This window comes from Lipophrys pholis, assembly GCF_963383615.2.
Source record: "Lipophrys pholis genome assembly, chromosome: 10".
Lineage (NCBI taxonomy): Eukaryota > Metazoa > Chordata > Actinopteri > Blenniiformes > Blenniidae > Lipophrys > Lipophrys pholis.
The window spans coordinates 15,426,804-15,535,748 of NC_137640.1; the positions used below are offsets into that span (position 1 = coordinate 15,426,804).

At 42.0% G+C, this 108,945-nt stretch overlaps 2 protein-coding genes across 3 annotated transcripts; both read left to right on the plus strand.

The window, feature by feature from the left end:
• The first annotated feature begins 911 nt into the window (after window positions 1–911).
• On the plus strand, window positions 912–7,090 carry use1 (unconventional SNARE in the ER 1 homolog). Of its 2 annotated transcripts, XM_080474062.1 has the most exons (8): window positions 912–1,034; window positions 1,584–1,633; window positions 2,086–2,164; window positions 2,388–2,540; window positions 2,997–3,012; window positions 3,271–3,301; window positions 4,084–4,246; window positions 5,644–7,090. In XM_080474062.1, exons 1-8 carry the CDS (start codon window positions 936–938, stop codon window positions 5,824–5,826), a joined length of 774 nt encoding a protein of 257 aa, XP_080330188.1. In that variant the 5' UTR covers window positions 912–935; the 3' UTR covers window positions 5,827–7,090. The 2 variants fall into 2 exon arrangements, with proteins under 2 accessions (XP_080330188.1, XP_080330189.1); XM_080474063.1 differs by lacking the exons at window positions 2,997–3,012; window positions 3,271–3,301 and having other exon boundaries at window positions 2,388–2,575.
• A 21,850-nt stretch (window positions 7,091–28,940) lies between these two features.
• On the plus strand, window positions 28,941–101,602 carry insrb (insulin receptor b). The gene is made up of 23 exons (XM_080472689.1): window positions 28,941–29,884; window positions 51,797–52,345; window positions 82,832–83,040; window positions 83,133–83,266; window positions 89,903–90,042; window positions 90,221–90,365; window positions 90,487–90,701; window positions 91,169–91,295; window positions 91,827–92,077; window positions 92,769–92,936; window positions 93,044–93,242; window positions 94,973–95,111; window positions 95,515–95,668; window positions 95,878–96,026; window positions 97,045–97,201; window positions 97,438–97,534; window positions 97,772–97,839; window positions 97,991–98,220; window positions 98,436–98,546; window positions 98,757–98,919; window positions 99,032–99,161; window positions 99,263–99,397; window positions 100,471–101,602. Exons 1-23 carry the CDS (start codon window positions 29,791–29,793, stop codon window positions 100,823–100,825), a joined length of 4,119 nt encoding a protein of 1,372 aa, XP_080328815.1. The 5' UTR covers window positions 28,941–29,790; the 3' UTR covers window positions 100,826–101,602.
• Window positions 101,603–108,945: the final 7,343 nt, after the last annotated feature.

Here is a 108,945-nt window from a genome sequence, read left to right on the forward strand (position 1 = left end):
ATTTGTCAGTGAATGCCACCTCATTTATATCAATTTAAATAAACTTGGTATCAAAAATTATTTTCTTAATGACAGCTAGTCAAATATAAGATTTAACAGGGTAATTTGAATTTAAAATATAGATTATTTCATTTTAAATCTGTTTAATGTATTTGGGTATATCAATGTTAATGTTTTTACATTAAACAAATACAGCATGTTATAGTTACAATATCTGTAAATGGTAAATATATTTTTAGAACGTGATCAAGAACAATAGTGTTGCATTCCAACAAAAGATAAAGAAAAACAACATATGTCACACTGTCATGGAGGAAATGAAAAATAAGACATTTTAAGGCAAGAGAAATGTATTTATATAGCAGCATTCAGATACAAAGCAATTCACAGCACTTTAGAAGGAAAAAAAGAGATGTATTAAAACAATGTGATAAAGAACAGCTTAAAAATGAATAATAAAGTTAAACATTAAGATCAAAGTAATTAAATAAGTAAACCCTATTGCTTAATGGAAAGCCTGGGCAAATATTGGTTAAAAATGTACGCACATCAGAAAAACATGTTTGTCCTCTTTCTCTGTTGTCCACAGAGAATACCAGCAGTAAAATAGTATGTAAAAGTAATCAGCGTCTGTTGCCAGGGAAAGGCTGAGACCAAAGGAAATGTGGGAACACAAAATGTATTATTATTATTATTATTATTATTATTATTATTATTACTCAGTCTTTTGAGTGTGTTTAAGAACAATCTCCAAAAACATTCAATTATTAAATTCATGAGCGCTGGAAAAAAAGAAAGAAGCATAATTCAGCACAACATAAGAAAAAAAAATTGAAAAGAAATGGGACCAAAACCTCTCATTGGACCTCGGACTGATTATGTCACGGTCTGTGCGCCATGACGTCACATACGTGCGGCGGTGCGTCGGCACCAACATGGCTTCCAGACTGGAGATTAATTTCATCAGATTGTTGTCCCGTTGTGAATGTATCGCCTCGGAGAAGCGCGGAGAGACGGAGTGGAGGCTGGAGAAGGTAAGCTGGAGGTGGAGGACTGGAGTGCGCTCGCGCGGAGCGGCTCGTGTTGTTGTGAGCGTCTGCGGACGTGAGCCACGTCGTCACTGAAACACCGAACGACCCGAGTTCAGGGCAATTGTCTTGATTTGTTGTAACGCTCTTCGGCTACGATTCCGATTCCTGTCTTTAACTTTAATAAGCGGCAGCAGGAAATGTGTGTTGTTGTCCCAGAACGTGTCAGATCTGTGGTAAACGTCTCCGATATAACCGAGAAATGGAAATATCGCTGCTCACAGCGACCAACTGTGTGTCCCGGTGGCTGGAGGGCGACGGTAGTCCAGTAAACACCGTGACAATGGTCCGGTGATTGGTGGACTTTGTGGAGACTTGTGTGCAGTGGTGGTGTGTATTAGTGCAGTGGTGGTGTGTATTAGTGCAGTGGTGTTGTGTATTAGTGCAGTGGTGGTGTGTATTGTATGTCGTTAGAACGAACAAAAAGCACTCTGACCTCTTGAGAACTCGTCTGTACTGATTCAGTAAATCTGATCTTTGTCTCGTCACCTCCAGTACGTCGGTGCCCTGGATGAGATGTTGCTGGCCCTGAAGAAAAGCTCCTGGTAACACCTTTCATTTCATTTCATTAGATGTTTCTATTTTCATTTTCCTCGGTTGCATAAACTCGTCCAAAGCCGCAACCTCCAGTGTGACTTTAACCAACCTGCACCTAAACTAATGATTTATTTAGTTCCACAGCAGAACCTCCTTAGAGTCTGCTGTGTAGGATGACGAATCCATCCTACACCTTTTTGTTCTGCTTTGTCCTGTTCAGGGGCGTTGAAGCCGGTCCCAGCCAGAATTGACAATAACTCTGGTTTAAATTCAAAACAATGTTTTTATCGAGCAGCGCTTTTATACAGTTTTCAGTATTTCTTTATCCCACTGGGAAATATATATATATATATATATATATATATATATATATATATATATATATATATATATATATATATGTATAGGGGCATGCTGTACCTCTATATGGTGCTACATAAATAAAATGTCCTTCTTCCAGCAAACCAACAGCTGAGGTTCTGACTGAATACACAAGGAAAGTTGATTTCCTGAAAGGACTCCTCGAGGCAGAAAAACTGGTCAGTGACTTTTTCTTATTTAGATTTTCTTTACTAAAATGTGCTAAATTAGTTTAATCTGAAAAGCAGTGTTTCAACATGACAGATCCTCCCTGTTCCCATTATATTGTGTGAATTAAATGTTTTGAAAACAAAATAGTAAGTAAGTAAACCCTTCAATTACCCCGTTGGGGAGTCTGATCTGTTGTTTCGGTGCTGACGTCGGTTCTCCTCTTCTTCGCAGCCTTCAACAACAGAGAAGGCTTTGGCGAATCAGTTCCTCGCTCCCGGGCGAATGCCAACCATATCCAACGAGAGGATGCCGGCCACCAAAACTGTGCACATGCAGACAAAGGCCCGGTGCACGAGAGAGATGAGGGACGAACTGCTCAGCGCGGTAAGAGGAGAACTGCTCTGCGTGTTGAAGATTCTGTTCTGGCGGAGGTCCGTTTTTAGAAAGCCTGTGTTGATAGGCCTTATTGCAGTCAGATTTAAAGAAAATAAATAGATAAATACAAAATTTCAACTCTCTGGTCACGTTGCTTACCAATTTTGACATGAATACTTTTAGTCGCCATAATGTCTTATGCTGTTGATGTTATGCTGCGTTTCTAACATCTCGAAAAGCTGAAGCACTGTTAGAAAGGAAGAAGTGTAGTTTTGTGTCTATGTGCTCGTCATTACAATGGCCCTCAAAGATGGAGTGAAAAGGAGTAATTTCTAAATATTAAAGCTTTTTTAACAGTCTGACAATGTGAATAGCCTGCGGTGGTCTGAATAGATTGAAGGTAACGGAGGGTTGAGGACCCTGTGCCTTACATCTGAACTAATACTTTTTGTTCTGGTGTTACAGGGGAGATCCGGGAAAGGTAAGAAAACATTTGGACTGCCAATCATTCTTAAATTCAGCTTCTTCTAGAATTCCATCCTCAGTTCGACTTCATATTCCCTACAAATGTGGCGACATTCACAAGACTGAACATGCTTTTCAACAGCATGACAAGTATCGTAAGGAGCATTTATACAACAAAGAAATACCAAATAAATCTACTTAACATAAGTTTTCTGGGGTTTTTTCGCCGTAAAAACGGTTTTCAAGACACTTTTTTTGCTTTTTCCTTTCACAGGTGCATCAGACACAGACCTGAGACAAAGAAGGTAAAACTGCACGTACCGTTACTTCTATACCAGACCTACTGTTTAGTATATTTGTATTTAAATATGGCAGGATAATGTATGGGCTGCATTGTATTAAGTTCATATAAATATCTTGACCTGCTAGACTGTTCTAGGGTTTTAGTTCAGCTCACCACATTACTGGTGATTAAAAGTCTCAGTGTGAATATTCGGTGAAAGAAGTCGATCGTCAGTATCGATAGTAAGACTTAGTATATCTGATCAGACTGTTCAGTTGTGTAGTCGTGGTATTTTGAACAATTCAGCCGTCAAACCTATAGTGTGGACAGTGGTGTCCTAGAGACTAAGGAAGCGCTTTTGGGATTTGGATTTCAGAGGTTTGATTCCCGCAGCGCACTGCTCATGGCCGTGGCGCTCTGCGCTTGACCTTTGACCCCCATCGGCTCCCCGGAGCGCCGCCCACCTCCCCTAATACAATAGGATCGCTTAATGTGGGAAGAGGAATTTTCCAAGGGGATTAATAAAGTTATGATTACCTTAGTTTTAGTTCATAATGAAATTGTGAATGATAAAAAAAGGATTTTGACATGGAGTACAATTAATATTCTCTTTTGCACACAATGTGAACTCAAACCCTCGTACTGCTGCTCTCTGAGTCCTTCACAACCGTCCAATCCTCACATGCAGTGTACATGTTGTGTTTTGGACTGTTAAAGCGGCTCCACGTCTCTCGGTAAAGAGAGACTCTCTCCTTGACACTGATGGTGGAATTAAAAAAAAAAAAAAAAATGTTGTCTGCACAGATGTCTTCCTCTGGATGAGCGTCAGTCTGCTGCTGAGCTGGACGCTGTCCTGCAGCATCAACACAACCTGCAGGAGAAGCTGGCGGACGACATGCTCAACCTGGCCCGGAATCTGAAGAACAACACCCTGGCAGCTCAGAACATCATCAAACAGGACAACCAGGTAGCTGGAGCCACCGCGCGACAGCTGCTTTACGGTGGAGACAGGATCTAGAGACAAGCCTGTTCCGTCCAGGCTGTAGATCAGTAGATTCTCTCTTGAAGGTGTTTGAGATCTTACGTAGTATTTACAAGTAACAGGGAAGTGGGAAAAGGTTTTTAACATAAGTAATCAAGTTCTACTTCTTTGCTTGAACTTTACTCAGTTACAGGGGAAAGTGTCCGTCCATCTTTGTTCCCTCTGAATCCAGTAACGCAGCGTAGAGAGCAGAAAAGCCCCGTCATCTCTGTCCCTCCAGCTCTTCTGGAGGATATAATCCCTCCAGCGAGTCCGGGGCCGACCGCAGGTCCTTCTCCCAGTGGGACCGGCCTGGTAAACCTCCAGAGGGAGGCGACCAGGGGCCGCCATAACCAGAGGAGTCGCCACAACTGGCTCCTCCTCTCGGTGTGGAGGAGCAGCGGCTCCACTTTGAGTCTCTCCCGGGTGGCTGAGCTCCTCACTCTGTCATGAAGAGGGACGCCTGCCACCCTGCGGAGAAAACTCATTTCAGCCACTTGTACCCACGAGCTCATTCCTCCGCTCATGACCCAAAGTTCATGACCGTAGGCGAGGGTGGAGGCTGACCAGTAAAGAGAGAGTTTTGCTGTATGGCTCAGCTCCCTCTTCACCACAACAGTCCGCTGCAGTGACCATGGACTCAGACTTGCAGGTGCTGGGCCACATCCGAACCGCTTCACGCTTGGCAGCAGACCCTTCCAGTGAACGCTGGCGGCCCTCATGTGACGCCGCCAGAAGGACGACATCATCTGCCAAGAGCAGAGACATCCCCCCCCCCCCCACATAACTCCCTCCCGGTCTTGGCCGCTCGTCGACACCCTGTCCATGAAAATCACCAAGAGACGGGGCAACAAGGTCCAGCAGGAACCTTGAACAAGTCCGTCTTATTGCCAAGTATGCGACTGCAGCAGAGCGGGATACAAAGATCCAACAGACGGCAGCAGAGGCTCCGGTACTCTGTACGCTAAGCACTTCTCAGGAGACACGGTCGTAGGCCCTGATACACTGAGTCCATTAGAGGGACCGCTCAGGACAGTCTGGTGAGAAAGTGACAGAGATCAGACGAGGGGCTGAATGAGATGTCAAGACAAGCTGAAGACGAGCTGCATCTTTAGGCTCTGACTTACTTTCTTTTTTCCATTTGTTGTTGAGTCCTGAAAAACCCTTTCTACAACCTCAGCCCATATTTTCCGCGTCTTCACGGTGCAGGACAATGAGCTTTCCACAAGAGGGCAGTATACCACAAATAATAGTCTCTTAATCCGCCCTGTAGGTAAAGCCTGGCTCCACTTTAGTTTTCACCTTGTTGTTCACGTGAGCCCCGTGTCCCTCTGTCTCCTCAGACTCTCAGCCAGTCCATGCGTCAGGCCGACCTGAACTTTGAGAAGCTGAAGACGGAGTCGGAGCGTTTGGAGCAGCACACGAAGAAGTCCGTCAACTGGCTGCTGTGGCTGATGCTCATCCTGGTGTCCTTCACCTTCATCAGCATGATCCTCTTCATCAGGCTCTTCCCCCGACTCAGATGATGAGTGTGCGCAGCCCTGAACTCTTAGTCCAACACTCTGCTAAGTTTACAAGAGTAGTAACCAACTAGGCCTCCATGGCGCCGCTATGCACATGCAGTGTGTCTGTTGTGTGTGTGTGTGTGTGTGTGTGATACTGGTGGGTTAGTGGCGAGAGCCGGAACACTTCGGCGTGTTCAGCTGGCAGTTTTTGCACTTTTGAGTCTGGAATTCTTTCTCTGAACAGTCTGAAGAAAGTTTAAAATAATGGCTGAAGCGTCAGTATTCATTGTTTTAACCACAGAGAATGAGCCTTAATCTTCTTATTTCCAGGGAGGCCACTCCCAGCCGTTCACGGTCGGAGTGCGCCGGGTGTGACCGCAGCCAGAGGTCGCTGAGCGTTTCCGTACATTTTGGGCACGTCATTGATGATCCGTCCGCAGAGTTTGATTCTGGTTGAGTTGCTTAAATGCAGATCTGACGTTTTGTCACACGTTTCAAAAAGAGGGAACATTTTAAAGATGTAAGGTCGATCAGAAGTTTCATTAGTTTGCTCATAAATGTTTGGAAACGTTCATTGAAAGTGGTTTTTGGGGCTCCGTGCAATTAGTCGTCGTATAAATGGTTATGATTCAGTTTGATCTCTTGGCAGAAATTAACATGTCAAATGATTTTTTGTTTTATTTTTCCAACTTTAAAACGAGCCCTTAATGTTTATAGAGGAGCAGGTTGAATGTCCGTCAGTCCACGCTGCTGCGTCAGTGTTTCTCCAGTAAACCAAAATATGTACAAACTGACTCGGAAGTGGATTATTTGACATTGTTAATACTTTTCATGCCAACTTAAGTTCTCTGACTCGCTGGGCAGGAAGGAGTGACTGAAGAGCGCGTTCAGCCGGTTGCAATCTGCAAAGTGATTACCAAATCTCACACATTGCTCCTTTAAATTAAACTCGCTACGTGTTTCCAATGTCTGATCCTGTTCACTGTTTGAAATAAGAGTGTTGTAGTGATTCATTCCATAAATACGCGTCAAGCCATGATGTTTGTTGTGTTTAGTGAGGAATTAATGAGGCTGCTGGTTTGTGAAACAATGACTGTCATACCCATTCCTGCATGAGGACTCCAATGACCTGGGCAGTGAGAGTTGTGTGTCAGTTGCCTCCTGAGAAAATCACCACAATTCATTCTTATTTTTCTTTTTTTTTAGGGATAGTAGTTATGAGTCAAGTGTGTGCGTGTTCTTCGTTGGAGCAGTGTATATGATTTCCTAATAAAGAATAAATACCAGAGAGTGTCCTCTGTCATTGTGAGGGGGACACCTGCTGCAGTGACTTGACGCTCCAGCGAGTGTCAGTCGGGTCCTTCTGATGTCGACACACAAACGACCTCCGTGACCCGATCGTGTAGTGATTTCTAATTTAACCCCACTGCTCATTTAGGCGGCGGCTGGAAATTGACGGCTTGGGTTTGGTGCAGAAACAAATACACAGTGGCAATGTCTGACTGGCTATCGGTGCTTTTCTTTCTTCAGCTATTGTTCTTCCATCATTAATCTCCATTACACTTGAGTTTGCAAACATTTCCAGCAGGTCCTCCATTCCCCCGCTGTCAGTCTTTCTCTGGTTTCAGGCCTGTAAAGCAGACCGTCTTGGTCCGGCTTGCAGCTCTGCCCCCCCCTCCCCCCCCGGCTGCTGGCTGGAGGAGCCCAGACCTGGCCCGCTGTGTATTTTAGGATCCCTGGTGACCGGCTCGCTGGAAGCTGTGGTATGCAGGCCACCAGGAGACCAAATGAGGTTGTGTCACAGTGGAAGATCATCACGCCTCAGTTTAATCACAGCTGTTTGCGCCTCCATTCTCGGGCCCTTTGCTAATGCCTGTGCTCTGTGAAGCCGCCTTTGAACCCAGTCTGCTGTACATGACTTCATCAGCCGGGTGGTTCGTCATGTTCGTCACCACTGTATGATCCCATTAGCAACAACAACAAAAAAAAGATTGTTTTACTTTCCCACACGGCCATCAGTCTTAGATTATTTAGGTTTGAATCCGTGGATTCAAAAAAAAAAAGAAAAAGTACCTCAGTGTGTGGCTAATTAAAGGCTCTTTTAACCTTTGACCCAGGAAATGTGAATAGACTCCTTCCTGAAGCCTTTTCCCACAGGGATGATCTGGAAATAGTGTCGGCTCGCCTGTGGTCCAAGACATGTTTTGTAAAGTGAGCTCAGTCAATTCAGAGACCACTTACAGGGGCTTCAAATTGTAACCAGAGGTGGGAAGTGACGGGGAAGGTCCAGATTTGACATCCTTTTGTCCAATTGCTTCTTTTCTTTTTTTTTCTCGCAGTATGAAAACTTATTTATTTAGCTTTTATGTTTGGGAACGACACTGAAGACAAGGCGTCCGTAGACAAGTCTCACGATCTTGGTGCTATTTATGATAAAAGCGTTGGCTTTATTGAGAATATACATATAAGTGCCATTTCACAGTTGCTGGTTGAAGCTGGCGACTCTAAATCAGTTCCCATTCTATTAACCAGCGTTTAAAAGCAACTTTCACAATCATATTGTGAGAGATATCATACATGCAGAGTCTGTTTGTTCTTCAGCCACTTCAGTCCGGCGGAACATTTCTTCCGTCACCTTTTGTTGGTCTGCGCGTGTCTGTTTTTAATTGCTTTGAGCCCTCTAAAAGGCAGAGAGTACAGGAACAAATTGTTAAGCATGAGAGAGCTTCCATCTCCTCTGAGCACAGCACTATGCCTGTTAAGCATCCAAACACTTCAGTCTTTTTAATTTAGTTTTTGGCTGTGGTCACACTGAGGATTTAGGTTGCCCACAGAGATGAAGGAGATTTTTCTTTTCTTTTTTTTTTTCGTCAATCTCTGTTTTTCCCCTCCCCTTTTCCATGGACTTTCTTGCAGGAGTAAAGGAGGTAAGAAGGGGATTTTCTCCTTTTCCTCTTTTTTTTTTTGTTCCCTCCATGTTTTTTTGTTCTCCTTTTTACTGCCAACCATTTGAATGTGGTGTGATGTTAATGACCTAATGGGAGCATAATAACTTGTATGTGTAAAGTGTGCACTACTTTCCACAAACATTTACTCCACTAAATATAGAATTTATATATTTTGCAGTAAAATTCCCTGCAAATAAGTTGACTGTTTATATTTACTGCTTTCTTTTTAATCAAATGGTTTCCATTGTTGGCCCACGGCTTTTGTTCCTAATATTTCAAAGTCAAACAAGAAAGCGGTTGTCTACTCCTCAAGTTGAGATAAACTGATGCATCACGTGAGAACGCAGGAATAAGTCCAGTTTTTCCATCCGCCATGAAAACATCCATCTTCTATACCACTTTATCCAATTCAAGCCGCAGCCAAGCCCAGTTGACTTTGGGCGATGGCAGAGTACGCTATAGACAACTTGGCAGTGCATCACAGGAAAACACTTACAGGAAATTTTCGAGCCTCTAATGCTTCAGGACTCTGGGAGGAAAAGCCGCTCACACATCGGGAGAAGGTGCAGACTCCCCAAAGACAAGAGCCCAAATCCAGAATCAAACGGAGGATATTCTCACTGTCACACTAGAGTGTTAACCACTTGACCCAAAACCAAATGAAGCTTCATATTTCTGTGCAGTGAGCAGTACGCTTTGTTAAAGGAGACTTCAGGCTGGATTCCAGTGTTGTCTGTGGTGCAGCTGATTTCAATCTGCTGATCTCTGCTCTGCACAGGTGCTGTGAAAGTTCCTCTGTGTTCATTTTGCCGTTACCGTTTCCCTTGGCTGCTCCCACCTCCCTGTGTGTGTGTGTGTGTGTGTGTGTGTGTGTGTGTGTGTGTGTGTGTGTGTGTGTGTGTGTGTGTGTGTGTGTGTGTGTGTGTGTGTGTGTGTGTGTGTGTGTGTGTGTGTGTGTGTGTGTGTGTGTGTGTGTGTGTGTGAGAGCTGTAATGTTTCTGTATCTGCCTGTCTGTGGTTGTGTTGTGTCTGTGGCTCTTCCTCAGTCCTTGCGCCCTAATGAGGGCTCCCCTCGACACTCACACACTCACACATACAGCTGTGTTGTGGCAGTTCTCACACGGTTTGGAGCAGCTAAAATGCAGAGAGTGAAAACGTTCACCTCTCCTACAGTATCTGTGGCCGAGGAGAGAAAGCGCGGAGGATCCAGTCTGATCCCAGACTGACATATTATCCATTACAACAAAAATGACCATCACTGATATACGTCTTTTCATCACGTGAGCCGCCATAACAGTACCTCCTCAACAGTGTGTTTGTACATGCCTGTGGGTTTCCACCTGAGCATGTTTATGGCACCCCGAAGGCCTCGGCCATATGTCATTTCATGCAGCCCCCTATTGCCCCTCCATCACTCCAGCCTAGTGTCAACATGTGGGTTAATGCACTGAACCTTCCAGCCTATTTGTCAGGCGGAGCGGCGCTGAAAGAGTCACGGTGGAAGAAAAACCTCCCCGCTGGTCTCCGCTCAGCCTTTGATGTAAGAGCCCAGGTACCGCTGCTGCTGCTGCTGCTGCTGAGAGGCTTAATTTCTCGGTTCTTTGTTCCTTCACCTTTTAGTGATTCAGGATCTCCCAGCGGGCACGACTGAAGGTTGTGGCCACTGCTGGTATTAGTAGAGGCTTTGAGGCCTGATGCTGGGAGGACAAGCTCGTTGGCCATGAGACAGCAGATTTAATGATTAGTGAAACATTTTGGAAAATGTGCTTGTTGGCTTTCCACCTTGAGCATTTTAAAGATTGGTGCACTTCTGTCATCTTAGCTGAGCACCATGACTGCACCCCGCCCGGGGCTGTCCAAAGATAACAAATTAATCAAACCAGCCTCTCTACATCTCACTGTTAAACATGAACATGTGTATGTATTGATTTATTTAATTATCAAAAGAGAAAGCAACTTGGGAGTGTTTTGTTATTTCCAAGTTTTTTTCTGTCCAGCTAACCGGCAGCATCTTAGCAACATGTTCTGAGAAAATACTGGTTTACTCAAATAATCCAGACAAAGGCTGCTCTAAATATGCCAGTATGGCTAATTTGTGTCAGCTGATTGAGGAATTCAAAGTGTGAGAACATGAGTTCCCCTCTTTCACAGAACTTGAGCTTTGTAATTGTCTGCATTTTGGAATTGAATTTGCATGTTCTCCCTGGGCAGAACTCTGGTTTCCCAAAAACGGGCATTTAATTGGAGACCTGAGTGAGTGAGTGAGTGAGTAATATATATTTTTTTAATTCTGTATTTTCTATGCCTGTATTTTCTTAAAGTAATACCAAAAGAAATGGAATCTTGCATGTGTCTAGTTGAAGAATTTGTGTACATTCTCACCTTTGCTTAAGTCAAAGGGGGGAAAAAAAACCCACCAGACTGATGCAACTTAAAAAAAGAAAATTCTCTTTCTCCTAAAACCTGAGGTAATACGTCATGTCCTTGATGCCTAATTTCTACCTTGTTGTCCCCTAAAGCCACATTGTGGAGCATCACGTGCAACAACAGCGACAGGTAAACAGCTTTTGGTGTTTTCATTTCGCTGTGGAGAAGACAAAGCAACTCTGGTTTCCATAACGTTCCTGTCTGATGGGCTGCAGACGGTGTGAAGTGGGTCTGAGCAGAGTGCCCTGAGCTGAGCATGAGGCCGAGGCCCAGACCGGGATGGGTCCTGTGTGGTGGCGGTGGTGGTAATGGTGGAGCTGTGTATCCCCCCCCCCCCCCCCCCCCCCCCCCCCCCCGGAGTCATGTGCTGTTTAACAAATGTGATAGGTTTGGAACCAGGCCCACCTCTGGTGGGCCTCCTCAGTTTCCCCAGCACCACCCGCAAAGGACCCCTAGCCACCACAGCAGGTGCAGGGCCCCTCCTCAAACAAGAGACGCTCTTCAAGGTAGCGGATTAGTTGTACATAAGCTTGTGTGTGTGTGTGTGTGTGTGTGTGTGTGTGTGTGTGTGTAATACCTTTATGTTTTTGCTTTTGTCTACTCGTTAATCTCTTGCCAGTTTCACTGTTTTGACATTTGCATATCAGCAAAACACTGAGAATTTGTTGAAACAAGTCAAACAGGTTTGGCACATCACAACAAAAGACCCAAAAAACATTTATAACCGTCAACAAAGTGGGGAGGCAAAATAATGTGTTGATGGAAAGACCGAATCCTTGGCTGGGATGTTATTTGTGAGGATGTCTGGGACCAAGGTTTCATTCAAGGGTAATGTTAACATATTTCATTGGATGTCTTGTTTGCTGTGGTGGAATGTCAAGGCCGGGCAGATGGTCTGCGATTACCTGAAAATACAAAAATTCTACACTTGAACTCAATTCTTCTTCAAGGTTTTCAACCAACTTGATAGTGCAGGCTTTGAGAAAGTACAGCCTAAACAATGGACATTATCACAATAACACTTGGCTCCACACAACTACAATTCATAGATGTGCTTGGTTTGGTATTGTTCTCAATACCACACATGCGTACAATTGAAACTCACAGTGCGTTCTCTGTTCAATCCAGATCCAGTTCAGATCAACACTTGGTTGGTGTGATACCACCATGAACTCACTCTGATTGAATACTTCTATTTTATTATAAAAACGGTACCTTCCAAACAGGTTTGCATCAGGAGTGAAGTTCAAATGTATTTAATTGGATCAGAGGTCTATCCTTTGACTCTCACATTAAACAAGACTGTTTTCTTTGACCTGCTTGTTTCTAAGATCAAGTACATGTTGACTCAGAATGACGATGAAATATATCAGGGTGTCCGAATAACTGCTTAAGAAGTCTTCAACTGGTTCAAAATGCTGCAGTGAGAGTCCTGACAAGATAGCAGGACTAGTGTTTTCGTCATACTGCTATAGGTTTAGACTACCGAAGACCTGCACTGAGCTGCTTTCCTCTCTGTGAGAGAGAGAGCACATACAGAATGTACTGTATGTGCTCTCTCTCTCTCTCTCTCTCTCTCTCTCTCTCTCTCTCTCTCTCTCTCTCTCTCTCTCTCTCTCTCTCTCTCTCTCTCTCTCTCTCTCTCTCTCTACCTTTCTGCAGGATCTCTGATAGTTTAACTAAAAGTTCATGATCTGAGCCTCCGGCCCCCATCACGCCTGCAGCAAGGGGATTTATGACTTTCTGGTTCTGCAAAGGTTTCTTCCTGTAAGACTGGAGTTTTCCCTTTCCTCTGACGATGCTTGCTCAAGTGGAATTGGGAAGGGTTTTTTTGCTGTAAAAGAGCCTTGAGATGACAGTGTTGGTTTTTGGCACTATATGAGTCGAATCGAATTGAATTGAATTGAATTGAAAATTAATGATAGATTGCAGAAAGTGTGTTATTCTTGATCTCTTTGGCAAATGTGCAAATCTAACACACTCAAAATAGGCAAAGCCTCACACTCGCCCTTGTGACGTCTGGCTGCCCCCATAGGGGGTGTGCAGGTTGTCTGGTGGTGTCTTCGGTGGGCATTTGATGAAGACCACTGAAAAGCAGCTGGAGGTGAAACAAATGTGACTGCTTAACTGACCCTCATGTAGTCCAGCCCTTTCCACAGTTTAAAAATGTTTTGTGCGTTCTATAAAAAAGAAGACTAAGGACTGTTGAGGAGCCACAATCCCAACATTTTCATCTCTCTTCGCTCTCTTCTCAGACAATTATAATATCCCCTTTTCTAGATCAGCCGTTGTATACTGCCAAATACAATACAGTCATTCCAAGGCACTTTTTCCCGAAAACCAAGCATAAGCACCGTGGAAAGGAAAACTTCACATTTTTAATAGGAAGAAACCTTTACAGATATTCCGGTCCGGGTGATGGGATTAAGGAGAGAAAAGAATAGGATGGACAGACAAGACAGAGAGAGAGAGGCAAATGTTAGTGACATGATAGTGATGCATAGGGAGTGTGAAAAGAAAGCGGCTCAGTGTCGGTCCTTCAGAAGTCTCTACCTGTGGCACTATGACCACTAACACAGATGTTGAGAGCTGAGATAAAGAATTACAAAGAATACACTTTTCCTTTATGTATTTTTGAAAGATAGAATAATCAAAGAAAATACCCTCTTTCTTCTATCACATTAGGTCTGCCCTCACAGTCAGTGTTGGTGCAAAATGGTGGTATTGTATTGATATTTACTCGTAGTGTGAGACATCAGCGCAATTGTAATTGTTCTTTCCTAACAACAACAAAACCCTGAAGTCTTATGTGAGCCGTCATCAACAACTCCATGCAAAGTTTGGACCGCTGCCCATTAAAATCAAACTCAGTAAATACACTATCCATCATACATGTCACACTGACATAGTTGCAATGTGTTTGGACTGATCACCTGTCTAATCTTAGCCTGCACGTTTGATGGGGTCGGTTATTTTTGCACTCTGAATATTTATGACCAAATTTGGGCTATTTTTCTCTAATGTTTTCAAACTGGGGTTATTTATAGAGACTAGACACACTGTACTCTCACACAACTGGCCTCTTCCAGGCATGTGACCCCCCCCCCCCCCCCCCCCCCACACACACACACACCACACACACACACACACACACACACACACACACACACACACACACACACACACACACACACACACACACACACACAATTTGTCAAGTAAACGTCATTATGATAATTCCTCGCTTATGTAAGTCCAAAGATACAGTTTGTTTGTTGACTGCCAGACCCCCTCACTGACCTTTTACACTCGTCCCACCTCCCCAGTCTCCAACTTCCTCATCCCTCTACTTGTGAGAACATAAACAAACAATGTTTTCACTATTGTCATTGAGGGAAGTTTGAAGACACAACCCCCTCCTGGGTTCCTTTCATTCTCAACGTGACAGCAGTTGCCCCTGGGGGGGGGGGGGGGGGGGGGGGGTCACAGAGTAGCATTGTGGTCAGTCAGGCTTGAGTCTCAGGATGTTAAAGTATTGTGCCTTGGGGCTGTGACTGGAAATAGGGCTTGAGAAGAGGGAAGACTTTAAGCCTCGATGCTTAGGGTCCCTCATTTCAGGATGGAAAAGACCGGGCCACACACAAACACACACTCGAACCCCTCAGTCAAACACGTCATTCAGACTCCTGGCCAGTGCTGAGGCGTCACTCCTCGAGGTCAGTAACAATAGCAAAAGCCAAACTGTGGAGAAAACTAATCAAGGAATTTGTCAGTTTGTTTGGCAGCCATGTTACTTCTAATTTTGTTTGGGAAGAGAGTTCACAGGGGGGAAATGACCCTGCAGACACGGGGCCAAGTTACTATCAAGAGGAGCAGTTAGTCTCTTGTTCCCCTGTAATTGATGCTGTCCTGATCGCTGCAGTCCGTCTTTGATCCCTGAAGAAGAAGTAGTTCTCACCTTGGATCTGGCGACTGCAACGTCCAGGATGGGTGTTGTGCGAGTAGCTCTGTTTCCTCTGTAAACACTAATACAATACTACTACATTTATCCCATAACCATGCCTCCCTCTCAGGAAGTAATCAAGTGTTTCACCTTTCTCCTAGTTGGACTCAGTTGATTCAGAGAAAAACAGCTCAGACCTGAATCTCTCTCACCTTTATTACATTTCTTCTTTACTCATATCCCGTTAAAACAAAACCCTATATATTACATATTTATAGGTTGTCCTTTGGAGTGCATACACCACTACTGTTGCTTTTATTTTTTTATCAGACACAAGATTTAGGTCCCTATTCTAAAACAATTTCCTGCTCAAGCCCAAGTTGAGGAAAACATTGATTAAAACGCTGCAGCTGGTGCACAGCTGATGATATCCGATCGTACGCTGAATTCCTCATTCAAATGTTGACACAATAGTAGGAAACATGCATTTGTGGCATGAACAACAGAGTGGGGCACACACAGCCTTGCTGTTCAGCTGTTTTACAATAAAAAAAACAAGTATTCACATCTTTAAGAAGAATTCCCATCATCTGCCTCGTAAATTGTCGGGTCGGTGATTACACGGACCGACTTTATCATTCAGATAAGTCAAATTAATTAAGAGATGTGTGCAATACTTTAGTTTGATCCAACATGTCAACACATAAGTAAGATACATTTTCTTCAGTTCATCTCTTCCCAGTTAAACTTTCATCCATCCATCATCCATCCATCATCCATCCATCTGGAACCAATCCCAGCTAACTATGGAAGCGTTTTAATTTTCTTGTCAATAACAAAATAACAGCAATGTGACTGTAATATCTATATTTAACAAATACATTATTTCAAGTACATATTAGAGAATGTTTTTCAAATAGGTCAATCTCTCACATTTAATTTGCAAATCTAAGCTCTATATTGTGAGACATTTCACCTCTTTATAAAATGTCACCACACAGGGGCCACTTTCAGAAAATCCTTTTCACACAGAGTGAGAAACAGACGCCCCCTTTACTGTCATTCTTTAAATGATTTGGATACATGTGCTTTCATAGATATTTAAATCCTCAAGGAACTGGATGTGTCCATTCAGAGACGACACAGAGGGTCATTGTCAGGACTCTGTGCCACTGGAATCCTGGGAATTTTTATCCCCCGTCTGATCTGCATTCACAAGTCGCCCTACTGCTGATTTCACATGCAACGGAAGAAATGAGCGGCTCTCAATTAACAAGAAACTCTGGATAGTAGGACTGCACTTACAAAGTAAAGTGAATAAAAACCCCACCTATTTAATTAATATCAATGATTGGAAAAAGAGCCTTAAAAGCCAAGAATGAATAAATAATCAAAAGACAGAAGAAATTCTTCATCTTATTTAAGAGCATTTAGCTTTGTTTGAATCACTCCATTAAAATCTATACAATGGAGGCTTCAATCTTTTACTTGTTGTGTTGGTTTGTATTTAGACTTCTTTATGTTCTGGAAGTTAAATGTTTAGTTCTGTTCCTTTTTTTTTCTTCTTCTTCTTTTTAATCACAGCCCTGTGATGAGACGGACTATGCCTCAACTCGGCTTGACTGATTATATCTCAATTCTTTCCAGCGGAAGCGTTTCCCAGAACTGAGCTGCCTGCACGTGTGCGTGTGAAAGGAAGCAACAAAACAACAGAGTCCCCATCTTCCCAATGTCAGGGGAAGTACGAGAGCCGCACTTTGATTCTGTGCAGCACACACAATCTTCCCGGTGCCGGCGCACCTTTACCCCGCTCGAGCCTGAACTGCTCAGGGGGAGCGGTGACTCTGACCTGACCTTGACTGCGTGCTCACTGTGCCTCTCTCGCTGGATGTGTGGCTCTTGTTGTCACTCTAACAGTGTGTGGATAAAGCTGTCAGAGACACATCCTCTCAGGAAGGGAATTCAGGTTCAAGCACGCCATGCTCCACTCCACCCCACTTTCTTATCGATGATAAAAATGAATCCTTTAACCCCACTGGTTGCCGTATGACCCTCTGAACTGTGCATGTATGTGAAAGAGAACTGCTTTTTTTTTTTTTTTTTGGTAATTGACCTGATAAAGTGGGCGTGGGGCAAAATGAGAAGAGAAAAGACAAAGCAGCAAAAAGAAGACAAATCTGTAGGAGGTGGATTTGACTGTGACAACGTGACAGAAAAGAGCAGGTGAAGAAAGTTTCGGAGGGCGGAGCGCAGAGGACCACGACGGTGACCTTGGCAGTCTAATCTGTTTATAGATAAGTGTGTTGTGGTCCATGTGTGGGAAAACAAGCCACTCTGGGACATGCGCGTGACCCGGGGTGAAGCGTTTTACACAAAGGGCCATATGTGCACACGCAGAGACAGACAACACACATGATGGAAGAGGGTGAGACAAGGGCGGAGGTCGGGTTTACTGAAAGTTCCTATTAGTTCAGGACGCTGTGTCGGAGATAGAGCTGTCTCAGAGAGGAAGTCAAACCTTTGCTTCAGAAAATAAACTGCTTCAGGTCTTATCACGGGCGCTTTTGGAGAACTCACTTGGTCAGCACGACTTATGGGGCGAAAGGAAGTTACACTGTCACAGTTGCTTGAACTATTTCACTTCAAAACATCCGCAATTATCCTCAACAGCCTGTTATCGTCAGAAACAGCTTCCTCTTTGACACAGAAACTGTTCAGAAAAGGTGGTGGTTGTCATAGCAAGATGGTTAACAAAAGGTAGCCCTATTAAAAAAGAATTAACATATTCCCCTCCAATACTCATGTCTGCATTAATAAACTATTCGTTTGATTAACTGTATGAAGAAGATCAGTGATTTTTACAACTCTGCATTTATAATTTTTGCACTTGATATTGAATTAACATGGATGAACCATATCTGGGCTACTTAAGTTCACTCCTTGGCAATTTGTTTGACTTATTTTGAGCATCAACCAGTAACTAATATCAGCTGGCCAAAAACTGATTCATCTGATTTGGTTTTTCTAACAATTGGCAATTACTTGTTAATGCAAAATATAAAACAAACATATAATTGCACAATATTGTAATACCACCTACATCCAAGGCCGCACCAAGCCAACAGCTGTACCACACCAAGAATGATTTTTGTTGTCATTTTCAGAGTAGTTGCAATGACCTTTCTGTTGCAGGTTTTTTGGACTGAGGACACCCATGCACTCACGGGGAGAACATGCAAACTCCGCACAGAAAGGCCGTGGGCAGTACTTGAACCAGGACCTTTTCGCTTGGAGCTGACTACTGCTCCTCCGTGCAGTGATTAGGGTTACTACTCAGATCTTTAAAGAGTATGGAGATAAATTACTGGTTATAAAATGTTACTTGCTTACTTAAAAGTTCATTAGAAAGTTAAAATAAGATGCTTTATTATTCTGGTGTTTTGGAAGTTTTTAGAGCGAAAGAAAATGCATTAAATACCAACAATGTGAGGAGAAAAAGAACTAAACAGCTGAAACAAACATGCAGTCAGCAGCAGACGGCTCCTCCAAAGAAAAGCTGATGCGTTTTTAATGCCAACATTCATGTTGCTGTCAGAACTGAATTAGTTCAGGACTATTGAAGTGCTTTTCTTCTACAGTAAACAGGAATTTAGTGATATAATAACAGAGCTGCTCTTCACCGGAGACAGCCGTGGATAATGTTTAGTCTACTTGATGCTCAGTGAGCGAGACAAAGAGACAAAAGTAACAAATAATGAGCTCATTAGAAGTGTGACAGTTTGTCATTGCATAGTAATATTTGGTTGTAAATCTGTTCAAAGTCACAATTTATGCAACATTAAACCATTTTCAGAGAATATCAACTTTTTATAGAGGTTCGTTGAATGATGTCACAAGATAATGATGATGATGATGATGGTGTACAGACAGGGGGCCAGCAGTTAGTAAACATTTCATAGCACTTCATCATATAACAAACAAGATTTCCAAGCACAAATATTAGATGTAAGAATAAATATATTTTCTATGCAGTCTGTTTGATGATTCTTAACATTTAGTCCGATCACCTTAAAACGTCCATGAAGCAGAGTCGACGGTCGGTTGGATTTCTCTTTTGTTACATACTGTGTGCCTCATGAAAACGTCCTTTAGTTGAGGGGGAGTGTTCCAGATGTGATTGATATGTTTAGCAGCCAATTGTACTGGGTGTGTGTTACACAGCTCAGCCACATTAAGCCTTCATCAGAAGCTGATGTTGCGATTGGTACAAAGGAGGTACTAACAAAATGTCCTTTATAGTGCCAATACAGCCAGAGTTAGTTAACAACCTTGTGGCACTGGGATTGTGTAGTTCTCAAAAAGAAAAGAAATTGATTTTTAATGTCTGGCAATTATCTGTCACTATATAACTGTGTTGAATAATTAGTAAACAATACCTGACCAACATGTTCCATGACAAACACACGCACACTGGAAATGTTTTTTCGTTGTTTTTTTTTCCAATTATTTTATTGATTGCATTGGGGTCTTTAAGCATGAGTGGACTAAATGTAAAAGATGACCTCATGTGCTGATCATTATCTATGTATAGTCCAGGTATACGTATGATACCAGAGACCAGAGCAGCAGTAAATTGTGTACAGTTAATTTATCCTCTTCTGAAGGGCTGATGTACACAGTATGTACTGTTCAGTATGTGTGATTCGTAAATCCCCTGTAATGCATATGAAGCAGCTTTAAATATCTCTGGGTGTGTCCATGGTTACAGTTTCATGTGTGATTGATCAGACGAGACAAACAAAGTTTAGTGGATGAGGCCGACGACCTGAAAAGCAGCTGTAGATTATCAGCATGACTTGTGCGATCTCTGAATGAGATTTATCGGATTACTGAAAGCACCGTGGGGCAGATAATCACAGCGCTGGCCACAGCGCGGTGTTCTTTCCAAAAGGTTCAGTCTTCCTCATCGATGGCTCAGTCAAACATTCACTTTTCAATTCAGCACTTTTATTATCCTCATCACTTCTCTTATTTCAGATTGACTGTTCTGGACATTCAACCAGGTTCACCTTCATCAGAAATCAGTTAAGTCCATCAATAATACAATCAATAATGAAGAATCAACTCAAGTTTTCAAATTGATGAAAAAGTCCATCCATCATCTATACAACTTTATCCTGTTCAGGGTTGCAGGGCGCTGGAGCCGATCCCAGTTAACTCTGGGTGGAGACAGGGTACACCCTGGACAAGGTCGCCAGTCCATCACGAAGCTAATGCAGAGAGAGAGAGAGAGAGAGAGAGAGAGAGAGAGAGAGAGACAAATTGTTGGACTGTAGAGGAAATCTACACGCACCCAGAGAGAGACCCATGCAAACTCCACACAGAAAGGTCCAGTTGGTATTTGAACACAGACCTACTTAATGTGAGGTGAGAGCACGAACCACTGTGCCACCATGCAGCCTAATAACAGAGTCCTGTGATTATAATTCCTATTTTCTTTTTGCATTTTTACTTTTCTGGTTTCGCTGACTTTCTTTCATTTCTAACTTTTTTTTTTTGTCTAACTTTTGTCTCTTTTCATGTTTGTGGCTTCGGGGTTACAAAAGTAAGCTTTAGCCAGAAGGCTGTTCGTTCAAATTCCTAGATGGCAATAGATTTTTCATGTGGAATTTTCACTGTGGGCCCAGGTGCAAGGCTTCAAGTACCACACTGGATGCTCACTTCCCCTTTGAAAGAACAGGCCAAATCTTACTACACCACTGTGTGCACGTAACAAATGAAGGAACTTGTTTCTCCTGTTAGATTTGATTTCATTTGAACCTAGTTTTGTACTTGATGACTCCGGAATGGTATTTCCTTTCTGACATCTCACTGCTTGTGCTACTCGTATGATCATGCATGTGACATTTAAACATCTTGAAACATTTATGACTGTGTATCCACCAGTGCATTTTTAATGCACAACAGGCATGAAGACCAAACACTAATGTAAAAGATAAAAGTAGTTGAACAGACAAAGAAAGAAACACCTACTAGATATAATCTCATTGGATCAAACTGAATTCATGTTGATGTCTCTACTTTTTCACTTTTACTAAGGCAAAGAAATTGAATTTGTGGTACTCCGTCCACTGCTTTGAAATCTGGTGACAACCTGTTGAAATGAAACTGAAATAATTTATTTGTGCAGATGAAGAACTTGTATCTCCTGCAGCTTACTAACACATGAGGTCTCACTTTCAACATTTATCACGTTATTTGTAGGGAAAAGATTTGGAATTCATTGCATTACGTTTAAGAAGTTACCTATCATCCCAAATTTGGAGGGGATTCCCATTGATACACGAGTATAAATATATGAATAAAATATCGATTTATGCAAATAGAAAAGCGGCACTCTGAACAAATTTCAGTTTGTCCTTATCATTACTGCCACTTCAGGGAAGAGATGTAGTGCTCATGCTACTTCTGACCACAAACTTAACAAGCATGTAAATAAATTTAACGTTCAACATAAACCTCACTTTACTAGTCTTATCAAAATTTGAGGTGACATCAATTATGAGTTACTTTGAAAACACGTTTTCATTAAATGACAATGATCAGATATATAAAGTGTTATCCCAGCAGTATTGTTAATTGTGACACCTGCAGACTAACAGAGATGTTGATAATGCGCCACAGCACACACCTGTGCAACGGTAACAGTGAAGAGATGCAGTTCAGAGGTTTTTTTATATGTCGAAAACACGTGAAGCACAGTTACAAATGAAAGTGTAGAAAACCACTGATTTAGTGCACATTTTCAGATCATGCGCCAAAGCTTCCGCTTGTCACAGATAAGGTGTGTGCTGTGTGTCTGGCGTGTATCCTGTTGTGTGAACGCCCTCTTCCTGTGTCACAGGAGCTCCATTATACAGAGAGGCACCTTCAACTGCTCCAGATTAGAGGAAAAGGTTGTGGACCCCGTCCCTTGAATGACAACACCATGTACTGTATGTGGACGCAATGTGATCGTACAATCAGATAGTCAGGGGATCCTGTTGTTTATTGGCCTAGAGAGAGCGAGAGATGTGATCTATGAGCAAAGTAAATGCTGCTGCAGTTTAGAATGTAAGGCAGAAAAAGGAATTCAAATATGTGCGCGTGTGATTTATTTACTTGTGTGCCTATGGTGAATACTGACTCTAGTAATGAACGCTGACGCACTCTTGTTGCCCAACAGTTACATTGTTTAGGCCTGCATCCTAAAAGAGAAAAGACATGTAAACAAAACGTATTAAAGGAAAACACACCATTTTTTTCTTAGGCTGTGGAGCTAATCTGAGCTGAAAAAGCAAGTATACGCATTTTACGTCAATCTTTTTGTTGTGATCCTGTATTTATTTTTCCCTCCTTTAATTGTTCTGTGTTTGTCACCACATTGCATTGGATGTACAGGTTGAGTAAATATGTTCCTGTGCTCACTTTTTCTAAGAATGGATAAAAATATTATGTGAAATTAAATTCAAAACAAAAGTGTTGCGCAGTATTGAAGGAAAGCACCGCAGCAGATGCGTATACACAAGTCATTAAACCAGTAAAACTATATAAGTTAAGACAACATACAGACTAACATATCACACGACGTGCAGCCATTTTGAAAACCAAACTCAGAATCCTTGAAGCTTGGAACACTGGCAGGTCTTTTATCAGGGCTCGGATTTACAAGCCCTGTGGCAACTGGAAAAATAAGGCATCGCAACACCGTGATGAAGTGGTGGGAAAAAACTTCCAGAAAGGCAAAAATAATCCACAATGGAGAAAATAAACTGCCTTCTAACAGGAAGAAACTGTCAATAACACCAGATTCAGATGACGTCAATGTCACTTGGAATGTTTGCCATGAATCGAACCCAATTTTTTTATCAGCAAAACAAAAAACAGGTTTACCTTGAAAATTAGAATGAAGGAGCACATGAGTCTATTATGGAGTTAGTAATGGTTAGAGTACTGACGGCGCAGAAGAGCCGCAGGAAGGCTCCCCGGGTGAGGAGCTCATTGAGGAGCACGATGGCTCAATATTTAAAGACACTTGTGTTCTTGCACACAATAATCTGTCACAATAACTAAAGCTATAATACAGGCAAGGTGGTTGTTTGTGTGCTCTGCTGAAGCCACATTTCAAAGCTGTGGTGGTTAAAGGCCGCAGTGTCTCCAAACCCCAAGTGGCATGACGTGAAACGTAAACCATTTTTCCTGTCATGATGATGTTCAATCATTTTTCTATCCTGGTCAACCAAAAAAATGGCTGACGAAGATGATTTAAGTAGTGAGTGTGGGTCTCAATGAAACCATTTTAATTTGTAATAAAATTTGTATGAAACTTGTGTGAATGGGAACGCTCTACCCAGGCAGTAGAGTGGCTGTTTGTTTTTTTTCTCCATTTCAAGGTTCAATCCCGGATCTCGTCCTGCCTGTTTTCCAAGCGTTCTTTGCTAAGACGTTGAACCCCATTTCCTGCCAATAGAGGTGAAGCTGTTGCATGGCTGCTGTCACTGGTGCTGTGTGAGTGTATGTGTGTATATGACTAACAGTGTAGAGGCACTGGGACTGCTCACGTGTCCAACATGAGCTATTTAGGGGACTAAATTAAAATTACACAGTATACTGTATTTTGAAGCCCTCATCTCCAGACACATTTGCACACACGTCTGATGATCTTGTGCTCGGTGCAATGGAGTTAATTCTAAGATTTCTCTCAGCACCAGAAAATAGCCTTGAGGCTACTGTTTGGATGATAATTAATATTCGTCAGATAAATGTCGTGGCTGGTCAGGGGGTGTATTTAAAAAAGAGTTCACAATTTTAAAGAAGTGCTGGTTAAATGTAGGTTTTTACCAGATGCAGAGTTGTCAATAATAAATGTTCAACATTCGATACATAAAAAAACACAACATCACATCCTTTTAAATAACCACATTTTCCTCTTTAAGCAGCTCAGTGTGAACAGTCTGTTACTCCAGAGCTCTGGCCTTCACGCTGAACTTCGAGTTCAGTATGTTCCCTTCTTTAGGGCACTTCTATTTTGGTTTTTTCGAGACTGTTCCGTCTGACTGAAAACAACATTCAACATCTTTACACTTCTAATTTGTCCTCAGACTGAAGGGGGAAAAAAGGCCTTGGTGGAAGGAAATGCTTATCTTTTGTTGTTCCAGTGCTGACAGGTTTACACTGTGGATATAAGCTGCTGTGGCAAAGAAAGGAAAGTATATTTAAAAACATGGAGATATTTGGGTTCATGTCTTCATATTGTCCGGTTTTATTATGGAGTATCACCCGTCAGGCAGAATGATGGCAACTCTGCCTCAAGCTTCGGATAAGAAATGTATATATATATATTTTTGCAATACTAACAAGCAACGCCGCTTCATGATAGTCATGTTTGCAAAGGAGAATAGGGACACAGGGAAACTGTAGAGAGAACAATTGTTTAAATAAGCAAATAATAATAATAATAGCATTAACAATAACAGCTACCTCACAATTCCATATGTACGCTGCCATATTCACATCAGTCTTTTTTTGACAGAGGAGCTCCCCTTACTATTTCATTCTATTGATTCACCAAACTATATCCCTTTTGCTCCTCTGTTTGACATTTGGATGAAGTGAATTGGCTGCTATTTTTGGTGCCATCTACTGAAATGAAGTCGTAGTACAGCCAAGCAGGGGCTGCGGACTGTAGTGCTGCACAAGAGCTGCATGTGTCGACTCACATAATAGCACTCCAGGCAGGTTAGTAGGATAAATAGCCATTCACTCAACCTCCTCTACTCCCACTCTGAAAAGGAGAGGAATTGATGTTATGTGCAGCACCTGAGAGGAAGTGGGACAAGTGTGAGACGAGAGGAGGAGAGGCATGTGTGTGCCTCCCGTTGGCGTCAGGCAGCGTGACTACCACAAAGAGATCTGTTTTGACTAGATTCCACAACCTTTAGTCCTCAGACCTGTGACATTTAATCTCACTAAGACCTCATTTACTCTGTTCACTGGGTAACAACATTCCACAGATTAAAAACAAGCCTGCTCCACGAGCTCCACTTAGTCCAGAGGAGCGAGATGTACGCAATCCAAGCACACAACCTGCAGCCCTTATGTTACACAGTGGCAAGGAAAGGTATATGAACCCTTTTCCACATTTATTAGATTTGTTCATTTGTCGCTCATAAAATGTAACCTAATCTACATCGAAATAATAAGTGTTGACAAATAAAAAAGTGTGTTGCTGCAGGATATTAGAATATCCCATGTCTTCATTAGATACTTATCTCATTTACTGGACTCCAGGTTTGATAACTCTTGACTCCAATTAGCTATAAAAAAAAAAAAAAAAAAGGCGGGGATTATTCAAGGTCAGGGCCACATGGTGGTGTGGTGGTGAGCAGTCTAGCATTATAATGTGTGGAGTTTCATGTTTTCCCTGTGTATGGGTTTTACTCTGGGTGCTCCTGCTTCCTCGCACAGTCCAGAAACATGCATGTGAGTTTAACTGGCGCACACATGTAGATCACATCACATCTTGTGACCAATTAATGGCGAACCCCATGACGCTTTGAGTGATGAAGTTATTGCCGGGCCATAATCTATTCTGTTCCATTGTGAGCCATAATAATTCAAGATCAAGAGAAAAACAAACAGTGGCAAGATTCAGTGTTGTACTTTATGTCAGTTGGGAAACTTTCTAGGTTCTGTGTGTTTTTAGACTCTACCAATAAGGAACGTGTCAAGGATATGTGTTATGCAAATGTAAAAGGGGTGCCTCCCTTGCTGCAGGCGACTACTCTGCTTGCTTTCCAATGCCAAACGGAAGTGTGTAATGTTTGCACTGATCGACGACACAGAGTGACTTCATATAGCCCACAGGTTCACCAATCGAAGAGAAAAAAATAAATCAGGGTTTAAAAGTAAATGACTGAAATGAGCTTGTTATGCTTACTGTTACAAATTGTAAACTATGAGATAGATATGCAATTAATACCAATATAAATATGCTCACGACCAATTGGAGAGACTGTGGCTCAGTTGGGAGAGGATGTGTTACGTATTGTGTATTAGTGCGAGACAATGACTCCCAATGGAGGCAGAGCACCTTGCATGGCAGCCACCCAGTCTCTGTGTGTGTGAGTGAATGGGTGATTTTTATTTTTTTTTTAAGTATAAAGCACTTTGAGACTGCTGCAGTGGTAAAAACACTCTATAAATGAAATCCCTTTACTAATAACCGCATTTGTAAGTTAGAAATCGAAAAGTCACCACCTCAGATGGGGGTGCTGGGTTTATTTGGAGTCTTGATGACCATATATGATGAATTGTTATAAACAAAAACTTGGCTGTATCCTACCATAATGTGGAGGGAAAGAAGCACTGTATACATGTAAGTGCAGATCTGTTTATCAGTTGGGCTCTAAGCAGGGTAATTCGTTACTTAAAATAAAATCAGTGAAGATTGAAGGTCTATGAAGCCGCAGTAAAATCGGTAGAATGTTAGAAAAATGTTCAATGTCACAATCTGAAAGGAACCTCTTTGTTTCGCTTGATATTCTGTCATTTCAAGGCCAGGGTGGAAAGAGGCAGGAATGCACCACTTGTCAGTGAATGAATGTACACGCATATAAAAGCTGAATGTGTATTAAGGACCACTCAAATCAGTTGACGATGAATCATCATTGATGCAAGGAGACAAATTAAATATCACATTACATCTTCTCCATATTTAGCATCTTTGCCTCTCCTGTGTTGGCTACAACAGGCTTGGTGTTTCTTTTAAGACTGAGCTGATGGGCAATATTCATAATGGCTATTTTTCAGTTTTTGAAACTAAATCATTAGTGATGTAATCAGGGACAATAATTATCCACAACTTCAAATTAAGGTGAGAATATAAGACAACCAGCCCTCAGAAATTTTTTAAAAGTTGTGTATTTTTTGTTGTATGTTTTCCACTTATTGGTAATGTTTGTGTATGTTGGCATTTTGGATCTTCTTCTAAGTGTTTTGTTTCTTTTATTGGGTATTGCTCGCCATGTTGCTGAGGTTTAATTTTCTTTTGGTCTCTGTGGGCACTCTTATCTCTTTGCAGTAGTTATAGTTTCTTTGTGGTCATTTTGGACTTCTTGTTGTTTTACACTTTGTGTTTTTTGTGTCCTTGTAATAGTTTCACATCTGTTTCTGGTGATTTTACCCTTTCCCACGGACATTTTAAGCCATTCTGTGTTCACCTAGTACCTTTTAAAGAAGTTTCATCTTTTCTGTGGACATTGTCCGTCTGCTTGTTGTGATTGTGTCTTTTTATAGTAATTTTACAGTTTTTTTGTTATTTTGGATTAATAGTATAGACAGTATTGTGGTCATTTTACAGCTCATTGCAGTAGATTGAAGTTTTTAATTTTTTTTACATTTTGGACCCTCCTTTTTTGTAGAGACCATTTGTTTGCGGTCATTTTGCAATGTTTTATATCCCCGGTTCACATCTTTTTGTGATTGCCTACCACATTTTGAATTGTTTTTGTGGCCATTTTGAAAATGTCATGGTAGTTGTAGGATTTCTGTAGTCACCTTGGGTCTGTTTTCGGGGATTTTGTTTGTGTAGTAGTTTCATACCCAAACTGTGATCCTATAGTACTTTGTACCAGTTGTGGCTTGTTTATTGAAACGAATTTTGAAACACTTTGTTATAGCTGGAAGGATTTTGAGTTAAATTTGCACCATTTATAGTAGATTTAATTTTCTATAATATTGGTGTTTTTGGAATACCTTTATTTCGGACATTTAAAAAAAATCTGAATAAAAGACGATGAAATAATATGCCAGTGCTAATAATAATAATATGAGAATTGAAAGAAAAAAGTGGCTTTAATTACAATTATAATATTAATAATAATCAGCACACAATCAACAACAACACTCATTAATAATAATAGTATACATTTTGCTGGTTGAAAGGGACAGATTGCTCCCTCAGCCCGTTCCATTGGAGTTTTATCAAACGATTAGTGTGTGTTTTCGGGAGCATTTTGTAGTATTTTGATAGTATTTTGTACACTTTAGTGAGCCTCTTGGTGTGTAAACGGTGCTGCTCCTCCTCCTCCTCCTACTCCTTGACAAAGAGCGGCGCTACAGACGGTCCGGATCCGGGTGTCGGGGCTCGTGGAGCGGCTGAGAGCTCCGTGTTTTCCCGCAGACCACGTGTGGCCCAGCTGAGGTGACTAGCAGGACTTGTTTACTGGCGGAGGGAGAGAGAGAGAAAGAGAGAGGGAGAGAGAGAGAGAGAGAGAGAGAGAGAGAGAGAGAGAGAGACGGAAAGAGGGGAACCTGCGGGAGAGAGAGAGAGAGAGAGAGAGACAGAGAGAGACAGAGAGAGAGCGCTCCTAACGGAACGGGAATCCAAGTTTTTACACTTGACCCGTCTTTTTAAGCCTTTTCACGTTCGTTGACCTCGTTTCGCGTCGCGCGGCGGAGACGGGATCCTCGCTTCATGTGCGCTTTTTCTCTTTGCCCGCTCCGCGCCGCGCCGCTCCGCCACCGACTCGGAAACCTCGTTTGTTTTGGATTAGCTCGCTAACGTTAGCTGTTTTTCCCGTCAGCTCGCGCTAATCTGCGAGGAGCGACGCGCTGAAGACTCACCCTGCTTCACGGCGACGCTCAGGTTAAATGCGGACATTATAGATATATAATATATATATATTTTGTATGTTACACTGTCACGAGAGAAGTAGCGTGTACCCCCCCGTCTCTCCCCCCCTCCCCTCTAAGTTTTCTCCCCACCCTCCCGGTTCGTCGTTTTATGGCTGTTGAGTCGTTTGCGGCGCGGTGGTCAGCGGGGGTGAGGGAGTTCAGAGGAAGGTCGTGGTGAGGAAAGCTGCACGTTCTTGCTGCACGTAACAGCCCCGAGGAGTTTCCTGGGATGTGCTCCTGTGCCCCTTAAATAGAGGATGTTTGCAAGATAACGGCAAACGACTCGGTGGGGGGGGTTTGATATTAGAGACTGGAGAACTTCTCTTCTGGACGGAGACTGGCACGAGCCTCAGCCAACTCCCGTGGCTGGTGCGTGCGCTATAGAAGAGCCACGCTGCCGGGCGGAGGAAAAACACCGACCTGTAACATCAGAAGAAACCGTTTTGTTTGCGGGAAGAGAGTCTTCCTTCACCACAGCACCGCGGTGCAGAGACACGAGCACGGGACCGGTGGACCGACACCGCGGATCTCCACACGAGCCTCTGCGCATGAGGGATATTAGTGATTAAAAGAGCAACACCATCATTTTCCCTTCTCAACCCAGCGGAGCACCAAAGTCAAACAGATGAACGTGGACTGTCGCCTTCACTTATGGAAAATGAAGGTTTTTACTCGCACGTGTGTAGCCAGAACCCAAGATCACGTTATTTAGAGGCCTGCGTTTTTTTTTCCAGGTCTCACAAACTTGACTGGGCTGATAATCATACATTTATTACCACCCCCCGGTTTACTGTGGGGGGTGGGAGGGTGGGAGTCACACCAGCATTTGGACCTTGAGTTTTAACAGTTCTACTATTTGCTTTTGAAGAGACATTTCTCCCTTGGCGTTGTTTTGTTTTGCTTTTTTGGAGAAGCCTCGAGTGGAGCGCACACCTCACTCACCCTGTAAAAATGAGCCAGTCGACGCTAAAGCTGGGAGCACAAATGGTGTTTTTTATCATCTGCACCTGCATCGTCTGCCAGTGTGGACTAATAAACGGAGAAAGTGAGTATTCGCCTTTCGAAATCAAATCCAGAACGTGTGTTTGTTTGCAACTTGCTCCGTAACCCTTCGACGTTAAAATTTAAACCTCAAGTTTGAGTGGGATCAGAACAGTGTCCCAGCGTGACAGTAAAGTGTGAGATAAACATTGTAAACACATGCCGGCATCTATCACAGTTTGAATGTAATGCAAGTGGTTTTATGACTTATGACGATTTTTTATTTTGTTTTATGTTTTTTACTGCGTTTGCTTCACAGTCCGCATGGAATCATATTATACAGAGAAATGAGCTGAGAGAGAAGCGTGTTCAAAGTTGATGTTTTTATTTTGTCTATCAAGACGACAATCGAAGTCACGGGACTCTCGCCTTCACTGCTGCGCATGCTCAGACGCTCGCACTGGTCTAATTAAAGGGGCTGGTAATTTCAGCGGTTGAGTGCGTCTGCGCGTAATAATTGCTATTCCTCCGTAGTGTTATTGGGGTCCATTCCCGCCCTCTCGCACTATGGCTCCTAAAGATGCCGTCTGAACGGCCTGTGCTGCATGCGGCAGCCCCAGGGCCAGATTAGTCGCTTAACTGGAGGAGGGTGGTCTGCTGCAGCGAGTCTAAACTGGGAGCAGCAGGATTGGCCCTGTGTGAGCCGGGCCAGGCCTCTCATGGCGACACACACACACACACACACACACACACACACACACACACACACACACACACACACACACACACACACACACACACACACACACACACACACACACACACACACACACACACACACACACACACACACACACACACGCTGCTGCAGCCTGAATGTAAACAAGTTATCCGCCGACGCTGAGAAGTCTCTTCATTAGTGGTGGATTAGCCTACATTGCTCCTAGGCTCCAGAGCACCGGGCGTCTTCCTCACCGGAGGATCTCTGCGCTGCGCGCCGGTGTTTTTATCAATGAATTACGAGTTTGATTATAACGACATAATAACCCCGCCTTATCCAAACCGTGCTTTACCGGATGATGATGATCTCTCTTTAAACTGTGTATCGCCCTGCTCCTAATAATAATATCAGTAGTGTTACGATTTACAGCAGAGGTCTTTTTGTTTTTACACATGGTAGGTTGATGGCAGGCTGCTGTTGAGACTGTCAGAAAAACACACCCAGTGCCATTCACACACATCATAAGATATATATGGACATTTTCACAAGTTACCATCACCTGATCATCGTCTCTTATTGGGATCATTTCTGTGTCTTTTTTTTGTAGCACCTAAATATATATGCATTTGCTTTGGTCATGATTTGAGCGATCATTAACTTTGATAAAACACAAATTGATTCAACATATCATCAGAAAGTAAGGCTGAGAAGAACAGCAGATGAAGCATTTGACTGCATAATAAGTGACCATTTAAGTCTTATCTTGTTTTAAAAGAATGGGCATCTCATTGTGCAAACAGAATGACGGATGAACTCTTCGGAAATCAATTAAAGCACTTTTAAAATGTTTGCCAGTGGTTTAACCTCTGGCCTACATTCATCCTTCTGCAATTTGTAATAGTTTTTCTTTGACGTGACGTGTTGCACAAGTAGACTCAGTGTTCCAAACACCAAGTCAGTCCAGAGAGTCAACAGGTAGACCAGTTCAAATGTGAAAATATATTAGCCTCAAAAGCATTTATTAATATCTGTTCTTTATTCCTTTTTTTTTAAGTCTTTAATTTACTAATCATAGTGATTGGTGAGTACGTAAAAATTGCTCCCAGTGGTCAGGGTAAGAGGAAATGATCTTGCTACTTTACACAGGTCATGTATGCAGACAGAGCAGAGGCCCCTGAAAGGGGGTCTTATGAGACAGGGCTGCTGGAACCCCCCCCCTTCCCTCTTTTTTTTTTTTTTTTTTTCATTCTCTTGCTTTCAGGGAGTGGGGTACATGTCACGACTGTTCCTGCTTTGAGAGTACGCTGGGAAGTGACCATATTTGGAACTTTTGGGATGTTTACGCTAAAAAGGGTGGGGGCAGGGGTAACAACCAAAATACTTAGAATATTTCATTCTGAGTTCACATTGCATTTTCATCTCGGTTATGGGGAAAAAAAAATAAAGCAGCATTGACGTATGTCACGCTGGTACTGCTCCTATCTGTGAAGCACACTATTGAAAATAGGATTGTGACTGGACTGTTTGTCGTGGTTATCAATAAGCATTTTTCTGAAGTTACTGCTGAGGTGTCTCCTGGTCCAACTTGTGAAAAACAAGTTGTGCAACTGTGACCCCCCCCCCCCCCCCCCCCCCGGCTCTCAGACTTGTAAGCACAGCTCTGGAAGTCGTGTACATGCATTGTTATGTATGCTTTCCACACCACTTACGATTCTTGAACCAGCTCTGTCACACTGATTGCCTGATGTGGCTCACGCTCTGACACTGTGAGGCAAATGTTTGAGGTGGTGTCATTTATTCAGGGCGAGCGGTTGCTCTACCACCTCTGCTGATGGAGAAACGTGTGGAGCTATAAAAATCAAGGCGAGTCGAGTTGATCTCCATTTGTGTGCGAGTTCTGCTGCAGCTCATGTGGATACTCAGGCACTCTTCATTGAAGTGCGCATTGGCATTTTCCTACAATGCTGTGCATGTTGTGGAATGCCTTTGAAGTGGCCCACCGTGTGTGTGTGTGTGTGTGTGTGTGTGTGTGTGTGTGTGTGTGTGTGTGTGTGTGTGTGTGTGTGTGTGTGTGTGTGTGTGTGTGTGTGTGTGTGTGTGTGTGTGTGTGTGTGTGTGTGTGTGTGTGTGTGTGTGTGTGTGTGTGTGTGTGTGTGTGTGTGTGTGTGTGCGCAGGATCTCATCTCTCAGCTCCTGACCTGCCCACGTCCGGGCAATGTATGTTTTCTATATCTGTGTGCAACTGTGTGTGTCCAGAGGAGGTGGCTGCGCATGAGAACAGTGTGTACTCGGAGCCATGGGCTCAAGACTAGGCTGCCTGTTAGCACCAGCCCCCAAGCCCTGAGTGGCCCCTTGACCCGCCACACATCCAATTCATCACAGAGACAAATGGTATTAGGAGTTGTCTCAATACATAAAACAACAAATGAGGTGGAGGCAACGACGAGCACCGAGTAAAGCGGGAGCCTGTTCTCACCATCTTCAGTTGAATCTCTTACTTGTGTGATAGCTGGTGACGAGAGAAGGGGACTTGGTGTTAAAGTTTATCATTTATTTTCTAGGCTATGATCAAAGTCACCACAAATATCAAATGTGGGTTAAAGAAAATGAGATCAGGTCGTTAAAAAGACTCGTCACTTCTTATGTCAATCATTTGATTAATGTTTTGATTTGTAAAAGATGATAAAGAATTGCAATCCATTATTTCCTTGAGACTCAGGAGAGCTCTTCAAGTTGTTCTTTCCAGTCAAATGTATTCATTCTACTTCTGTGAAGTTGGGGAATGATGGCAAAATCCTGAAAGTTGTTGCCAGTTAAATAAATGTGAAAATGTACATTAGATGTGATTAGAACAATGGGTAATAATAATTAATATATTTAAAAAAATACAGAAATAAGAAGGAACACTTGCATGGAGATGTTAATGTAATTCAATTAAAATATACTGAATACATTATTAAAAAGTTAATCGTAATGCAAAACAAATTTGAGCGTGTATATCTTGTACACTTCAGTATTTGTCATTAGAACAGCCTGTACTTTACATTTGATAGGCTACACACAGACTCGTGGCTTTCACAATACCGCCCCACTGCTGATTGTAAATTGTCATTGTATATTTGGGAAGGCCGTGTTCAGAGGCAGCAGACAATGGGGGTCATGAACTGAGGCTCCACCAGCTGTGTATTGCGCTCTGAGTGTTGGCCAGGAAGGCGATATGTACCGCTAAAGGAAATTAACTGTTGGGTGCCTTTCCTAAGTGCTTCCTCCTCTGCTCTTATCTCTCTAAGTATCCCTTTTAACTTCTCCGAACTTACCATTACGCTTTTTTTTTTCCACGTTGTTTGCTCTTGTGCATTTGTGTCGATATTCCCAGCAGACTTCTCAACAGGGGTACAGGAGATGGATGAAAAAGCCAACCTGCTCTTCTGACCTCCTCAGCTCATTTTGACTGGTTGTCAAGTAAATACATTTCCACAGCACATTTCCTTGTATGTTTGCATTTGACTGCTAAACACTTAAGCATTATGTTAATACTCTTCTTATTACATGGTTAAAAGGGAAATGGCGATGGCCAATAATCAATTTTAAAAAGTTATTAATATATACTTTTTCGCATGTGTTTGATATTTAAAGAGAGATAAATACCTAGATAAGAGTTTTTGACCGCATGCTCCCCCCGAAGGCATTTCACTTTTGCATCCAGGTAAGTGACTGCGGCTCTGGAGAAAGATTGTTCATAAATCAGCTCAGTGCCTCAGGTGCTCCCTTAAATCCCTGGAAATGTTGTTTGAAGGCAGTGGCAACAAGGACACCAGCTTCTTTTTATTTATTTTTTTAAATTGAAGTTCAACGAGGAAAACATGACTTTGTAAAATATCAGCAAACTAATGCCCTGCATTTCCAGAAACAGAGTTGATTTTTTTAATCCAGATCCAGCTATAAAATATGACTCAATTTTCTCATAATTTAATTTAAAAAGGGAGTCTTCTTTATAGTTTAATTAAAAAAAATAACACACACATACTGAAATAATTCAAGCCTTGTATTAATTAATTCTTGATAGTTTCAGGCTTAAAGACAGGAATATCACAAATACAGTATCTCATATAATTCGACTATTTCATAATGTTATTTTGAGTTATTATTAGTTATTTATCATTTGATTGCTGATAGGATTGTCTCATCTGCAAAGTTGGCACAAGTGTAAAGGGGTTGGAACGAGGAGACGGACTGTATTCATCGGTTTCGTTCGGGTCGCTCCATCAAGTCTGGCCTGCAGCTCGGATGCAGACTATAGAGCAAGAAAACATTGGGGCTCCTCGTCGCGCCATTGTTTTCTTTTTCACATCCGTCTTGCTTTAGTCCGGAGTCCCGGAGTGGCCATAGAGAAAAATAATAATGATAACGAGCGCACACGCAAAACAGACCTCCGCCTGTGGTCATAACGCAACGCAAGACCTGGAAGTAAAGTTAGTTACAATGATGTTATGATGAAAAGCGAGAAAAACAACAATGGAAAACTGCTTCTAAATGATATATCCGACGCAGCTGACTGTGTGACAGTGCAGGAGCTCTGTAGCGCCTGCACTGTCGCCTGCACTGATAGGCCGGTGCTTTGGCGGTGGAAAGACAAAGTACTGGTGCTAAGACCGTCCCTGGTCCCGAACTAGCACCTGGTTCTTTCCGGTGGAAAAGCCCTCTCTGACTCCCATTCCTAGATAGAGGACCATGACTGTTTATGTAAACCAGTGCTCACTGCACAGAAATGTGGTGTAGCTGGGAGGGGTTAGGACGGGGGTGCGGGGATCACACACATACACAGAGCGCCGTTACGCCATACTGCAACAATCTGATTTGATAGTCCTTGTTGCCGTTTGGATCGGCCCTATTTTAACCATTGGTGACTTCACACTGAAAAATCCAAGTTGAGCCAGCCCTGTAATGCCGGGATCAGCAGTGGGATCTTTTGGGGGTGTTTTGCAGGCAGAAACACAAATCGTCTGAGGCCGTGTCCACGTCTTTTTGCTTCCTTTTGCTTTAATCAAATCAAAAAATCAAAATACTTTATTTATCCCCAAGGGGCAATTGGGCAACTACAACTGAGCAGGACAATGACAGACAATAGAATAAAATCGAATAAAAATAAATGAATAAATAAATATAGTAAAAAAAAAAGAGTAATAGGGCTGATGCTGTCCAAAGCGGAGAAGGTAAAGGATGGCTCCCTTGGTTTGAGTGTAATTGTCAAGAGTCTTAACATTTTCAGAATAAAGAAATTGAATAAATAAGTTCATCAGATTGAAGACATTAAGGAATATTTAGACAATTATGTCACTTGTCTGGCATTGGCTGTTCATTCATTCTTATATATGAGAAATTATTTTAATGACATAGTTATTAATGTGACTGTAACCCCTGATTGAGCAAACTCAAAGAATCTTATAACTTTAGGATAACTAGGTCTCTTTGAAACCTGGATCAGACACTGATGGCATATCAGAAGAATACAGTATTTGAAGGTAGTATTTGATTTGATGTCATTGTACATGACTGTCTGTTGTGAAGTTTGTTGTTCACTTTTATTTCATACACAACTACATACACTACAACTGTGAAGTATGGAAAGGTTTATCTTATAAAACCAGAAAACATTTGACTGTTGTCGCTTCAGTTTTGGGTTTGGAACATTAAACTCAGGCGTTTGCATTATTTGTGACTCTGGACATTACTTCTACTCATTAGTGTAGCAAATCTGAAATCTGAGGGACGCTCTTGCGGTTTCAAAGAACTGCCTCTTGTACTCCCCCTCCACCCCCACCTTACTGGTTGATTGCATAAATGTTAAAGTGAACAAAAAGCTTGCAAGTTTTCCAGCTTTAATGTAACAAGGCTGCTAAAAAGACCTGGCCGAAGCTCGAACAATCCTGCAGCGATCTTAATTCAATGTACGCATGTGCAGTGCTCTACAAACACATGGTGTTCTTTGAAAATGCAGCTATATATCTATAATATGTAATAAAATGTGCATGTATAATCCAAAAACTGCCTGAATGTGCCAGTTATGTTATCAAGACTTACTGACTTCGGTTTCATTTGTCAGGTCTCATTTTAAACTGCTTAAGTACAAATTACATTTTAAACTTGGATGTATTCTGCAGTTTCAGCAAGCATATAGTAAGTGTGATTCATTCAATAAAAAAAAATTGAGCTTCCAATTTATATGAAGTTCACTGCCTGTATTGTAAGGGGAAGTCACATGGGACACCCACATTTTTTGCGAAACACTATTTGTGGAACATAGTGCAGGAGTTACGTACCCTCTTTGTGTCTGTATCATATGTCTGAGTACGTCAGAGCACTGCGTGCATGAGTGTGTGAACCTGATGGCTTAAATTTATTTTGAGGACAGTCATATGATTGAGAAGTAACCAGTTGACACACAGCCCAATGACTCTCAGTTAATTATACCATAAAACACAGGCTGGCATTGCACATATACAAGTTAGTCGTTCTATCTTATCAGACTTATTAACCTTTGTTTACACAATGAATGTGAGAGGTGGCATTATATTTTATCTTTAAAACTTAACTTTAAACTTAAAAGCTAAACGGTTACCCTCTTTATCCCTCCTGTATCCATTTCTTGAAACTCTTAATTTCGTTGCTGTATTTCTTGATCCGTCTTTCCACTTTCTCAGTATCTACCCTGCATTCCTCCTCCAACCCTCCCTCCCTTCTTTTTCTTGTATGTTCAGGGGTAAGAGGGTTCACTGTCATCCAGTGATTTGTTTTTCTTTCTCACTGCAGATGCGCACAGCCTGCGGACCTGTCTCACACACACACACACACACACACACACACACACACACACACACACACACACACACACACACACACACACACACACACACACACACACACACACACACACACACACACACACACACACACACACACCTGCTAATCCCACTCTATGGTGTGGGAAATCCTCCTCTTTCAAACCTCTTAAACGTGTGAACGCCATCCATTTGACACCTCTGTCTCCCCCTCGATGTTGTTTTCTCCTCTCTTATTAAGCCTGCTTGCTCCAGCTGGGCCTAAGTAATGCTTAGCATGTACACCTGCACATGGTGGACAACAGCACCCAGTCACATGGCCCTCGCTTATTATGTTTAGTTTGCCGCGCTGCATCTGTCTGTGTCTATTTGTTTGTATGTCCTTTTATGAGCCTGTATGTGCCATGTGCCTTTGGTGATTGTGTGCGCGCCGGACTGGGGTGGAGGGGTGGGGGCACTCTGGTTTTGTTCTGATGAGGCGAGGCTGAGGCGCGTTTCTATGGTGACAGCAGTAGCCGCGCTAGCGGCAGGCGACAATGATCTCCCTACGACTTCTCGTCTGAAGTCACTTCTAGCCTCCGTGTATTTTACTCTTAACCTAACATCATCTATAGTTGCATTGTTAAAACAGCCTGAGTAGAAACTTCCTGCCATCGATGATGCGTCTCTGGCTTATGTTTCAGCCTTCGGGTAAGGAGCCAACATAAGTCAGCAATATCGTCCTGAAGTAATATATTTTTTTGCTTTTTTCAAGATAATGATATTTAAGTTGATGCAATGAAGGGTACTTTAAAATAAGCAAGTTTTCAGCAGATATACATTTTGCAATTACTGATATTCAGTGTTTATTAAAATTTGCTCTCTGTGAGGAGATTAATGTTTATTCTCCTTTACCAATTAAAGAAAAAAAACATGACAGAGAGACGACACTGCTCTAATAGTTCCTCTCTTGACTCGTAGTACTTATTCAGATGTAGCGCTGTTACTGTTGAATTCCTGTTTGTTTTTTGTTTTTTTAGACGTAAACCACAACCAGAAGCATATCTTTAGACACACAGTCCGTTTCTCTCTGTTTTACGCACTTAACTACAATCATTGTATACTGGGCTTAGAGGTTTTATGAAACACAGATGACCGACGGTTAGAACTGTCCTCAAATGCCTCTTGGTTATACAGGGTGAGCGTTTGTGGCTGCTTCTGCTAAACAAGCTACTCACACTAAATGGCATTAAAACGTGGTGGAGACTTGACTTTTACCTTTTTATTTATTTGGTACTGTGAAAAAAAACGGCTGTTTAAAAAAAAAAAAAAGTATATTTAATACAATTTGATGATCCCTAGTGATCCATGTGACATATTGCTGTTTACCCAGTAGGCTAAGGACTTTGTTTTTATATTATGCAAGAAACTATGAAATTAGATATGTAGCACACCTCAGTATAACAGTCCAAGTAATAATCCAACCTAATTATCTTTGTTATTATTGTTATTATTGTTGTTGTTAATAATAACAATAATAATCATCGAGACCTTTTTCCAATCAGACTGTGTAAGTTGGAGTGATCTATTGAACTCCCTGTCACCCTGGTAAAAGTCCACTACAGCTGTGCTGCTGTACTTTCAGATAACACCTACATTAACAGGTTATTTGAGTGACTTGTAGTTTGACATCCAATGGGAAATGCAAACAGCTCATTCATTTTTCATGGCAAATAGTTGCTATTTGGACACCCACAGGTATTGTGCACCAGCTTGTCATGTGTGTAAATCTCAGCCATAACAGTACCTTATAATGGACTTCTTATATCATCAACGTATACCACATGTGCCAAAACAAAATGAATCAGAAAACACGCATCGGCGTAGCCCTTAAAAAGTCTCCTGCCTACAAATGCCATGTAGGGCAAACCAGAGTAAACGTGCCCCGTGTTTAGACGGCAGGCTCTCAGAAAAGCCTATAGCCCTGGGTACCAAACAAATGAGTCCCTCATGACATAGCTATGGATTTGAGACCCGGTCCAGTTGCATCCTGCCTTTGCCGTTAGTTAATTGACTGCAGGGCTCCTGATAAAAGTAGGATAGAACATGAACGGATCGATAATAAACTGAACTTTGTTGGACGGTGAATACACAAACACTATTTTAAGATGAATTGCTGCTCATTGGTCCCCTTCAACACACTTTACAGTCCTTTCTCCATCTGACCGTGCATGCAGGTGAAGTCAGCGTCACAGTGGTAAACGATCTTCTTCCGAGATGATAATCCTTGATATATTGATGCATCCACTAGATTTAAAGGAACATTTAATAAACTCAAACTTAGGTTTAATAAACAAACTAAACAATCATTCTTGTGTCCATGGAAACCACACTTTTCTATTTAAGCACCAATGATAGCATTTGGAGAAGGGATCCCTCAGTTTTGTCAAACCAACTCTGTCCAGTCTGTTGTCATCAAACCAGAGTTGTTGTTTTCACAATGAACCAGTGACTGTTATTAACTGTTTGAGTTGAAAGCTTGTTCTTTTATCCATGACAGACACAAATTTACCATACTTTTGAATCCACTCATGCATAGTGCAGTGTACACATATAATTCAGTGTTTGTTAAATCTAGAAAACATTTACAATTAATCAGTTCAGCCTTCACAGATCTGCACAGCATCAATCAACCATCTGAGCGTGGAGATCTTTTCAAGATTAAATCTTGTTCAGAAGTTAACGGAAGTAGTAACCAATTGAAAAGAAGAGAATTTGACTTGTTTTTTTTAAATATATTCATTCCCTACATCACCTATACATTTATTTCCACAATCTGTGTTCTCTATTTATTTTTGATAGTTTTTATACAGATGACAAAATTCACATTTGTAACTGATCTAATTGTAAGAATTTTAAAGCGTATACTATATGGGTCAGTACTTCTGACTGCTGTGAAACCTTCATTTAAAATTTGAATCATGCTGATTATATGTTGATGATTAAGATGCTAAATTGGTATGAAAAGGAATGGACAAATTGCAAGTTATAACCCAAATACCAATTACTTGATTAGTAATCATACACTCACCTTACCAACGTGAGGAATTTGACCTGTCATCTTTCAGCTTTTTGCTCTCTTGAGGTAATTTATCTTTCATGTTAATTAAGATTGTTTGTCTTGCTACATCAACTTTTTCCTTCTTGAAAGCTCACTATTGCACTGCATGTGAATGTCGAAACCTCCCCTCGACTAATGTCCAATTTATTATAAAATTCTTATCATTTGGGTATTTATCATATGCTTTCCAATTTTCAGGAATACAAGTCCCCCATTGTGATGTCTATAGTACTCCTGTATGCGTCTATTTTTATTATTTCGGGCCCATCTACCTTTATCACGTCCACCAACATGAGTTATAGGAAAACTGTAAGCTTTGACTCATCCAGGTTGGACCCAGCTTTACTTAATGTCACTAGATAGTTGTAAACATGTATGTATGTCTGCATCGTGGGCCCTCTGCTGCTTTAACAATGTCCAGCTCACTATTAGGTGTCATTCACCTTGAAGAAAACAGACACGTAACGATTTAGTGGAGTGAAAAGTGTGTCCCATTGTGGCCGAGCTAATATTGCGGGATCCATTAGGGAGAAACACACAGGAGAGACTGATGCCAAGGCATTGTTAAAAGGTACACAGAGATGAATCACTTGTACCCTGTTTATGGACCTGCACCAAGCGTACCTAATTCTGTTACAGTTAAAGGGGGCCCATATTGAATTATGGCTCGCTGTTAAATGACAGCGTAATGAATGGAAGTCATTTTACAATACCGCTGTGGCCACAGACCCTCTACTCCAGGGACCTGTCTGTCAGAGGCTCGGTAACAGTGAGTGATTTGTTGACTGGGGGGCCTTATGAGCGTTTGACATGACGTCAGCACCCCCCTCCAAGAAATGCCTGGCATGCTCATGGATATCCTGTATGGAAAAATCAACAGAAGAGAGCGAGGCAGCCACTGAGAATCTATGAAGGGGTTTTGAAAAAACATGGAAACATGAGATTTGTACAAATCAAAACTCAAGCTCTATGTGTTTATTGATGATGTTCCCAGTGCTGCTGCTTCCTGTGTAATGATATCAGGTCACGGTGAACCTGGTGTTCAAAGGTGAGCATTTCTGCACATTCATCACATGCTTGTGCTTCAATAATGAAGGGAGGCACCACGTCTGTGGGTGCAACACTGAGCTATGGAAAAGGTCGAAAGAAGGAGAGATATGGGGAAAAAAAGGAAGTCGGCCAGCAGGATGTGTGTCTGCATGTTTGCGCAAATTTGTGTGGATATGAGGTTTTTCTGCAGTGGTCAGTGAAAACTGGTGGTCTCACTGTGCAGACAAACAGGCCATGAAAACAGACCTGGTCCCTTTGCTCTCTGCCTCTCCACCCTCTTTTGATTCACTTTGTCAGTTTCAAAATCATCAAATCCATCGTCAGTCTGCTTCTATATCACTTTGAATACTTTAAACCTAAAACGTTGCTGTTTTTTTTCTTCCATTTGTCTTGAATTCACATCTCATCTACTAGTGATTTTGCCTGTTTAACTCCTCCCTGTAGTCTTTAACGCACTCAACTCACACTCCTTTACATTTCAGCAGACAAAGAATAGTCGTTTAAAGTTTATACAGTCACAATAAAATGGTTTTCTCATCTGCTTGTTTTTCTTCGCTTACATCAGATTTAAAGTTTCAGCTGTCGGTTGGAGTTGGCAACCATGCTGGGAGCATGCCATCCGGTCAAATCAATACGATTTGCCATGCTTGAGATGAGATTACTCATCCATTCACCACACACAGAGTACCTCCACCAAACCCCTTAACTGTTGTGGCGAGACAATAAGATGACAACCTGTTCGAAAAGTTTTACTTTGTTGAACCACAGTTGTGGCAGGTCTTCCACTCATTACTCTACTGTTCTTTGCACGTCTGAATATATCTTGTGCTTGATGGTAAGCTGGACAAACTACAGTACCAAGGGAAATAATAAGATCACATTGGAAATGTAGCATCACAGCACAGACTGGGAGCCTGGCGGACTTGGAGGAATTAGAAATGCTGCATAGGATGGGAGAAACAGATTTGGCAGAACCGCCAGGCAGGCATGGCTCCTCCTGCCTCATGTGTAGCTCTGGTTTGTGGGTCGGAGCGTTGGTGGGGCCGGTCCCAGCAGCTGCTGCCGTGTGGCTGCAAGTCAAGCAGGGCAACTGGGCCCTTGTTGCCTCCTTCTCAGGCCGAGGCTCACCACACCAAGATGCCGCACTGTGCTCCACTCACTAACGTGGGAAGATGAAAAAGAACATCAGATGCTTTTTGTATTACTCACTTTGTGAGCCGTGTGTGTGTGTGTGTGTGTGTGTGTGTGTGTGTGTGTGTGTGTGTGTGTGTGTGTGTGTGTGTGTGTGTGTGTGTGTGTGTGTGTGTGTGTGTGTGTGTGTGTGTGTGTGTGTGTGTGTGTGTGTGTGTGTGTGTGTGTGTGCGCGCGCGCGTGCGCGCGTGTGCGTGTGTGTGTGTGTGTGTGTGCGTGTGCGCGCGTGCGCCATCTCGCACTGTATCTTCACAGAGTCAAGTCAAGGCCTCCTGTTTCAGAGTTGTCTGATTGTTCCAAAATGCTTCGACTATGTCAGGAATGCAGCTCCCCCCCAAACATGCTTTTTATTTGTTAGGAGCGCCACCTGGTTCAGCTGTTTAGAGGGTGTGGCCAGAGTATTTTTTTTAAACATTTTTTTAGGTCATGTATTTCCAGCTGTGTCATTATGTTTGGACAGGGTTTCTGCAATTAATTGTAGATGTATGTGGAAAAGAATATATATATATATATTTTTAATTACGTGTAGCTTCCTCTATGTTCTGGCTAATGTTTCATTAATAAGAAACATGCTATGATTGTCTTTGTTTCTGCATTTTAATTCCTTCTGATTTTACAAAAGTGTTTTTACAGTTTGCTGTGAAAGAATTAGGAAAATACAGTAGCGTGAGATGTGTGTTTTCCTCAGGGTTGCCGGATAAATTGCATCTGACTCATCCAGTCCTTTAACACTTTGTTCTGTTATTTGAGTGTCATGTGAAATGACCTTAAGTCTCTCTCATATCCAGTTGATATGCAAGTCACTTTTCGCTGTCAGAATACATGTAGGTAAAGTTGGTATTTCGTGTTGGGGTGGGTAGAGGACTAGATCCCAGGGCTTGGTTCCTAACCTGTCGTTCTGAGAAAATATCGGGAAGAGCCTGTTTCCTGTGCCCTCTTCTCTTCCTCCTCCTCCTGCTCCTGCTCCTGCTTTACACCTGTCTTTCACTTCCTCCCTCCGAGCAGCCTTGAGTCCAAGGTCGAACCCAGCGGCTCATTGGAAGTATTTTGAGTCATAGTTTTAAAAACAAGTGACGGTGACACAGCGCCTCCCGCCTCTGTTATTCCGTTTCTTTTTCCTCCCTTGTTGGTACCTATCCTTCGCCTCTCATGCCGTCCTTCCACTTCTCTTTCTTCGGCCACTGTTAAAAGTTAGGAGCAAGAGTAGCAAGCCAAAGTCACCATTGTGATCTGATTCAGGCCCCTCTCTTCTCTTGGCGAGCGTCTGACAGTACAGGTCCTGCATGTAGCTCCCTTCGACACGCTTCAATCTGCCACAACCTGGCCTGGTGCCACAGCTGTAACGGGACCCTGCGTTGTATATAAATAGGCTTGGGCCGACTCCGTTTGCCTTGCTCCTCAATGGGAAGCTGAGGCAATGAAGGAACAGGTGCTTCAACCCACACTCTCCAATCTGTCACCCCCTCCCCACTGCCACCTTTATCTGATGACCTTAAAAAAATGTGGAAATACAGGACAGTGCATATGTTAGCTACGCTTGCCCACTATATCACTTCTGCAGTGTTAGATTTAAAAAAAAAATAAAAAAAAACAACCAAAAAAACCAAGTATGATCCTGTGTGTTTCAACTTGACGGCACTGAGCATTTCTTTCCGTTATTCAAACTGCCCCCTTTGTATATTTCCTGGCCTATGTAATGTTATTTTGGTCCTGAAGTCTCTTTGTTTTAGAGGTACATGTCAGCACATGCTAATCGAAATGCCTCTCTCGTAATTTCACTGCATCATTTTTCACTGTAGAAGCCACATCTTGGCAGTGGGTGCACAGGGAGCGGACTTTACTTCTCACTACTTTCCACAGTTATATTAACAAACAAATGCATTTTTCCACTGGCGGTCCACTTGGCACCGTGGCGGCATATTCTCTCTCCTGGGGTTTGTTCGGCAACTGAGCTGTTGACAAATCTATAATCAGCAGATCACCTCATCAGAGGCAGCATGCGCCTAAGCTGACAGAGAGAGGAAACTTCTCACAGTCCAGAGTTAGCTGCCACCTGGTTTCATGCTAGACCGGTCTGGTTTCACGCTAAGGTAATGCGCGGCTGCCCTCTGCTACACTGAAAGGCAAAGTGGCAGGTCGCTCTGCAGGCCATAGGGGGCTCCACTCTCGCCTTCCAAAAGTGCCTCCACGATGCACTTTCTCACTGCCAGCCAGCTACTGTTAGATGATGCATATTAAATTCTCTGCAGGGAGCACAACTCTAAAAATAAGAGAAGAATCTGCCTGAAATTATAGCTCGACTATAAGGAAGGTTGCAGCTGTGGGTGCTCACTGGAGGGTGGAGATGGCAGTTTCGGTCAGAGTGACACCGGTGTGATCTCAGTTGCACTCGTCACACGTGGATAATTTCTGAGCTGTAGTAATGTTGAGCTAATTCTGATCCATATTTGACATGACAGGTGAGGTGAAGATGAGACGGGCGATAGTTAGGAACTAACTGAAATAGGTTAGCATTTCTACTATTTTAACCATTTCTTTAACGTAACTAAGTACAGGAAAACGACAATTACAAGATCCCAGCATGCACACAACTGTAAATTAAGGCTGAAAGCACACAGACACAGTCTTAATAGGAAAATAGTTGACTGCTACAAACAGCCAGTGCACATGAGTTGAAACCATCATGGTTGGGATATCTTTGAAGAACGCTTGAAAAGAAGGTTTGGACAGTCTTCCTATATCACAAAATCTGCTGAGCAGTGAAATCTAAAAGTGCAATATGTTTTTCAGTTAACTCTGTGTGGTTTCTTTCCACTCTCTGGGTTTTGGGCCCATGTGAAGCAGATGCCAGAATTGATCTGCTTTTTACCTTAAAACCAAAATGTCCTCGGTTAAGTGAGGTAAAAGTACTGGAATTTATAGAGACGTTGTTGGCGCTGAGCAATTTTGACAGCTTCATTTCATGTTTCACTCTTTTACAACATAGGGGCGGCATGGATTGGTTGGTAGAGTGGTCGTCTCCCAATCGGGAGGTTGCAGGTTTAATTCCCATCTCTACATACCGAAGATGTTAAGAACATAGATGCTCTCGAGAGCAGTCTGATGTAACGATTCACTAATGTGTGAATAACTAAAATATATTGGATAATAGTTTTATACTATGTTGACCGTACTCCATCAGTAGCATTTGTTTGGTAATTAGTATGAGAGCAGAAGCCATGGTAATTTTGTGCAAAAGTGTGAAAAGAACCCATAACCATTCCAGAGGCATGCACAGTGACATATATCGAGACTACCTTACTACCCCGTCAAAAAATTCAGAGTTTTCAGATAATTTTTTTAGTCTTCTTTGAAAGATCTACACTCGGCCACCCTGTTCCAAATCCTGAGTTTGTTTTTCTCTGCTGTTTCTGTTTGTCTGACACCCCCTCCGCACACCTTCCTCCTCCTCGTTTTTCTCCTTCCCTCCTCATTCCTGCTGCCAAATTAAGTGTCAAACAGACCGAGCAGGCGGGTGGATGGCCCACATTTCTCCTATAGAGGTCTACAGTATGACAGTATGGTACAGTGCGTTCTTGTCAGTGCTTTGCTATTGCACACCCCCACCCTCGCTCATTAGCTGCTGATTGGGTTGTTATTGTAATTAAGAGATCCCTTATATCCAGGGAGAGCACAATGCTGTCTGCTTACGGGTGGTCTCCGGTAGCAGGGTGGCCTATAGGGGGAGATCACGGTCATTGTCCAGCAGACCTCCTGCCTAGACAAAGTCTGACAGTTTGTCTTCTTATATATCTTACCTGATGCTTCAGTCGAGCGTTCATCAGTTCAAGTAGAAGTTCACATCACAGTCTTTCTGTCAGCTGATGACTTATTAGACAGTTTATTTGAATTCAATCTAATACAAATGAACAAAGTGTGCAGCAGGTGTTTCCGTCCTTTTCTATACATTTTCCATTTGCTGCCTTTGAGTCTCTCAATCGTATACCACAAACCTAACCAAAGACTTATTTTGAGTGTTTCTATGCTGTAGGTGAATAACTGCTTGTTTCCATGTTTGTTTCGAGCCCCCCCCCCCCAGGAGAGGCTCAGTGTGTGTGTGTCTTGCTTGTCACGTAAGATCGGTCCATAGCAGGCCTCCATTCATGCATGTGATCACCAACCGTCCTGTAGGTCCCTTACGTCATTCTGCGTTCCTGTCTGGGCTCAGGTTACACCACTTTCACCCCCTCCCATCAGATTTCTCTGCCCCCCTTCTCTTCATTTGCCCGCGACCCCTTTTCCCTTTCTGGCTCAGCCTCACCCTCCTCATCACCCCTTCCCTCCCTATACACTCCCATTGGTGCTCCCGTGTCCCCCTGCTACCAAACCTGGGAAGAGAGGGAGGACTTGGCTTATTATTTTGAAGACACAGTGGCTCTCAGAGCCAACCTCTGACAACTCTTCCTCCCTCCTCCTTCTTGTCTTTCCCCCATCTGCCCACTGATGACCCCCCTCACCACCTCATTCCCTTCTCATTTCTATCACTTGAAAAACAAGCCTCCATTTTGCAGGGGGAGCTCCAAGCTTTATCTACCCCCCACACCACCCCCACCCCCACCCCCACCCCCCCATGGCCCACTAACATTTCTTTGTATGAGTGAAGCTTTCCCCGCAACAGGAGACGTAACATTTGTGCGCGAGTGCTGTGCGAGGAGAAAGACCTAATTTCCACGAACCTGCAGCATATTACCTGCAGTGTGAAAAATACGACCATGTGAGAAGGTCTTGTTTGTGTACTCTTGGTGTGTCGAGAAGATCATTCTGGGCAGAGGTGAGCTGCACCCTGGCCCCGCTCTTCTTGCGTAACGTAGCTTGTGTTGTTGTCATGTTTCACAATAAGTATCCGGTTAGTGCTGCAGGCTGACAGTGGGTGGGTGTCCTGAAGGCCTGTTTGATGTGTCCAGTAGATAAGGCAGAAAGGGCAGAGTGAGGTGTAAAGTTGCTGTTATCACCGGGAATAACACTCACTGCCACACAAGTATGCTGGTTTCTGACTTTGATACAGTTTGAGTCTATTACAGAAGGTGTGGCCAAAGAGCACGAAGCGAACGTGCTGCTGTCGTTCTTGTTTTCAAAATATGTGTTAAATCATGAGATGCTTCGCAGATAAGATGGATTTATTGACCTCTTTTTATGAGTTGTTTTTGGCTGCTGGGAAAAGCCGGGTGGATGCGGAAGTGTGCTAAGTTGAGCGAGAATGCCTTGTCCACACAAATGTGGACGGATATGAAAAGGTACACACTTGTTTCCGACTTCACTGTATGGCTGTGTCGTATTGATGGTGGCTTTATTGATGGCACTCAATTGGGCTCAAGGGTTGAACAGTATATAGGCTTGCATTGCATTTTTGTGAAGAATTGTACAGTATTTGATAGATTATTTTGTGAAATATGTTCAGTCACATTTTAGTATTTCTATCACATTCCTATTTATTTTACCTGTTTGAGGAGTTTATTTGAAAGTGTATCTTTATCTGAGTTTAAGGTCAATAATGGTGTTATGTGTTGGAACATATTTCAAATTTAGTGGAGTAATAGAAGAAAACTGCCACGCTATCGTAAACGGACTGTGTTGGGGTACAAAATGTGACCCTGAAATGACATTGGCATGTTTTTATTTGTTTTTTTTTAATTACCATAGGGCTATGCAGGCATATGACTTGGCATTTAATAAAAAAAATTAACTTTTATCTAAAAAAAAAATCAAACGTCAGCTAAAGATAAATGTAATCACACCATGCTAAGTAGACTTTTATTATTTAAACAACTGACACATTCACCAGTGAGTTTAACTTCTTCCATACCATTGGCTTATCAGAGGTTATTTGTTTCGACATGATTTTTTTCATATGCATCTTTAAAGGTGAACTCACCTGCTGAATGTTATTTTGGGTTATAATGCGACATAATTGTCTTCATTTGGTCAGATTTGGTTGTACGGGGTTCTTCCTGTTTGACTGCCAGCTGCAAATTCATTCTGCCTTGACATTTGCACAATATATGAAGATTTTACACTGAAAATATCAACATGATATCCGGTTTTTTCAATCATGACCATTTTTATACTCTTGATTGTGAGTCTACATGTTTTCTGAAAAGTGGATTTCACATATGTCATATGTACACAAATGACACATACATGTATAGCCCTTATAATGATTAGTAGGGGACATTTAGCTTCAAAAATCTTTTTTTTTTTTTTCTCGTTGCATTAGTTTGTGGTCAGTGGAAACTCAGATTCTAAATGAATTATTTCCAGTTTCCCCCATGCTTGTGTTTGTGCATTATATAGTGCTAGACTGTTGTGAGACAGGAGTCAGTCTCACAACAGTTTGACAGTTCTAATCAGTCCAACAAACTATTGAAAACATTATGTGACTAATTTGGAATATATTAAAGATGAATTAATACTGAGTGATAAAACACAGCCACAGCTCAATGCAGAATCTCAAACTTTTACTTTATTTCAAACTTAAAAAGATTATTTATAGAGACAAAACAATGTTTCCTGCACTTTTCATGTCCTCGTTTAATTTCTCTGTTCTGACAAACAGTCTGCTACAGGCTGCTGGAAGAAAGTACTGGGCTTGAATTGTGAGTGTCATCAGGTTTCATTGGCAGTGCTCGGTTAGTAGGAGTCACTTCATTGATGTGGTTTTAGTCAGAGTTTGTACCTGGATTGTTGACATGTTTGTCTCGCTAACCATTAACAGTATGGGAAGTTAATCGGTAGCTTACGCCGAGGCCAATAACGACTCAGAGGAAACAAACTGCTGCTGCACAATTGGACTTCTTCTATTTCGAGATGCACCTTCCAGCTGCTTTTTCTTAATTTTTTTTTTATTAGGTGTGCATTGTAGTGACAGGAATAGAGTTTAATAAAGCAAACAGTGATAACACTATTAAACTGTATGAAAGATACACAGATGGAGTGTGATGAACATTTGTGTGTCTGAAAGCAGCAGTCAACATTGAGAGCATTAGATTGTTTTTGTGATATAAGGTTAAAGGAGTTTTTACTGCTGACAAACACACAAAACTTCACATTAATAACAAACAAATCATTTTTACGAGTATTACTTGATTATGTATAACCGTGTTTTACAATGTATTGTAATGCAATGTGTTCTTTCACCAAGCAATATTTAGTCCTGAAACAATTAGTTTCATAGACTTTAGATACATCCATGGAAATATATATTTCAGGGTCTTTACGTTCTTGAAGTTTTCAGGATTTAGATTAAACCTAAAAAATATACCATTGCTGGTATTTTTCCATGGGTCTTGCTTTTGTATGTTTGCGAGATTGGGCACATCTTTCCCACTGAAATGTTTGATCAAATCAGAGATTGGAGTGAGATAGAATCCACAGCATTTCTTCAAGGCAATCTGGACTCCCAAGTAAAAAAAAAAGGTTACATTCACTGGTCTATGATGCATGCAAAGTTTCCTCACGTACAAAACGTATTTAATGTCCGACTGCTACCAGAGTGTTTTATGGGTATGTTCGTGGGAATGGGTGTGGCGTCACTGCCAGTTTTTAACATTGTATTCAAACGTTATCCATTGCATCCCAGTGCCAAGCACTAAATCACACCTCACCCACATTAAACAGCAGCCTGTTCACATTACTCAAAACACTTTTATAGAGAAAAGTTGCTCCATATTTTTGTTGTAGACTGATTCATAGATCCATTTTGAAATGTGCTGTCGTCAATATATCGTCACAATACCCATAAGACACATAACAAGCGTTGATATGTTTTGTCTTCTCTGCATGGCATTTCTACGGAATTGTTTTACTTGTATTAAGTAAAAATAACCTCCAATAGAAGAATTGCAATTATTCTTAATTTTCTGTTCTGGTGTTTAGTACATATAGTCTAAAAACAAGCCCATATATCTACTCAGAATCATACTAGTAGTTGATTGGGTCTCATGAGTGATAGGCCATTGTGACGAGATTAGACCGATAAACTTTTTATGTGTTTAATAAATGTGATGGATGGTTGTTGGTCAAATCTCTGTCTGCTGGATTTGATGTAGTACTTCATGAAGAGCTTCTCGCTGTCTTAGGGAAATGATATTTTACACATTCCTTAAACGCTTTGAACTGGGAGTCTCATTATTTAGACCAGGTACCAGTAGCATGTGTTTTATCTGTACATTTCCTACAGTAACTATCCACTAATGAAGTCTCCACTCCTCTGGTGTGTGTACTTTGTGTGTGACGTGCTGGCCCAATTGTGTGTGTGTGTGTGTGTGTGTGTGTGTGTGTGTGTGTGTGTGTGTGTGTGTGTGTGTGTGTGTGTTTTGTGTATGGCAGCTAAAGAGTATGAATGAGCGTGGATAAGCTTTTTGCTTCAAGGCTTCATTTCTATTAACCCCTTCATGTCAGCTTCATTCAGATCAGACAGTACCATACAATAATTTCCTCCCTAGAGAAATACTCCTGCAGCCAATGAGCAGAGAGAAACTTTGTGTGGGAGAATGAGGGAAGTGGGAGGGAGCCAGCGCTCGCAGCCTCTCACATTGTAGATGGGGGAATTGAGAGAGTGAGGCTGCTTCATGAATGGCCCTGCTCTACTTAGTGCAAATCACTGGTGGTTTCATGGCTTAGCTGGTAAAAGAAGGATCTGTTTATGTTCATATCGGTTTGATTCAATATGGCTGCAAATTGAGGACAAACCTTTTGGCTGTTTGGACTGTCTCTGTGAGCAAACAGTTGAGTTATTACAAGTAATAATGTGCCTCCATTCACATAGTGGTTCACTTTTTGCAAATGTATAATTAGATAAAGGAATTAAACACGATAAATACAAATTGTCCAGTGAGAATGGTCACTCAAGTATTTCAACAATTTATCGTGTATCTGATTACTTTTTAAAATATCATAAGCACCACAGTCCTTTAGGTTTAGCTGATGCTGCGTGTGCACGTTGGAGCATCACTCAAAAACTGCCTTGTTTCTTGCTTTACCAGACAATAACTGATAATTGACACTGTCTTCTCTCTGTGTTCCTCTTTGCCCCTCCAGTTTGCCAGAGTAAAGACATCCGAAATAATGTGACCAACCTCCAGCAGTTGGAGAAGTGCACCATCATCGAGGGCCACCTCAAGATTCTGCTCATGTTCAAGACCAAGACTGAAGACTTCCGGGGCCTCAGTTATCCCAAGCTGAGAGTAGTAACTGACTACGTGCTGCTGTTTAGGGTCTACGGCTTAGACAGCCTCACCGATCTCTTCCCCAATCTGACTGTAATCCGGGGCAACAACCTCTTCTTCAACTACGCCCTTGTGCTCTTTGAGATGCTGCAGCTGAAGGAGGTGGGCCTCCACAGCCTAATGAACATCACCCGCGGCGCAGTGCGGATAGAGAAGAATCCTGACTTGTGTTACATTGCCACCTTGGACTGGTCTAAGATCCTGGACTCGGTAGAGGACAATTTCATCGTGGCCAATAAGGATGACAGGGAGTGCGGGGATGTGTGTCCTGGCACGGCCCAAGGCCAGACCGTCTGCCCTCAGAGCACCATCAACGGACACTTTAGGGGACGATGCTGGTCGCAAACCCACTGCCAGAGAAGTAAGTGATTGTTTATGAATCTTTTTCCATGCTTTTCTTTTTTCTAATGTCGTCCCTTCATACCAGTTAGAAAGTCCATTATATCTCAGGCTATAAAAAGCAACTTGTCTTCGCTAAATTACAATCACAGCTACTTATAACTGTATTTGCTTGTAACATTGGGGTTAAAAAAATCTTCATATTGACAGAATGTTCTCTGCAGACGTGATGGTGTAGCACCTTTCCAGAATCCATCAAGCTGCTCGTTGTAAAGCGGTCCGCTGAGACACATAATGAGAATATGCATAGAAGGTTTTTCTTGCCAGAAATCAATTGAGGTGATGTTTTCATTCCAAATGGTTTATGTAATGATTTCCATGATGCGGATGGCTGTTTCTAATATAAGCAGCCAAGGGTCGTGGACGTGCCACGCCCTCCGATTAGCATTCATTGACTGGAGCATTGTGGGCAAGTGATCTGTAATTATGGGCTTGGGATCTGTTTGATGTGCGAAATGACTCAACTGCATTGTGGAGTCATGGAATGGCACACTTGAGGGTAGGCATTATGGGGAAAAAATCGTAATGAAACAAAGATTGTTATACCGAGGAAGTCTACAAACAGCGATGAACAGCATAGTACGCACACTTGTCAGAAGTTGTGCGGATATCAAAGAGGAATAAAACAAAGCCGGGAACTTTCTCAACCCTGTCTCTCCTTCCTCTGCTACCACAGACACTGTCTTCTGAGTAAGACACAGAGAAAATGATTATTAGTTTTCAAGGTGATTATAGCGTTATGTTGTTTTTTTCCCCTCTGTCTCTAGTAGACAGGCTAGTGTTCAAAACCTAACAACCGTGGCCATGTTTAGACTTCAACATCGACTATGAAGTCTGGATATAATATTGGAAAGGTCTCACAGTTGGGAAAGTAATACAGGAAATGGCCAATTTAGTTTCTTACATACAGTATTTTGGTTACAGTAAAGTGCATTGCATTTATGTTTGTATTAATTATCCTGGAAGTATGACCATTTTTGTATATTTTTGTTGTTAGGTTGATTGAGTGTTGGAATACTTTCAGACTCTGACAGTAGGGCATCAAAAGTTTGAAATCACACAATTAATTGCTCAAAATTCAGATACAAGTGTCATGGATGACTGCGTTCTCACTAATCGGATATATTACGGGATTGAAAAAAATTCTAACTTTTAATAAAAAACATATTTGTATTATTCACAAACTTTTGAAAGGGGTCATTGTTCAGACATTTTGAAAAGTCAATGTTCCTAAATGTGAAACAAATTTTTCCTGTTATTGCATTTTATTTAGTTATTCTATATTTTATTTTTTATTATGTGCCTCCTCAAAGATATAGTCTTTAAAAAAAACCTTTCTAACTTTTTTCTTTTTTCTAAAGCAGGTGTGTAAACTACATCAAAGGCCTTGTTTGTCTGAGTTTTCATGTATTTGCTTTTAATGGGGCTGGTGGAACGGGTGTGACGCTGTGCTCTGTGTAACGTGACCGGTTTAGTCAAGAGCTGAGTGTCAAAGAAAGCCATTTCCACAACATGTTGCAATGCCTTCCAGCAACAAGCTGTCAGGCTTTAAGGTAGTGCATTTTAACCACCGATTTTCTCCAATATTGCAAGTAACCAAGAAATAGCAAGAATTAAGCAATAGTTTATGTGTATAAGAGACTTACCGGTAAGCCCATTTGAGACGGTGCTACACGGGAAAACGTATGCCGTATGCAATGAGGTGACTGAGGCAGCAGCAAGAAACTGGAGGATCCCTTAATTGAAGCTTCTGTGAATGAAAACACACCGTTTACAAAAATTGTACGTGCACATATGCACGTGCACACAGACATGGGTGCAGGGTGGAGGAACATTAGACGGGACATAAAAGTTTATGTGTGAGTGGAAACTGTGGGGTTGTTTTTGTTGTGCTTTTATAGGGTTCCAGTTGCCTTAGGTAAGAGCCAGGGGAGAGCCTGCATTCCTCTGATCTTACACTGCTCCTTACAAGCAGGAAGGAAAAGTGTGTGTGTGTGTGCATGCGTATGTGTGCGTGTGCGCGTGCGTGTGTGTGCATACTCACATGTCATTTTTACTGTGTGAAAGGCCTATAAGTAACATGCTGCTAGTCCTGGCAGTGTGAATGAGAACTGACATTCATTGCCCAGTGCTGCTATCTCAGTCTTGTATGTGTGTGTCTGTGGTGTGCATATGTTATTTGTGTGGATGTGTACACTGCATATTTACCACTTTGTGCAGGTTGCCATTCAGATGTGCAGTCTGTGTACAGTAGTTGGTTTTGTCAAATGCAGGCTGCAATTTTCTCAGCTTTTACAAGCTGCTGTGAGTCACTGTGGCTTTGTTGCCCAATTGAATGTCGGTCGTTGTTTACTTCCCTTCTTCGAGTCCAATTGCTTTGATCAAGTGTGCGTGATGAGTAAGTTATGTTGCTGATCTTGTGAGCAGGAAGTGAAATCCTCAATTGTTAACACAAACCTTTGAAAGCGAAAAATTGTCCAATACGCTAGAATCTTCTGGTCAGTGGCTCATGTGTTTGAAAAGAAGTTAAGAAATGCAACTACTTTTACCACTCTGGCTGACCCTGCGTATGTCCTTAGAAACTATAAATCAAAATTACAGCTTCTCATTGAAAGCGTAGTATGAAAGTGTTGGCTGAAAGTTGGCATCAGTAGGACTATAGCTCAAAACATATGGGGAAGGAGAAGGGGAAGGACTGGGGGAGGCTGTTAGAGTGGTATTCTGGTGCACACTGGGATAGCCTGTAATTATATGGGGACATTCAGTCCTCCTGTGCATCAATGTGCTTACACAGTGATACATGATGATTAAAATTACAATTAGGTTTATTTGAAAAATATTTGCCTGCGAAGGACACAATCACCGACACAAAGTATTTTATGGATGTGAAATGAGAGCAGGTAGGTTTGCTTTTGCTCCATCAGCTGACATGCTCGTGCACTATGAGTTGGCTCTTAACAACAGATATGTGTATCCCTGGATATTTGCTTGGAAATTCAACCGAATCTGTGGAAAAAAATAAAATAAATTGATCCAAATGAGATGAAATGTTTACTGATGAGATTGAAAAGAAGGTTTGTTTGATAGAAAGACAGTAGCAAAGGATGAGATCTGCAAATTAGAGGTGAGGGGGGAAAAATGGGACAATGAAAGGTAAAATAGCAGTGAAGGTAAGATCCAGATGACAGAAAGAGGGAAAAGGAACAAACAGTCGATGTGTTTAGATAAGGCCCTATTTTCTACTGAGACCTGGCACACTGTGTTCAGCCTCAAACACAAGCCAGCACTGTGGTTGCACAACTCCTGCACACAGAAACATAACACACATATCCAGCAGGAAAGAAAGCTTTTCAGGTCAAAGTTCACCTGGTCTATGCCTACGTACTTTGGTGTTTCGATTGTTCCAATGCACAGACGCATAGTCACTGCCTCAGATCCTCATGGCAAAAGCCACAGAAGAAGAAAATACCCTGTTAATTGTACCTCGAGCTGCCCACACTATCAAAGATCAAGCCACTGATGGTGGTCGACACAAATGGGTGAATGTGCCTCACCTGACCTGGCTTTGTGATTCTCCCTTTGATGGGAGTGAACCCCACTAAAGATTAAAGTAGGACAATTGTTCATAGAATGAAGAAACGGGAGGGTGAGTGGACATGATCATATATATGTGCTTGTAATATATATTTTTTGAAAGCCTTTACCACCATTTCTTGATGATCAGCCAAAGCTTGAACAAGGACTCAGCTGTCTGAGCTGAAAAGGTCTCTCCCTATCTTTGTTCTAGTATTTGTGTTTACGTTTATTGCTGAAGTTGTGTCCCCGGCAACAGTACCCAAGCATATCTTTCCACCACAGCTGAGGAAGCCAACACTCTCTGTGGCGACCCAAAGAGGGAATTTAGTACCTAAACTTCTTAAGGAAGTTTCTGTGGTTGGCCAAGTAATAGTCCCTCATTCAGCCTCTCGTAAAAAACTACAAACTGACATGTTTACACTTTGCTTTTATGTGCATTATACAAAGAATGCATAACATCATACAGTGTGTTTTCCAGAGTCTTTACTCTAAGTTAAGGTAATAGTTTCCAGCCTCGAGCTTAACGTTTACAAGCAGATAAGAAAGAGTAGATTCCCCAACATTGCTGAATTATTCATTTAATATCCGCAGCTTTTACTTTGATTTTCTAGGGGAATCACACGTTAGTCACTTGTATTTCACGTATCATCCACCATATGCTCATGTTGTCTCAGCTGGATTTCGCAGTCCGCACTGGTAATGGAAATTTTAAACAGTGACATTTCCATCAGTGTTATATTTCTCATGCTATCAAGTAAAAGTGGACCATCCGTTTGGATAAGACTCGGGCCAGATGAGGAGGCCAGGAGGGGAAGAAAAAGGGTTGGGTAAAGCAAACTAAACGGAGGAAAACAAACATGGCGGGGCATTTCAAGTGTGGCTCCCAGGTACACACACAAACACACACTAAAAAAAACACACACACACACACACTCACACACATTTTTGCCTCAGTGGCGAGTGGCCGAGTTAAAGAGTCTAAATAGAGAAAGAAAATGACAGTATTAAGGATGGAGGTACTCAATGAAGCGTACTGTTGGCTTTCACCCACAACCAAACAAAAACACTCAGCTCGCCCAACATCTTAATTGGGGTGTAAAAGTGTCTCCACTCAGGCTCCTTACCAAACTCGCTTAGTCTTTGTGCTCACATCTTTGGCACAGAGGTGTTAGTTACTCTAGAGGCTTTTTGTTTGTGAGATCAGGCTTCCTTTTAGTGTCCTTTTATTAAGGCTTACTACTCATCATTTTTGCAAATATAATGGGTATGTAATGTATATATTCTTTCAGTCTTTGTTGCATAATATTGTATTATCATCATCATCATCATCATCATCGTTGTCACTGACGAGATGATTAGAGAAAAAAATTAATTTAGAAAATGAAAAGTGCCAAAAGCTTATGATGACTGATACAAAATGATATTCAGGTTCGCAAAGTTTACTACAACCAGTAACATTTGTAACCTGACGGCAGCCGTACATCCAGCTGAGGGCTAAAGTCAGGTTTTCGAATTTTCAAAATACCACCAAAAAAAAATCACTCGCCCATTCGGGCAAGGTGGGTAGATGATTCACTTGCCCGAGCAAAGCTTTGACTAGCCCCGGACGTTCGGGCAAAGCCTTAATGTCGAGCCATGTCATCAAATCTCATTTTGGTTCTTTTTTTTTTGGGGGGGGGCATTTATCGTACAAGTTACTGAAAGCCTCTGGGACAATCTCAAGGAAAACTAAATATTTCTAAAGTCTTGAGTAGATCTGTGATGTTTACGGATCTCCACTTTAAGATCAGCATGCATTCAGCTTTGCATTAAATGAATGCTTTGTTAAGTTTGATGTGTTGCCGATGTGTGAGGCAACAACCTCTCCACATGTACTCACTGCACGTAACACACGAGCCTCCATCTGGTGGAGAGGGTATGTTGTTTGTCGTGTGTGCCTACCACATGCCTGTCACCTGTCTCGATCACACACTCATGCAAATTGATCTGGTTGCTCTCTTCAATCCACAGTTGCCAAAAGTCCTCTGAAGAGTTGAGAGGAAAATAAATAACTGCAGTAAACACCCAGAGGGTGCATTTGCACGTTTGTCTCACCGTGTCTAAAAATGGTTCAAAATCTGAGCCAAATCATCACGTTCTGCCGCCTTGAGGCAGCTTGAACTTTGACCCAAATGCTTTTCCAGTGAATGCGGATTTGAACGGGAAACCCTACCCTTTGCTGTCTTGTTTCTCGCTGGAATTAACTCAGCCGCCTGGAAGTGGTAGCTTGTTTTACAGCTAATTAAATAACTTATAAGCAGTGAGAGGAAAACATAATGTAATGCACATGTCTACACTTACAGGGTAATACAATGTGTATTTGTGTAACGTGCCATTTTAGGCTCAGTTGGCAGTGCGACTAACTTGAAATAATGATGCTTGAGGGAGTCTGGCACACATTAGTTCACACCAGTATTGCAAGATTACGGAAAGAAAAAAAAAATTGGTAGACTGCCGTTTAGGATCACAGCTGTTAGTTACAAGTAGTGCCTCTGATATCAGTAGAATTGTCAATACGTATGCATTTGAGATAAATCTGATTGTCTACCAGAGTGAAAAAGTTTGACTCTTTTGTTAATTCAAACAGGAAAACTCTCCAATGATGCTGTTTGAATTGATCTCAGTTTCAGTTTCCACTCCAGCACAGGAGGAAAGTGAATTGCAGTTGATGCGATCCTGATAGTGAGGCGCTCCCTCAATTTGTTCTCATCTTTCTTTCATTTATTGCTGTAGATACAGTTAAGCTCTCCCTTTATGCTGTCTGTTTGTGGTAGTTAAAGCCTTTCAGTGGTGGCTTCCTTTACATCAACACATACAGAGACAGTCACATGTGCTTGAATTGCCATGAATATCTTGTAAAGCAGGAGGAGTGAGAGGAAGAGACAAAAACTGAAAGAGGGGAATGGATGATGGAAGGATGGAAACAGACAGATGGAGAGGGAGAGATAGTAATCATGCTCTTGTGTTTTCTTTCCCGGCAGCTTGCATCCTTGTTAGGAAATCCAAATTAACTTTGATAAGCTGACGTGTGTGCATGTGTGTGTACATGCGTGTGCATGTGTGTGTCCGTGTGCGTGAGAGAGAGAGTAGCAGGCAGTTCGAGCCGAGCGCCCCGGGGGATTTACAAAACTCTCTCTCTCTCTCTCCTCTCTCCTCCAGCTCATCAATGGACTGGCACTCCCACATCCTGCTTTCCACACACACTCACACCAAACACTTTCTGACACACTGCACATGCATAGACACAAAAGTGTTACATTGATACACACACAACACACAGTTGTACACACAAGACTGACTCCACTGCCCACTTTTTTTTTTCTTTTTTTTTTTTTTACCATGAGACTGGCTGTGAGTAGAAAAGGAAGTAGCCAATAGTGAGTAGAGGATGGGGGCTTCTGAGGATACTGAGCACAGTAAAACAACATGTACAGCTACTGTTGCTGCACTGTGGAGGGAACAAGATGTTCCTCGTTTCCTGCTGCCTTTGCATTTTTATGAAAAAATCTTATTAGTTAACTCATAATAGATATTGGGCATTACGTTTTCTTCTTACGTGTGCAGGTTTTTTTTCTGTTTCATCGTGTGGATTTGTGTGACATGTAATGGAAGGCATGCTGCCAGGTGATGGATGTTCAAAGCCTGAACTGTTTAAAAGGACTTCCTCATTACTTCCTGCCTTTGTCCAAATGACTTCCCACTGCTGAGCTGTATGACTGAACCCAAAAGAAAAAGCTGGCAATGAGAAACAAACGGGAGGGAATGAGGAAAAAATGAGAGGAAATATAAAAAAAAATGAGTTGACCTGCGTGCAGCTTCTCAGATCCACACCGTTTTAGCTAAAATGCCAAGATTTGGTGGTTCATAGTGAGGATAATCCGAGATTATTTCCTAGTGTATGTTTGTGAAGAAGCAAAATAACAAGACTTTCTGGTGGAGTATCAGGTGAAGGCATGCTTCTTGTTCTGAGAACAACATGCGAACACATTCAGGCTTTTGCCAAACCTTCAAATTGATAATAACTCGTGTTTAAGCTTCTTAATATAATAACCCTTAAAATTTAAGTATCTCTACTGAACACTTTTACCTAACCTCAGTCTAATACTAACCTAAACCAGGTCTTAACCCGGGCACCAATCTTTGAAGGTGTGCCTGAAAGTGAGGCCCTAAAAAAGATGCAAAACTGGGATTGGTCCTCGCAAACAAAGTCCCACAGGCTCAACAGTGAAAACACGGAGTGATCAACAGCTGATTTTTCAGTCAGTAAATACAGCCACTCCTCACATTGTAATGAGAGACACAGGACTCACATTCAGGTTTACGACTGTGACGTCTTCTTCCTAGAGGTGCACTCGACCTGGTGTGGAAGTTAATCTGAACTCTGAAGCAGTCCACTGGTCACAATAGTTAAATCATGTAACTGCTGTTTATATGTTTTATAGCAATGCCTGTGTTTAGTTGTATTTTGAATATGATATTCATATTCATCATGAGTGAATCTTGATTTTTCTACTATGCCCTAAAGTAATATTTACTCTCCTCAGTGTTGCATTACCACTTAAAAACAGTTAAAGGAGCATTAATACATTTCCTTGTAGTCTCGTTTTTGAATTTATCAGGCGGGCAAACAACGATCCTAAAGCAGGTCATATTGTATGCCTAACCCTAAGCCTTCCACACTTATGATCTATACTTGCATGAAGCAAAAACTAAATAATCTTTAAAAAACTAGTGATAACCTGGAGAATTGAGGTACGTAAACACACTTATCACAGAAGTTTGACATTGTTTAGCCCTAAAAACAAGTGTTACAAAATCAGATGCAGACTTTAACCTTGAAGAAATGAGCCTTGTAGACTGTTTCAATAATTATGCTTGGATGACCAGAAGTACGAGCAGAAACAAAAACCTACAGTGCCAGCTTGACACACAATACTGGGTTGTTCAACAACCTCTGTCTCCATTCTGTCTCTATGAAACTATAAAACATTTTCTGTGTTTTTAATTAATACAGGCAACAGCTTTCTGGAGGACCAGTTTTTATCACATACAGATAATAGAAAAAAAATACTCTTGTGTCTCCTACCTTTGGTTTACTTGTAAGTTATCTTGCATTTTATCCTTAATATAATCATTCTCGAAATAGCATCACTTTATTCCTATGATATAATAAAGCACATCTTCTCAGATGATGAGATAATTGAATTACAAAACAGTAACTCCAACAAGCAGATGAACTTTATTTCAAATAGTGAAATAAATCCTTCCATATACCACCAACAAAACAGTGTTCTGAATCAAAGTAGGTACAATCTACGTGTCCATCTTAAAAATTGTAAAACAAACACTTCTGGGTCCTGCTTCATTGAAGTTCATGCATAGAGGATCTTGGCACCACGTGTTACGGGCTTAGCATAGTCTGTAACCACAGCTACTAGTATGTACTGTATTTGGAGTATGTGATGGTTTTGCTCCGTCAAGCACTTGGAATTTAATGAGTGGCTTTGAGGTGGTTGTGTGGCTCAGCCGAACGGAGTTGTGAGATGTTTGAACATTTGAAATTCCCAAGACTTTCTTTGTTACATCACCTTGCTTGCAGAGCGGTATTTCCCGCAGGTTGATGAAGTGTTTGTGGCAGTGAGTGGGCGATGGAGTTCATGCCCACCTCATGCGTCTACGTCTTGTTATGAACTCTTTCAGTACCTAACAGCCTTTAAGACGGTATGAAGCAATGGATCTCCAAAACGTATATACTAAAGCGAAGCCTTCAAAATCAGCACAGGAACTCAATCTGTTCCTAAACCGAACTTGTTTATCCTCGGCTGACCTCCCGATCCTTAAAGTTCCTTCAAAACTGAGCCCCGTCCATGTAGGCCTGTCCAGACCCAGATAATTCACTTCAGTGAACATCATGTCCTCAGCTTTCAAGAAATGCCTTTTTCCCTTGAACCTTTTAACAGGTTTGTCTAAAGGCTAAAAAACCCCCAGTGTCCTCTGGGGGGTTTACTTTTACTGAGAGTGTGTGAAGTGTTTAAGAAAAGAGCAGAGTTCTCAGTAAGAGAAGCTTTGATGGTGACTACCGCTGTGTGCAGCTTGTAATGGAGCAGCTACAGTCCGGAGAACCTTTGTCTATTTAAGGCCACATCTTTGTGACACCTAAGATCAGGCTTGACGGTGGCTGCGGTGGGCAAATGCAGTGGCGTACTATTGGAAGAATGCGACCCCGGGTCGAACCACCCATGTCAGGGGTGAGCGAGTAGAGGACTGAAGTGCCATTTGGTGGCTGTATCCACGGGGAAGTACGGTGGTGCATACATTCCGGTAGGACTCACATGGACAGGAAGTGTCTGTGTGAAACGTGGGCAGGTGTCGCTTCATAGTGTTTGTAGCTGTCAGCATTGAAACGCAATTATTCAATCCCGCAATCATTGTCCCCATAACGCCCTGAAGTTCTGTCATAACCTCAAATGTTTTTCTTCCTCTATCCCGGAGCTCCTGCGCGAAGCCACAACGTGAAGCCTGTGTTCACAAGAATGTTGTGTGGTTCACGGGTCCAAGTAATAATTTGAAACAAAAGAAAACAATGAAGCATCTTAATTCTGTTTAATCTACATTGAGACATTTTCACGTTAAACCAGGCTTCGTAGGCTGATGTTATAAAGGGATGCTTTATGATACGTAGTATATATTATCATGAAATATTTATCTATAACTAGAAACATCTTTCACAGCCTTGCAGCGATGCTATGTGCCGGGCTAAATGCACTGGTGGGATTTCTCCTTTGCACACTCTTCATTCTGCATAGAGATGGAGATTCTGTTGCCTGTCACATCCACTGTTTGCTTTGTATGGACATCTTTGGATAATGGATCAGTCGTAGAGTGGGTCGTCCTATAACCGAAGAGTTGGCGGTTAGAACCCCGCCCCTGGACACAAGTTGTGTCCTTGGGCAGGGCACTTTACCATTCGTATGAATGGGTGTGAATGGTGCATGAATGTTGATGGTGGTCTGAGTGGCCGTAGGCATGAAATGGCAGCCACGCCTCTGTCTGCATGCCCCAGGGCAGCTGTGGCTACAATGTCGCTCACGCTGTGACTGGTGAGAATGAATAATGGTTTCTGTATGCACTTTGAGTCACCTCGAAAAAAGCGCTATATAAATCCAAGCCATTTTTACCTTTGGTCCACGCTATGTTCAGTCTTCAGTGAACCTTCAGTGAAACCTTTTTTTCTCCCCTCTCCACTCACCCGTTCTGTTAATGCCATAAGGATCCTGAATGATAAAAGCAACGCTATAAAAGTGTTAAACCAATAATGTGCCTAAGCTGCTTCTGCCATCTTTACTGTCTTCCAGATAGCCTGAGTGGTATTTTATATTTGCATGACAGGTCTTAAAATGCTCTGGTAATTCTTTTCTCTTTGCTTAATTGCATCCGACAGAGTTTTAAAACTGCAGTAAAAGCGCCCATTGCTTTTCAGTGGTCATCTCTCACAACATGCTGACTTTATTGGAGTAGTCAGAGGAGACATTTGTTGGACGAGACGGAGATTGCAGTCATGCTTCCAGTATGCTGAACGCCACTTTGATGGCCCTGTTGCACTCGTGAGGAATTAAAGCATCTTGAAATATAACCAACATGGCGTAAATGGATAGTTGTGTGTGAAAAAACCCCCGGTGGAAAATCACATCAGACATTGTGAGAAGAGAAGAATGAAAAGGAGAAGAAACACTTTCTCGTCTTTTTTTACTCTCTTCACCGCTTCTGATGCTCAGCCTCGTGTGAAAGATCCTCCCTCTGCACTTCCCCGTTTCCCTTTCTTCTTCTCTCTCTGTCTCTGTGTTTCTTTTCTATGTAACGTATTTTTCTCTCTCTCACACACTCTCTCTCTCTCTCTTCCCCTCCTCATCCCCCCTTTTCCTTCCACATACACGCTGTGGTATGCAGACATGCAGGAATTTCTGGGCCTCAAAATGATAGACCAAACTTGTCAGCCCTGGCTCCTGTTACTAAAGATGGCTGCCCTGGCAGTGTGCACGCCTGTGATTGGTGCATGTCTTGAGTGACTCCTTGTGTGATTGGCCAGAACATGTTTGTTCACAGTCCATGTGTACTTGGCAGAAGTGTAAGATTTAGTTTTTTGTTTGTTTAGGAAGCATGATTTAGTTTACAACTGGAGTTTGTGACTCGGTGCAGTTTCTTTCTCACTTTCTCTCGTACACAGTTTTAAGCCGCGTGCAACGTTATTCTCGTGCGTGTGAATGAGTGGTCTGTCACTCACTATGAGTCCCTGCTCAGTGTAAACAAAGCATTACCTTACAAGATGGACAGTGGCCCAATCCCACGCTGCAGCAAACATATATTTTCATGATTGATCAAAGTGCCATTTGTTTTCCAGAGTGATTGATCCTGAAGCTTTGTTTCACCACTTTCAAATTCCAAAGATATTTAATGTTGTTCTGGAAAAAGAGTTCATTAGCAGTTCATTGTCAACACTGAGTTGAAGGAAGAGGATAAACCTTTATATCTTTAGGTACTTTCCATTTGATTTTCTCTCAAAGGCTTCATCATTTGTCATACCATGTAGACCACACGTGTCGAACTCCAGGCCTCGAGGGCCGCAGCCCTGCACGTTTTGCATGTCTCCCAGCTTCAACACAGCTGATTGCAATGAGCAGCTCGTTATCTGGCTTTGTGCTGAATGTGATGATGAACCATCAGGACATTCAGGGGAGGGAGACATTGAAAACGTGCAGGGCTGCGGCCCACGAGGATCTGAGTTTGACACCCCTGATGTAGACGCTGTGATATATAACCATTGAGTCCATTATGGTTGTTAAATGCTCTCTTGAAATTGATTATATCCCTAAACTGCAGCCCGTTATTCATACCTTTTTATTTTTCAAAATAATAATGCTACTTTAGCTTTTCCCTCATTCAGTACCCATGGACGATCACTGAGATTGTCCCTGCCTTTGTCTCCAACCCCCATTTATGTTGCCCACTTTGGTTTCTTCGGTGCAAATTGTCTTTGGTGCATATCTTATGCACGCATGCACGTACATTAACTCTCAAAAAGCTACTCATCATGATGTAAAGTACAGCTTATTACTGATTAAAGTAACTGTCCATTTATGAAAATATGTTTTTAATGTTGAATACTCGACTCTGGGTCTTTTACTTATATCAAAACATTATTTCTCATTATCTGTGCCTCCTAATATGTGTTGAAGATGACATGGTGTTGGGTCCATAGCTTGTCCTTAATATAGACAGTGATCTAGTGATCTAGTCTTTTCTGACTTGTGCTCGAGTCTGTATCACCGGGCAGATTGATGTCCAGCCCAGCTAATATTTAGCATGCCTTGGCTGTTTTCTTCTCTCTCTAGCCTCTGCTGCTCTGGGCCTTGTGATGTCATTGTTGCAGCTAAAAAAGGTTCTGCTCTGATGCTCAGCTCACAACCTGTCATTCAGACAGACTGCATTCTGCTGTCTGTTCCACACACACGACACGGATGAATCCTCCAGCCATGTTTCACTGGTATTTCGAATGAAGTGCATGCATGTATGTCTGCGTGAGCACAGTGTATATACCCATACATCACCTCACTACTTCAATGTGATCTGGAGTTCGACAGAGAGGAGTGTCTTTTTTGTATTTTTTTACTTCAGTAAATTTGCCATCATGTGCTGTCAATTTTCCACTTTTAGGTCGCTTGAGCGTTCATTGCCAGCACCTGACCTACAAAGCTCAGAATTTAGGTTAATGAGATCAACTGTAACCACAGGATTTCTGGTGTGTGGACAGCGAGCTTGTGATCCAGTGTAATTCATATCAATAGCAAGGGAGGAGCAGCCGACTTTGGCAGACACGCGACAACAACACACGTCCATCTTTTGGCAGATAGCCAGCTAAGCGAGCGCACACAACAACTTTTTTGGACCTGCTGTTTCTCTTAATGTGACTGCTGCTTAAATAAGAAACCAAGAAATGACACTCCCTCTGTGAAATCTCGAGTTACAAAGTCTTATCACACGACGATTGTCCTGTGTTATAAATGAGAGACAAGTGTAAAACTCTGAAAAACTGTTTTTTTTTATGAAACATCCGATAAGAAATGACTTTGCTTGTCGCCCACATAACATTTTTAGGCCGCTGGAGGAATGCTGGTGTAGATCCCCCCCTTATCTCCAACCATCTCTCTTCCTGCCTCAACTGATGCAGGCTGCAACTGAAGGGAGGGGAGTGCCCCTCTGACCAATTCCACTGAACTAATTGGTAGCAAACCTGTAGATGTATAATTTTGAGATCATTTGTTGATCAAAGGGAGAAAAGCATGCTAACACTAATACAAACTCAACCGCACTCACATCTTTAGTGGGTAATTAATTTAAGCCACTGTTTATAAAGCAATGTTTAGTTGTGACGACAACAAGAATTATGTTGCCAAATGAGTTATCATACAGACATGCAGTGATTTATTATTGTGGAAAAACGGAAATACACAAAATAAGTTTTGGGCGTAATATGAAATTTTGTTAGTATACAGTGAAATTACCTTAAACCCTGCCAAAGTCGATAATATCTGATTTCTGTTGAAAGAATGATCAAGAGTTTCATGATTGCGTTAAACCTTTGGCAACTAGGAAAGTTTTAAAACACATGATAAGGCAGAGAAAACTACCTCCTAGGTTGACTCACTGAGTCATCGGATTAGTGTAATTGAATGGCCGGTTGCAGTGCAGAAGGTATATCCAATTGGTTTTCTTCCAGATGACGTAACCTGCCTTTAAGAACTGGTCTGACGGACAGGAGGATGGATCAATAGATGGCTTGAATGACAAACTTCTGTCCTGAACCTCTTTTGACAGGACGTTTGTTGGTAAGAGGGACAGTCTGATGCTCCATAGCTGCAGACAGTGGGCAGCATGTGTAGATTGAGACAGATGCTCTTGTCTTTTTGTCTCATGTGTACCAGTGACAGAGATAAATGAGTCAATAGTGCTTTTCTGGAAGGCAGGACAATTGCTGTGGTGATGTATGGCGCTCTTTTGTCTGTGCCAGCTGACCACAGCTTTGCAAGATGCTTATTGGCCTTAACTCATAGATCTTAAAATTTGACTGTTGGCAGAAGTAAGATCTTAAAGTTGTGCAATTTCATGGTTTGGTGTCAATGTATTTGAAATCATGGGATAATGGATGTCATTTGCTCAAATGTGACATTTTGGACTTCTCTTTGCTTGGATTTCTTGACATTTCCGATAATAAGGCATCACAATTTAACCATATAGGGATTGATTATTCACACTTGAAAGTTGATCAATTGAGAACTATCCACCGAAGGATTCAATAATTTATTCACTTCAAAGTTTCTTTAGTAATCAATTAGTTGTGCGATTTCACTGTGTGACACATCTCAAAAAGGATGCCATTCCTTTGATTATAGCTGATTGAAATGAGTAAATTCGACCCCACACACACATCCTATATTATAGAAATGTAGTTTAATATCCTCTTTTGTCAACTGTAATATATATATGCTCTACGCTCCTGTCACCAGGCCCCTCGGTGAATACCTCCTTCTTTCAGGAGCTGCTTATAGTTGCCGATAGCATCAGTCGCCACTATCTTTTTACTGTTAACTGTTCTGCCCATGCTCGCCTTGACTCTCCCTTCTGCAGCGATCAAATTTATCCCTCATTCTACTTTTCACAATCTCATTACGCACGCGCCCGACTGGTTACCTCTGCCTAGCCAATGTTATGTGACAGAACAACACATCTGTAGTACAGCAGGGTTTGGGTTTTCGTATTTAGAAGCTGACCATAGAAATGTGGGTTTGCTGCACAGTGAAAAACACAACAGTTTGTTCTTTTTTGTTATACTACTGAACAGTTTTAACATTCCTACTTCATCAGGTCTGCTATTAGTCTCATCTCTAAGCGCTTGGGAGATATTTAAAAGCCCACCTGTTACTTTGTGATCATACAAGTGTGTAAATGCCACAAACTGCTCTCCACTCATAATACTTGGATGTTCTTCCTCAGTCACACAAATGCACAAATCTGCACACCAGCAGAACTTCTTAGAAAAAAAACAACTGTACAGTAGCCAGCAGAGCTGCAGGCAGTCTGTTTTTTTTTTCCTGAGATGCTTTCATTATGTTTGTTTTGGCAGCAACTCGAGACAAACTTCTTCCTCTATCCTTTATTATTTGCTGGATATGTGCTTTAAAGCAGCCCTGGGTGTTTATTCAGCTTTGTGTTTGATTGGGTCAATGACGTTATTGTGTTTGATAATACAATTATTTTAAATCATAAAATGAATTAACAATGCGTTATCATTTTCAGCAATGGAAATGCACCGCACAGTTAACGTAGAAATCGCTTGAGGATCTTTGTGTTCACAGTTCAGTTGAGTCTTGTAGAGTTGTTACAAGCTTAAATTACAGGAATAATTCAAGATATCAGAAAGATATTCTGACAGCCTAGATAGAATTATCCCTTTGCAAATTATCTCTACATCAAAGAGGCTGAGTTGATCAAAATAACATGGTTACAGGCACATACATGCATGACTCAACCAAGTCTGCTGGTTCTTGGCATCACAGGTGATGTTTAAACTCTGCTGTGTGTTGGCAGACGTCTGATGATGCGATTCTTATCACAGTGCATGGGCTACAAATTCCAGACGTCACACTGTATTGTGATGATCCAAGTGAGATGATATATTGTGGCAGTGTTTTTGTGAAGTTTGTGAGAACTGAATAGTGAGTCTCCCAGTCTCCATCAAACAGCACTGCTTGTTATGCAACAAAGAAACCAGCTGCCTGTTAAGTACTAAATAAAAGTGGTTCTGTGTACTGCTGCTAAGTGGTGCTGTGTTGTAGTCTTTACTCTGCCATTTTTCTTTCCAGCAAATAAGTTAGTCAAACATTAAAACAAACTGGCTACTCTTCAAAATGAACACACCATGCTAATAAGAGACTCTTTATTGAATAGGAGAATAATATATTATTCTGTACGTGTCATCCTGTTTTCCAATCTTTTGATTGTCATGGACCGCCAGTGCCTACCACAAAACAAAGATGGTCAATGTTCACTGAGAGTGAAGCCATCACAAGGTACACTGACCCTTCATTTCATTTTAAAAGCAGTTTGTATTTAGGAAGACAAGAAAATTTAAACACGTCAATAACTGCTAAAGCGAAAGGTTCAGTTCACAGTCCCTTTGTGTTTGGAGGTGAACATCGGCCATTCGAGCTTTCCCAACCCTTTCTTATAAAAGCAAAGCAGCAATAAATTTATATTTTAATCACAGATCCTATCAGGTTGTAGTTACCACAGGCATGACCTCTTATATTGGGGGCTTCACCCTGTTATTGGTTGTTTCAGCTGACCATGGGGTACAGGTAGCGTCTGCCAGTTTGGCTTTTTCCTTGTTTACCTCTGGCTGCTGTGTTTCACTGAAAGGCTTTTTTCTTTGTGTGCCTACCACCCACTCACTCCGGCTGCCTGTTAGAGGGGCCTCTGCTCACAACACCTGCGCCCCTAAGGATAAGTAGGGCCTCTTCAGTCCCCTGACACTATTTCCCCGTTTGTAATGTATGTGCTGTATTCCTTCTTTTGTCCTAAACCATGCTGAACATGTATTACACACACACACACACACACACACACACACACACACACACACACACACACACACACACACACACACACACACACACACACACACGACATGATACAAGTGAGTACTGGTTTGTGGTTGGACCATTCTTCTGCTGGAGTCGCCCGCTGTGTAAATCCCTGGGCCCGAGTTTGTTTATCAGTCAGACCCCTGAAGGGACATCATGTGCATGAACCTGTCCTAGATGGATCTGGATGAGGACCCAGCCCATCAACACTCTGCTTTGAACACCTAAGTTACACTCAATCTGCAGCCGTAGTTGTAATCAAATGGCATGGAATGAAATAGCAAATCGTGGTGCACCTACACCTACATTATCTTATTTGTTTGTTAATAAAACTTCATTTAAACTTCTGGAATTTGTATTTGGGATGTACTTCAATTTTCATAAATATCCCACATTCAGCATTTGTTGGTTTGTATACATTAGAGTGCGTGTTGCTCAGGCACTAAAGCCAGTAGGCTGTTTACTGATCACAACACACCAATTGTAGTCGAAAGTAGTTTTTTTCTACTACATTTCCCTGTGAATGGTTTCTGCCAGGTGCACCGAAATATTGGCTCGATCACTTTGCTTAAGTTCAGCAACACCGGAGTTTGTAAACAACCCCCGCTACTTCTGTTTATTACGTGGAAATGTATTTGTTTGACATCAAAAACCCACTGCATGTGTCATCTTTGAGGCCTAACAGTGGTGGATAATCTCCCAATCCTTTCTTTCTCGCAGTCTAAAACTTTGCAGGTATGCAAACAGAAACATGCTCTGAAAAAAGGACCAAATGGAAAAATTCTGGCTGTGCAAATAATGTCACATCCTGTAGTCATTTCTTGCATTTGACACATTGTGTCTGTGATTTGGCGAACACTGAACACTGAACACTGTTTGTTGCCCTGTGAGCTTTTCATATGCATGTATTAGAGTAGCAGTTGTGATGAGAGCACAGACTTGCCCAATTTTCTCAAGTAGGTTAATGTGTAAATGGAAAGAAGAACGTACGTGCAAAATGTTTGCGTAACACCGTTTTGAGTTTTCCTCCACCTGATACACCAAATAAGGAGGATCTCCGATAAAACAAATATAAAGTTTGATTAACAGTTTAAGTAATGTTATTTCAGGGGTGAACGAAAATGTGAAGTGTACCGGTGTGATATGTTTTATCCACAATGGCTCTCCATAGGAAAATGATATGTCCACTATTTGTTCTTGTTTTTTGAGGAGACGCCGCACAGATTTCTCTACGAGGAGGGAAAAACAAGCCTGGGGGAAGGGTGTTTGTGAGAGAGAGATCTGATCTGAGGGAGGGAGGGAGGAACAGGAAGGGATCACGGTGCTCTTTACTTTGGACCGTTGAATCCACGTGGTTGGGTCGGGATGTTATGCTAATTGATTCCCTCGTAGTGGCCATGTGCCTCCGCCATCTGCTCTGGTTCTGTCCTTTATGTATTGTCCCTCACATCGAGGCTTTTCTCCGAATTTTCCTTTCATTGCGTTTCCCTTCTGCCTTCCTCTTGAGGTTCAACACATAGCTTGGGCCCCCCTCCCTCTCGCCCTCCCTGCGTCCGCTTCTCTTGTGCATCTGGATCAATGCGTTCATAGCCACATCGTGCTCTGTTTTCATATTTTGCAGTGGCTGTTGCCTCTCCTCCTCCCTCTCACCATCACTGGATACAGGACATTGTTGCACGTGACCAGAGTGGTGTCTGTTTGTGTCCAGATCACTCAAGGTGCTGCTACATGAGGAATGAAACGTATTCCTAGTTGTGGGTTCAATTTGGTGTACTTTGACTTGCTGAAGGCTACATCCATTCATCCTGTATATAAGACTCATGAGGAACACACGCACATAATCTCCCCTAATTCTCTGCTCAACAGTTAATAGTGTGTGCTTATGGCAAATCTCTTTAGTCTGGCAGTTATTGTAGCTAATATTTTAATTAGGACAGGTTTTACAGCCATGCAGGCAGCATTAGCAAATACTGCAGGGGCATGTTGGAAGGATGGATGGGCAAAGAGACGCAGAGCCATCAACCGAACCAACTCAGGCCTGTCATATGAAAACTGATGTGAACTCTATAGAATGCTTGCTATTTCTGCTTAGTCCAGCCCAGGAAAGGATCTATTTCATGATGGATTCATTAAAAAAAATGTTTGGACTGACTGACTTTAGTTTTTGAGTATTATTCAAATTCGTTGCACTTTGTCAAGGATATGTAGTGTCTTGTCGCTGTCATATTGCCATAAATATGTGACATTATTGAAGTGAGGCACTGGGATGATAGACTGGGCCAGTGACATCAAATCAGCATGGATTAATGTTTGACCTGAAAACAAGTCCTTATTGAAACGTCATGTCAGTCTGCTGTTGTATCCATATAAAGAGTTTGTCGAATCATTGTAGTTTTCACAGTCTTGTGCACCTCAAACACTTAACTCCACTGTCATTTTCTCTTTTTACCTGTTGCTTCAGTGGTCGTGGCTCCAAAGCGCTTCATTCAGAATATATATGCACAAAATCCTTAAGACTGAGATCAGATGCCCAGTCATAACCGTTTCACAAACCAGTCTGAAGGAGAGGCTCCTGCACCAGTGTTGACGTTGAATTTACTGCTTTTCCTCAGTTCACACAGCTGTTTCCAAATTATTAAACGTGTCACCAAAAATCAGCAACTGTTGATTTTTGTCCTCAACTCCCCTTTGATGTCAGACACACTCTCAGTCCAAACCAGCTGGACTGCCCATCAGATAGTTGGACTCCTAAAATAAGGGACATAGAAATCCCTCTCTCCTCCCAATTTCTTAAAAATTCAGCTAATCTCAGTGCACACTTCTTTGTGTGTGACTAACATGCTCCATAATCAGCCCTCGCACACCGGCCCAGAAGACTCTTGGCCAGTAAGCTTGGCTGTTTTCCTTGGCTGCTTTCGCTGCTGATGGAAAGATGGCTCTCATGAGGTCAAACTGAGGCTCTGTCAACTTGAAGTGAGGTTGTGAGGGATGACGCTGTTGAGAATCTCTTGTTCAACAGTTAAAAAAAGAAAAAAGAAAATGCCATTAAGTATATGAGTAAGTATATATACGTATACACACACACACACATACTGTATATATTTTTATTGGCATAGAAATAATCACATTATCAGCAGCTCTGTTTGAACCTCCTGTAGTTTTAAATTTTCATATATGTGATCATTTCAGACTAGTGGTGACACTATAAATACAATTTAATTTGCAGTTGGCATCTGCTATACTGTATCTAGTGTGTTGTGTCCATAACACCAGGAAATATGTATATGTGAGCCTGTTTCTCCCCATTATTATGTAGAATTTCTCTCCTTACTAACAGAGTGAAATCATTTCTTAGTTTGTGGGGATCTGAGATTAAAGAGGAGCTGGGCAGAGTGGGACTTCACAGATTTGTCAACAAGCAGATAGGGCACATTTTTGAAAATCACATTTACGAAAACTATTTTAAAAGCTTCAGATTCAATCCCTTACGGCTTTTTTTTTTTTTTTTTTTTTTTAATGTAAATGGCCACCTGTCCCTTTGGTGCCTCTTTGAGCTCCCCTGGTAATAATTACATTTCTTCATTATCTTCTCTGAAACATAAAAATTGGCATCTGTGGCCCGGCTGTGCTGTATATGTTTTCTCTTGGTGTCAGCTGCTCTCTGCTCCCTGTGCATTAATGCATGAGCGTGCGCATACATGTATTTGTGTGTGTCTTCCTGCGCACGAGAACTCTGCTTAGCGCTCTGCTGTGAATATGAAATAGGGCAGCGAGCATCTGCACTGCAGCCTTCCTGCCCTGGCCCCCACATTGTGAGTCCTGCTCAGTGCTGCTGGCCAGCCGGCTCAGGCACAGGGGCATGAAACTTCTGTGCGTGTTGATGAGGGAGGGTCATGTTTACTTGTGTTTGCTCCTTTGTTTGTGCGGCTTAATTTCCTCGTTTGCTCGCCTTTTGTTATCTAAAATACTTGGCTCGTGTTTTCCTTCCGTATCTCACCTATCACCAATAATCACCCCATAAAATGCGCCATGTTTTATATATCCAATAATAATGTACCGGTGATTACGTTATGTGTTCAATTGTAAGTTTTGTCAACAGGACAATTTCATCCTCATGGTTTCCTCAACAAAGAGATGATCAAATTGGACTGGTTTGAACAAAGTCATATCCAGTTTACAAACATAAGAAGTGTAATTCACGTCATCAAATCGTGAATCTTTGTTTTCATAATTCACTCAAGTTATTTCAAACAATTATTTGGATGAAGAAATTGTTGCCAGCTCATTTTCAGTTGGTTGACCCATCAGCTATAGATAAACAGATCCGGTCCCCTAATTACAAATGGTTCAAATGTAGCGCAAAGAGAGAAGTAAAATGAGCCTGTTTTTTGTGAGAGTCATGGTGATGTTAGTCATCAGCACTCTTGCTTAACTTCGGAAAGACCCTGATGTATATATGGGGGTAGTATTTGAATAATAAATGTGAATTTAAAAATCTCCTTATACAAATATAGAAATATAGGACAATTAAATTAAAACCAAACCTACTAAAGATCTTAAAATAAAGTTTGTTTCGCAAGTGTTCATACACCCCAACCCCAACCCCCCCACCCCCTCCCCCTGGACACATCGATCTAGTAGAACAGTGTTTGCGGCAGCCTCGATGTTACAGTCCTTGTCTGGGTCATAAGGACGGGCTGAACCCAAAGTCCATGTAATATAAGAAACCCAGAAGACGAGAGGTAAGATTGAGTAGGGAACGAGAAGAGAAAGAGACAGAATCTGTGACAATCAACCCTTTGATAAACATTTTTCTGTCAGCTGAGGACAGAGGGAGCAGTTTGAGTTCTCTCTTTGCCTTTTTTCTTTCTTTCCGTTTCTGTGGCTAATATGAGGAAATAATGGGCCATTGAATCAGAAAGGGAAGGCTTAAAAGCAGCTCAGTCATGACTGGGCCACCACTCAGCACCACAGATTAAATTACCCAGATGAAGAAGGGTATTTATCTAAGCACATCTACAATCCATAAACCTGCACTCAGGGGTGCCCAGTTAAACACGTCAAATCACAGTCTGCAGCTCTTTGTGGCGGTGTGAGTGTTTTTGTGAGTGTGAAGTTGAGATGTGGAGAAGCAGAAATATTTCATTTAGCTTGTTTGGGGATTTAATATTGTTTGTGACATGTTAGAAGTTTGAACAGCGGGAAAGCCTTGAGTCGCCAGACTTTTTCTCTTCAAGTGTTTGGGCACCGATTGTGTCTCAGTTTAGTCCACATTGTTTGACGCATGCGTCCATCAAGGATGCGCAGCAGACTTACTGAGGTGTCTGTTATCGTGACGAAAGCCTATCAAAAAAAAAAAGAATGTAAGTCAATGTATTGTCCCCATATTGCATATATGTGTGTGTGTGTGTGTGTGTGTGTGTGTGTGTGTGTGTGTGTGTGTGTGTGTGTGTGTGTGTGTGTGTGTGTGTGTGTGTGTGTGTGTGTGTGTGTGTGTGTGTGTGTGTGTGTGTGTGTGTGTGTGTGTGTGTGTGTGTGTGTGTGTGTGTGTGTGTGTGTGTGTGTGTGTTTACGTGCGTGCTTGTGCATGTATATTCAGACACCTGTGTGCAAAAGACTGTCCTGAGTGATCCTCTGTGGTTGTTATTTGAAGGGAAATCATGAGTCCGTTGATGCAGGTGTCTCTCACTCTCTAGATGAATGTCACCCTTTGCCCCTTTCAGTCACCTCCACAATATTACCAAAAAGTCTAGTCAGCAAAAACGACTGGACCACTCGCTCTGTGCATGTGCAAGTGCACGTATGTGGATGTGGGTGTCCTCAATATCAGAGATGGAGAGGGTTTATGTTTATCTCTGTTGTGTCTATGACTTGTTTTGTCTGCGTTTCGCTTTGTGTGAGCGAGAATCTGTTGACTTCAGCTCTGTCTGCAGTAATGTGTCGGCATAAATCTGTGTGTCTTTGTGTGTGTTGTGCATCCCCAGCTTGTCTTTGTTTGTATTCCATATTTGCATGCAGTTGTCAAAAAAAAAAAAAAAAAAAAAAAATGCAGCCGGTAGCAAATGCTGGTGCTGGTGGCAGTGTGACCAAATTAAAGATATGACATGGCAGAGGGGGGAGATCGATTGGGTGGGTGAGGAGAGTTTAGGCTACAAATGTGGCAGCGGATAGAGGGATGTAACAAAAGAGGTTCTTCTACAGAGGGACGACAGAAGATGACTTGAGAGGGTGTTGGCTGTGGAAGTGGTGCAGGAAAGAAATATTAAGGGAGTGGCGACAAGAGTCATCAGTGGACTGTATTGATTGCATCTGTAATGAGATCCCGTGGCTGGGGTTTCTAGAGGGGCAGAAATGTCACCTGGAGTTAGATGCTGCGGCTGGATGGGGACGGGGTGAAAGAGCCTCAGCGAGAGGAGAGTGAAGACAAAGTCCAAGAAAAGGCAAAGCATAAAAGGGACTACGAAGATGAAGATTGCGACTCTACGATGAAACGCGAGATAAGACAGAAATGATGACCAGAGGGGGAATCTAAGAAAATGCCTGTTGGGAACATGCAGCTAATTACTGCAGACAGTCTTTGTCTGGACTCGTCTCCATGGTAACAGGATGGGCCAGCCGTGCTGGCCATCAAACAGAATGACACAGACAAGGAAATCAATGAACAGACAGACAAAGCAAGGAGCAGAACTCTGCTCATTAAATCAAATTTACCTTTTTATTGTGTTTGTCTTCGTGTCTGTATGTGCTTAAGTCATGCATGACCTCTAACTCATTTTGGCTGCACCAGAATTATAGAAGTAATGATAAAAAAATAGAGGTCCGAGTTTAGAGGCAACTATAAGTTGCTATGGTTGATCTTGTCACAATATGATCTCAAGAATAAATACATCTTTCCCTTTAGAACCTATTGACAACTATTGCTCTGACAAGAAAAAATCTTTAACTACAGTATTTTTGCTGTTTAATAACAGCAGCATTACTGGAATATGAATTATATTTAACAGTTGCTTCGTGAGCGTGTTACTAAATAATGTGTTGTAAGACGCTGCTGTGAGTGTGTGTTCTTATTCAGCCCGAGACAGACGAGGACTGCAGGTTTTTTTTCAACAGTATTTTCCATAGCAGCACTGCAGGTATCTCAGACTTTTTAAAGAATATGATCAAGTTTTTACATCTAATGAGCCTTGGCAGCAAAGTTGAAGACAGTATACAGTACATATTAGGGCTGTCTAATATGAACTGGTCTTGCTCCGTTTATAAAGGCAGATTGATAGAGTACAACTGTTTATGTGAGTGAACTAGTGGGCATGCCCAGACAGGCTTACAGATATGTGGAAGAGGTGTGGCAGGGGGAGAAAAAAAAAAGTGTGCTTGATGAATTTCAATGGAATGGATAAACAAAACAGCCAAACAAAAAAGAAGCACACTGATTAAACTAAATTACATTCTTTTTGTGACTTTTCTCTGTGTTTTCTCCCACAAGGAGTGATTAAAGCCACTGTTTGGCATCAAGTCAACAAATACAGAGACGTCTACGTGAACTATGTGTGTTTCTTTGTGAAAGAATCAGGCTTTGCTCCTTTTTAGTTTTTATATGCGTAGATGACTTTGAAGCAGGCATTTATTTATTTATTTTTTTTAAGTTTCTTCCAACTTTTTCCTAGTCACATTTGGCACAACAGATCCACCCTAAACAAATTGTTTCCAAATTCTGAGATGCCATCATTTGACACTGTTGTCTGCTGCCTGTGTCTGTGTATTATCACCTGCTGAATGCTGTGTGTTCAAAAAAGCCATTACAGCCCAGTGACATGAAACAGCAGCTCTCAGTGGTAAACCACCCACTTTCATTACTGAGTGATGTGTGCAGTGTCGCTGTGTGTGTGGTGTCCAGAGAAGAGTCTCCTCACAAAGCTGGTCGGCAGACATGCATAAATGTCTTGTCCAAACATTTACTGTTTTGGATTCAGGCTTCAGTGTGTGAGTCATGCACACCCTGTAAAGAGACACCAAAGAGAGTCATGGTCGTCATTGTCTTGGTGACAGATACACAGGGTGTTATAAATAGGGCTGATTAAAAGGGGAAAGATATGTTGAATGTTTTGCAGTCAGTTTGTTATTCCGGAGTCTTCGCTACGTAAACTTGATTTTCATGCAGTGATAAACAGCTATTTGTGAGGGACTCAGATCAGATACCATTTCTGAAGGACATATTTCAATAATGACGCTTTCATCATATTCAGAGCAGCTTTACCCTGACTGGTCTTTGTTTCGTACAGCTCTGCTGTGGTTCCCTGTAGTAAGGTGATGAATGTATTATGAATGTGCTAAATGTAACATCAGGTAACTCTGTTACTTGGGCAGCAGATACTGAAATTAAAAGTCTCCTATATTCTAACTGTAAGGACACAAATGCGAGAGGTTAGCCAACTTGTGCTGAAGTGAAATTATTGGCTGCTTGAGTCTGAGCCTGGAAGTCTTTCTGTGTGAAGTTTGCATGTTCGAGCTGTGTGCACTCAGACTTTCTCCAGGTATGACAGTTGTCTCACACAGACCTTAGAAATTAGTTATTGAAGTCAATCTGTGACTTGAAGGGTGCTATGGTCTTTGGTCGGTGCAGATCAGAGTGCGAGATCAAATTGTAAACGAGCAGCAGTTGTTAGGCGTGGTTTCTTTCACGCCGGCTTTTCTCTCTAGGCCGACCATATTAGCAGAGTGCAGTATCATGTTTCCATGATTACTGGATACGCCGACACTTAGGGAGTCCAAAAAAAAAAAAAAAAAGGGTTCCAAAGCGGGGAAATTTTAAAACTCCGCCTCAGCTTTGAGGTATGGCTAGGCAAGATGCCCTAACCCTAATAACCCTCGCGACCATCTCCATAACGTCACTTTTAAAACAACAATGGCAGATAACATGCTCAAGGTGGCGCTGCACAAGCAACTGATGCTTGTCGGTTTGATACAGCGATATGTTGCATTTCTGGAATACAAGGATGAGCAGGAGTATTCTCCATGTCTACTACTGCATTTTTGTGTTCTCTGTGTCTTCTGTGGCAGTTATAGCGCCACCTAAAGGCCTGGCAAATGTACTACATAGTTTTAAGCTGTGTTCACAGTGATGTGTGGATGGAAATTTCTTTGACAACGACGGGGGGAAAAAAGAGAGTTTTGGCTCGTGTGGACAGGGCCTAAGTTTGCTGTGAGGTGTTTTGGCCAGAATAACGTGCTGTTCTTTCATGAAAGGTCTGGCAACAGTGTCATTTTGAAATGGAAAATTCATTAGAGCCTTATCTTTTACAGCGTCTGTTTTGTTCTCCTGTTTTATCTCATCACTCTCACTTTGTCTCTTCTGCTTTCCCTTTTCTCCCTTTCTTTCCAGTCATAAAACAAAGTTTACCTTAGCATGCGTGTTGGATTTATCCGTGTGCATGTGATTGCTTGTTTTCGTCGGTGCTTCTGATCATCGTGTCATTCCTTCCCTCCCAGCAATCAGCATGTTTTGGTTTACACTCTTTTCCCCTCCCCCCATTTTCTCTCCTGTACTCTCCCAGGGCAAATGTCTTACATCAGATCACTCGAAGCATTTATAGCAAGGCTTTTGAAGCTTAGGACTCCCACTGTGGCCAAATATAGTAAACGTGAATCCAGCAGCTCTGTGTGTGTGTGTGTGTGTGTGTGTGTGTGTGTGTGTGTGTGTGTGTGTGTGTGTGTGTGTGTGTGTGTGTGTGTGTGTGTGTGTGTGTGTGTGTGTGTGTGTGTGTGTGTGTGTGTGTGTGTGTGTGTGTGTGTGTGTGTGTGTGTGTGTGTGTGTGTGTGTACGGATGAGTATGTATGTGCACTTGTTCTCCTGAGTTAACGGCTCTGGGGTAAAAATGTGTTTGTTATTGTTCCCAGCATTTTGCCTGCAGACAACACTGCCAATTAAAGGGGAGGTTTTGTGTGTTAAGAGCAGGAAGTGTTGTCGTGTGTGGCTGCATGCTATTGGCTGCCCGGTTTCTCCCATGTTCCTTCCTTTGGGAGCGAGCAGCCAGGGCGCTTTACTGCCATGGCCAAATGAAAGGTAAACAGAACACACCTTTGATCAGGATTTGCATTCAAAACCACTGAAAGTGTGTGCGTGTGTACCGGGAAGCAGTAGGCAAATTATTGAATGGCACCGTGAGGTTTACGTAAGTGTGTGTTTGTTTAGCTTAATGAGAGATAACCTCTCCAGGATGCTGCTGTCTCCTCCTCCACCTCTTCCTCTCGTCGGAGCGTGAGTGAAATCATCCCTCCATCCATGCCTCCTTCCACCCCCCCCCCCCCCCCCCCCCACCCCCTTCCCAATTCAGTCAGCATGAAAACAAAACAAGCGGTTGTATGAATGAAAGTGGGAGGGGCTGAGTGGCCTAGAAAGGCAGTCAGGAAGATAGAGACATAGATAGTGGTGCAGAGCCGGGTGAGGCTGTGGTGGAGTGAAGGCAGAGAGGAGCAGGAGCAGGAGGAGGAGGAGGAGGAGGGATGAATGAATGAGTGAGCTGACTGGGGCATGTTTGGTATAGGAGCTAGCTTGTGTAGCCTGGTGGTGTCGTGAGCAGAATGAGGAATAAACCTTCTGCAGTAGTGCTAATATTGTACTGTGCTGTGTCACCTAGAAACAGGACACGCAGCTATGCATCTCAATGTATCTGTGAAGAATAGACCTGCTTAAAGTGATGTAAACATAAACGGGTGATTTGTGACCATATTTCAAATTTCTAGATACTTTATTTATTCCCTTGGTGAAGCTATTTTTTTGCAGTTATTCCATTCAATAGTAATAGTAGGTGTATATATTAATGTGAAATTATTACCATCTCATATCTCAAACGTTTCAGCTTTAGCCACGTTCTAATTCCCTCAGAGCAGCAGCAGTAATTTAGTCTTTTCCTGGCATGCCGGCTTCTTAGCTGCGGCTGCCCTCTGTCTGCCCCAGCAAAGCCAGGGTTAACCCTGGGTGTCTCTCCTTCCCAACATGGAAGAGGCCATTGAATAACTGCCTACACCAGCCAGCAAACACATTGGCTGAAGCTGAGGGTGGATCTGGGGCTGGAGTTGCACTGCGGCATGGATCCTGAGCTGGAATGGGATTGCAGCCCTCCCAGCTCTGTTATGTGATGCTGCGTCCGCAGCGTGTACACATGCAGCAGACAGACAAGAGGGGGAGGGCTGGAGAAGCGCCATGCATTTTTCTCTGTGGGTCAGAGTGTGTGTGTGCTGTGGTGGCTTCACAACTCTTGTAAGGAGGAAAAAAAAACAAAAAGGCAGCGGAGCGCCCCTTCATGAACCACCTTAGAGGTCGGAAGGTTTTTTATTTTTATTTTCTATATTAGTTTTTCTTGTGGCTCTTCTCGGTTTTAACCCCAGTTCCCCCCTTTTTAAACCTTGTTATCCCGCCATTCCTCCCCCCTGCCCTCTTCTTTTACTCAGGCAGTACAATGGGCAGCCCGCCTATATTGAAGGGGGTGGGGTGGGGGTCCTAGATGTATCCTTGGCAGTGGACTATCATGTGATGTCCTCACAGAGGTGGCACTCCCCCCCCCCCCCCCTCAAAGTCTAGCAAACTGTGCCCCCATTGCACTTTCTGGCTATTCAGCAGTGTGAAGTGCTCTCTTAAATCACGTTTCCCCTCGCTGTTTCTCAGCTGGAGAATTGAAAACTAAAATGTCATGGGAATTAAAATGGAAAACTTTCCATGCTTATTGCACTGTTTTCCACCTGTAAGGGACCTGCGCTTGGATAAAATACTTTCAAAGCTGTTTGTCGCTTGTTATTAGTTATTATTTAACACGCTTTGGTTGAGTTGGTACATAATATTGGAGCTGACAGTATCGTGGTGAGAGACTTGATTAACACACAGCCATGAGCAGGAAACTCAGTTGGAGGACAAGTGCGGACAAAATATTTTGTTCTTTTTCCAAAATGACTCTAAATTAAATCAAAAGGATTAGATGACTGAAAATCTGACTATCATAACAGTTGTTTTTTAATGCCCTGAGCAGGGATGACTGTTGCACTCAGGTGAAAATCGTCCTGCCGGCTGAAGGTGAAAAAGCATTTGTCATCATCTGACTGAATTTCCCTTCACTCCCTCTGTGGATTCCAGTCTAAACAGGAGCTCACAGCCACAGTGATCACTCACTAACACGTGAGTCAGGGTGATTGCTTATATCCAGCTTACATCCAGCTCGTATGCAGGGATGATAAAAAGGTCAAGGCCTCATATGAAGTGAGATCTAATTAGTCTCAACTGGCCTACAGATAAAGCAATAACCACTAGTTTATTAGGCCATTACTGGGTACAGGTCAGTGCTGCAGCTAATCAAATCACAGCTGACACTCTTTGACCAAATGTTGTTTTCCAATAGGTTAAATGACACATGACATGATCCATCATTTCCTGCCTTCACATACGCTCTGGTAACTTTAAATAAACAATCAATGTTTATTCAGAAACACCTTTTTATCCAGCTTCAACCAGTTCTGTTTTACTTCCAGTTTTAACTGCTCGACCCATCAATACCTCACGAGGTGGAACGCCAAGTGAACACAGGGACAAGCAGAAGTAGAGTATTGACTTGGATAAATTCATATGGAGGGTATAGTTAGATATTTGAAAAGAAACAAAGTGAATGAAGTGAACACCCAGAGAAGATTTCATTGCTAATTTGAAGTATCGGTTTGTCTTTTTCTCCAGGGTTAAATGTTTTGCATGATTGTTTGCCTTCTGATAGCTGCTTATTTTTGAAGCAGAATAGCAGTCATGCAAAAAAAAAGGCATCAAGGAGATACGGGGTCTTGCAAGGAGACCCCTAACGATACATATCTATCTGGTTCACTGAAAATAAACTTTCTGATCACATGATTTATAAACTCCTTGTTGAAAAATGAGCGATAAAGATGACAGAAAACTCCAGTGCTCTTTATTTTTACATCACTATGTCTCTACGGGACATATTTACGTGTTTTGGGTGAAGTCCAAAGCTCTTCTATTGCATATGCCATACAGGCCTTTTTTCTTTTCTTTTTTTTTTTAATGAAGTCATAATAAAACATGTTTATGTGTATGACCTTAAATTAACCCACTCAATCTTTTATCCTCTCCTCCCTCTCTTTAGTGTGTCTGGACCACTGTAAGCACAGTGCATGCAGCCTACAGGGTCAGTGCTGTCATGACCAGTGCCTGGGTGGCTGTTCTGAGCCGGGCAATGCCAGCAGCTGCGTTGCCTGCAGGAACCTCCAGCATGGAAACACCTGTGTGGAGAAATGCCCTCCAGGATATTATGTCTTCAGGGGCTGGCGTTGTGTTAGCTTCTCTTTCTGCCAGGTTGGTATTAGTTGTCTATGTAACACAAAACCTAGGTGCCCATGCTCTCTTATATTTACACGTTGTTGTTCTGTGCTTGTTTTCAAATTCAGGAGCTACACAACCAGTGCAAGCAGACTAAGAAGCGGATGCAGGACCGGGAGTCAGGCTGCTATGAATATGTCATCCACAATGGGGCCTGTATCCACGAGTGTCCATCTGGTTACACCACCATAAATTCCACTACGTACGTCTGGGTCACACACAAACACACACTCCCTTAATGCCACCATCAACACTGCTGCTTGATTGATGTTGGACATCATTACATGATCAGAGATGCAACCCACATCAAATCATCCCGCTGCCACTTCAGACAAACAATTGCGCTGTCGTCACTGAACACACTCGACTACATTTGTACACAAGAAACGATCGTGTCATTAAGTTTGTCAATGGAAAGACTCATTTCCTCAGGGAAGCAGTTGTTTCAGGCGAGAACAAATTATGGAGATGTAATATATACCTCCTGTTAAACCTTTGTAGTTTTCTTAAGCCATAAAACACAGCAAGAGTATATGCAGCCATTATGATTACTCCCAAAACAGTACTTTAACATCCACTTCTCTACACGTTATCTTAATTTTCTTTCTTTCTTTATTATTTAAACAAGTACTTATCAAGTGCACTGTCAGCTACTCCATGAAGCTTGTAAACAGTTTTTTTTTGTCATATTATCACACCTGAAAAGGATCATGAACATATAAAGTTTCGAAAGAAAATGGGAATAATTTAGGTGATTTTATGCTCTGGTGGTTGGTTTGTACAGGTTTAACTAGCAGCCATTAGTAATGAGCAGTATGGTTCTCTCACTTCAGTGCAAATGTTACCCGTGTGAGTCTCACAGTAGAAATGTTAAATGAGCTTCACTAATAGCGTTTTTCAACTGCTTGAGCAGTTCCAAAGTGCTTTACATCAATAATCACATTCACCCATACATTAATGCACCAATTGAAGGCTGCTGCCATGCAAGGCGCTGACAATCCATTGGGAGCAATTTGGGGTTCAGTGTCTTGCTCAAGGACACTTCAGCATGTGGACAAGTAAAGATGGGAATCGAACCGGTAACATTATGAATGGGAGACGCCCGCTCTACCAACCGAGCCATGCTGCCCATACAAAAAGGGGGGGGGGGGGGGGGGGGGACGACAGCCTGTAATTACTTAAAACAAAGCAAAAATTTGACAAATGTGTACATTTGAAAAACAAGTTCTTAAGTAGCACTAAATAATAGTTTACATATTGTTGTGAGCCAAACAAAAAATATATACACAAATACATCCTCTAATCTGAGCCTCTAGAAATGAGTCCTTGGTATTTTCTCAGCCTCCATCACGCTCCGTTCTCAGCGATCATACAGCTGCGTTAAGTTAAAGCTTTACTAAACTCGCATCAAACGACACGCAGTCCGACACGGCAGTTTGTTAAATTCAGTATCCAGATGTTAGGACTGAACTACATCAAGTCAAAACTTTGTTTGCGTGATGCCCACAGGAAGCAGTGAGCAACTGTTTAAACCTCAGTGTGTTGATTATTAGGAGGATTTCATGATTATTAGAAAGAAATCACACAAGGACTGGACTGAAATGATGTGACTGGGTCTTAATGCACCCAAACAACCAGTTATTTTACTGTTTCCATATATTTAATCAGATAAGCCATGTTGATATTGAAAAATGTATGTATTTTGCAAGGGAGGCCTGGTCAAGCTGCAGCACAGCACAATATTCACAGAATAAATCAGTAATCAATTGATGTCAAATGAGAGGTTCACATATTGCCATATGTATTAATGGGAAAAAATAACTTCATTATAGAAAATACTCTCATTGAGCACCAAATAATATCCTGTGAAATGCTTGCACACAAATAAACGGGACTTTACAGTTTTAGAAATATTTTTTTACAACTGTTCAAACAAACAAACAAAAAAAATCTTCAGTAAATCTTTACATGAATCTTGTGATGCAAACTTCAAAACTTCCTTTTTGAATTCAATCCTAACCTCGGGGACGACCTACTGCAAACTGTCCACAGATCAGCGATTGTGTTGCTCTTGCTTCTAGTTTAAACGGCTAAATCGAAACTAACACGTCCCATCAAATCAGATGCAGAGAAATACCAACTTTACTCAGTTTTGCACTGCGAGTGATACAGTAAAGTAAAGTGCTACAGAAAGATCACAGAAACCATTTACCTGGAAGCTCAATGGACTCAAACATTCTAATGAACATTTTAAACAAACGTCAGTCATACAAATGTCCTTTATGGACTTAAGTCCTGTTTAACTCACAATTCTGTCTGCATAAGCAGCAATCAAGGCCATGACCTTATTTACGATTCGCACTTGGACTAAAAGTGGGGTAAAGAAACATTGCGGGCTTATTTATTCAGGCTGTCGTTGTTGCTAAAAGTGGTAAATATCTATTTGTTTTGAGGGCTCGCACGTGTTTTTAAAGCGCTCCTGTTTACTTGCTTTCAAAACACATTCATCATTCATCATCATTTTGCCTGCGAGGAAAACACACTTTCCAGTCGCCAGATGAAATATTGTTATATTTCTATTTGTGTCCCGACGCGTCCGACAAAACAGCCATCCCAAGATTGCCCAGATCAGCTTTAATTATTAAAAAAAAATAAAAAAAAAAGCCCAGTCACCTATTATGAAAAGCTGTGGAGAATAGATGTTTACAAGTTGTTCAATTGAATAAAGATAAAGAAAGAGTTAATTTAAAGCACTGAGATGTGTCTTTAGGCTTGTTTGGTCTCACAGGAGGATGCTGTGTGCTGGAGGTCACTGCATGACTTAAAGCCACAGATGGCTGAATGATTGATGGTGTTTTCGTGTTTCTGGTTGACCTGTGTGTACACACACGTGTGTTTTTGCATATATTTATTTTTTGTGTGTGTGTTTGTGCATGTGTGTGTTTGTGCACACGTGCACTTGAGTGTATATGTGAGCAAAACATGTTTGGGACTGCATCCCAACCGAAGTCTTTACCTTTGAGAGAGGGAGCGGAAGAGAGGAAGAGAGAGATGTGTTCAGTCACATTTAGTTCAACTCTGCTTACATACTTATGTGTACAGAGTATTTAGTATTTCAACCTGACATGACAAAATGTTTCTTATGGGTATGACAGAGAAAACGGACTTTCTCTTGCATGCTGGCCCGGAGGGATTATCAGGTGCTTAGGCAGGAAAGAACATTGCTTTAAACGTCAGTCACATACCCTGAGGCGGAAACCAGAATGGCATCCTTTATGTGAGCCTTATTGTTTAGGCGTGTGCCTGCTCATAAATGTACAGGACTGTGTGTACCATCTGTGAGGAGTAACATGAGAGTATTTTCTAATATTATGTTGTAACTAGTCTTTATTGGTCAATTAGCACCATGCAAACTAACTAAAACCTCTATTTTATGTCAACACATCTGACTTTTAAATGTCAGCAGTTCATCTCGGTGCACTCTGAAGGCCCCTGGCAGGTCAGCTGATGTTGGTATGAGGGCGCTGTGGGGGCCTTGCCATCGGTGGCAGGACGCCTTGTTCTCCCTACAACTTAAGACACGTCTTTATGACTCGAGCTGTATGTTAGGGCTCGTTGTCATGCAGCAGAATAAATCTGGAGCCAGTCTAATGCCTCCCTGATGGCATTGCATGGTGAATGAGGAAAACTTATCATCTGAAGTAGCTCAAACATGTGCTTGGTTTGTGTGCGTGCTTCATACACAACACACGTCTGTTGCTGTGTGGGGTTTACTGCGGTGTTTTGGTTAGAGCAAGAACGAGCGTCATCAAAGTGGTTTAGTTTGGCAGAAACGAGTCACAGAAAGATTCACGCACACACTAGGCAACACTCATATGCTATCCTTTTCTGTCTTATGGGGAAAATACATCAACTTGCATTCATTTCAGTAAGACATGGTGTGACGTATCTACAACGTACGGGACTAACTTCAACCCTTAACCCACCCCATAACCATAGCCTTACCATAAAACATGTCTTCATATAAAAATGTTTAGGTTTTCCCAAAAGAGACCTTTGACATGAGTCCACCTCAATTCTAAATTCCTTTTGATGTCTTTCATGAAATTGTTCTCTAATGTTTGTGATAATTTGTGGTGAAAGTTTTTAATATATAGAAATCACTCAATTGTTTTCAAACTATTACTGTCACAATGTAACTATAATTTCTTGCCATTTCTTTTGATAGACTTTCTTCTGTATCTTCTGCTTTAACTTGCTTCCCCAGTTGCTGGTCACTGAGGTCTGTTGGATGAATTTGCTCATCTTTCATTGACGCTGTGACCGTACAGTACTACAGCTGTGTGTAATGCTTGGCCCGGTTTCGTCTGAGCCGAAACCAAAGTGTCAGCTGTGGCATCTTCTCTCGATGGTTCTAGCAGAACCCTGAGCCGGAGTCATGGAGTTCAGCCGGGCAGACGAGCACTGTCGCTTTAAGAGCTGCCCTTGGACCCAGCCTGTCTGCCTGTGTGTCTGTGTTTTTCAGTACAACGGCCCAAAACATTGTCTCTTTCTACACTGCAACTAGAGCGTTACTTTTCAGGAGCTGAATATATGATTTTCCATGTGGCGAGAAAAAGAGGCATAAAATATGCTTGAGTTTTTTTGGTTTTTTTTTTTTTTTTGTTTTTTTTTTACTCGTCCCTGTTGTTTTAGAGAGGCTTCAACCCAGCATGTTTCCACTTGCTCGGAAGTCATACGGGGTATACAATGGTTGGCCCACTGATTGATTTAACTATTAAGAGCTTGATAACATAAAAACAGGAATGAGACAGGCACGTAATAGGTTGGCTGCTGTTAGCTGTGAATGCCAAAATTCAGACGAGGATGGAAACAAAGCCCTTTGGAGTGTTTTTTTTTATTATTATTACTATGGTAAATGGCTTGTTGGCCTGGCTGTTTGGAGGGCAACACTAGGGGCATATTTTCAGTGATTGTATGTATGTGGGTTTGCACACACATGTGGGTGCATGCATGCTTGTGTGTGTGCTTCCTGGAGTGGGGGATTATAATAAGAGTTGCATAAACAAAGAATTAAAGCAGGGTGAGCTTACAAATGGCAGTTCATGCAGAGCTCGCGTGGTCCCCACAGCGAACAACAGCATCCTTTGTTCGCTGTTCCCCATGCACAGGGGAGGCTTTAGACAGGTGCCTGTTGGGCTTCTGTTTGATGTTCCTGTCACTTCCATTTTGACTTTGAAAAAGTTTGATCTAGATAGTAAAAGATCTAGACAAATCAAAAAGTTTCATCCTGCCACCGTCATCACACTCTTTATTGGTTCTCCCTAAATCTATTGTCAGTGGTGTTTGGAGGTATATGTTAACGATTTCTTAACAACCAATGAAAACACATCCTGTGGACCTTTAGTGGGTCAGGATGGCAAGACTGAGAGTCAAATAAAAGAGGGATTCTGCTCTTTTTGGAGGGCTTCAAGAAACAAAGTGCTGATTTTAGAAGGAGGTGTTGGGGTCTCATTTCTGTATGCGGCATGGACCCATTCACTTTCCAGACAAAAGTTTGCCCTTTGTGAATGAATTTCCTGAAAGGTACTATCGAGACCTCATCTCTCGGTATATGGGAGAGTGTGATTACGTGCAAAAGCACATGTTTGCAAGGAGAGGACGTCACTTCGAAGGGCTGAGAGGATAAAACAGAGGAATGCCTGTTCAGAACTGCAGCTGGTGTTTCAGTCATGTTGTTTCTGATTCTGCACTCAGAGTGCATTCGTGCGTGCATGGCTGTTGCATGTGCGACAGCAGTGTTTGAAACAGAGGACGAGAAAACTCCTTCCCTCTCTGTTTATTAAAAAAAAAAAAAAAAAGATCAACGAAGTGCAGATGTGGATGAGAGGTTGCATAATCTCATTTTACTCCTTAAAGCCTCCCAAAAAAATCCCCAGAAATTGATTTAATATGGGAATAATCCAATTGATTTGATAAGAGATAACTCTCAGATTTGCCTTCAAATGCATCAGCATATTCAGTGAATTTCAAGGCTGCTTCCAATTGTTGAATCTCTCCAAAGATCAGATTGATCTTTTGTGTACTTTGTTGCTTCTTTTCAGCATCTGGTTACTTGAGCGCAGTGATGTCACAGCATCTAATCCAGTCCAACGAACAACTTTACAGATCGTTAAAATGACAAAAGTAAATGGCAGCAGTTTGCAAAACTGTAGTGAACGCTAGTTAACATATTGCTATCAAAACATAATTAGTATGTACCCCCGTGTGCTGTTGAAGCACAAAGTATTTGTTTCTTGACGATTACAGGAAGGCTGTTTTTAATTTGCATATTTGTTTAATGTGATTCATTTACAAGGCCATCATAATACAAAACCACAAGAATAAGAAAATTACTGAGTCAAAAATGAAGCCAGGAAACAGTCCACACTATAAAATCCAGAAAACAAATCACAGAAGTAATGTACATCAGCGAAGTTCCACTGGACAGATTCAGCCCTGATAGAAATTGCCATGTCATCCCCTGGTCTCAACCCACGCCACACCAGGACGTCACAGAGCATTCCTGACTCACACCATCCAGTCCCTGTCCATTCCATTTCTGATAACTGCACACGGAGGCATCTGTGGCATTTTTCTCCTTTGCCTTTCAACAAAAACATGTTTGTTTGCTTTCACTGAAGACATTTCTCTCTGGTACGTCCTGATTCTCAGCTTGCTATGGCCGTGACATCTGTTGTGAACACACACACACACACACACACACACACACACACACTGCTCTTTCACTACAATGTCGATATTGAAGATTTTGGTTTTTGTGCTTGTGTCTGTGTAGGTTGATGTGCTCGCCATGTGCCGGCCTCTGCCCTAAACTCTGTGTGGGGAATAAGATGATTGACTCAGTAACTTCAGCCCAAGCGATGAGAGGCTGCACTGTTCTTCAGGGCAGCATGATCATCAAGATTCGAGGAGGGAGTAAGTACTACTGCTCCCTACCTGACTTCCTTCACAGGCTTCAGTTCTGCGGTTGCCCTCTTCCTCCATCACTCTAGCTTTTCATGTCTGTGTTTAAGTTTTCGCATACGATTTATTTCTCTTCCCGCTGTCATCGTTTAGTGGATGTTTTTGTGACCTCCCTTCTCTCGGCTTGCAGACAACATAGCGGCAGAGTTGGAGGCGAGTTTGGGACAGATCGAGGAGATCACTGGATACCTGACTGTCCGCAGAGCTTACGCCCTGGTCTCCCTCTCTTTCCTTCGTAAACTTCGTATAATCCATGGAGAACATCTTGAGGCAGAGTAAGTCTTCTCTTCTCTTCTCTTCTCTTCTCTTCTCTTCTCTTCTCTTCTCTTCTCTTCTCTTCTCTTCTCTTCTCTTCCATAATGATTAATTCCCTTTTCCACCTCCGTCTTCTTGTAGCACCTATGCCTTCTATGCGCTGGACAACCAGAACCTGCGTGAACTGTGGGATTGGTCAAAGCACAATCTGACCATCCAGCATGGTCGCATGTTCTTCCACTACAACTCCAAGCTTTGCATGTCTGAGATTAGAAAGATGGAGGAGATGACAGGAACCAAGGAGCGCAACCAAAAGAATGACATTGCTGTCCGCAACAACGGGGACCAAGCCTCCTGTAAGACCACCTAAATGTTTGTTAATAAAGAGATGTTTATACATCAGTAATAACCCACTGCACACTACATAAAACAAACAGGAGAAATATATATTGGCTACAAATAGAGATATTTTTTGATGTTTAATCTTAGTCACTTTAATGACAGTTACTTGTCTCACACACACGGTTGACACAAAATCCATGTATACACACACACATATATATATATATATTACTTAGATGTACTGCTTTTTATTTGAACATTTAATATATTTTATGTGACTTTTAAACCATTTTATTACATCGTATGCAAGGCTGCAGTTTGTCTTTTGTTTTTCCAACAGTAGGATGGGCTTTATGTTTTGTTTTCAGCTATGCGGAACAGTCTTACATCATGTTAAATATGTGCAGAGATACTGCAGATACTGTAGATATAAGCTTTTCTCCAGAGATATAGGCTGAATGTCGCCTGTTTTACTTTGTAGGTGAGACGAAGCTGCTGAAATTCACCACCACCAAAACCTCATCCAATATGATCATCCTGAAGTGGGAGCCCTTTTGGCCGTTAGACTTTAGAGACCTGCTGGGATTCATGGTTCTCTACAAAGAAGCGTAAGTAACCTTTTAGTGCGATTTTCATGCAAGCAGTGATTCGTTGGGTCCGTTTTCCTTCGATCATCATAATGTCATCAGTCAGTGAATTCACCGCGACATCTTCAATACACAGCAGAGTTATAGTCTGACAGCTGGACTTATTAACAGGTTAACAGGTTTATTACCACCAGGATTGAAGAATAAATTTACCAGTTTGACACTTTCAGCTCATTCACACAACACAACACAACACAACACAAATACCAGCAGATCACTCTTAAAGCCAAAGTCTTTGTGCTGCACAGAATCATCTTAGAAGTCTTAACACGAACCCTCCTACAGGCTCAAAAGCACATAACATTTTGACGCGTACATTGTCTCCAGTCAAAATGGAGCTGTCAGGTCAACGGGTGCCATCATTTATTTATTTTAATTGCAGTTTCTGGCTTCAGTGTTTTGAGCTACATTCGCTTGCGTCCAATACTTTTCTGGTTCATTTGTTTCTGTTGATCCATGTTTTGTTCTTAATTCTTAATTTCTCTGCTGCAGGCCGTATAAAAACGTGACAGAGTTTGATGGACAGGACGCCTGCGGCTCTAACAGCTGGGCGATTGCTGATGTTGATCCACCGGCTCGTCCCACTGATGGCAAGAAGGCAGAAGATCCGGGGCACCTGATCCGGCCATTGAAGCCTTGGACGCAGTACGCCATCATGGTCAAAACCCAGCTGTCCTCGTCTGACGAGCACCAAGTTCATGGAGCCAAGAGCGAAATCATTTATGTCCGCACCAATGCTTCCAGTGAGTTACACCACACTAAAGTGTAAATTTAGAGATTGTGAACTTTATGGACTTGATGCAGCTTGTTTCCAGCCTTTTTTGGAAACTTTGGAGTATATCGCATGAAGAATTCAGTTTTTCTTCATGTAGATTAAAACTGTCTGGCTTAGCTTGTATATCAGTCAAATTACATGAACTATAGCATAACCGTGAGAATGATAAACTGTAATTTACAGCTTCAGTTTTCCTCGTGTTCAAAGCAATAATTAATGGGCATAAATTCAAACTGTAGTTTTATCAAACAAACAGGCAACAAACAAATTAAATCACTCACAATGCGAGTCTCCATTCTCAAAACATGGTTGTGTTATCATGAGGAAATACAAATATGCAGTATGTAATCATATTCTTACAAGACATTTGCGTAGCTTTATACATATTTAACTTGGTGTTTTGACTTCTTGGCTTGTCGATGACTAAATAAACTTGATTCCTTCTTTGTGCGATCAGCTTAAAAAAAACAAAAAAATTTCTACCAAATCAAAGAATCTGAACTGTTTTCCATTAGAATTTAGAATCATTTTCAACATTTCTTTTTGCCATAGAACTTTCTGCCTGCTTTGCCACATTGGTTCCATATAAAAGACTGTTTTGGACAAATGGTTCTGAACTCAATAACTGTTCTCTCACTGTCTCCCTTTGCTTCCCTCAGAGCCCTCTGTGCCTCTGGACCCCATGTCCTCCTCCAACTCCACCTCACAGATACTCCTGAAGTGGAAGCCTCCCACCAGTCCCAATGGCAACATAACCTACTACCGGGTCATCTGTCGCAAGCAGTCTGAGGACAGCGACCTCTTTAAGTTTGACTACTGCCTACAAGGTGCACACTTTCCCCACACAAACAAATCCCAAGTCTCTCCTCACTGTTGTTCTTCGGGCTTTTTAAAAAAACAAAACATTTCTAAAGCCAGTTTTTCTCCTGCTTAGGGATGAAGCTGCCATCTCGCACCCCAACCCACCTGGACAATGAGGACGAGCAGAAATGGAACCACACAGATGAGCCCACCTCAGGGGGACGGCGCTGCGCCTGTCCCAAGACAGACAGCCAGCTGAAGAAGGAGCAGGAGGAGATCGAGTACCGAAAGACCTTTGAGAACTACCTCCACAATGAAGTCTTTGAGAGCAGGTACACGTTGCAGGATAGAACCATATTTTACAATTCATGATCAAAGGTACTTTTAATCATCATGCCAACTGGGGAGAGGCCCGCTTACGTTTCAGTAGTTGCAACATTAGAGTGCAATAGAAATGCAATTGTTTCTTTTATAGATTCATTCATTGAGTGCCTCATGTTTTTGTTTTTAACTGTTAATCATTAGATTGTAACGTGTGTCACACAATGTTCACTGAAATGATGTTCCTCTTTCAAAAAGAAACCAGAATCTGAAACTTGTTCTCTAATTGGGTAGCATTTACTCATTATTGACTGAATAACCTAGTGATAGAGCCTTAATGAATGAGTTACGTTATATCTCTTCATCCCAGCTCTTTAATGTTTTTCATCAGTCTATTTACACCATCATGTCATAAACTTGTAACTCCACCCCACACCGACACTAAAACTAAGTCTTGAACTGATAAATAGTTTATTGAGAATAAAATCTGCCAAAGAAGTCCATGAATGATTTCAGAAACCTTCTTTGCGAGCATCTGCACAATTTAAACCGATTTTTTCTGTTGTATCTTCAAGCACATTTTCACTAAATTTATGCTTATTTAACAAACTTCTACACATGGAAAAAAAAAAGTCAGGGCAATTTTCATCACATCAAATCCACAGTGAGTTTCAAAACAGCTTTGTGCCAACTGTCTCCTCCATCTGTGTGCGCGGGGGTGATTCAGAGCCTTGTTTTTGTACTGGGCACCACTGTGGGGGGGCTTAGGCGAGGAGGCGCAGAGTGTCTGGACTCCAGTGCCCCTACCTTCTCCCCTGACAGACACAAACACCCACAGTCTCTCCCTCCTCTTCCTGAGGAGAGTGATTACTGTGCCCATTATCATTCATGCCAGTCAGGGGTGCAGTCATGCAGACTGCGATTTGGACACACACTAACACTCCGGATCATTCGCACACACGCACTGCAGCTGCATTTTCAGCCCTCTGAATGGGCCACGGTCACTTCCGTACACCCAAGAGCCCAAAGAATTCCTCGTCCTTTCTTATTCCATCACGCGAGGGTGTGCATGAGCCTTGCACGTTTAATTTTTTTTTTCTTTCTACCTGAGTAACGATCAGTTCAGCATTAACACTGTCCTACACTTCCTCGTTCAGTGAAGGACAAGCGCCACTGTAGTAACTTCAGGTAAAATACATTTCTCAAGAACACTTCATAGTAATTTTTTTTTTTTTAACACAGAGGATCTTCTCTCTCGTTTATACTCCCTCTATCGCACAAAAAGGTGAACTTCATCACCTTTCTTTAATCTCAATCTCGAGGTCTTTGTGGTTTGGGTACTGTAGCGACCCCTGAGAGTGGAGTGGGCCTTGAACTCTGGCACCACCCAGTGGTGAGAGTGGGTAGGACCTCCTACAAGGAAGAAGGTGGTTTTAATGGAGAAATGCAATGCAGTCAGACTGGTTTTAAACTATCAGCATACAGTACATATAGTTTACTTAAATGTCATCAGTAAATACATGTACTGCATGCTCTTGACATTATTTCTTTTAATAAAACCTGACTAACTATCATCCGCATCTCCATCACATTCCCACAACATTACATATCCTATTTATTATATATTCAATTGTCTGTAAATCATTTGTCACTGATACAGACTGTACACAGAAGATATTGTTTTAAAGTCTTGAACACAAATTACTGCTGACTTCACTGATCTGTTACTTTGTCTCTGCAGACCGTCTCGTCGTCGACGTTCGGTGGGAGTTGCCAACGCCACCCAGATTCCTTTTTTCCTCACAACAATCCCAAACCTGCAGTTTGGATCCACCATGGCGTCACCGGATGATGAAGATGAGGACCAAGAGGGATCTAAGGTCTCCTTTAGGATATTTAACATACAAGCTTTTTTTCGTCTGTTTCCTTTTGTGTAGAAAAACGTGCAGGTCACTTGTCTACAGGTGTGAGGAGGAGATTTTGTAAAGTAAGCCAAGAAAAATAAAAGATTCCCATTAATACTCAGATTAGCAAAACCTGATTTTGGGAATTCTTATCCAAATTTATGAATTTCCAGTGACTATTACTTTGCACTTTGTATTGATTTAATCTTTCACTCTCTAGCATGCTTGTGTTGAACCTTCAACATAGTGAACAAATGACTAAAATTGCTTCTTTAAGAAACCGATGGATTTTTATCCCCAACTTGCTGAAAACATCAAACATTTCAAAATCTGATATGATGTGACTGTAACTGACACTGCTTCCTTCTCTTCTGCTCAGGTGGAGCTGAAGGTGTTCTCAAAGGAGTCAACAGTCATCTCCAACCTGCACCACTTCACCAGCTATAAGATCGAGATCATGGCCTGTAACCATCCCTCAGACCCCAAACGGTGCAGCTTGGCAACTTATGTCAGTGCTCGAACTATGCCAGAGGGTAAGAACATATACGCCTTCACCCATAAACTCTGTAGCGTTACTTAATCAAGGCTACCTTTGCATGGAATGAACATTTGCAGTTCCAAAAACACTGAATATTACTTTGTACTAGGAAGTGATAAAACTGGCTTCACGACGACAAGAAATGACGTGGATTTTTTTAACACATGCATTTCTATGGGGTTTGTGTATTCCTGTTATCTACAGAAAAAGCTGACGACATCCCAGGCCCTGTGACCCACGAGATCGTGGTAGCTGAGCCTCCCTATGTTTTGATCAAGTGGAATGCACCTCGCTCGCCTAATGGCCTCATCATCCTGTACGAGGTCTTCTACAGGAAGGTTGGAGACTCAGAGGTCAGTATGAACGTTCGATAAACTACTACTGAGTGGGCATACTGAATACTATCAAGGGAGGGAGGGGCGTAAAATCCAAAAAGGCAATTGAGACAAAAGGATAGGGCAGATTATTTTGATATAACCTATAGAGGAAGGAAAAGCAGGAGGATTAACAGGTGTAGAAGGAATGAGTGATCATATCGGATCCGGGGAGAAGAGCAGAGGGTTTCTGTATGCACTCAATTTCTGTCTGTTCCTTCTGCACAGAGGAACAAAGGAAACATTTGTTTACAGCCTCCTGATGCTTACTTTGTGTGTGTGTTGCCGTTCTCTGTTACGTGTGCTTGCATATTAAAATTTCATATAGTTGTGTGTATAATGTCTGTGTGCGTGTGTGCGTGCGTGTGTGTGTGTGCGTGTGTGCTTCAGCTTTTGTTGGTGATTATTTGCTGTAAGTGTGCAACATTTTTCTCTCATTGCTATTCATTGCTGCACTGCCTGACCTTAGGAGCCAGTAGCAGCTCTGTTACCATAGTGACAGAGGCAGGAAGGAAGACTTGAATGCAGTGGCTGGGATGGACTCAGACGACATCTGCACTGCACTGAAAACACACTGCTAACTGACACCCTGCAGCCCAAACAAAACTGACTGGATTCTTTTAAAGTCAACTTTAGATTCCGTTGGAGGTTACAATGAATTATTTGGCAGGTCACTCCAGATTTTAAAATACAGACATCTGACTTTTGAGTTGCCCTCCTCTAATAAGTTGGGAATATCGAAAATACAATTTTGCTAGATTAAAAAAAAAAGAAGAAAGATTGATTATTTATTGATTTATTGATTTAATGATTGGTTGATTGATTGAATGTATATTATAATGAACACTGAAACTCTGTGACTTGGCATGCATGGTTTTTAATTCACTCTGAGATCTTCACACTGCGATTGCTATGTTTTTGCAGTGTCCTTTAAAAACCAATCTTCCTTTTGAGGTGCATTTCATTTTTTTTAATTTCATTTGTTTTCCCCCCTCAGATTCACACGGTGTGTGTCTCACGGCCGGCTTACCTCAAGTCAGGCGGCACGAAGCTTTCACTTGTGCATCCCGGAAACTACAGTGTGAGGGTCCGAGCCACCTCCTTGGCAGGAAATGGGTCTTTCACTGAAACCACCCACTTCTTCATGCCGAACCGTGAGGCTTACCTATTTCTGCTTTTACTTAATAAAATGTCATATTATTCTGAATGTTCACAAACTAGCGTCACATTGTTGTTATTGGATTTACGTTGGTCGGATTAGACTCAATGAACTACAATCAAAATAAACCCTTAAAATTGTTTGGCTCGTTACTGTGTCCATCATATTGTAGTGTGCTGCAGTCCTCCAGGTAAACTCACTGGTGGGGGTGTTTTTTGTTTGTTTTTGCAGCTGATCCTGGTTTGGTTTGGATCGTGCTTGGTCCTGTTATCTGCTTCATCCTGTTCCTGTTCGTGGGAGGTGGAGTCTTTGTGATACTTAAGAAAAGGTAGGACAAGAATGATCTGCTATGCTGTGCAGGATGTTCAATATGACATTTAAGAAAGGAGCTGGGGCCTATATAGTTAGTGTATTGCGCAAGAAACCTGAGACTTGACCATCTAGAGCAAAGTAGTGTTTCCAAAGTTATGTGAGGAAACAAAATCGAGTGTGTCACGTTTGGAAGAATATTCACATGTGAGTTAGTTTTGTAGAGTTTTAGACGCTCTTTCCGTTTCTATTGCAGGCAAACTGACGGTCCGTTAGGAGATCTCATCACTTCACCAAATCCTGAGTATTTCAGCGCCAATGACAGTAAGAACAGTGTCCCAACATAATTCTTCTCACCCAAAGTTCAACCTGTTTTTCGCTCTCTTTGTGTGTGTTTCAATAAAACATTAAAACACATGTCGAATCATGACAGGTTCACTCATCTCATGCAATCAATCGTGTGTCTCCTGTGTAGTGTATGTTCCCGATGAGTGGGAGGTTCCCCGGGAGAAGATCAATCTCCTCAGAGAGCTCGGCCAGGGCTCCTTCGGCATGGTGTATGAGGGAATCGCCAAGGACATCGTCAAAGGAGACCCCGACACGCATGTCGCGGTCAAGACGGTCAACGAGTGTGCCAGCTTGCGAGAGAGGATTGAGTTCCTGAACGAGGCCTCCGTCATGAAGGCTTTCAGCTGTCACCATGTGGTACGACAAATTTCCTCTTAAAGCCTGAACTCTCACAGAGAGGACCCTGGAACAGCCCTTGTGAATTACAGTATATTAGAGTTTCATGTTGTCTCTTCAAAGCCATAAATAGTGAATGAAACTGTGTAGAAGATCGATAGATGTATGAATGATGGTGGACTAAAATATTGGACTATGAGGTTTAATGTGAACATGTGTGTTTGGTTTATTTTTAGGTGCGCCTGTTAGGTGTTGTGTCCAAAGGGCAACCCACGCTCGTAGTGATGGAGCTGATGACCCACGGTGACCTGAAGAGCTACCTGCGGAGTCTCCGGCCAGACTCTGAGGTCTGTTGTTCTGTTTATTGGTGAAGCCCTTTCTCTCCAATGAAAAATGTTTCCTTTTGTGCTTCCAACACATCTCGTACGGGATGATAATTTACCTGAGGTTCTCACAAATGGCAGCGCTTCTAGAATCTACTTCCAAAAACAAGACATGAAGGGATCTAACTTGGATTTACACGCCATGGTTCTTCATCATTTGCGTTTTACTTCCAGAACAACCCATCTGGCTGTCCACCTCCGACCCTGAAGGACATGCTCCAGATGGCTGCAGAAATTGCAGATGGAATGGCCTACCTCAACGCCAAAAAGTTTGTCCATAGAGACTTGGCAGCCAGAAACTGTATGGTGGCTGAAGACTTCACCGTCAAGATCGGAGGTACGGAAGTTTGTGTTTGATTGTCGTGTTTCTCACTTTGCAGGTACCCAAGTGTCTTACTTTTTGAAATGAAAGCGTCCCTTGCCCCTCTGTTTGTCTCCGTCTCTCATAGACTTCGGTATGACTCGAGACATATATGAGACTGACTATTACCGCAAAGGAGGGAAGGGCCTCCTTCCTGTCCGATGGATGGCTCCGGAGTCGTTGAAGGACGGAGTCTTCACCGCCCACTCTGACTGCTGGTGAGTTCAGTCCCAGCACCGGGTTTTCAACCCTGCTTGTGCTCATCAGTAGATCGTTTGAGGGTTTGACCCTGTTTGCGTGTGTGCGTGTGTCTCTGCAGGTCATTTGGCGTTGTGTTGTGGGAGATCAGCACTCTGGCAGAGCAGCCTTACCAGGGTTTATCCAATGAGCAGGTTCTAAAGTTCGTCATGGATGGAGGGTTCCTGGACCGACCAGACAACTGCCCCGAGAGGATGTGAGTAGAAGCACACGCATTTGAGTCTAATATGAATTCCTATATGGGGATTATATTGGCTTAATTTGACTCACATAGATTTTTTTATTTTATTTTTTTTTAATAGTTTAAACTGATTTGCTGAAAAGTTTCCTGTCGAGTCTTTGGCTCGTGTTGTTCTCATAGTTAAGAGTTTGTTTGGCTTTTGCAGAATGTTTCCTCCCTGGTGCACCTCAGAAAGACAAAACTATTGAAACTTTAGTTTTGTCTTATGGAGTCTCACCTTTTTATTTGAAATCTGCCACCGTTTTGGTTGTGACTTTAATGTCCACCAGCACTGAATTAGCCATTTTAAAAAAAATCCTGTTTCTTGTTTAATCTCTTCATTTCTTTCTAAACCCTGTCAGGGTTGAAATTCCATCCTGGATTTATTTATATATTATGGCTGACATTTTGCCAATCGAGCAGTGAGGAGGAGCTTTAGCCCGCTTTTTTCCCCAAGGAAACTGAATTTCAAATTTCAAAATCTTGCACTCATTCAATATCACTCTTATGTTTGGAGTGAGAAGGTCATGTTACAAACATGACATCGTGGTGAAATCTTTCATACTAAACACAAGTCTATTTTTAGGTTTTTACTATTTTAGCAGTGAGAGGAGCAAAGCCAGGTGACTGAAAGCTCAAAATAAAGGGTAAACGTGGTGTACTTGTAACACCGTGTAACGAGACGGTGGGTTACTGTACTGTTGCTTCTCTTCCACCTTGGAAAGCACCGACAGTCAAGGTTGCATTTGACAACACAAGTGAGACAGAACAATATCGCATTCTATCTCAATATTCTCTGTAAATCAAGTGTTTTCCAAACCAGGAGGGCGGTGGATCTCTGGTGGATGGTCACAGCAGTCCTGTGGGAAACCATAAGGACCCGTACTGGGCCACAGAACTTTATTCCTCAGAATTTCTGATTCCTTTTTTCTCTGGTTGTCCATCATGAAGACGTATTGTTGTGAAATGTACGCATGCCGGGGTCCCGTCCGCGACGACAGGTCGGGAACGTATTTAAAGCTCTTTATGTACTTCCCTCCTCTTCCCAGGCACAACCTGATGCAGATGTGCTGGCAGTACAATCCCAAAATGCGGCCGTTGTTCCACGAGATCATCGAGATGCTACGGGAGGATCTACACCCGTCTTTCCAGGAGGTCTCTTTCTTCTACAGCGAGGAAAACAAAGTCCCCGAGACAGAGGAGTTTGACCTGGACCTGGACAACATGGAAAGTATCCCCCTGGACCCGTCGTCGTACTCTCAGAGAGAGGAGAGCTTAGGCAGGGACAGCGGGCCCTCGGTGGCCCTGAGGGGGAACTATGAGGAGCATGTCCCCTACACACACATGAACGGTGGCAAGAAAAATGGAAGAATCTTATCGTTGCCCAGATCGAGCCCTTCCTAACATTTCCTGTTTCCCCGAAGAACTTGTTAAACCCCACCCCCTTCTACCCCCCCCCACCCCACCCTTCTTACAGTCCACTTTTTCCTGTATCGTTCGTGTTTCCTCTCATCATTTTCTGATGATTTTTTCTTATTCTCGGAGAAGCCCTTCAAAAAAAAAAAAAAAAAAAAAAAACAAAGGAAAAAAAAAAAAAGACCGATCTCAGGACGTTTTATTTCTCTTCCTCACAGCTGCCGAGCACAGGCACGCAGGTGATGCAAACATGGTGTAACTCTTCTTCTTTTTTTTTTTTTTTAAACTTGTTCCTTAACACATCAGACTTTAAATTATCAGAATACCTATATTTTGTTTTTCACTATTGCCACGTTTCCAGGACTCCCTGTGACGGAAACAGAGAAAAAAAAAAAAAAAAAAACTGTGAACACAACAAACCTTAGACAACCAAGAAGGCTGCTCATGCTTAAACCCTCAAGACTCGTCCCTACTCTCCTACAGATCAGCATTTCCACATTTCTGTGCTTTCTTTTCCCCCTCCAGGCTGAACCTTTTTACTCAGATAGTGGCCTTTTTATACGTGGCCTATAAACAAAGAGAAGTGTCTATCAGCGCTTACACTCATTTCCTTTTGAACAATGACTTAATCAGTGGGATGACTTGCAAAGACCTGATCGTAGAACAAACATCTATTCCTAGAGGAATTCTTTTTGTTGTTGTTGTCGTTTTTCTTTGTCTTTTTTGTTTTTTGGTTCTGCAGAATTCCAAAATATACACAGATTCATCGGGTTTGTGGTGAATAGTTTTAATTTATTTGCTTTATACTCTTTATTTTTCTCTTTTCTTTCTCTTCCTTGTTGTTTTATTTCTGTGTCCTCACTATATGGCTGAAGGATATTTAAACAGTTGAGAATTGGACAAAAGAGTTCCTCAGACTGACCAATAGCTGCTGCTTTGATATATTTTAGTGGGTATAGAAATATATAAAAATATATGTAATATATATAATATATATGGAATATTGGTATTCCTCTACCAATGTTTTATATATAATATATGACATTGATGTTTTTGTAAATAGTTCATATTTGTAATATTTTTCATCAGAAGCTTTGCTAGTATTTCTTTTGTGAAGTTTTGTTTTTTTGTTTCTTTTATTATTCTCTTATTTTTATAAGCCCAGAAATCACACTAATCTACCATCAGTGCTCTCTGTGTCTTAGGCCTGTAGCCTCCCTCCAGTAAATTCACTGCAAACTAGTGGTCAACTTCACTACAGCTACGAGTTAAAACACACACACACACACACACACACACACACACACACACACACACACACACACACACACACGGACACGGACACACAATAAAAACAGCTACATCCAACAACAACAACAAAAAAAAAAAGCTTTATAAATGGGGATCGAGGTCTTTCTAGGTCAAAAGGCGTCTGATGTATATTTGTCTTTAGTGTCTGCTTGTCTGGTGGGAGTACGCTGAAGTTGGGGTCTGCATGTGTTTGCCAATGGCAGGTTTATCGGGTGTTCGGTGTGTTTTCATGTGCTGGTAGTCCGCCTGTGTTGACTGTAGTTGGAGTGTGTCGCTTGTGTTCGCCTAGCAGAGACGGCTTCTCGGTTGTTTTGGTGCTGCAGGGATCGGGGGCAGGGTGTGAATAAATCGGTGGATGGAGATCTTAGTGTTGGCCTGGCCTGGAGTCTGTCCCAGTGCAGGGTCTCTGTCTGATGGACGGATGGACTGAATTCACACTGTCACTGCAGCCTCTCGTGGTCGCTCTGTCGGGTTTGCTCTGTGCCACACTCATGCGTCTACTGTACTCTCTCCCGCCTCGGTCTTGCTGAGGCTTCCCATTGGACGCTGAAATCACTGCTCAAATTTAGCCTGGTGGAAATTTCCACCTGTTGTGGGCTGGAGAGAAATATGGAAAGTTCCAGCTCTTTTTCAGAGTCCACAACAGGTAAAGAAGCGAGGGTTAAACCCCCCCCCCCCCCCCCCCCCCAGCTTCTCTGTCTCTCAGTGTACCTGTGAGAGCAAGATGGACTTTGAGTCGATAGTTATGTTATTTTCTCGACTGTCACATGCAGTTAAGCAGTCAGGACACGGTGTGCCACAGCTTTTTCACTCAGGGCTGACATTCCAGGATTTCTCTGAACTCTTTGTTCCCTCATCCTCCTGTTTTTGCCTGCCTGTCAGCAGAGCTGATACCATCACTACACCACACTGAGATACAGTGTCAGGCAGATCCAGTATGTCTATTTACTCACAATGAAATCTGTTGCATTTCTTTTTTTCCACGTTTCTGTCCCTTGTGCTGCGAATCAGAAACATTCCTGTCAGCTGTACTCCCACCCAGAGCCACGAGAAGAATTGGGTGTCCTCACCGGGGACCAGTCTGACCTTCTGTTCAGAGCCCAGAGGCCATCCGTGTTTCGCAGCAGCTCGTCAGTGAGGTCCTCTTCCACTCAAACCACAGCAGTGAGCTAACCAGAACAGACCAACACAGTTTTACTCAATGCGTTGTATTTCTGGAGGTACTTGGGTGAGACCAGTGTGATTGCCAATCAGACAGAACAGCATTCAGCACTTATATTAAAGCCAAAGCTTTGGCAGGCTCCTGCCAATAACAACAATCCACATAATCAAGTCAGAGAAAGCAGAGAAGCTGCCTCCACATTTTTTACCAGTGCCTTCTCAAACCCACAGCCACTTCCAGGCTAATTATATTGGCGAGAATAACACAATTATGCACAGCTCTCCACGCTGTCTCTGTATTAGCTCGCATGCCCGCGAAGAGGCGAAAAGAAACCCGAAGCTCCGTCGACCTTTTTGCGCGTGCAGAATTACACATGTATCCCTTGTTGCGATCAGAAGTCTTTTAGCAGTTTTTAAATGTATTTTTCCTTTTCGATTTTTCTTCCAGCTCGTTGCCAGTGTAAGGTTCGGACTCTCCTCTTCATCCAGTGCTTTAGCGGTGACACCGTGCTGTTGGCTCTCCGAAGCATCTGAGGTTACGATCTAGACTTTAGCAAACTATCTTGATAAGTTCCGGTCTTTAGCTTTTTTTTTTGGTACTTTGTAAATTATCTGTGGCATTGTTCAGAGGGTAAAAAATCTATGAAAAAGAAAAAAAAAAAAAAAAGAGTGCCTGTTAGTTGTGCGTGTGTATATGGCAGAAAAACACTGAAGCTGAGTTGTGTCCCAAATCTACTCTATGTACCTAATCTACCCTCAAGAACTGTAAACTGTTTTACTGTTCATGCATGAAAAAAAACTAAAAAAAAACAAAAAAAAACAAACACCAGATGCCTAGAAAGTAGTCTGACTTAGTTTGTAGTTTGGAGGTGGGACACATCTCTTGTCTTCACCCTCGGTTGCTTTCTTGTGGTGGTGTTCACGCGCATATGCAATTTTCAATTAAGATGGTGCCCATGCATTTGAAATACCAGATATTTATTTTGATATGATCAGTGTCATTGTGTGAAGAGGAACGCGGTTAGCTTTGTGGTCGAGCATTTTTCCAGGTTTTATGAGAATGGAGCGGCGTGTAAAGGTTTGCTGTCGTGCAGATGGGGAGGGTGTGAGCAGCAGGAGTGAGTTACTTACTTAGTTAGTTAGTTAGCGATTGTCGTTGTCTTTGTTTGGCCAGAGTCTACCTCAGTGCGTACGGATGAGTCAGTCTAAAGAGCCTAGGTCATCCCCATCACATACTCAATATCCCATAATTTCAAATAATATCACTTTATTGCACATTACCAAAGTCGCTGATGAGTTCCTGCCCCTCTCCTACGCCTCCTTGTTTCCTTACTTTTCTCTCCTTCTTGCATCACGGGGGGGGGGGGCTTTCATTGTCTTTCACAATATGTGAATATTTTGTGAAGCAGATTTTGACAATTTTCTATCCAAATGTTTCAACTTTGCATCTAATTGATGAACATCAGTGGACTTTAGAAGCAAGCTTCAAAGATCTACAACTATGATCTCTTTCCTTTAAATCTCTCACCTCCAGCACTGTTGAAATGCAGGCTGTACATTGGCTCTCCTTCAAATGATCAATATCGTTTGTGAAACTATTCACGAGCCCCCCCCCCCCCCCCCCCCCCCCCCCCCCCCCCTCCGGGCTCTGGAATAATCTGTGTAGCTTTATTGTGCATTTCCTTCCTTTCCATTGACACCAACCCTCCTTACTGTACGGAGCAGTGGCTCTACTGATATCTGGAGATGTAGCATTGTATCATGAGTTGAAACTCTTGTGACTTGATGCATATCTGTGATCACCTACATGCAGCCACAGTTCAGTCATGGACCTCCTGCTCAAACCACATCCAGACCACACTGGAGCCGGGAGGAGGCCCGACTCTTCATCAGTCTGCTTGTACTCAAAACAGTTGCTGTTCAAATCACGTTTCCTTCAGTCGTCGTCTGTTTGTCTGTGTTGGGGTTTTTTTTTTTTTTTTTTTTTTTTAATGTATATTTTTTCTGCTGTGAATATCAAGAGATGACCTTTATTTTCAATGTTGATGCCATGGATTGGGTCTGTCGTGGCTGATAGAGACGCAGATGTCCGGACTGGTTCAAAAGTTTTAAAGAGGAGGACTTTTCCTCTCCCACCCCCTCTGCAAAGGAGAAAAAAAAACAAACAACAACAAAAAGCTGGACTGGGACAATCCTGTGTGCCATAAGAACTATTTACTGACATGAAAACTAGATTGTAACTTTTTGTCTCAGGGAGGCGGACTGATGCGTTGGTGGTTGCAGGATGAAGAGGATGAGGAGGAAGAAGAGATACCCATCTTTTATCCACTCTGACTGAAGTGCAAGTTCTCATTATGTTTGTATGAAGCAAAATGGAGACGTTTAAGGGCACCTTTTCATCAACAAAAACCCAATCGCCCTTTTCACCAAGTCCTGCCCCTTCAAAGATAATCAAGGAGTCCTCCAAGTCTCTTTCGCTCCATCGCTTTACTCACTTGGTGTGGTATGGACTGCCCTCTGGTGGTTTGATGGGAGTGTTGCAGGTCGGGGGTGGCAAAGCAAACGGGGCCCCTACTCATAGTGCCTTGCTCAGACTTAACAGCCCGCCTGACCCCTCCCACCTTGTCCTCTGCCCCCCCACTGGCCTGTTTTTCACAAATCATTGACGAGTACGAGATGACAACGCATGAATTGTGTCGTTTTATGATTCAGTTTTCTTCAGTTGAAACTGCAGCTCAACAATCGGACTGCTTATTGAGAAAATACTGTTTTTGGATTTAAATTATTTGTACACACACACACACACACACACACACACACATTCTCTACTCTGCTAAGTCCTGGCTTGCTGTGTGCATGAAAAATTCAATATCTATACCAGTGGATATCTTAATGATTTAATTTGATGCATACTGAGCTCGTTTCTCATCTGTCTGTTTATGACAGCGAAGCCCCAAAGCACATGCAAAAAAAAAAAGAAACAACAAAAAAAACTTTTTTTTTTTTTTTTAAAGTGACTATTAACAAGTGATTGCATTGCATTTTGGGATTTCCTTACTTAAATGCATTCATCTGTTACTATTTCTGTTCGGGAGATGACCTGATGATTATAAGCTCTTCATTGTACATAGCAGATTTTGTCGGCCCCTGAAAAACGAAAGCACTTGATTGTAGGGACGTTTTTATTTTGTTTGAACTCCTGTTGGACGGGGCATGCTGTTAACGCAGCACAGGGTAAGAGCAAAGCATTGTATGTACTGTTTTTGTTGACAGAAAAAAAGTATTACATTTGAGAGATGTTGATTTCGTTTTTCTTTTTTTTTTGTTTTTAGCCAAAGTAGGGAGTACAAGTACAATTACATTTTCTGACTGTAAACTTTTACTAATCTTGTACACTATGAATTAAACATTGTTATCAATGTGTATATAACCCTTTTCTAAAATTTTAAAAAAGATGTTCTTTTTTTCATGACACAAACCCACTAGACAGAGCAGAGTCCAGTCTGTTAAAAGTATTTAACAAAAGCAGCACAACTCCAGTCTGAGGGCTTAAACCCTGTATAAACAGTATGTGACCTGAATGAAACGTTTTCACAAAACCCCGCCCCCCTGCTCTTAATCCAATGCATGATCTGAATGTTGGCTGCAGAGGTCACTCTTTTTGAACCATCCCACCCGGCCACAGCCGCGTGTCGGCCGTAAAGCCTTTCTTCTGTCACAGATACGTCGCCTCTCACAGATGTTTTTATAGTAAGATATTGTTTTCTGACAGGATTCGTATGTGTCATTTTCAAATGTTTTATTTTTATGTGAAAAACTGGACAAGACCACTGCACATCCTTCTATAGACGAGGAAACTCGAGTGATAAAATCCTGAATAAGCTAAAAAAAAAAAAAAAAAAAAAAACCTGATGCGTTTAATGAGCATGTGTCTTCATGTTCAGACTGTAAATCTGGAGGTGTTAAAGGGATAGTGCAACACTTTGGGACATGCGCTTCGTTTAAGAGTTCCATTAGAAGATTGAAGTGAATATAAAGCTGCAACAAATCTGATCCGCAGTCGCAATCTGTGCCTTCAGCTCCTGTAGTTAAGTCTCGCGGGATATCGAAATTGTTTTGCTCCGTGTAAAAACCAACACGAGAAATCTTTCGTATTGGCCCTGCTAATAGTAACAAACATGAAGGAGGTCAATCCGTTGAGCCCTTCTTTTCCCAAATTTTTTAAATGAGCATATGTCCCAACCCGCCTGCTCTTCCTGGACTGAGTGTACAAATGAAACACCTTACCTGGGAATACATTAAGCACCGTTTTGTCAATTTCGTGATGAACTCTTCATACTTTGAGGCTTTTTAGGGGTGTGCTGACCCTGTTGGCGAGATAACAAATTGGAGGGATGAGCGGCCTCTTTGTTATTTTAAAAGAGTTGTCTGTCGGTCCAGTGGTCTGCTCCAGTTAATATGATAACACCTTATATTTGTCTCTATCCTGTTCCCTGTGCCGCGTGTTGTTTGAAATGGTGGAGTCGAGTCTGCGTCATCCTCGGTTGAAATCCCTTCCATGACTTTCTTTGTCTGATTGCTGCTCCTCCTCCTCCTCGTCCTCCTCTCTGTGTCTTCAAGTCTCTCCTCTCCTCGGTGCACATAGGTGGTCCCCAGAATGCTGTGTGTAGTCTTGCAGGATACCTCTTTATTATTGTCATTTTATTGCCGATGAATATGCTGATGTATTAATTTTGGGATATGTTGTGTATGCATTATGTTAAAGACGGTGGTGTGTATGCAGACAGCAGGAGTTTGTGTGTGTATGTACAGTCCCTCCGAAAACCTGCGACCCACAGAGATCGCTTCATCCCTCACACTGGATCCAAATGTGCCATTATCTTTATGTATCACGAATATCAACATGTTCAACACACACACACACACACACACACACACACACACACACACACACACACATGCATATTGTACAGGATCAAAAAATGTGCCATGATGAAATGAACGCTTGACAATTTATTTTTTCTATGTTTTCAAAGGAGAGCCAAGTAGTGACATGTAAAGAAAATGTTGCAATGATATGAAAATGAAAATCTTGCTGTGTGTAAATTATTCAATAATTACTGTTTATATTAAAATTATGAATAAAATTATTGGAGAATATGTCTTCTTGCACATTTGAACTGTGATGTGAAGCCAGAGAACCTTGCATCGCACCGCCTTGACATGCCCCATTGAAACCATGAAACCAAATTTCAGTTTTACTTTTGTCACATCTTTTATGGATTTTTATGGTTCACAGTGAGAAGATCATATAAAAAGGAAAAGAGTACTTGGAATGATTTCCAACATTCAATTCGCTGCAAAATATATTCAGCAGGCTGAGTGGGAGGAGGTTTGGTCAGAGAACGTCACACCGAGTAGAGATTTGTTCATTTGCAGTGATAATGATGACTTAATGGATTTTAGTCATATTTATGGTTCTATTATTTTTTTTTTTTCTGTTTATGGAAAACTACCAAAGAATGGTGCAGATTTTAATATTTTTTTAATGTAATGTTAATGTATTGAAGACAAATTGAAAGCTGTATCATGAAACTGCCTGCTTCACCCTCTCTCAGCCTGTTGAATCTCCTTCT

Bases quoted from the DNA above. Each gene is read 5' to 3' on its own strand.
- use1 (XM_080474062.1), top strand. From the start codon at position 936: ATGGCTTCCAGACTGGAGATTAATTTCATCAGATTGTTGTCCCGTTGT. The intron at 2,165-2,387 runs GTCAGTGACTTT...TCTTCTTCGCAG, and splicing joins TCCTCGAGGCAGAAAAACTG to CCTTCAACAACAGAGAAGGC. The intron at 3,302-4,083 runs GTAAAACTGCAC...TTGTCTGCACAG, and splicing joins ACAGACCTGAGACAAAGAAG to ATGTCTTCCTCTGGATGAGC.
- insrb (XM_080472689.1), top strand. From the start codon at position 29,791: ATGAGCCAGTCGACGCTAAAGCTGGGAGCACAAATGGTGTTTTTTATC. The intron at 52,346-82,831 runs GTAAGTGATTGT...CCCTCTCTTTAG, and splicing joins GCAAACCCACTGCCAGAGAA to TGTGTCTGGACCACTGTAAG. The intron at 92,937-93,043 runs GTGCACACTTTC...TCTCCTGCTTAG, and splicing joins GTTTGACTACTGCCTACAAG to GGATGAAGCTGCCATCTCGC.